Source organism: Carassius carassius, chromosome 20, assembly GCF_963082965.1.
Source record: "Carassius carassius chromosome 20, fCarCar2.1, whole genome shotgun sequence".
Classification (NCBI taxonomy): domain Eukaryota; kingdom Metazoa; phylum Chordata; class Actinopteri; order Cypriniformes; family Cyprinidae; genus Carassius; species Carassius carassius.
In genome coordinates, this window is record NC_081774.1 from 14,580,144 (window position 1) to 14,682,917 (window position 102,774).

The window sequence follows — 102,774 nt, forward strand, 5'->3', positions numbered from 1 at the left end:
ACTAACCATTCACTTTCATTTAATGCACAAAAGATACAAAGTGAACAAAGACCGAAACTGTCATTCTGACAAATACCTCTTTTTGTGTTTTGGAGAAGATAGAAAATCATGCAGATTTGTAACAACACAAGGGAGAGAAACCTGACAATGATTGTTCATATTTGGTTTGAACTATCTCTTTAAAGCTTCTCTATGTCAACAAGCTAGCCAACCATCAACAATGCTATCAATAAATCCAATTAATGTCGGACAAATTAAAAGCTTATCCCCTTTTTAACCCACACTCTCAGCAGACCAAAACATCGGAACAGCGATATAACTTGCTGTTATTCATATTTCGACCTGGCAACCGTGGCATCTTTTACATGAGCTAGCCAGCTAGCATCAATGCTATGAGTCGGCGAGCAGGTTTTAATATTATTTATCTCATAGAGCAAAGCTCGCCTTGAATCATATTTAACGCTAAGCCTACCTTAGGTTTTAATTGTCAGAGGCAGATGGTTTTTGGTCCACTCACCTCTGCCTGTGGGACGCTGTATCGAGCTGATGTGACAAGAAGCGGCCGGAAATAACACGAATCTTCTGGGATTTTTTTTTTCTTCCAAGATTTGACGTCACTTCCTGTTTTAGATTTTCAAAGCATTGGCGCCTGCGACTCTAGTCTCTCTGATGAAATAAAATAAATCACTTTTAGTGTTCGAGTTTGACAGCTGCGTTATGATGTCGTAAAACAGTCGGCTCTTGTGCGTTTTCGTTTGCTATATGAAAAACGTTGGCTTTTATAATTGCTGCATTTCATATCATAGTTATTCAAGCCGCATATTACCGTTTTTTTCCCCTTCGGACACGTTTATGTCCCAGAGGTTATAATATAAAACAAACCCTAACCCCTTTTAAGAGAAGGTGACATTAAAACGTTCTTAAAAAATTTTGTATAACGATTTTATCTTTTATTTGTGCTGTTCAAATGCTATAAAAAATACATTACAAAAAAATGGAATTAGAGCCTGAAACCACATAAAACAATGATTTTAACAATATATATATATATATATATATATATATATATATATATATACTTATCTTGTGATTTCTTGGGACCCTCTGCTGGCTCGTTGTTGTATTACGCTTCGCATATGCACACAGAGTTCAGTCACTGACCATCCACTGCAGTTTTAAACGTTATAGTTATAGGCTAGAACTCACGTGTCAGAACTGTACATAACTGCAAAAGGATGATAACAAGAATGAAATAAATATAATTAAATTATAAAATAAAATATTTGAAAATAAAAATACATCAACAGACATGCATGCATATATTAACATAACATGAATAGCTTTAGATATTATTAGTGCCAGATTCAAAAAGTGACATTTGTATTGTGTGTGGCATGAAGGGCACCTCTGATAACAGGTGCTGGTCTTAAACCTTGTCACTGACATTTATCTGCTTCTCATTAAGCTAAGCCTGTTAGCAGTTCAACAGCAAGTGCCCTGTCCAGACCCATCAGTTAGAGTCTATATGCAGATAGTCAGTGGCTGTCCCATTTCAAATAAAAATTATAAATGGGAAGTTCCTCTTGGCATTAACCCGGGTGTGAGGTGCCAGAGTGATACAATTAGGATACTGTCAGAAGTTAATCATCCCAGTTGTTCCAATAGAATTTACTGCCATGATAGCTCAAAGGAAAACAAACTGGCAAGGTGATTATGCAGTTATTATTTTGGCAAAGGGAATTTGTATTTTTCACTGATAAATGGGCATGATTAGACACTCCAGTCTCTTTTATGTCTGTCTGTGCCTTGTTTTTCCTTCTTGTAGCTGTTTCTGCAACGAGAGGTGAAATAGAGGAAGTGCTGCTTCATGTTAGCTACATCCAGGTACTGATGTCCAGCTGTGGAGGATGCAGAAGTTACATTCTACAATACACAGCCATACATTCTACAATCTCACTCTTGCTCTGTGCCATTTGTCCCCTCAGGATGGTATGTCTAATTTTATCCATGGTTATTGAATAACAGTTCATGAGAAGGCAGAATCTGAGTCATGTTGAATAATCGATCATGCCACTCTTGCTGCTATAAATAGAAGTGGGCTAAGTGCTTCATCAGAGGGATGGAGAGGCCTGTAAAAAAACTCATCACTGTGAACAAGGCTCAATGCCTTCAAGTGTAAAATCAAGAGAAAAGAGTGATTTTGTTGCTTGATGGGTGATTTATTGACATTTTAAAGATTATCTGGAGGAATATCAGTAGACATAGATTCACTAGCTCTAAAGGAGTGAAGTCTATTTAATCTTAAGTGTTTACTGCATGGCAGAGGTGAGAGGCGAGTGTCACTGGCTTTACAGTCATTTGCACCTTAACACCTGCACTATCTCACCTCACCACCTGAGGGCTTCACAAGACCTCAGACATCAGTCTAGCAGACAATCACGTTATATATCACAGCACACCCAAGCTTGGCTGGTCTCCTTTTCCAGCACATTCTGCTAGACAGAATGACAAGAAAGGGTTATGCATCTGTGGCTTCATCACCTACTGTTACAAACTTTATTAAAGCTGTTGAAAGTAATTAAAGAAATTAATTCAAGAAAAATTATTAATTCTTTAAATTGTTTATTGGTAAAAAGTAATCCATTTCCAATACAATTTTTGAGAATGTTTTAATAAATTCGTAATATTGACAGGATTAATAATAAAGACATGTAAGGATATTTCTTTATATATATTGTTAGTAGAAAACATGGCCTTAATGCCCCGGAAAATCAATTACAAGTGGCAACTTGAACAAATTAAATGGGTGGGATCCATGTCTTTTATTGTCAGTTTGGGATTGGTAAGTTTTTTTTAAATATATTTGTATTTTTTTATTTTATGTTTTTAAGGAGTAGGGTTAGGGTTCATTCATTTGATCAAAAAACAAAAACCAAACAAAAAAAGGGTAATATTGTGAAATATTATTGCCATTTAAAACATTTTTTTTTATAACATCTTAAAATGTAATGTATTCCTGTGATGGTAAAGCTGAATTTTCAGCAGTCATTCCTCCAGTCTTCAGTGTCACATGGTCCTTCAGAAATCATTCTAATATTCTGATTAGCAGGTCAGGAAACCTTTCTTATTATTAATGTTGGAAACTGTTGTGCTGCTTAATATTTTTGTGGAAACTGTGATACATTATTTATTTAATAGTATGTTTGACTATAAAACTTTTGTAACATTACAGCTGTATTTACTCTTATTGAAAAATGTAGTTCAACCTTGGTGAATGACATTGTCTCTTCTTCTTCAAAAAAAGGACCTCATTGACCCCAAACTTTCGCATGGTGATGTAAATGCTAATGAAGAATGTTTTATTGTAATCTGAAGTGTTGTATTGTACATTATGGTTGTATTAATATGAACTTGCTTTATGAATTTTTTTTTTGTCCTTATTCATGATTTTGTGCTCATTCGACCTCTGCATGAGGAAATAATAAAAGAAGTCCTGCTGTTATACAGCCTCGGATATATGCATTCAATTAACTGTACAGTCACATTCACATATATGGGACTCACATCTTTTGAGGGTCCTAATTAATTAAACTCTGCTCTGCTCTTTGAAGGGCTAATGAGGTTGAATAACTGTTCGCTTTTCATCCCACAGAGGAAATGGAAGGAGTAGGATTCCGTTTTGTTCATTTTGACATGTTCATGAAAACAAATCTTTACTTTTCAGGTTGAAACAAATAAACAGCTGATGACTAATTCCTGTTTTGTGCCCCAACACAGCATTTCACTGAGCAGGACAAGAATAATACAGTTTATGTGCACAAACCATGTCTTTATGTGTATTTTATCAGTCAATTACACGCCGTCCATACATCAAAATACGCATAACCTTTGCGCACAGAATGAGATCAAATTCATGAAAAGGCTGCAGCTGTGACTGAATGAAATGGATTAATCAACTATACACACGATCTTGTGGTGTTCCACAGGAATCCCCTTTTATCTTCACTTGACAAGTCACTACAAGCATGTTCCTTCCAGAAAGCTTACAAGACACAACTCAAAGTTTTCCATTTAGTCATTTGGAGTCAAAAATCAAGTGATCCAAGGAGTGATTTCAATGTAAACTGTTAGAAAATCTCTACTTGGTCTCATCTGTGTATAAACCTGTTACCTGTTAGACAGTTCAAATGTACAGTGTCTATTAAATCATTAAAGAGTACAAACAGTCACCTGGATCCTGTACAAAGTGAGGGATCTTGTCATTTTGACAATGCCGTTTCCTGAGTTTGGTGCCGCTCACTGTAGCTAGCCTCCTCTTTTGGAGGTCCATTATTGATGGCTCTGTCTCACTCTGTGTTGCTGTTGCTTAGAAAGGGATACAGAGGCACTTAGGAAATTGAACTAGATGCAAACTTCATTGCACCAAACCTTTTAGTGATGTCATTAATTAAACTGCATTGTGAATATGGAGTATGTTTGGCAGGAGACTGTGACAGCCATCGGCTGCTGGACTGACTGCTTCAACTGAAGCACTTAGACAAACACGCAGAGTGATGTCATCCACTGCTGAGAGTTTTGGGAAAAGTAGTTTTTAGTCAGCTATGAATTCACTTTTGATCTAAAGCCAAAAATTATCCTGTCTAAATGTAAACCAGTTACAATTAAAACAAAGATAAATAGATTAATATATTTAAGATTATATAGATAAATAGTTTAAAGGGGTCATATGACGTTGCTAAAAATAATATTATTTGGTGTAATGCAATGTGTTTATGCGGTTTAAGGTTAAAAAATGTCCACATAATGTACATTATTGTTACTGCTCTATGCCCCGCCTTCTGAAACATGAGGTGTGCTGATTGGCCAGCTATCCAGTGCGTTGTGATTGGCCAAATACCTCAAGCATGTGACAGAAATGTTATGCCCCTTACCATACTGTGATAACGTGTCCCACCGCTTGACAAGACAAAACCAATAAAACCCATTATAACCGAAGCATTTACTGCATCCAGTGGGGACATAATTACTGATTATAATGACTTATACTGTCTTTTTATGTGTTGCGTTGCATATTGCACTGCAAAAGCATAAAACAATGTTTGCATATGTGATCAGAGAAACAACAAACAACAAGCACTACACTACATTTGAATAGTCAGTGGCAAATTATTTAAATATGTAAACATACTTACAAACTATGAGTCGGAAGCACCAGACTGTCCTTGCAAAGTTGTTTTTAGATAGATGGATAATTAGATAGATAGACAGAAAGATGGATAATAGGCAGTAAACCTCAAAAAGACCAACATTATGGTCTTTCAGAAAAAGCAGATGTCAGGAACTCTTTCAGCCCATAGCGCTGTATGGAAGTGAGGTTTGGGGTCCACTCAGTGATCAGAGCTACACTAGATAGGACAGACATCCAACAGGAGACCTACACACATAATTCTGCAAAATAATTCTAAAATTACAAAGAAAAACACCCAATAATGCATGTAGGCCGATTCCCATTTGATTATCAATATGCATAAAAGATCCTTAAAATTCTGGATGCATCTTAAATCAAGTCCCACAGAATTGCTACATTTTAAAGCACTACAAACCCAAGAACTGAACCCTGAAAAGCTGAAAAGAGTCCACTCAGTCTGCTAGTTCTAACTCTACTAACACTATGGGAAGTCGTGGCCTAATGGTTAGAGAGTCGGACTCCCAATCGAAAGGTTGTGAGTTCGAGTCCCGGGCCGGCAGGAATTGTGGGTGGGGGGAGTGCATGTGCAGTTCTCTCTCCACCTTCAATACCACGACTTAGGTGCCCTTGAGCAAGGCATCGAACCCCCAACTGCTCCCCGGGCGCCGCAGCATAAATGGCTGCCCACTGCTCCGGGTGTGTGCTCACAGTGTGTGTGTGTGTGTTCACTGCTCTGTGTGTGTGCATTTCGGATGGGTTAAATGCAGAGCACAAATTCTGAGTATGGGTCACCATACTTGGCTGAATGTCACTTCACTTTATCCAGTCTCAAACCAGCACTGCTTCTCATCCCATCATCAAAATAAATCAAATTATCAAACAATCTAAAAATAAATATCTGGAACATTGGGATCAAGAAACTAAAACACAAAGTAAATTACAATTCTATCGAACACTAAAATCAGATTATGAATTGGAAGATTATCTCCAGAGTGTCAGAGACACAAAGCAGAGACAGATCCTGACCAAGTACAGGCGCAGTGAGCACAGTCTAGCCATCGAGACCGGCAGACACAGAAAGAGCTGGTTACCCAGAGAGCAAAGTGTGTGTGCTCACTGTCAGACAGGAGAGATTGAGACAGAGACGCACTTCCTTCTTCACTGTCATAAATATATATCCTTAAGAAACCTCTACTTCAACAAACTCACCAACTTAATGAACTATACAGCCATTAGTGAAACAGGACAAATAAAGATAATATTAGGAGAGGGACTGACAGCAGCACTGGCTGCGAGATACGTGTGGATTTGCCACAGCCTGAGAGACAGCAGGTGAATTTGTGTGTGTGTGTGTGTGTGTGTGAGAGAGAGAGAGAGAGAGAGAGAATGTGTATTGTGTCTGACCTCAGTGTGTTACCCTACTGTGTACCCTAACTTTTGAATTGAACTGAATGGACGGACGGACGGACTGATGGACAGACAGACAGACAGACAGATGGATAGATAGATAGATAGATAGATAGATAGGCAGACACAGACGGAAAAACAGACATACACAGACAGACAGGCAAACAGATAGGCAGACACAGACAGACACAGACAGACAGACAGACAGATAGGCAGATAGGCAGACAGACATAGACAGACAGAGAGACAGACAGATAGACAGACACAGACAGACAGGCAGGCAGACAGACAGACAGACAGACAGGCAGGCAGGCAGACAGACAGACAGGCATGCAGACACAGACAGACAGACAGACAGAAAAACAGACAGACAGACATAGACAGACAGAGAGACAGATAGACAGACATAGACAGACAGACAGACAGACAGATAGGCAGACAGACAGACATAGACAGACAGAGAGACAGACAGATAGACAGACACAGACAGACAGATAGGCAGACATAGACAGACACAGACAGAAAGACAGATAGGCAGACAGACATAGACAGACAGAGAGACAGACAGATAGACAGACACAGACAGGCAGATAGGCAGACATAGACAGACAGGCAGACAGACATAGACAGACAGAGAGACAGACAGATAGACACACAGACAGAAAGATAGGCAGACATAGACAGACACAGACAGGCAGATAGGCAGACATAGACAGACAGGCAGACAGACATAGACAGACAGAGAGACAGACAGATAGACACACAGACAGAAAGATAGGCAGACATAGACAGACACAGACAGACAGACAGATAGGCAGACAGACATAGACAGACAAAGAGACAGACAGATAGACAGACACAGACAGACAGACAGATAGACAGACACAGACAGACAGATAGGCAGACATAGACAGACACAGACAGACAGACAGATAGGCAGACAGACATAGACAGACAGATAGGCAGACATAGACAGACACAGACAGACAGATAGACAGACACAGACAGACAGACAGATAGACAGACACAGACAGACAGATAGGCAGACATAGACAGACACAGACAGACAGACAGATAGGCAGACAGACATAGACAGAGAGACAGACAGATAGACAGACACAGACAGGCAGATAGGCAGACAGATAGACAGACACAGACAGATAGGCAGACATAGACAGACAGAGAGACAGACAGATAGACAGACAGACAGATAGACAGACAGACAGACAGACAGACAGACAGACAGACAGATAGGCAGACACAAACAGACAGACAGACGGACACAGACAGACAAACAGATAGACAGACACAGACAGACAAACAGAAAAAGTTTTTATTGAGTTCTCTTTGAAGAAACTCTGTTTGTCATAAAAAGCTCTGCAGTACCACTGGCGCTCTAGGTTTCACGCGGGAAAGGTGATTTGGTTGTAGCCTCGGCTGTCTCTAAAGGTGTTGGTTAGTTTACGGTCACGTTGCAGGTACCTGTGGAAGGTGTGCTGTCCTCCTCCCTCACATTGACTTGTTTCTCCACATCGTCAGTCTAACAACAGAACTGACAGCCTCATAAAAGCCCTGAGCTTGTGAATATGCACTGGGAGAGTTCCATTCTGCACCTCCTTCAATCCCTCCTCCATCCCTCCCTCCTCTTTCTCTTTGACCTTTCTTCAGGCTTTGAATGCCTCATTTGATCTGACCGATGTTTGTTTATGGTCTGCGCAAATACAAATTGAGTTTTTCCCCCCTCTTTTCACCAAAGATGTGAAAGAGCAGGAAAAGGATGTGCTCTGTTTGGTTTGCATGGTGCCCCATTCATTTGTAAATGGCTGTGGATTGGAGAGGCTTGTCCAGGAGCTGTGACAGTTCAGTGAAAGGACTTATCCACAAAGAAGAGATCCAACTAATAAGCAACTTCAGAAAGACTAATTGCATGAGGAATGCATTCGGCCAGATGAGGTGTGAGGAGTTACGTGTGTGTGCATCATCCATCAAGCTGCCCTGTGAAAAAAAAAAAAATTAAAATAATAAAAAAAAAGTTATTCTTTGTGGGAAGCTGCAGTCTTTCAAAATTATATATTTTTTAAATGTACACATCTGAAATGCTTATGTAAAAACATTAGATCATTTACCATGAATAGTAGCTTGCAAGTGATTTTAAGGTGAATAATGCTGAATGAAGTCCACCAACACTGGATCTTCATTTCGAAAAACTGAAGCGCAATGAGAATCCTAATCACCTCAGTACTGAGCCTCCACCCAAAAAAAAACGTCTAGCCGTCTGTTCTATGACCATTTTTAGGTAGGTTTGTCAAGAGCTTTCTGAACAAGTAGGAAAAGTGCAGGATGGCAGGATCACAATGGGCCTTGATAAAAGTGTGGAGTGGAGATGCAGCTGTTCAAATAACAAGCATGTTGCATCTAGGCTACGATGAGTCATATAAGCCCCTTATGGGATATCAACAGGTTCTGCCTCCCAGGATTTGCCTGCTGCAGTTGAATAGATGAAAAAAGGACAAATACCTTAAACAGTTTCCTAAAGCCTCTGTGAAAAGCCTACTTGAGAGAGGAGAGGGTGGTCGGCTGTGTTTTAAGTGTGATGGGAAAGATCCACAAGCCTTCACCGTCGGTCCACATGCATGTGAATTAACTTGTCAAAAGATAAACAGAGAGAGATCATTGGTGACTGACAAGTCACCAAGGAAGGAATTCTGGGTTAAATGAGCAGAGTCATTTTTAACAGTTTTTGACAGGGCTAAATTTTACTAAATGTTCAATAACAGAAAGGTTTGGGTTTCAAGATGGACCCAAAACGGAGATGTCAACACAAACTGAAGACCTTTAATGGAGTCACATGCCAAGACACAAATATATTTAAAACAAAACACTGAGAACAATTTGGTGTTGGATTTACCTGAAAAAAACTATTTTGACTCAAAAATTGGTGTTAATTTCACAATTACTTAGAAATAGGAAGTAACACATTAAGGGTGAAATTTTGAGATCTGAAAAAGTATTTTCTTGTAAAACATACTCCAATAATTATTTTTTTATTATTATTTTTAATAGTGTATTTGTATACTTTGAACACTTGGGAAAATGCATATGCAACACATATGATCAACTCATTTATGACTAAGCAAAAAAGTATGACAAAATGCATACACTGTCACTATTTTCAGGTTTTTTATTTCAGATTATTGGTGTATATTTTACAATAAATACTATTTTAAGATTTCTAGATCAAGAATTTTTACTTGCCCTTATTTATTTATTTTTCTTTGTAAAATTAACTACAATTTCTGAGTGAAAATGGTTTCCACACTAATTTTTTTGTGTAATTGGACTTTAAACAAGGCATTTTTTGTATTGAGAAAGAAAGAAAGAAAGAAAGAAAGAAAGCTTAAACGAATTCCGCTGCAACTCCTCTAATATTACAAATGCTAAAAACCCAAGAACAATGGGAAAAGCTTATCCATCACAGCCAGTTCAAATCCCAGTGACTCCGATAAACATCCTTGGCTGGTAAAACAATTCAATCAACATCAACTGAAACATTTGTAACTCATTAGAAGAGAAGGTATCCATGGTGACTGATTGAACTTTTGACTGAATAGGAGTGCTAGACGAGTTTGTTTGAATCCGGCTGGGTGACCCTCTGTTTGCTGTGCAGCTTTACATTCCCACAATCCTTCCCATGCGCCATCCTCCACTTTGATACAGCGGCATAGCAACCGTGAGGACTGGCATTTTAGAGACAAGAGAGGCCAACACCAGATGCAAAAAACTGCTACCGACTATTCTCTTGCCCCCTCTTTCTCGAAACGGGATTGCAACCTTTTTCAATTTGAGTCAGTATGCAAGTCTAACCATAATAATCCATCTCTGAAACTGCTGTTAATAGTTGCACAAGCTTAATTTCATTAAAGATCTTTAGATTTCTGCTCTGTGCATAAAATACTGTGTCCAAAAATGTTTTATTTGCTATTAATAGTTGTTTCAAAATCTATTAACACTCATTCCTGAGAGGTTAACTTGTCGTAAAAGCCAGATCAATGCTTTCTTGTGTGAGGCCAAGGAACCATTAAAAAAGGACTGACTGTTACTTTGTCATAAATCATCTTTACTACTTCCTGTGACCTGGTTTCTTCTGCTTCACTGATGACAAATAGTAATTGGCATGACTAAGAAAAAAAACCATATTGTCAAATATTTATTAATCTGCTCAGTGCTAGCATTCCCAGTCGGTGGGAATCCGAATGCATTGAAAACTCAAAAGGCATTTAGCCATCCTAATGGCTGCGGCTGTGTGACACCTGCTATTTGGAAAAATCTTTTTGTTGGCTAGATATTCCAAAAATGCAAAGTAATGAAAATTTGCTTGTTAACACTGCACAAGTTTTCTTTAAAAAGCATCACAAGCTTAAATATACATGCTCCCTTCTCTGCTCTGAAAACAGCCTGAGGAGACTGGTTTATAAAGAAGTTAACCTGGTGATGAGAGATAGCAGATCTAAGAGAGAGACACCTAATCCTCACATTCTTTTTTCTGTCTGTTCATATTACCATTGCCAGACTGTAATAAATAAATATCATGTCAAAGAAACACTATGTAGATTGAAATCTAGAAGCATACATGCAGTTATATCTTTTTAAGGTTTATATTGACTAAATTTAGAGGTTTACACTATTGTTTAAAAGTTTGAGTGCAGTAAGATTTTTGTTTTAATGTTAATGTTTTGTTTTAATGTTAATGTTTTTATTATGCTCAACAATCAAATTATCTGATCAAAATATAATATAAAATGCAATTTATTCCTGTGATGGTGAAGATTATTCTTTGCAGTGTCACATGATCCTTCATAAATCCTTCTTAAAAAAAAAAATAAATAAATAAATAAAAAACAACATTTCAATGTTGCATATTTGATAATATGATTATGACTAAAATATGATTCTTTGATGAATAGAAAGCTCAAAAGAACAGCATTTATTTGAAACTGATTTTGTGTTTTTGTAACTTGATCAAAGTCTTTAATGTCACCTGAGTTTAATTTGATGCATCCTTGCTAAATAAAAGTATTAATTTTGTTCATAAATAAAAAAAAACTCCAAACTTTTGAATGGTGTCATATCTTGACTTATAATCTTAAAAATAAAGGCAAAATATTGGCATCGACAGTTCTATGAAGAACCTTGAACATCCATGGAAACTTTCAAATGCAGAAAAGGTTCTTTATAGTCGAAAAAGTTTCTTAAGATTTTTTAAATGTTCTTCAAAAATGATTCTTTTAGGAATTGTTCACTCAAAGGCTCTTTTGGGAACCAAAAATGATTCTTCTATGGCATCACTGCAAAAACACCTTTTTGGAACCTTTATTTTTAAGAGTGTACACTGCTTTTGAAGGTAATGCAACCTTTGCCATGAAGCTCCTTTCCTTGATAGACTGTTATTTTTTATTACTTATCCTGTTTCGGAAAAATCCATCCACAAGGTGACCCAAAAAAGCCTGACACCTGAATACAAGTGCAGATGAACTATGAGCGAGTGTTATGAGACACTTCAAATGAGTGATGGATCAAGTCAAGTGACTGAGCGACTAGAGCAGAGTATTGTGGGTAATTATCAGGATCCATAAAAAGTTAAATATTACATCTGTCTGGGCGATATTAATCAAGTTCTCTTTTACTTAAGAACAGAATAGCGTAAAATAAAATCAATACTGATGTATCATTCTCTTGTGAAATAGCATAATAAATAGTGATAGGAATAGTATAATAGACTAATAGAATAACAAAAATGCTAAAAACAAACTGGTCCAAATTACAAGGGATGTAATTTAATATTGAAAAGATATTTAAGATCTCAGCAACAGAATATAATGGACAGCGAGGCCAGGTCCCGAGCCAAAGTTAAGCCTCCATTTCTGTTCCATATGATACGGCATGTGACACTAATGGATAGAAAATGACATAACTGCATTTACAGTTTGTTTCATGATGACAGGACCAAGAGTGAAATACATTGCAAGTGAATAAAACAGGCACAATTCAAATCAGATGGATGCCGGCGACCGTACAGAGGTAAGCAGACCAGGTTGAAAGAGTTCAAATGAAACAGGCGTGATGCGACTTCTGTGAATTAAATACAAATCATAAATTTTAATAGTAGACTTTCGTTTTACTTCATTTACTAAGTGCTGCATTACCTCATGCTCTCGTCCTCACAATGGATTTTCGATAAATCTCGGCAGGCTCTAAATGATGGAGGGCTTCACATATCACAAAAATATGACAGAACTTATTAGCCTTTGAGAAGTTATTGATCGGACAGTTTTGATTAATATTTTACGGTCTTCTGTAGCACTGGTGCCCAGAGACAGTGGTAAGGACTGGGCAAAGTTGCCAGTCGTTTGGCACCGATTGTCCATAGCCTTTGAGTCTGAGACTACAGTTTACAGCCCTCTCAAACTAACTCAACATGGCAACTTCTTTATAGATGAGTACTTGTGAGCACATAATATGCTTTTAGTTATTTATCAGCAGAGGATTATTAATGATTATGACCACACTGACTGCTAAAAGAATCAACGCAGGCATTAAGAACAATGCTGATGTTGTCAAAGAAAGTGTATGAAACGTTCATGCAACACTGAAGACTGGAGTAATGATGCAGAAAATTCAGTTCTTTCATCACAGGAAAAAATACATATTTAAAATATTTTAAAATAGATTTAAAATTGTAAAAACGTTTCACAATATTACTGTTTTAGTGTATTTTTGATCAAATTAAAGGGATACTCAACCCCAAAATGAAAATTTTCTCATTAATCGCTTACCCCAATGTTGTTCCAAACCAGTAAAAAAGCTTTGTTCATCTTCAGAACACATTTTAAGATATATTGGATGAAAACCCGGAAGGCTTGAGACTGTCCCATAGTAAGTTACACTGTCATGGTCCAGAAAAGTAAGAAAGATGTCATCATCTGCCATTAGTAGCTCAACCGTAACGTTATGAAGTGACAAGAATACTTTTTGTACACTCTTCTATGTCAGCCGTGTCACAAGGATGCGCTGTTTTCTTTCAAATCAAAGCATAAACACACGTAGAAAAAGCGCATCCTTGTGGTACTGACACAGAAGAGCGAAGGCAGTTTGAGTGATGTGGAGAGACACAGAGGAGACTGTTGACAAAGGAATTGTTGAATAAAGTCGTTATTTTTGTTTTATTCACATACAAAAAGTATTATCGTTGCTTCATAATGTTACGGTGAAAACACTGATGGCAGATGGACTATTCTGACAATGCTTTTCATACTTCTCTGAACTTGACAGTGTAACTTACTTGGTAGTCTATGGGACAGTCTAAAGCCTCCTGATTTTCATCCAAAATATCTTAAATTGTGTTCCGAAGATGAACAAAGCTTTTGCAGGTTTGGAATAACATGGGTGTAAGTGATTAATGACAAAATGTACATTTTGGGATGGAGTATCCCTTCAATGCCGACTAAGAGACTACTAGTGTACCTGATGTTCTTCAGGATCCATTCATCTGTGGAGGTGAGAGGTCATCCAGTTTAGAGCATTTTGTCCTGCACTCTGATCCATGGAAATGTGGCTTGGCAAAAAGATTAAGAAATAGAAACAAATCTCATTAGTGACCAGTAGGCGAGAATTAGAACTAATTCTTGTACACATTTCCCTTAAAATCCTCTTTTGTTAGTCGTTCAGTTTATGGGCTTGCACTGCTCCTTTTCACGAGTTATTTTAATGACTTCAAATTCCCACTGATGTCAGAGTATGTATCTTAACGTTGGGTCTCACTGAGCCATTTCCACATGGTCAAAACCACAAAGATCAAAATGACATACCGCATACAATATTTCCAATAACAAGATCTAAAAGTCACATCAAGATGATAAAGTCCAGCTGAAAATGTCATAGTGAAGTCTAAAGCAGCACTAATTAGTCTCTAAACTGATTTTAAAGCTCAGCCAAGCCATCGGGAGCATGTTGCAATTATAACTTTGTCTGTGAATGAGGCCGTTTTAAGTAGCTTTGTGCAAAATGTGATCCCAACTAAGTATTTCCCTTTAACAATTCTCCATTGTAACAAGTTTTAATGACATGCCTAGTCCCTTTTCTAACAGGCTGAGACAAATCATACAAATATTACAAAACATTAAAGAGGTTCCATCCAATTTACCGTATTTTCTGGATTATAAGTCACACTTTTTTTCATAGTTTGGCTGGTCCTGCGACTTATAGTCAGGTGTGACTTATTTATCAAAATTAATTTGACATGAACCGAGAGAAATGAACCAAGAGAAATGAACATATAGAAAACATTACCGTCTACAGCCGCAAGAGGGCGCTCTATGCTGCTCAGTGCTCCTGTAGTCTACACTGAAGACGTAGAGCGCCCTCTCGCGGCTGTAGACGGTAATGCTTTCTCTTGGTTCTTGGTTCTAAATAAATGCGACTTATAGTCCAGTGCGACTTACATATGCTTTTTTTCCTCGTCATGACGTATTTTTGGACTGATGCGACTTATACTCAGGTGCGACTTATAGTCCGAACAATACGGCATGTTGACAATACATTGTGCAGCAGTATTCTGGGCATCCATTTAAAATCAAACATTTAAAGGTGCTCTAAGCGATGCCGGGAGTCGTAACTTCTTGTTGACGTTCAAATTGTTGTCAAACAAAACGGAGGCTAGCTAGACCCTCCCTCCTCCTCATCCATGCACTAACCCCCCAAACCCCACCCCCAAATCTTTCTTGTCGGTTATTGGCTGGAACAGTTTGTTATGTTTTGTGGTGCGGGTGAGCCCAGCTTGTTTTTCTTGTTGTTTGTGGAGCCTGTGGTGTCTAGAGAGACCCCGTTTTTTTACAGTGTGTTCAGGGGACAAGCAGCTAGCGGAAAGTGAGGAGATGTTTGCTGGATGTGACAAAAAATGTTTTGGCCTAAAAAATGTGTGACATCACTTAGAGCACCTTTAAACAATGAAGAGGTGACATGATCGTGATTCCGATTAATTTTAGAAATCATTTCTGGGCTGGCTCATTTATGTAGCTTAGAAAACATAAGCTCTAAGCTACATTCTTTATCGTGTATTACATTCATGTTTTGTAGCCCTGAGGTCATGTCTCTGAAAGCCGCAACCATCGATGACCTGAGATTAACTCTTAAACATTGAAGACAACCTTTCTGTAACACATTACATACTGCAGTCTAAAAATTAGACACCCTTTAGGAACTACATTGTTTGCTCCAGAATGATTTTTCCATATTATTAACATTGATTGCATCCACTGCTGCAGCACATTACCTAGACCGCAGTGCAATATATCAAGGAAATGTTTCACATTGTGAAGATGTTTACAGTAACATGTTGGCATCACACATCCCTGACATGTCTTTAAACATGCACACTCAGTTTTTCCTCATGTTTTCCTTCTGAACCCATAAATTAATTATGTTTACACATTTTGCAGTGGTGTTATTTTTGTTGGCTGGACATTACAAAACAGTAAGTATCTCACTGCCACATGAATTATTCCATTTTTTGAACGAGGAAAACAAGTGATCTCTAGGCAGACTCGCTGTGTAAATATTACTAGCTTACATAACCTTGTAAGTCTCACAACCTTCTTGATTCGAAGGTCCCCTATTGTGCAATACAACATAATATCACCAGTTATAGGATAAGTCAGATATTTTAGGTATTTTGCTGTAAATATAAAAGGCAAGACTCAACACGGCTCAAGTTGTGGTGGATGACTACGTGAGATCTCCAGGTTTAAAAAGGAAAGGAAAGGATGGGTTTATTTAACATTAACCTATACTGTAACATCCATTTAAAGATATCTGTGATTTCTTTACATTCAGTAAACGTGGTGAATATCTAAACTGTAAGATTGTGATATACAGTACAAGCATGAGGTGATGTTCAATCAAACCAAATGGCACTTTGGTATACCAAACAATAAGCAAACCTGTAATAAATTCACTATTGGGGTAAAAAGCATCATACCGTAACAGCTTAACACATTGGTTTAACCTCACACGGGAGCATTTCTAGCATTCCTCCTCCAGTTGTAATCTTCTTTCATTGTTACTTGTAACTAGACTGAAAACAACCTGGAGAGGTCAGGAAATCTGTGGCTCATTTTCTATGCCAAAAGTAAAAACATACACAGAAAAAACAAGTTTTTCGGCCTCAAACATGTTCATGCATCCTTCTAATGCCAGCAAATGGGATTTACCAATACCAACATTGCACATTTCAATTCACAATTTGTATGTAAGAAAATGCATTTTAAACCATTAAAAAAAGACCAAATGTCATAGTGCAGCCTTGGTTAGCATAAGAGACTGATATATATGGTATATGTAAGAACATGCATTATAAAAAAATATATATTTTAAACAATAAATATCATGAATTGATAAATCAACTTTTCCATTTTTTGTCTGCTGACACAATTTGGAGCAGCTATCCAGAGAAAGGCAGGACTGAAGGCTGGCAGGATTGAGCATTCACACTCATTATCGATCCTGTCTGTCTTTGCCACCTCACAGGATCCTTCCCCTCACCTTGTGGAATTACCCATCACTTTGTGCCGGTTGCCATAGCGACAGACCATCGATCCACTCCACACCAGAGTTACTGATTGATAAAAATGGCAGCTAATGGAAAGTCTACTCTTCTATAAAAGAAACCGCCACCGTATTTACTTGCCCAGTCATTTCTCTCCAATCTGCTCTATGAAAGAAGACTTCAAATGAGCAAACTGAATCGAAGGATCAACAGAGCAAAGGTTGATTCAATAAAAAATTTTTGATTCTAGCAAGCTCGCCTCCATGTCTCCATTTCATATAGTAAAGGAATGTCTGAAAGCAAGTGCTGTGCAGTACATGAAGGACACCGTGGTCAAGTTTATTTATTAAAAGGTCCTGATAATTATTGCAGGAAGGGAGCGACAGCAAATCCAGTGGAACAAAACCTCTGTTCATTGTTGAGTGAGAGACGATGAAATCCACGGCAGAGAGGCCTACTGTTTCTTGAGGGTTTCATTCATTTCACATTCTAAGTATAGATTGCCCGATGTCTCACCAACTAATTAGGGAGTATTGGACACATTTGTCTAAGAGGCCACTATGGGCTGCCAAGCAGTGTTCTCAATTACTGAGACGTGAATATGGTAACTGCTTTTCTGTGCAAACCTCAACTCCAGGAACCTCAGGCCTGAGGGGTGGGAGAGGAAATTCTCAGATAGCACCTCAATCCTATTAGTATTTGATTGTGGTCTTTATTGAATGAACCATGAAAGGATAGAAACAGTAGGAGGTGTGGAATATGTTTTTCTGCTCTTAAAGTAGGGACATTTAATTATGCAAAAAAGATGATCTCATAGTTTGATCTAGTTTTGTGCCAAACGCATCTCAAACTCGTCTTTATTATTCTAGGGTTCTTATGAAATCACACAAATAAAGCAAAGAAAGAAAACAAAGCAAATTTAATTTAGGCCAAGAAAATTCAATTCAATTCAATTCAATTCAAGTTTATTTGTATAGCGCTTTTTACAATACAAATCGTTACAAAGCAACTTTACAGAAAATTATGTTTCTACAATATTTAGTAGTAGCTAGTAGTTTGTGCACGTTTGACAGGATTTTAGAAAAATAAAAATAATAATAATAATAATACAAGACGTAGTCAGCTAGATGATGAACTATCAATATTATTAATTAATAGTAATTATAGGATGCAGTCACACATGTAGCAATAATTGTTAGTTCTGTTTGTTGATTCAAGGTTAGGATCATCTGGGGTCCTCTGAGGGTCAGCATCATCTCTTCTCAGGTGTTCTGGATCCAGACTGGAGCTTGTGTAAATCCTAGTTACCACGGGATGTAAATCCCGTGGCAAAACATAGAAACAAAATAGAGACATCATTAGCATAGCTGCTGATCCAACAAAGTAAAATTAGTTTAACCCAAGCTAAAGAATAAAAATGCAGATGCAACTACACTCACAATTTAAGAGATACATTATTCGAATGCTTGGCGAAAGAGATGCGTTTTTAATCTAGATTTAAACAGAGAGAGTGTGTCTGAACCCCGAACATTATCAGGAAGGCTATTCCAGAGTTTGGGAGCCAAATGTGAAAAAGCTCTACCTCCTTTAGTGGACTTTGCTATCCTAGGAACTACCAAAAGTCCAGCGTTTTGTGACCTTAGGGTGCGTGATGGGTTGTAGCGTGGTAGAAGGCTAGTTAGGTACGCAGGAGCTAAACCATTTAGGGCCTTATAGGTAAGTAATGATAATTTGTAACTGATACGGAACTTAATAGGTAGCCAGTGCAGAGACTGTAAAATTGGGGTAATATGATCATATTTTCTTGACCTGGTAAGGACTCTAGCTGCTGCATTTTGGACTACCTGTAGCTTGTTTATTGACGAAGCAGGACAACCACCTAGAAGTCCATTACAATAGTCCAGTCTAGAGGTCATGAAAGCATGAACTAGCTTTTCTGCATCAGAAACAGATAACATGTTTCGTAGCTTGTCAATGTTTCTAAGATGGAAGAATGCGGTTTTTGTAACATTGGAAATATGATTTTCAAAAGACAAATTGCTGTCCAATATAACACCCAGATTTCTGACTGTAGAGGAAGTAACAGTACATCCGTCTAGTTGCAGATTGTAATCTACAAGATTCTGTGTGGTGTTTTTTGGTCCAATAATTAATATCTCTGTCTTATCCGAATTTAATTGGAGAAAATTATTTGTCATCCAATCTTTTACATTTTTAACACACTCTGTTAGCTTAGATAATTGGGAAGTTTCATCTGGTCTCGTTGAGATATATAGCTGAGTATCATCAGCATAACAGTGGAAGCTAATTCCGTATTTTCTAATAATATTACCAAGGGGCAACATGTATATTGAAAATAGAAGGGGACCTAGGACGGATCCTTGTGGCACTCCATATTTTACTGATGATAAATGAGATGACACCCCATTTAAGTAAACAAAATGGTAGCGAAAATGGCAGTATAATGCAGCAGTTCCACGGCATCTCTGTCCATCCATACTTTATGCCACTGAGTCACCAGAGCGATGCTGGTAGAAAGATGAGTGAATTAGAGGGCTTTATTGGCATCAGAGCGTTCATTATAGTGAGACCCGCTTTGGCAGGAAGAACGGTGAGTCTGCGTGCCAGGTGAACAAATGAACTGCTATTGTATGTTTGCTGATTCACCAACAGAACTTTAGTTTCAGTGCTTCCGTTTTACAAACATAATGCCATTCTCATTGGGAACTCATTAGTCAATCTCAGACAGCTATAGTTTTACAGTACTCACAGGGATAACAGTAAGGAATTTGTATGCTAGCTATAGGTCAGTAATTCTGATTTGTACATACCTTGCCAATATTTTCATTGACCTCATGACAAAAATGTTTCATTAAATAAAATGTAATAAATAGCAGCAACATATTTGTATGTGTCTGAAATACATTTATATTCATAATAAACAGCTCCAAGTTAATCTTAAACATTTATGCACACTGTTACTGAATGTTTTAATGTTTTATTATGATGCTTCCAACGTAAAAACTTTATTAAATTTCGATATACTTTTGTCTGAATAATTTCCAAAGTTAATTTAGGCACCACAAAATGAACTATATTTATATTTCATATACAGTATTGTGCCTAAATTCACTTTTTAAAATCATTAAATTTTAGTTTTTAGTGTTTTTCATTGTACTGTATGAAATATGGACATTGATTTTTTTTTAGGTTTGGTGAAGATTACATTTAATTATCCATTAAAGGTGCCATCTGTCATATCTGGCAAAAAATCAAGTCATACTCCACATTCCATACCAGATGGGGGCAGTATGCCTCAATAAAGTGAATTGGTCTACTCTAGAGTAACAAACGAGAAACGGCATAGTCTCTATGCTCCGCCCCTACCTTCACAACAACCCTAGAGCATAGCTGAAGCCTATAAGACAGAGGTTCTCAATTGCAATCCTCGCGCACCACTGGTCTGCACATTTTGAACGTTTCTCTTAGAGCTTCAGACATTTGTTCTATTCGAACATAAGTGTCCTGCGAAGTGGACATCACAGGATATTCAGCCATGATTCCAGTTCGAAGTGAACGTAGCTATATGTTCCAATCAAAGTGCATTGAAGTGTGCAAGACGTGAATTTAAATTGTATTGATTTACAGAGGTATATGATGTCACAGTTGTCCATGTTTAAAGACGCTGCACAGCACAAATCAGTGAATGAATGTTTCGATGTGAGGTAAACTTCAACAGATTTCCCCTGCTCAGAGAGTAGGGAGCAATGAACATTTGAAAAAAAGTTCATGCACGGAGTTCATTTCTAACAAGCTGATTATCTGAATCAGGTGTGTTAAAGAGAAACGTGCAAAATATGCAGAGCAGTGGGGCGCGAGGACTGGAATTGAGAACCGCTGCTATAAGAGGACGTTTTGCCTCCAGAGGAACGTTGGGTGATGTCAAGTGATTTTGAAACATGACATCTTCAAGCTACTCCCCTTCACCTTTACCAGTGAATATGTTCATATTCGTTTTGTTCATATTACATTGAGTTGTATATACACATTATTGGAATTAAATTAATTTGACAGACAGCATTCTGTCAACATCATTGGTCAACATCAGACAGCTGATGTTGACCAAGCTAGCGCCAACCAACGTAACCAGAGCTGCCAACTCTCAAGCATTCACCGTGAGACACACGCAATTGACTCTTTTCACACGCTTTCACGCCACACATCAATTTTCTCACGTACAGAAAAACCACGAAGCAAAGAGGACACGGAGACCAACAGACTAGACAGAGCAGGTTACTTATGATATAAAACAATGGGTAAGTTATAGCTAGCTAATTATCAAACGCAGCTACAGTTAGCCATCGCTAACATTAGCACGTTTATAGAACAGCCTTCGATACATTTCTATGTTATAACTTCCCGAAAAAAAATACACAAACATATAAAACAAACTTCTAGCGATATACTAACAGCATCTAACTTACCAATCCAAAAGAAATGTTGCAAGTTCGGTGTCGAACCTCATTTCTTTCAGGTCCATCAGTTGTCTCCAGCTATTGAAAGCAGTGCCGATGTTTACTCTGGTTCGGCTCCTTTTCTTATCGGATTTGATTTGTGATTCCGAGCGCGGTTGTTTCCCTGTAGCGGGTGGTGGTCTCTTGCCAAGGGCTTAAGTCATCCTTCCGCTCTCTTCCCTGAACTGAAATGAAGTAGTGGGCTGTACTTTCCACATGATTGACATCAGGTTCAGGTACGCCCACAAGCCGTGCGAGTTATTCGTGTATTGCAGGTTGACTGATGGTTATGTTGCCCGCATACCGCCTCCCATGGCCGAAACTGGTATTACCACACCTGTCGGGCCGGGGCTAGTAATGCTACTGCTAATTAAGGTTGATATCTCTGCAGCACTATAACTTTACATTTTTTTAATGACATCATCGCCCTTATTTCTTCTCATACTTTTGATGCGTGTAGGTCATTTTTTGAATATTTTTAGCTCAATTTTTGCACATGGCACCTTTAAATAACAGTATCAGTCTTTTAAAAAAACTAAATTGAAGTGAGTGCTAGATGACAGCAAAGGTAGTCTAATTGCAAATACATGTGAAATGAGCATGGACTATTAAATGTTCAATACTGACCAATACAATGAATACTGACTGATAACTGATATGGTAATGATAATGTGCATCTTTAGTATTGTTAACTATCCTGTATATCTTACGCAATGGCCCTTCTTAATGTTAAACCCTAATCTGATACTCGGATCTTGAACAATTTATTTGAATGTGGTACTGGATGTTTATAGCTTATGGAATAATAATTTAAAAAAAAACCAGCAACAGATCTGGTATAGATGCATAGGTCCAAGTCACGCAGCCTTGTAAAAAAATGAGCATAAAGTCGCAGATTATTAGAACTCCATTGCGCTGCAATGTAACCATTGTCAGAAACCCCTACAAGTCTCACTACCAGATACTGGAAGACCATAACATTTACAATGTCCGTCAAAACTTAAAAAGGAGGCCTCCCATTAGTAAAGCCAGGTATTTCCTGTGAATGCGAATGGCCTTTTGGCTTTTGACTAGAATAAACCATACCAATCTGAAACAGCTTAACTGGTCCAGTGACCCATCTGTCCACAGTTATTTTAAAGGACTAAAAAGAATGGTTCAAGTATGCCTTTCAGACCTGACCAGATGGATGGTCGGCACCGAGTATTCACATAAACCAGCAAACAACTACAAGTAAAGTACAGATAAAGTTTCCCCCTTGAATTCCTGTATTTTCAAAGGTTAGAGGGGTTGAAAAAATGTAAACAGTTATTATGCTAATTCTTGCTCTTGTTTAATCAGAGTATATTGTGACAAAGGAAAAGTTAAACATTATGGTTGTAGATACAGTTAACAAGACTGATACAACACTGATATATAGCATATACAATACTGATACATAGCGTATACATTAAAATACTATTTTTGTTACTATTATATATATATATATATTTTTTTTTTCTTCTTCTTTTTTTTTGAGAAATGCAATTAGTTGAATCCAATATTTACTTCAAATTCTGACACAAAGTGGAACTAACACTGCTGTTACACTCTGCTTTTTTAAAATATATTGTCTGATCTATTGGACTTATCTGTACATATTACAACTCAAAAGTTTGTCTTTTCAAATGGAGCTGAGATTTCAGTCTTAACTTTGAAGAGAGTGAAGCATGTCTCACTCAGAGCTGTCAGGACAGCCAAATGATGTGAGGTTGTTTTTTTCCATCATCATCCCATCTAAATCAAAAGCATGAATGGTTTCATCTAACAAATTGAGCTTTTGTTGAGTTAAGGTCACCTCATCCTTTTAAGAGTGATTGCGGGACTATATATTTTACGAGAAGAGGACAATGAATAGTATATTTGTGTACGGTTGTGTAGCACTGGATATCACAGAAATGGATTTTCTTTTATCTCATTTTAAGTTGAGCATCTAAACATAAAAAAATCAAGGTTAATTAAACCTTTTTTTTAAGATACTACTTGTGATTTCTGTTTTGAAGAGATTAAATGGCCATTTCATTTTATCATGGGACACTTGAAAGTCACCTGCTGCAGAACTGATCTCATAGTCTGACATGTCCTGATAACAGATCATTATAAACGTACACCTCTTATATTTGTGTATATACTCCAATCACCTAATTAGATTTGTTTCAAAAAATGAAGACAGAAAATGTTATATAAATATGTACTTGAAAGCATCATAAATAAACAGCCAATTAATTCTAAGAGTGGGACAGATTTTGGGTTTTCAAGTGCAACGGAGTCATCTGTGGGTCAAACCATAGAGTGGCAAGAGGGTGAGTTTTTGCTCACTCACACGCCAATTTTCAGAAGCCCTTGAAAGTCAAAACCAGGTAGGTGTTATAAATTCAGAGATGCACCACTCATTCACTTTGCCTACCAACAAACCCTGTCCACAAAACAAAATACCCTCAATGAGGGTCAAAAGAGTTCAGATCAAATCTGATAGTCTGAGAAGATGCTGAGATATTTAAGGCAGCAGAAACAACAGTGCATAAAATCAACAAACTTAACACACAGGAAAGTTTTCAGCAATTGAATATTACATGAATTACGACCATCTTGATGGTAACTTTTACTTTATAACAATATTTTCTATTAGCAAGTCTATTAGGGTTTTTTTTTTTTTTTTTGCATAAAGACAAAAGACCTAATCTTTCAGATGTCATCACACAAGATTAAACTCTAACTCGAAGACATAAATTTAGGTCTGGACTTTTGATACCCTGATCAATCCCTACCAAAGACAAACAGAAAAAGGATGGGTACAAAGGATACACAGACCAACTGATTTTGGTTCCTGTGTCTCTGTTAGTATTTTCATGAGGTCTACACCAGTCTTGAAGAGAAGTTTCTTTAAAAAAATTTTTTATAAAAAGTCATTGGGAAGGAATGGATAGACAGCACAAGGATACAAGGAGTCATTTCATATTTCATTTCAGAATAAGGATTTTTCAATTACAAAATATGTCTAATTTGTCATATTATCCTCAAGAATTACATAATCTGTCAAAAAATGGTGCACTATAACCGAAAAGGGGCTGATTTGAAATAATGCAATTCTGATACACCACATATGCTTAAATATCATGGTCATAACCACTCTTGCTTGACCATGGCAACGTGACAATACGTTTGTGTCATTTCTGCAGAAATGAAGGCGGTATGGAGACTTGGCTTGGATGGCATCATAGTTGGACGGCACTCCGTCGAGTCAATAGACTCCCTCCCCCTGGCATAGATTTGCTCTGTAATTCATATGGGTAGACTGCCTCTACGCATAAGCGTCTGACCCTACCTCCCGTCAAACTAAGTCGCTCTTTCGTCTCTCACTTAGCTGTGACAGCTAGCCTCCAATGTGCTCAGTCAGTGGCTATCGAGAGCGGTCGTTATTGCACCTGCTTCGGTAGTGGTCGTTGGGTAGCATCCATCCGGTACGCGCGAGAAGACCCTGTGAGAGACTAAACTTTAAAGATCCGAGGAGATCATTTAACGTCATGGACGTAAGGCTGCATCTGAAGCAAATTGCTTTTCTGTGTTTTATCAGCCTGCTTCTGACGCCTTGTGGATTAGCCTGTGGTCCCGGTAGAGGTTATGGAAAACGAAGACATCCAAAGAAATTAACCCCTTTGTCTTACAAGCAATTCATTCCCAACGTTGCCGAGAAAACGCTCGGGGCAAGCGGCAAATACGAAGGCAAAATCACAAGGAATTCAGAGCGATTTAAAGAGCTGATTCCGAATTATAATCCCGATATCATCTTTAAAGACGAGGAAAACACAAACGCTGACAGACTGATGACCAAGGTATGGACCCATGCGTGCGTAATTGCCCAGACTTACAGTCTTTTAAATAATGGATGAACATGTTCGCTTTAAAAGGTTTTTGAGTTTACTATGGTTTTTGGGAGATTCATAAAAAATATATAGTGATGTTGCATTATTAGTACTTTAGATCAGTATATTGGTTTTTGGGTTCTTTAAAGCGCCATTACAGAACAGAACAGATTTTTTTTTAATAACTAGAAAACAAATTTAATGATGTAACTCAAATAAAATCTCATATTGCACTAGTCTGTAAAAACTCGTGACGGGACATTTAAACAGGTTTCCGGGTACTTTATTGGAAACACTGACAGCGCGCGGTAAAACTACAGCTAGAACTGTTGGAAGTCTGACACTGCAGTATAGCCTTACAATTTTTTTAGCAAACAGCTGATCTAGTGATATTCTTAATATGAACATTTGCATACTTTAAAGACTTTACATGGAACGTTTGAGCTATATTTTTGAATTTTGACTATTCATAATATTCCGTTTAATTTAAATCAAAATGACAATTCAGCGCCCATTCGGATTTTATTGCTTTGCCATTAGTGCAAATTTGGCACCGTTGGATAATTTATTGTTAGAGCTTGAAAGCATGTGCTGAGCATGTTGTTTTTTTTTTTTTCTCCAAACAGACCCTTGACAGTTAATAATTAAATACACGAAACACCCCCGCCTCCACACATCGTAACCATTGCGTAATATATAGGTAGTCTATATATTTTTTTCTGGGGCGCCCTATCAATTAATGTGTTTCTTCGAGATCACATCTGCGATTCTTTATAGATCTCATGACCTGCTTTTATTGTGCAGTTAATGGAAAATGTGGGTCACAAGTGATCTTTGCCACTGATTTTGCGCGTCTAGTACTGGATATTACCGGCTCCCGTGGTGAGCGCGCTTATTCCAATCAGCTGCTCGACTGCTTTCTCTGATGACAATGTTTTAAGATAATTATTTGAATCCAAATTACAGTGCACATTTCCCTGACAATATCCAGCAACAAATTAGGCAACTTGCATGTTCACAGTGCCATAGAAGATACTGACATTTAAGTAAAGCAACATCAGCAGTTAGGCGAATCATTGGTGGCAACGTCTCTGTAAAATTGATTGCTGCCGCACTGGCTGAGAGAAAGAACGTGGATTTTCAGCTCTATTTACTCCTCTCGCGGTTATCGATCGATCGGTCTGGAGTCTGCGCTCTTGACTTATGGCAACAAACGATTTCCCCAGCGCACACATCTTTTACGCACAAAATCAGACCGACAATGTGCTTAGTGATGTATATGAATAACTCCGTACTGCGTTAAGGATCAATCTTTTTCTACAATGATGACATCTATGTAGACAGTTTAGTGTTATATTCAGCATTATGCAAGCAAATGTAAAAAAAAAAAAAAAAAAAAAAAAAACTTTGTTTGCTGATATGAATGCAGATACTTCAACTTTTGTTGCAGAAATTACTTGGAGAGAACGACCGACAGAGCTTTTTGTTAAATAGCCAATCTGAAAATTCAATAAATCTTCCACACCTTAAAAGGAAGGTGTGTGTTTTAAATACTGACAACCTGTCTCTTTCACTCATCCAGAGGTGTAAGGACAAGTTAAATTCGTTGGCGATATCCGTCATGAACCAGTGGCCAGGTGTGAAACTGCGCGTCACTGAAGGCTGGGATGAGGATGGTCACCATTTCGAAGAATCTTTGCACTACGAGGGACGGGCGGTGGACATAACTACCTCAGACAGGGATAAAAGCAAGTATGGGATGCTATCTAGACTTGCAGTGGAGGCAGGATTCGACTGGGTCCATTACGAATCCAAAGCCCATATACACTGCTCTGTCAAAGCAGGTGAGCGCAATGTCATCACTAACACTGATATGCATCCAACGTCGGGCTTATGTGACAGGCCTATGCTAATTTAAATGCATATCTTAGATATTCGTTTATATTCTATGTTAATGTGTAGGCCTATTCTTTGAAAAACATATCCCAAAAAATCAGCAAATAGCTTACATTGTGATAAGACTAGCCTACTGATGGTTTTCATATTGACTAATTGGCAGGGTGGGTATCTCTGCACATGCATGTGCAAGCAGCTATACAAAACTAAAGGGACCAGGGAGAAGTAAAGTCTTTATATGTTCAATTTAAATGACAATGTCTGATGAGTTTGTGTTAATTCAGGATCCAGACTGGACACATGGTCAACATTTGCTTCTTTATAGACAACAACAACAAAAACTGTGTCAATGCATCGATTTTGCACAGTGCTTTAAAAATATTTTGTAAGTTATTTATCTTCGCTTCTATCTCAGAAAATTCAGTCGCTGCTAAATCGGGGGGATGCTTTCCTGGATCTGGTACGGTGACACTCGCAGACGGGAGGAGGAAACACATCAAAGATCTTAAAGCGGGCGACCGGGTTTTAGCTGCGGACGAGGAGGGAAATGTCTTATTGAGCGACTTCATCATGTTCATGGACCACGATCCGACAACGAGAAGGCAATTCATCGTCATCGAGACGTCAGAGCCTTTTACAAAGCTCACCCTCACAGCCGCGCACCTCGTCTTCGTTGGAAACGCCTCGGCTAGATTTGGTACAACAGCAACGTTTGCCAGCAACGTGAAGCCTGGAGATACAGTTCTGGTGTCGGAAGGAACAGACAAGAGCCTCAAGAGCGTTACAGTGAAGAGGATTTACACTGAAGAGCACGAGGGCTCTTACGCGCCAGTCACCGCGCACGGAACCATAATAGTGGATCGGGTGCTGGCTTCGTGTTACGCGGTTATTGAGAGTCACAAGTGGGCGCACTGGGCTTTTGCACCGGTCAGGTTAAGTCACAAGGTGATGACGTGGCTTTTCCCGGCTCGTGATTCAAACGTCACTTTTCAGGAGGACGGCATCCACTGGTACTCAAATATGCTGTTTCACATCGGCTCGTGGCTGCTGGACAGAGACTCTTTCCATCCACTCGGGATTTCACACTTGAGTTGAAAGTGCAGCTACAGTATCACTATTTGGGCACCAGACTCAAACGTATCTTTATTTTCTGTAAGAAAAGCCTTAAAGTGTTCATTGAATAATTTATTTGTATTGGATCATCTGTCTCTGGAAACGTACTACACACCGATTCAAGCATGATGTGACCGTTTTTGCGCATTTTTGTGAGATTATACGAAATAAGAGAACGTATTGAATTTACAGGGCTGTACACTGTGCAACCGACTGATCTATTTTATTGGATAAGCATAGGATGGCGCTCAAAAATTATATTTTTATACACAGATTTGTATATTAGATTTTTGACGGATCTAAAAGTATTTCCAGAATCATATTTCGTTATTTGAAATAGTGCAAAGTTACATTTATTTAAACAGTTGCGATGTATAACGAACTGTTCATGTCATTATGTCGAGTATGTCAAGTGTCATTGTTTTGACCACTGTTTCAACGTTTGTGTATTCACTACACTAACACTTTTTGTTTAAATGTACATTTCTTGACAAAAGTATAGGCAACTCAAAATAAATTCATGGTACGTATTGTGCAAATTATTCGATGTCCTTAAAGGAAATTCAAATGAAACATTTTGTTGTTCACATGGAATAAGCAGCACATAGGCTACATATTTTTGAAAGTAGTAAATTAGCGGTTCCTAAGCGACTTTTGTTCGCTGCGGTCTTCTTCATTCACTTGGCTGATCTAACTTTACTGAATCACTTGTATACTCTGCTAACTACTACTACTACTACTACTAATAATAATAATAATAAGACCCTCCCCCAAGCTCTCGCGTAAAAGGAGCTAAAAGTATTTTTAAAAGTTTTAAAAATAGAAAAGCCACAGAGAGAAAAGAAAAAAAAATATCTAATTGAATACTACAAGTTCAGAAATGCTATGCACTTCAAAACTGAGACAGTCTATTAGTTAGTATGAACATTGGTCCTCGCCCCTTGAATTTTCAACAAAATGCCTTTTATGCTTGATGTTACTATGATGCTTTTAATATGTCTATTATGCTTATGCAGCAAGAATATCTCACACAGCTGATCTGATGTCGTGCGACATCTACTGGCTTTTTACAGCTCTTTCACACTGTGTGATCCAGGTTTCCTTATGGATTCCTTATCATATTATTTTCCCCCCCTAAAATCCCATAGAAATAGAGAAAGGTTGTCCTTAGGTTTAAAATGCTTAAAAATTTTTTATTTAAATCCAACATCCGGTCAACATGAAGTATCATATAGTTACCTTAGATCTTTACATTGCCTTAATCACTATACCAAAATCAGCATGCTTTTAAAATAGCGGATCATTATATAAAATAAAAAACGGAACCCTGCGCAAGTATATTAAAGTTAATTAGAATGTTCTTTCCTATGTAACCTTTGACACGATTGTTGTTAGTGCATTCCCATGGCAGTTGGCCTAACAGATGTTAGGGGAGCACCGAATATAAAAATCAATATTTCTGTAGTCTCCTGGTAGACACGAGCAAAACGTATTCCTGATAAACCTGAACAGTCTTGGAAGAAATATGACTCATGTAGAAAATAGCCTCAAAAAGGTCTTAGTGAAGAAAGAAACACCTGAGTTTTAACTGCAAGTATTGGTGAAGTACTGATTACATGTGAGGCAACAGATGGGAACAGATGTAGATGGGAATAGAGACGACTGAAAGGCCATTCAACTTCATTCTACAAGGGCTTATGTAGAGATGTAGAAAGGTCCATTCATGTAAAGCTCTAAAATAATTGAAAGCAATGAAGCTCAACTTTGGCACAAGTTCAAGCAGTGACTAGCTCAATAACACTGCCCACCTGAGTCAGTTAATCCATCAGACATCAATCAGACACCAGGCACAAAACCTGTGATGAATGATGCAGACAAGCCGGGAGATACACTGGTATGCTGATCTTCTTCCCTCAACATTTTACTCAAACACGATATTGGCGGTGGTGGGGAGGGGGACTCAAATTGCTTAATGAGAAAAGTAAGTAACATTTAGAGAGTGTTGCGACAAGGATTGAAATTCCACTCACATTCTGCTTTTGAGGAGGGAGCGGTGTTGACTCTGTGTGGTTGAGACTTGCTGGAAGACACAAAAGGAGCTGCGTGGAGACAGAAGGATGACCTTGGGCCCGGCCCAGGTACAAAAGCACTGCTAAAGGAACATTCCAGGGGACCAGGAAAACAAACTAGCCCCTAATCCTCTCTCTATCCCCCAGTCTGCCGGATTAGAGCAGGGCCACTCTCTGCAAATGTTGACATTCCCTAACAGAAGACGTTAGCATCTTGGAAAATATTTCAGAACGAAACGTCTGTTGCAAGCAAAAGACCAAGCACAATAGGCGAGGTGGTCTTGTTGTATCTAAGAAGCAGTGAACCACATATTCTTTCAGTGGTCTGTGTGATTTGAGATGGAAGGGTTTTTTTCTTCTCCATCAGTGTTTGAAAACATAACTGTCTAAATTGGTTATAAAAAATTTACAATTGTTGAATTACTTAAGAACTGCGATTAAACAAGAATTCACAGCTTTTTCAAAACACAATAAAAAAAAAAAAGATTTTAAATTAAAACACAAAGTTAATGAAACATGACTTAAAAATCCAAACTAAATATTATCAGCCTAATAACCACCTGCTTAAATTTCAATTTTAATTTAAAGTGATAGTACATCCAAAAATTCTGTCATCATTTATTCACCCTCATGCCGTTCCAAACCTGTATGAGTTGCTTTCTTATGTTGAACATAAAAGAAGATCTTTTGAAGATTGCTGGTAATAAAACAGGTTGCCCTTGACGTCCATATTTTTTTTTCCCCTTCTATGGAAGTCAAAGGCAACCTGTTTGATTGCAACTCATACAGATTTGGAATGACATGAAGGTGAGTAAATTATGACAATTTTAATTTTTGGGTGAACTATCCCTCTAACATTTAAAGCTTTTTGCAATTTAGAAAAAAAAAAAAAAATTATATATATACGTCCAATTTATTAATTAACTGAAAAAGATCAAACTAATTGGCCACTAGATGGTGCTGGGCATCTGCATGAGTAAAACGTTGCCTAGGCAGACTTTCGTCAGAAAGATGAAAATTCTGTCATAATTTACTCACTCAAGTTTTCTTAGCCTGTATGAATTTCTTTCATAATTTTTTTTTTTAAGAATATGGGTAACTATATCTATATTATTTATATTACTATATTTACATATTTGCCTTATAGTTACTGAAGATGAACCAAATAAAATCAAAAAATGAAAAGAAAAAGAATATGGGTAACTGAACAGTTGATGATCCCCCATTTACTTCCATAGTTTTTCATCCTACTATGGAAGTCAATAAGGACCAACAAATGTTCAGTTACCCACATTCTTCAAAAAAAAAATGTTTTGTTCAGCAGAACAAAGAAATTCATGCAGGTTTGGAACAGTTTGAAGCTGAGTGAACACCGGCAGAATAATTTAATTTAATAATAATTTAATTTTTGGGTGAACTATACCTTTAATGCTTATTAAAACATTACTGGCAGTTATCAACAGGCTATAATTCATCATCATAACACCATCTTTGTTTTTATAGAGACAAAACCTAACTAAAATTGAAAAACATTTATGGGGAATCATAGTGAGATTAACTGTATAAAAGTATCAATATATCAAAAAACAAACAATTTCAAGGGTTTCTTGCTAAATAACATGAACAGCCACGCAGGAACATGCAAGCAGTGTAGGTATTTAATGGAAACTAAGGAGCAAAATGCCAAACCACTGTCTTCAACAATACAAAAAAGGCAAATATTGCATCATAAAAAAAACGTTGCCAAACCTATGAGAACACTGAACATTTTCTACTTAGCATTTTGTTGGATAAGGCTTGATCTCCAAGAAATTCAGTGGTTTAGTCTTACAATGAAGTTGACATGGGTTTGAGCAGTAACAGACTCTGTTTTCAGGCCGGAACTGAAGGGTCTATAACAGCCGAGACAAAAAGAAAAAAAAGAGGGCTTAAGCATCATGGTATATAGTACCCAATAACAAACAAATATGAATGGAACAGGAACATGCTGGGAAACTATGGCGTCTACTCACATGAAAGCGCTGGGTTGGTTTCCCCTGACAGCCACCTGTGTCAAAAGAAGGTTATAAAGGTCAGATCAAAGGTATGACCCCTGAGGGACACTCATTAAAAAAGTAATGATGTGGGGCTGGTGCCCATTATCACGTTCCAGTAGCGTTCTCGGTTCATTTTTATAGGGTGACAGTGGGCCTGCTGCCTGTCAGGGTCAGTGTGTTTTTGTAAGGCTTGTGACATCATTGAACCACCAGCTCATTAGAGGCCACTGAGAAGCAATGTTGCATGTAATAACTGCTCACTTTAACATTCCAGGTAGCTGTTTGGTCACTGCAGGACACTGTGGGTGGTATAGATCCTAACGTTTAGCAAAGACTTGGAAATGACTTTTGCGTAGATCCCATCCTTTCACCATGGATGTTGCTAAATGAATAACTGAATTCAATCAGGTGAATGCTTAAAACATAGACTACTCCAAAACCCAAAACAAAGGAGAATGAATGCAAAGATAGTCTACCGTTCAAAAGTTTAGGGTCATTAAGTTTTTTTTTTTTTTTTTTTTTAATGAAATTTTCAGCAAGGATGCATAAAATGAATTAAAAGTGACAGTAAAGACATTCATAATGCTACAACACATTTCCATTTTAAATCAATGCTAATGCTATTAATGCTAAATATTAATTTCTATTAATCAAAAAATCCTGAAAAAAAACATGATTTCAGTGTCTTCAACATTGATAATATGAAGAAATATTACTTGAGCACCAAATCAGCATATTAAAATGAGTTGATCGTCCCTTCCCAGGAACAAATTAATGTATTATTAATATACAATAAAATGTATTAAAATACAAAAGTTATTTTAAACCTTAATATTTCACAATATTACTGTTTGTACAGAATTTGTGATCAAACAGACTTTAAAAAACATCTTAGTGACCCCAAACGTCTGAACAGTAGTGTATCTTTTGCAGTACCTTTGGTAAAAAAAAGGCTTTAAAAAAAAATAAAATAAAATAATAATAATAATTTTTCATTCAAATTTGTGTATGAATTATACCACATACTGTATATTTAAATCATATTTGATGTTACCTTTTGATTGGAGAGAAAGTTTTTCAAATGTCCATCACTTTCTTTAATACATGTTGATAAAAATATCTTTCAAATTGAATAAGGAGTAATTTAATCTCAAAAAGGTTTTACAATAATAATTCAAAAGGAAAACAAATGCTGTTTTTGACCAGGATCAAAACTGACATAAAATAATGGCTTAATTGTTTTAAATTAATCCATCAAATATCCTCATCCATAAAATTTACAGCACAGCAAACTGTCCTCTTGACCTTTCTGTATCCAGCTTACCTAGAGCCCTAAATCGACAGAGGCTGCCCTCTAGTGGACCTTTATCAAATTATAACCTTATGCAGCCTTGGGAAGTGCATATTCAGATTTCAAAGATATGCCCTCATATCTCACCAAGCCTATTCCACTCACGAAATGATGAGACAAGTGAAAAAAGTGTTAAGAACACAAATCCTAGTAATAATAGGATTAATTTATGCAATAATAACACTATAATAATAACAATGATGATTATAAGTGTTAATCTAATTTCTACTTTTCTTCAAAACTAATTTCATTATCATTTTGTTATTACACTGTTATTACATTAACCGTTTCGTATATCATCTAACCAAATATAATGCAATTGTGACAGCCACAGGAAAAGGGGCTAAATTGTTTAATCTGGAAGAAAGAAAACACACCCACTCACACACACTGAGCTAAACACATAAAAAAGCTGTGCTTCAGCTGACTGCCGTGCAAGCGTTGCTCGTGGCAATGCTATGATGCCTCTGTGTCAGCGAGTGAACAATCACCTCTCACTCTCTGTGCAGTAATGCACAACATGACAGCCAAACGCCTCTCAACCCCGTCAAGCCTTTAGATCCACACACACCAGGGATAGAGTCATACTGTGCAGACAGGCACATCAACAGACCAGGCAACAGCAGGTGATTGGCTGCAGTCAGGATGGGGAACTATGGGGGAATACTTCATCCTCAGAGCTTCCTACTTCCTGCTCAGCCATCCGAGAGACTTGTGCATTACAAGTAATTACATATCAATGCCAAAAATGCACTCTGTGGCATGCTCTCAAAACAGATAAAGTAGACATCAGTAATAAAAACTAGAAGAGAAGATGACACATACTGTTAGGTCAAACATGATTCACTTCCTTTCTAAAAATGTATTATTGTTTCCAGTGTTGGGAAGGTTACTTTGGAAATGTAATAGGTTACAGATTATAAGTTACCCTGTTTAAAATGTAATAGTAGTGTAACTTTTTCAATTACTTTATTAAAGTAATGTAACTAATTACTTTTGAGTACTTTTTGATAACTTTTCTAAATTTGTGAAATTTAAAGAATAATAAATAAAAGCATATACATCAACTTAAATACATTTATCTAATAAGCATGTGACGTATTCTGTGTAATAAACTCCTGAAACATTGGTGTTTTTGTGAAACTGCTGTCTCTTTGTATATGATGATAGTTTTCTCAAAATAAGTAAAATGCACATGAAGTGACACAAAGCAGTTCTAGAAATTATGTTTATGTGCTCGTGTACTCCTATACTGAGGCAGCAGAGGTTGAAAACAGTGCGAGCTTCAGTAGGCCTATATATGTGTAGTAAATGAAACCATGTCTTTGCCATTAATTTACAGGAGGGGCGGACTGGGAAAAAAATTCAGACTGGAAAATTCAAACTCATACAAACAAATTCATGGACAATACTATTTTTTGTATGGACCTGACATAAAAAAGGTTTAAATCTTTAATTTGGGGACATGCAAAATAATTATAAGTTCTCTCCTGAACTGTACCTTCACTTCCATTTTTCTCTTCAGTCTCTTTATTTTGCCCTGTTATCCATCTCTCTCGTGACTTTAATACTCAAGATTGAACAAAACTATACTTTACAATACAATACTCTACAATACTACAATATCTTTATAGAAAAATCCTAATACTGTACACGAGTCATGTTTTTCCCTTACAAAAAATTACCATGCTTTTATTAGCCTATATAAAAGTAAAATAACCTTGTTTTGTTTGTTTTTTTTTGCAAATGGATTTGTATTTATTTTTAAATAAATACATTTGTAAAATAATTTTACATTTTTGGTGATCACAGTTAAACAATAGTAACAATTTTCTCTGGATTTATAGTTAAATATTAAAATGTTAATTTTCGTAAGGGTTGTGTTGTTGTCTGTCGTAGCTCCCCCTAAACCTATAAAAAAAATCGGATTTTTTTCAGATAAATTCCTACTGTAACATTACAACTGATAATAATGATGTCCTTTATATAGTTTTTTGAGTGATGACTGATGAGCAACGTGCTGCTGCTTGATTAAATTAAAAAAAACAAAGACAAAAAAGCATCTTTACAGATGAAACTGACCTAAAACCCTGAACAGGAGTTCTGCTTCTCTGCTCCAGCGCGCGTCCATAGTCTCTTTCTCTCTCTCCCTCTCTCTCTCTCTCTTTCTCTCTCTCTCTCTCTCTCGCATTGATTATTCTGAGTCTGATCCAAACCGTTTGGCGGAGGCGCGGAGAGCGCGCGAGTCATGACTAACACTTCATGACTTATTAGAGATTTAATTATCAAATGGCGGATTCGCAAATGATCGCTTTAGTACATTCGGCAGGCAATTATACAATAATGATATTAAATAGTGGGGCAAAATCGGCTGCCAGGCCACCGGGAATTGTCCCGGTTCTCCCGGTGTCCAGTCCGCGCCTGATTTCCACAGACACGCAGAATGTGCAAGTCATATATTGCATTTCTGGGGCTTTATATTCACAGACACTAGTCCATGTCATGTTTTGATTCAAGTGTAGCTACTGACCTACTTTTGATTTAGTCATCCAAAATGTGGCATATTCCATCCGCGTTAGGCATTTCGTTTTTATGACTGGATTCTACGAACCAGACTGTATTTCCGCATCCCGGAAATTATTAGGGCGGTATGTCTCAGAATAGTCAGTGCAATTTGGGAAAGAAATCAGTTAAATCTGTATGTGGATGTGTGTAAATATTCGAATGTAATCCTCTTTGTAATCGTAAAAAAATTCATAAGTAACTGTAATTAAATTTCTCATTTTTTCTTAGTAACTGTAACTAATTACAGTTACTATAATTTTGTAATTAAATTACGTAACGCCGTTACATGTAACTAGTTACTCCCCAACACTGATTGTTTCTTTCAGATAGTGTTTGTGTCTCACTATTTAACGTTATTAATAACGTCTCACTTGTGGCCACATTTCTCACCTCTTCCTCAAAGCACCTTTCTTTCATCACATGCCTTTTTTACTGTTTTTGTGTTTTGCTTTAACTTCATTTAGCTTTCTTGTATAATAAATGTAATGATTATAATGGATTTATTTATTAATCAACAGTAATTTTTATTTATTTAATATAAGTAATATTTTTTATATTTGTTTTGGTTTTTGATTTTAATATTATATTAATATTGTATAATGTATACTACTGATCAAAAGTTGGAGGTCAGTAAGATTTTTGTTTTCTGAATCAATACAACAAATAAATATAAAATGTATAACAGTTTCCTCAAAAATATTAAGCAGCACAACGGTTTTTAGACTAACTAGAAAGAACATTTTCTTGAGCAGCAAGTAAGTAAATTAGAATGATTTTTAAAGGATCATTCTTTTCATCTTACTACTTAGTTTTACTAAGTGACAAACTAAGATATAGAGATGGAAGAGCCTTTATAACCAGCGGCCATACTGTACTTTTGATGCCATAAACGGAACCATTTTAGAAGATACTTCAAACAATGAAAAATCGAAGATGTTTCCAAGGAGACAAAAAGCAAAGGCAAAAGAATGCAGTGCCAATCTTGTGGTACTGTCTGCTTGTCTTATTTCAAACGTCTGCACCAGGACAGCGTGTCATTTACCACACTAACTTTCACAAAGGGGTTAAGCTGTTTCACAGTAAATTGCACTGATCGTATCAGCTTTCCAGGGTGAGTAGACGGGCCTGACAGTGAGTGGTGGAGTTGGGAGGGGAGCGGGGATTTGACCTACCTGAATGGGTCTTACTGACATCAGCAGGTTTTTCAGATGGACCCCAGCGGTTGATGAAGAAAGCCCTTCAACTGACACCAGGTCTGCAGCCTTGCCCATTCTCTCCCGCCTCTTCCCGCTCTACTGCTCGTCTGTTTGCCTGGCACCAAGTGGGCACTGCCCATCTGGCCCTCTCCGACTCTACCTCGCCCCTGAACAAGAACCTGCAGCGAGCGCCAGGCGCACACCGAGACGACCAATTTAGTTTGCCCTTCTGGCGTCTGCTGATGTTTCAATACGGATGAGATGCTGCAAGGTTTTTTGATTCTACTAACAAAAGGACAGACCTTTGTGAGGGTAGACGCCATATTTCATTTTACAGTAATGGAAACAAGACTATAAGGAACGGACATACAGTCTGGTCGATGGATCTTATAGACCTTAATCAAACTAGAATTCTGAGCTGATAAAAACATAGTCGGGAGGGATAGATTTATAATGAAATACTCTGTATACTCTGGTCCTAGAACACATTTTCAAAACTCAAGAGATTTTTTGAAAGATTCATTAGCTGAAAATTTGTTAACTGTATAATCCATGAACACACAATCAAAAAAAAACAAAAGAATTTCAATGCCACCAAATTTAATATGGCATCTATCCAGACAGAAGTTGGTGTAACATTTACCACTGCTCTGCAAAATTCCGTGGGCGAAACACAGTACCATAGTTTCAATAAGAATCCTTGCGATCGGGAGTTTTGCATGAGAATGATGAGAGAGATGTTCAAGTTGATCGCGAGAAAGTTGCTTGGTTTGACAGTTACTTCGGGGGTTCATAAATCACTACACAATTGAAAAAAGTTAGGGACCTCAGCTCTGATTGGTTGTTTTTTTACCGAGAGCGGTAAGAAACAACCAATCAGAGCTGCGGTCCGTAACTTTTTTTGTGTTCAAAGTATACAAAATGTATATAATAAGCGAGTACACCATGAATCCATTTTCCAAACCGTGTTTTTAACCTGTCCTGAATCACTAGGGTACACCTATAATAAGTGTTTATATTCGGACTATTTTAGATTGCTTCAGGGGTACCGCGGCGGAGTAACCCAATACCTTTGTGATTTTTCATAGACATAAACAGAGAGAAGTAGCTCCGGCTACAATGTTCTTCCGCAACACGCAAGCAGTTCTGTTTATTAACCGCTAGAGCGTCAAAAGTTACCGACTGCAGCTTTAAAGAATATAATGGAGCACTTCCCCACATTCACAACATGATAAGGACAGAGACACAATTACCTCATCCTGGGGCTGGTTTGGGCCGGATCCCCTTCCCTGTTTGGGACAGTTTAACTTGAGACTCTGTTGCAGAAATGAAGGTGGCGATGAATCAGGCATTCTGAAGGTGACAATTCTGTGCTTCGTTTTAGTCACTGCGTTAGTCTCTTCGCTCATTTGTGGTGTGACATCACAACTCACACTCTGCAGCAAAAAAAAACAACAGCAGCAATAACAACAAAAAACAGAAATGTTTTTTAAAAATGAAAGGAATAGTTATAACTTGATATATCATTATTATTATAGTATGGAAAAAATACTTTTGAAGTCAATGGCGACCAGTAAGTGTCCGGTTTAAAATATCTGCTTTTGTGTAAAGGTTTGGAACGACATGAGGGTGAGTAAATTTTTGGGCAAACTATGCCTTTAATATTAATATTTTTCTCTCTTATTAAGTTCTTTTCCATCTCCAGTGGTGGCATGCAGGTCTAAGGATGGATTTGAGCTCTCAGTATATTTTCGGTCCACTTCCATGTGCCCTCCTGACCTTCCCATGCTGTATCTACCTTCCTGTTCTCCTGCAGAGAGTGTCCCACCTCCCACCTCAGAACTTAATGAGCATAAACAAATCAGGAGTCCCCGTGACTCGCTCTGCTTCAAGTTCTGCACCTCTCCCGGCTGGCTGGGGCTCAATGTCACACCTGACCACTACACTGCTGTGAAAGCAGTGGGCATCCCCAGGTCTACAGTCAAAACAACTGGCCTACAGTGATGTACAACAATGGCACTCCCACAGACTATGTTATGATGTTAGACAACATCACAGCATTTCCTGCAGGAGAACAAGCCTGAACATAATTGATTTTTCCCACATGGTCTATGGGACAGTCTGTGTTCTATGTACTAGGATTACAGTTGTCAACACAATGATAATTTGTTATTTAACACAAAACAAAAACACAATAAAAACGCAAATAATTCAAGACTTAAGTATAGTTACACATTTAAGTTTTGGCTAGACCACAGTAAACTACTACTACTGCCAAACAACATCTACTGAAAGCAGCGGATACAGAATGTGCCAAGAGCTGTTTACAACATACACATTTAAAAACAGATCGAGTGCAACAGAAAGGTATTGAGAGCTGAACTATCTTTACATTTACATTTAGCATATTCTTTTATCCAAAACAGCTAACAAATGAGGACAATGTGTCCACCCCCCAAGATTACTGTTATAAACATGAGCCGCATCTAAAAGGCAAAGGTGGAGGTGTTTAGCATCAATTTATAACAACGTTTTCAGGATTTCTCAGAGGGCAGGCTTCAAGTATAACTCGTTTGAAGTAATGGTGCTTCATATAACATTATCCAGAGAAACAAATGTTAATGATAAATCCCCTGTTATGTTTGTACTGGCTACTGTATACAGGCCACCAGGGCACCATACAAACTTTATTAAAGAGTTTGGTGATTTTACATCCGAGTTAGTTCTGGCTGCAGATAAAGTTTTAATAGTTGGTGATTTTAATATCCATGTTGATAAAGAAAAAGATGCATTGGGATCAGCATTTATAGACATTCTGAACTCTATTGGTGTTAGACAACACGTTTCAGGACCTACTCATTGTCGAAATCATACTCTAGATTTAGTACTGTCACATGGAATTGATGTTGATAGTGTTGAAATTATGCAGCCAAGTGATGATATCTCAGATCATTATTTAGTTCTGTGCAAACTTCATATAGCCAAAATTGTAAATTCTACTTCTTGTTACAAGTATGGAGGACCATCACTTCTACCACAAAAGACTGCTTTTTAAGTTATCTTCCTGATGTATCCAAATTCCTTAGCATATCCAAAACCTCAGAACAACTTGATGATGTAACAGAAACTATGGACTCTCTCTTTTTTAGCACTTTAAATAAAGTTGCTCCTTTACGCTTAAGGAAGGTTAAGGAAAACAGTTTGACACCATGGTATAATGAGCATACTCGCACCCTAAAGAGAGCAGCCCGAAAAATGGAGCGCAGCTGGAGGAAAACCAAACTAGAGGTATTTCGTATTGCTTGGAGGGAAAGTAACCTATCCTACAGAAAAGCATTAAAAACTGCTAGATCCGATTTCTTTTCTTCTCTTTTAGAAGAAAACAAACATAACCCCAGGTATTTATTCAATACAGTGGCTAAATTAACGAAAAATAAAGCCTCAACAAGTGTTGACATTTCCCAACACCACAGCAGTAATGACTTTATGAACTACTTTACTTCTAAAATCTATACTATTAGAGATAAAATTGCAACCATTCAGCCGTCAGCTACAGTATCACATCAGACAGTGCACTATAGACCCCCTGAGGAACAGTTCCACTCATTCTCTACTATAGGAGAGGAAGAATTGTATAAACTTGTTAAATCATCTAAACCAACAACATGTATGTTAGACCCTATACCATCTAAGCTCCTAAAAGAGGTGCTTCCAGAAGTCATAGATCCTCTTCTGACTATTATTAATTCCTCATTGTCATTAGGATATGTCCCCAAAACCTTCAAACTGGCTGTTATTAAGCCTCTCATCAAAAAACCACAACTTGACCCCAAAGAACTAGTTAATTATAGACCAATCTCGAATCTCCCTTTTCTGTCCAAGATACTAGAAAAGGTGGTATCCTCACAATTATATTCATTCTTAGAGAAAAATGGTATATGTGAGGATTTCCAGTCAGGATTTAGACCGTATCATAGTACTGAGACTGCTCTTCTTAGAGTTACAAATTATCTGCTCTTATCATCTGATCGTGGGTGTATCTCTCTATTAGTTCTATTGGATCTTAGTGCTGCGTTTGACACAATTGACCACAACATTCTTTTGCATAGACTTGAACACTTTGTTGGCATCAGTGGAAGTGCATTAGCATGGTTCAAATCGTACTTATATGACCGCCATCAGTTCGTAGCAGTGAATGAAGATGTATCATATCGATCACAAGTGCAGTATGGAGTACCTCAAGGCTCAGTACTAGGGCCGCTACTCTTCACGGTTTATATGTTACCCTTGGGAGATATCATCAGGAAACATGGTGTTAGCTTTCACTGTTATGCTGATGGTACTCAGCTCTATATTTCTTCACGGCCCGGTGAAACACACCAATTTGAAAAACTAATGGAATGCCTAGTCGATATAAAAAACTGGATGACGAGTAATTTCTTACTGCTAAATTCTGAAAAAACAGAGGTGTTAATTATAGGACCTAAAAACTCCGCTTGTAATAACCTAGAACACTGTCTAAGACTTGATGGTTGCTCTGTCAATTGTTCGTCATCAGTTAGGAACCTAGGATCGCAATCTTTCCTTAGAAAGCCACGTTTCTAGCATTTGTAAAACTGCATTTTTCCATCTCAAAAATATATCTAAATTACGGCCTATGCTCTCAATGTCAAATGCAGAAATGTTAATCCATGCATTTATGACCTCAAGGTTAGATTATTGTAATGCTTTATTGGGTGGTTGTTCTAATCTGCACGCTTAGTAAACAAACTACAGCTAGTCCAAAATGTAGCAGCAAGAGTTCTTACTAGAACCAGGAAGTATGACCATATTAGCCCGGTCCTGTCAACACTGCACTGGCTCCCTATCAAACATCGTATAGATTTTAAAATATTGCTTATTACTTATAAAGCCCTGAATGGTTTAGCACCTCAGTGTTTGAATGAGCTCCTTTTACATTATAATCCTCTACGACCGCTACGTTCTCAAAACTCAGGCAATTTGATAATACCTAGAATATCAAAATCAACTGCGGGAGCGGCAGATCCTTTTCCTATTTGGCGCCTAAACTCTGGAATAACCTACCTAACATTGTTCAGGAGGCAGACACACTCTTGCAGTTTAAATCTAGATTAAAGACCCATCTCTTTAACCTGGCTTACACATAACATACTAATATGCTTTTAATATCCAAATCCGTTAAAGGATTTTTAGGCTGCATTAATTAGGTAAACCGGAACCGGAAACACTTCCCATAACACCCTATGTACTTGCTACATCATTAGAAGAATGGCATCTACGCTAATATTTGTCTGTTTCTCTCTTATTCCGAGGTCACCGTAGCCACCAAATCCAGTCTGTATCCAGATCAGAGGGTCACTGCAGTCACCCGGATCCAGTATGTATCCAGACCAGATAGTGGATCAGCACCTAGAAAGGACCTCTATTGCCCTGAAAGACAGCGGAGACCAGGACAACTAGAGCCCCAGATACAGATCCCCTGTAAAGACCTTGTCTCAGAGGACCACCAGGACAAGACCACAGGAAACAGATGATTCTTCTGCACAATCTGACTTTGCTGCAGCCTGGAATTGAACTACTGGTTTCGTCTGGACAGAGGAGAACTGGCCCCCCAACTGAGCCTGGTTTCTCCCAAGGTTTTTTTCTCCATTCTGTTACCGATGGAGTTTTGGTTCCTTGCCGCTGTCGCCTCTGGCTTGCTTAGTTGGGGTCACTTCATCTACAGCAATATCGTTGACTTGACTGCAAATAAATGCACAGACACTATTTAACTGAACAGAGATGACATCACTGAATTCAATGATGAACTGCCTTTAACTATTATTTTGCATTATTGACACACTGTTTTCCTAATGAATGTTGTTCAGTTGCTTTGACGCAATGTATTTTGTTTAAAGCACTATATAAATAAAGGTGACTTGACTTGACAATGGAAGCAATCAAAATCAACAAAACAGATAATAAAAAAAGCCTTGCTACGTGTACTGCTTTTGTTTTGTTTATGTATTAAACAAAAAGAAAACTAATAGATAGAATACAAAAAGATTAGAAAAGCTAGTGTTAGTTTATTATTATTTTTAAGAAAACAAGTGTGCAACTCTAAAAGGGACATGATTTTTATTAAAAGGTGTCATCGGATGCCAATTTTTCACAAGTTGATATGATTCTTTAGGGTCTTAATGAAAAGTCTGTAACAGTTTGGTTAAAATTTCTCAATGGTAGTGTAAAACAACACCCTTTTTAACCTCAAAAACAGCTCTTTTCAGAGCAAGCCGTTTTGTAGCATTTTCCTTTAAATGCAAATGAGCTCTACTGACCCCGCCCCTCTCTTCTGAGCCTCTTGGAGAGACTGTTTACTTTAGCCACAATCATCTGAAACATGCTAAATAGCACATTATTAGGAAAGGTGATTCGCAAAGATACATTAATAAATTCTGTTGGTGAAGCTGGATCACGAATGATTCGCGCAAACAAAGACACATTTAGATAATCAAACATAATCCACTGCGTCTTTAGCTGCTCAGATGTCAGGAGTAAATGACGACTGCTATGTTCATTATTATATCCAACAACAGAACACCTCAATCACTTAGGAGTCATTTTTGTCTACAGTGAACATCTGCTCCTGCGGTGAAACAATGGTGGACTGATGACAGCTCACTCAGGACAGGTCTAAGCTAAGACACCAGTCCAGTCTGTGCTGAAACGCTACTGTCAATCAAACTACCGTGGGAGGGGCCTGTCTGTGTGACATCACACAAACAGACATCTGAGATCAGCTCGAATTGAGAAAAAGGAAATTATTTAATGAGATTAAATAAAAAAAATTAAAAAAAGTTTTTAATTCCTTCATGTGCTGGCAAAGCTGAATTTTCAGCAGTTAAGTACTCCAGTCTTCCGTATTACATACTGATTAACCAATACTGATTTGGTGCCGAGGAAACATTTTAATTGTTATCAGTGTTGATCAGTTTTAACTTTTGTAGAAACTGATTCTTTGAGCATTTATTTGAAACAATAACTTTTGGCAACGTTATAAAATGTCTTTACTGTCACTTTTGATCAATTAAATGCCTCCTTGCTGAATACAAGTAAATTTAAAATCCTACTGAAACTTTCCAACAGTAATTTATGTGTTTATGTGTTTTAAGTATGTTACTTAGCACCACCAAATGGTGTGGAGCTGAAACAGCTGCATATGAACCAAAGAAAAAACCAGTGTGAATCCATACAATTGCAAATGCATACTATCTAGTCAAAATCTTCACTTTACAAGCTTTGAGTGGGATGAACTAACCGTTGAAACTACTTTTGCGCAAAGTCAAGACATCTAGTAGTTATCCAAGTATGAAGTTTCAGTGTATGGAGGTTTAAATCCAACTTGGTTTACTACTCTGAATACACCTGGTTTGATGCATTAAGTGTAAATGCTTCTTTAGACCATATTATGCTATAAACATGTCCCAAGGACATCCCAAATCAAAGCAGCACGATCTGATGCAGTGAAACAGTGCTATCTGTATTCCGCTGCTCTCAGCATAGTGAAAAGTGATTAATCCCCCTCCGTAGAAATCACAGCCCTCCATTACACCAATCACACACTAAGCAGTATTATCCCAGGGTGACAATACTTGACAAATTCCCCGCTCGCCATCACTCCTGCTTTGTGTTCCCTGTTGGCACGCCTGCTATTATTCCTGATGAAAAATTAATTTCCCTTATCTGTGGCTAAGCTCTTCAATCCAAATCCGCAATACTAGCAACTCTCTATTTACAGGTATTAAGAGAACGCACCCACACACACACACTCTTGCCTGCAAACACACACCAAAGATTAATTGCACGTCTTCGGGGGGTGACATCCAATTCTGAACACCTGAAAGATACTTGATACTTGAGAGAGGGAGAGAGATAACATTGTCAGTGTGGAAGAGACTGACAGCGGAACAATGTCCCTGGGTAGCATCTTGCTGATCTGTCTTTCAGCAGGCCCACACCACTCTGTCAAATGCAACCTCATCGATTTGGCTGTCTGCAGACATTTCTCCGCAAAGACCCCCCCCCACCCCCACAACCTCTATTAAGACTGACACCCTGTTATCTTCATCGGCCTGCAAAGCTCGTGTGCCTCTCATCTCAGGACGGGTTATGGAGAGGAAAGAAGGGAGAGAAAGGGCGGCAACACAGGAAAGACTGAGATGAAAGGAGAATGTTGTGTGATGTCACATGGGGAAGAAGAAATTCATATATGGGGGAGAATTATGGGCTTGTTTTGAAAGGAGAAATCATAGAAAGGAAATCTATTACCTTGATATCTAATCATGTACATATTGGAATACTATATGTACTCAATATACAATCTTTAATGTGGAAACAGCACCAATAGGCAATATGTTGTAGAGAGAAAAATATGCCAGAGGTAACATGAAATGGATTTCCAAAAAAATAGTGATCAATCTATTGTTTGTTTGGCCAATGGAAGAGAAGGATATTATGTTGCATATTAATATAATTTTATTTATTCATTCAGTTTGGAAAATATGTTTTTAATTAAATCTCCCTGATGTAAATTTTTGCATTTTAAAGTGTTGTATGCAAAAATTAATAATTGTAATAATTAACTTTAAATAAGAGCCATTCATGCATACATAATAGAAATCCTTGACACACAGCAATAAATTAAATAACTATATTAATCATATTAAATGATATGAATTATAAATACTTTTTAAAAATTTTATGATAATAATAATACAATAGTAGTAGCAATAATAATAGTATTAAAGTGCATTATGAATGTTTGAATATTAATAATGATATTAATAAATTATTATTATTATTATTATATAATTATTACTAAAACATTTATGTTATCGTCTAATGCTTGTTTAGATGGTAAAACTACAATAAGTTATCATTTGTTAACATTAGTTAATGTACTGTATTAGCTAACATGAACTAATAATGAACATTACATTATTTATTCATCTTTGATAATGTTAGTTAATAAAAATATGTCGTTCATTGTATGTTCATGTGATGTTAGCATACAGTGTATCAACTAATGTTAACAAACACAACTTGTAATTTTAATAATGCATGAGTAAATGCTGAAATTAACATTAAAGGGATAGTTCACCCAAAAATCAAAATTATGTCATTAATAACTCACCCTCATGTCGTTCCAAACCCATAAGACCTCCGTTTATCTTTGGAACACAGTTTAAGATATTTTAGATTTAATCCGAGAGCTGTCAGTCCCTCCATTGAAGCTGCGTGTACGGTAACCTGTCCATGTCCAGAAAGGTAAGAAAAACATCATCAAAGTAGTCCATGTGACATCAGAGGGTCAGTTACAATTTTTTGAAGCATCGGAAATACATTTTGATCCAAAAATAGCAAAAACTACGACTTTATTCATCGTTGTCTTCTCTTCCGTGTCTGTTATGAGAGAGTTCAAAACACTGCAGTTTAGTGATATCCGGTTCACGAACGAATTTCGGTTCTTTTGCCCTCGACGTAATGGTGTCATTGGCGATGATTGCCCTTGATTCAAGCTTTCGGTTTACCCGTGCTCATAACATTAGCACAGAATCAGTTCAGAATCAATCACCAAAAGAACCAGTTCAGTTCAGACGCTCTGTGTGTCGGTCTGCTTCACGCAGAATCACACATGCGCAGTATCATCAGCTCCTCGGTTCTCGAATCGGACGCGTCTGACAGAAACGGTTCTTGACTCGTGAACGAGTCAGTCTATTGTTCGTGATGTGGCTCGGCTCGGTGTTCATCTTCAGTTCTCTCTTCACAGCAGTTCAGTCAGTGTACTGTTTGAGTAAATGAATTACTCCGGGATATTGGTTTGTTTGAACTCAGAGGGAGTGTCAGCCACATTAAATAGTTAACAGCTTAAATCATTTGTGGATTAATGCGTATTGGAGAATGATTCGTTAGCGAACCGGATATCACAAACTGCTTTGTTTTGAACTCTCTCACAACAGACACGGAAGAAAAGACAATGCTGAATAAAGTCGTAGATTTTGCTATTTTTGGACCAAAATGTATTTTCGATGCTTCAAAAAATTCTAACTGACCCTCTGATGTCACATGGACTACTTGGATGATGTTTGTCTTACCTTAGACCGTACACACAGCTTCAATGGAGGGACAGAAAGCTCTCGGACTAAATCTAAAATATCTTAAACTGTGTTCCAAAGATAAACGGAGGTCTCACGGGTTTGGAACGACATGAAGGGTGAGTTATTAATGACATAATTTTGATTTTTGGGTGAACTATCCCTTTAAGATCAGTAAATGCTTTAGAAGTACTGTTCATTCTTAGTTTATGTTAATATTAAGTAATATTAACTAATTAACCTTATTGTAAAGTGTTACCATTTAGTTACTATTGTGTCACTAGCGCAGCAACAAAACAATATTTAAAAATCAGTTCTGCACATCAGTTATTGGACACTTAAAGGGTTAGTTCACCCATATAGCAAAATTATGTAATTAATAACTTACCCTCATGTTGTTCCAAACCCGTAAGACCTCCGTTTATCTTTGGAACAAAGTTTAAGATATTTTAGATTTAGTCCGAGAGCTCTCAGTCCCTCCATTGAAGCTGTGTGTACGGTATACTGTCCATGTCCAGAAACGTAAGAAAAACATCATCAAAGTAGTCCATGTGACATCAGAGGGTCAGTTAGAATTTTTTGAAGCATCGAAAATACATTTTGGTCCAAAAATAGCAAAAACGATGACTTTATTCATCACTGTTTATTCATAACCAGTAGTTCTTTCGTACAGTTCTATTCAATAAACCGGTTGAAGTAAACGGTTTACCTGTTCTTTTGCGCTCGACGTAATGGTGTCATTGGCAATGATTGCCCTTGATTCAAGCCTTCGGTTTACCTGGTCTCATAACACTAGCACAGAATCAGTTCAGAATCAATCACCAAAAGAATCAGTTCGGTTCATGCGCTCTGTGTGTCGGTTTGCTTTACACTGAATCACACATGCGCAGTATCATCAGCTCCTCGATTCTTCTTATCTGGCTCGGCTCGGTGTTCATCTTCAGTTCTCTCTTCACAGCAGTTCAGTCAGTGTACTGTTTGAGTAAATGAATTACTCCGGGATATTGGTTTGTTTGAACTCAGAGGGAGTGTCAGCCACATTAAACAAGTTAACAGCTTAAATCATTTGTGGATTAATGCGTATTAGAGATGCGAACCGTTAAAACGATTCAGTTCGATTTGGTGAACTGAATGATTCGTTCACGAACCGGATATCCAGACTGCTTTGTTTTGAACTTTCTCACACAACAGACACGGAAGAGAAGACAATGCTGAATAAAGTCGTCGTTTTTGCTACTTTTGGACCAAAATGTATTTTCGATGCTTCAAAATAATCTAACTGACCCTCTGATGTCACATGGACTGCTTTGATGATGTTTTTCTTACCTTTCTGGACATGGACAGTATACCGTACACACAGCTTCAATGGAGGGACTGAGAGCTCTCGGACTAAATCTAAAATATCTTAAACTGTGTTCCAAAGATAAACGGAGGTCTTACAGGTTTGGAACAACATGAAAGTAAGTTATTAATTACATAATTTTGCTATCTGGGTGAACTAACCCTTTAAAAATAAGCAGTTTTGTAACCGCCGATAATAAAGCAAATATCTGTAAATCTCAAATCATGTCACACTACATGTGATTAGTTTTTTGTTGGTAGAGCTTTTGACTAATTAATTCCCAAATAAAAATTAAAGCTGGTGTTCCTTGGAAAGAACAGTACTTACAACTGGGCTGAGGTGTTTGACCACTCTGATTTTGTTGGGAACAGGCCCGTCAGAAGTTCTCTGCTCACAATTCCTCTTGTGTCCTCGCCAGACTTCATCAATACTGTATTGTTGGTTCATCTGATCTAGGACTTGCTCCATTCCCTGTAACACCAGCCTGTCTGTGCCCCTCTGATGATGCTGGTTACGCTGCAGCTCTGCACGGCCTGATGGAGTCCCTTGTGTCGGTGGAGCTTGCTGCCATGATGGCTGAAGTGGGGGTACTACAACCTGGTACTGCTGTTGTGAAGGCAAGGGCTGGATTTCTGGATGGCGCTCCAAGACGAGACACCGAGGGGGATTATGGAAGGGCTGCTGGTGAGTAACCTTCCGAGGGCAAGAACCCAAGACACACGGCTGTGTCTGTTGATTTTGGTTGTTGTTCCAGTGTCCGGTGGAACTATCAGTTTGGAATCGCTCCTGCCACAGATGCCTCTTGTTTGCGGTTCGTCTAGATCTCATCCTTTCCTTCTGTTTGATAACCTGCTCCCTCAGTCGCATCTGCTCCCGCAGCCTCTCCATGTAGAATGCCTCCTCTTCACACTGAGGATAACAAAACTGATAATAAACAATTCAGTGGTATTATCACAGCAAGCTCGGACATTTATTAGTATGTAATTTGTTTTATAATGAACACTTAATTAAAAAGAAAATCACTATAGGTTCTTGTGTTCTATTATTGCTTAAGGCGCAGACATTCTGCTAAATATAATTAAAACTTTTTTTAATACAAAAATCCTTGCTGATATCGGCAAATGTCTGCTGTCTGAACATGACTGTAGGAGGAGAATGCAGATAGTAGCTGGACCGATTGATTTTCAGAGCTAGGCTTTGAAACAGCCCTGACAGTGCCTATTGATTTCCTCCTGACTGCATTGTTAAAGGTAATAAATGGTGTAATGAACAGCTTTCACACAGACTGCCTGACCTTGAGCATGGGGTGAAAGGCTCTATTACCACACACTTTCACATCAAAGTTCAGAGAAAATGAGAGAGAGCCACTACAAAGCCTTCAAACGTATCGACTCAAAAATTGTGAAATGATGCTAAATAGTACAACACAGCTAACATAAAGGTTTTTAATTTAATAAAGTTGTGACTGTCACAGACATCACACTGACCTCTTTGTTGTTTGTCATGTTTAGCGGCTTTGTGGGAAGTTTTTGAGTAGCTGGAGGAGTTTGGGCCTGCACCTTGGCCTTCTGACCCACATTTCTTCCCACCATCCCTGGCGCTGGTGGAGTTTTGGCAGATATCTTAGACTTGGCACTTGCTGGCTGCCTTGCGGCAATGGGCATCCCCCTGGCAACAGCCATTGGCTTGGCACAGTGCACCATCCTGGCAACAGCTCTTACCAGCACAGCAGGTTTCTGAGTGGGATGAAGGCTGTTATTAGAAATGGATACGTGCTGCAGTTGGTAATAACAGATCAGCCATGCTAAAAGGCCACCGAGGCTTGCTGGATTAAAGAAAGTTATATAAAGTTACATTATTTTACATGTAGTGAAACACTAAGTGAAGAAATGGAAAGAGGACCTTTACCAATTTTTTTTAATTCCACCAATCTGACATTAAGATACATTCAAATTATCAATCGTAAAGACATCCAGAAAAGATTTCAATTTCAAGTAAATTAAGTTCTTGAACTTTCTATTAATCAAAAATATCCTCAAAAACATCTCATGGATTCCACAACGATACTAAGAAGTAAACTGTTTTCAACATTGATAATAATAAGAAATGTATCTTGAACACCAAGTCAGCATATAAGAAAAATACAGTCTTCAGTGTCACAAATCAATTCTAGTCAAGCCGTGTGACAAATGACAAATGAATGAACATGGACATTGAAGACTGGAGTAATGGCTGATAAAAATTGAGGTTTCCCATCACACAAATAAATTTATTTACAAATAAAAACATTTTTTAATTATAATAATATATCAAAATAATACTTTTTGTATGATTTACACAGTAAATGTAAACAGTAGTGTAAATTGCAAGAAACATCTAAAATAGTACTAATTTTCAAAATCTCAATTTACCAATCTTGATAGTTTAGTCAGCTTTAAAAAAAAATCTCAATACGTCTAAATAAAAACGAAACTAAATGGGTTGCAGTTTAACCAATGACATTCCCTGCCACTCGTGGTGTAGGCAGATTGGCACTGTGATTTGCTCTGTGTTTGGTGATGTGGGCAATCAGGAGGGGGCCTGTAAAGAATTGGCAGCCAGTGATTTTCTTTGATTGACAGGCAGAGGAAGAGTCTAAGTCAAAGAGCACTTTGATAAATAAACAAGGCAATTTGTGCTAGGAAAAGAAAATATCACATAAACAAGGTCACCTCCAAAACTCAATTGTGTATAAATGTCCAAATATAAATAAAAAAAGACAAACAATACCCAGATTATATTAGAAGTGTGTGCATAGATCCATAAAAAAAAAAAAAAAAGCAAAAGCACAATCTAATGATCTTGATGGTGAAATAATTCAGCTCAGTCTACTGAAATTAAAGTGGGAAGAGTAATTGCCCAAAACTGCCTTTAAACACTAGAGGGCAGCGTAGCCTGTGGGTCCATCTGTCCATGAGAACAAATGGGCCTACTATAATTAATAATATGTTAGATTACTACTATGAAGTGCATTGATGTATTTAGAGTAGACATTAAATGTATTTACATGGTATTTTGTTTTTATAATAAAACTAATGCTGTCCATACCTGCAACAGTGTAATATATAAAAGCAATGAGAAACACTTGGCTGCAGGTTCAACATATGCGATAACTTATAAACAGGGCAAACAGGAACTTGTTACTTAATTTGGGGAAGTACACTAAACCTAAAGTTAAGGTAAGAGATCTGAAGAGTATTTATGAAAGTAAAATTCCTTGAGCATCATAAGATGTTAACAGTTTTCATAAGGCACACATTAACCAATCAAATCACAATTTGCAAATTGGTCTCATGGACAGGAACGGCCATTATGCTACGTCCTTGAAAATCACCTGTGCCTGTGGTCCAGAGGGAGCAGTAAAGGAGCAGCCAGACTCTGCTGATGGATGTTTCTGGAGAGGCTTTTGCCCACGGTGGGGAGTCCCAGGCTTTGACAGATCCGTGGGCCCCTGCAAAGCTAGACTGGGCCTCCAGGGGTCACTCTCATTTCCCGGAGGCTGAATGGAGCCCGTGGGAGTAGGTCCAGCTAGGAGCGGATTAGTGTCCAAGACTGAAGCAGAGTGTTGTTGATCAAACATATGCTGTCCTGGGAACACTGGCTCTTTGAAGGAGGGGTGAAACAAAGACAAAAAAAGAGGGGAAGTGAACATGCGGGTGCCATATTGCCATATTTCCGCTGATCTAATGTGACATCTCTACTTCTGTTTGCACCTTGGGTGTCTGACTGCATACAGCAGGTGCTGGGGATAGAGCAAAGGTCAAAAAGGCAAATGGCCATTTCTGTGTAAATCAAAACGTTATCAACTCATGTATCTAAGTCACATTGAAAGTCTCTTATGCTCAGCAAGAATACATTTATTTGATCAAAAATGTATTGTGAAATACTACAATTTAAAATAGTTGTTTTTAATTTGAATATATTTTGAAATGTAATTTATATCTGTGATAGCAAAGTCTTCAGTGTCATATTATCATTGTAGATATATTTTTTTATTATTGTCAACGATGACAGTTCTGCTGCTCAAAAGAACAACATTTATTTGAAATAGAAATCTTACAAATGTAATTCTGACACCTTTAATGTGTCCTTGCTAAATAAATATATTAATTTATATAAAAAAGGACTACCAAGCCCACATTTTTGAACAGTAGTGTATGTATTTAGATTACAAGGTTCTAACTGTAGAGTAGCATGGTAACAGATGGTTTGGTAAGAAAAAAAAGGGCATATGCATCTAAACATACACCTTCCGAGACCGGATGTGTTTGCAGCGTTGTTTGCTCAACCGTCTGGAGCACTGTATGCAGTTGGGATATGTGGTCTCACCAGGACTGCGGGAGGGTCCAGTGAGGGTTTCCTCTGGGGCAAGCTGTCCCCTGCAGGATCGTGTGAGATGACGCCCAGAGGGCTGAGGAGCAAGACCCTCTTGCAACTCAGATCCACCCTATTCCAGACAACACCAACAAATGAACACCAAGGACATTCAAATTACCAATGTAGAAATGTAAAAAAATAAATGCCATAGTAATACATCATCTTCTATAAACCTCTGCCAATTACTTTAAAAATAAAGAAAACATATTCTGCAGTTTAACAATTCATCACATTTTGAAGCAAATTAACATGAAAATAAAGGATAAAATATGTTTTTTTAAATATATTTAAAAATACAACAAATAAATATAAGACGAGAAATTGTTTTTGTTTTTTTGCATTTTTAAATAATATATATACTGTGTGTGTGTGTGTGTGTGTGTGTGTGTGTGTATATATATATATATATATATATATATATATATATAAATATATATATATATATATATATATATATATATACACACACACCCACACACTACTGTTTAAAAAGGTAATAATTTTTTTCAGCAAGGGATGCATTAACTGATCAATGGTGGCTGTAAAGACTTTATAATATAATATGCTAAAAAAGATTTCTATTTAAATTAATGCTGTTTTTTTGAATTGTCTATTCATCACAGAATCCTGAAAAATTAATCATGGTTTTCACAAAAATATTAAGCAACAACAACTGTTGTCAAAAGGTTTTTGAGGAGCAAATCAGCATATTAGAATGATTTACGAAGATAATTCGTCACTGAAGACTGGAATAATGCCTTCTGATGATTCTACTTTGCCATCACAGGAAAAAACTTTTAATATATACTAAAATGTTATTTTAAATACAACCCGAATTCCAGAAAAGTTGGGACGTTTTTAAATTTTAATAAAATGAAAACTAAAGGAATTTCAAATCACATGAGCCAATATTTTATTCACAATAGAACATAGATAACATAGCAAATGTTTAAACTGAGAAAGTTTACACTTTTATCCACTTAATTAGCTCATTTAAAATTTAATGCCTGCTACAGGTCTCAAAAAAGTTGGCACGGGGGCAACAAATGGCTAAAAAAGCAAGCAGTTTTGAAAAGATTCAGCTGGGAGAACATCTAGTTAATTGATATCAGGTCTGTAACATGATTAGCTATAAAAGCTTTGTCTTAGAGAAGCAGAGTCTCTCAGAAGTAAAGATGGGCAGAGGCTCTCCAATCTGTGAAAGACTGCGTAAAAAAATTGTGGAAAACTTTAAAAACAATGTTCCTCAACGTCAAATTGCAAAGGCTTTGCAAATCTCATCATCTACAGTGCATAACATCATCAAAAGATTCAGAGAAACTGGAGAAATCTCTGTGCGTAAGGGACAAGGCCGGAGACCTTTATTGGATGCCCGTGGTCTTCGGGCTCTCAGACGACACTGCATCACTCATCGGCATGATTGTGTCAATGACATTACTAAATGGGCCCAGGAATACTTTCAGAAACCACTGTCGGTAAACACAATCCGCCGTGCCATCAGCAGATGCCAACTAAAGCTCTATCATGCAAAAAGGAAGCCATATGTGAACATGGTCCAGAAGCGCCGTCGTGTCCTGTGGGCCAAGGCTCATTTAAAATGGACTATTTCAAAGTGGAATAGTGTTTTATGGTCAGACGAGTCCAAATTTGACATTCTTGTTGGAAATCACGGACGCCGTGTCCTCTGGGCTAAAGAGGAGGGAGACCTTCCAGCATGTTATCAGCGTTCAGTTCAAAAGCCAGCATCTCTAATGGTATGGGGGTGTATAAGTGCATACGGAATGGGCAGCTTGCATGTTTTGGAAGGCTCTGTGAATGCTGAAAGGTATATAAAGGTTTTAGAGCAACATATGCTTCCCTCCAAACAACGTCTATTTCAGGGAAGGCCTTGTTTATTTCAGCAGGACAATGCAAAACCACATACTGCAGCTATAACAACAGCATGGCTTCGTCGTAGAAGAGTCCGGGTGCTAACCTGGCCTGCCTGCAGTCCAGATCTTTCACCTATAGAGAACATTTGGCGCATCATTAAACGAAAAATACATCAAAGACGACCACGAACTCTTCAGCAGCTGGAAATCTATATAAGGCAAGAATGGGACCAAATTCCAACAGCAAAACTCCAGCAACTCATAGCCTCAATGCCCAGACGTCTTCAAACTGTTTTGAAAAGAAAAGGAGATGCTACACCATGGTAAACATGCCCCGTCCCAACTATTTTGAGACCTGTAGCAGAAATCAAAATTGAAATGAGCTCATTTTGTGCATAAAATTGTAAACTTTCTCAGTTTAAACATTTGCTATGTTATCTATGTTCTATTGTGAATAAAACATTGGCTCATGTGATTTGAAAGTCTTTTAGTTTTCATTTTATTAAAATTTAAAAAAACGTCCCAACTTTTCCGGAATTCGGGTTGTATAAATGGAATAATATTTTACAATATTGTAAAATATTTTAAATAATTTATTGTATTTTTTTATTAAATAAAATGCAACATTGGTGACCATAAGAGACATTTAAAATAAAACATAACTCTAAACTTTTGCTATATAGGCTATGTTTCATTTTTATCATGATTGTACAATGATTGTCTGCTCATTCTCACATATTAGCAGAGATTTCAACAGTTTCAAAGCAGAAACTTTTGCTGCACATCTGCCATAATTGCACTGAGCTTTTCGAGGGGCGCACGATAACAATCCACTAATCCTTTCAAAGAAAAGCTAACCACCCCGATTTCACCTTTATCCTCTTAAATATCCATCTCAGTTCTCAAATAAGCCCTTTTTCACTGTACTTCACGTACAAAATGCCACCCTTACCCCTGTTAATTACCCGATGCTATCACTCCTAATCTACATTCTAAACCAGAACTGATTACTCTTTTTTTTTTTCTCCTCTCCTTGGCCTGTGTGTGAATGAGATTCAAGCCAAGTCATCCTAAACAGAAAGTTAATCAGTGGCTCTATGCAACAGACTGTGGCTCAGAAATAACTGGCTATTGTGCACTTAATCAGTTCCCCACTCAAAAGGTCAGTTCCAGCCCCCCAGTAGGATTTAATTAAAAGCACTACACAAAAGCAAAAGCCATTTGTATGAATTTGATAACCAAGAATGCTCTTTCAATGGCTAATCCTGCATTTACAGAGAGAGACGGAGCAGGAGGGAGAGGGAGAGATAGAGGCTGCCGAAGCTCTCCAGGGTTGGAGCCAGGTGTGGACTGCACCGCATTCAATAACGGAGATGATTTAGAGGACAATGGGAGGATGTTTCATTAGAATCATGCTCTGCCTGTTGTCTTCCACTCTCAGTGTTAGAATTGCCATTGAAACTGCACCGACAGAGGGGGAAGACGGTCACGCCACTGGGCCTCTTTCCTGGAGGAACGATGCTGTTGTGAAATCAGAAAGTCATAAGAGGGATGTTTATATTCAGTGCACTCGAAATTAAAAACTGCTGTAGGGCTACTGCTGAAGAAGGTCAAACGAGGGCAAAATTATTCACTTAAAATTAATTTCGAAGTTGTCTACATAATTCAGTGCAGGATAGGCAACTTATTAATCACCTAAATATTATAACATGATCAAAATCAAAATAGAGCTGAATAGAAAGTGCTTCATTTTCTAAAACGCGCCTCTATCAGTCAAATGACCTGGCTTATTTGTGATGCGTTTTTAACAAGACAGCAGTGTGATGTTTTTCTTTTCACAAAGAGCCATTTAAGCGACTTCTGACATCACGGAATTAAAAACTTGCGGGCAATCCACTGATCCATAGCAAAGAGCCTTTATCTGCCTCACTCACTATCAGAGCTGTCATTCAGCCAGTGCAAACAAACAGCAGCCAACCCATTCTCTACCGCAATTAATGGAATTAATGAGATCTTTCACTGGAGGCAATTCATCCATTTCAATTCAATGGAATACTCAATGCAGAAGTTTAAAATGATAGACAGAATTAATATTTAAACACCTTTCTTCACAGAAAATATTCCGTACGCACACACACAGACACACACACACATCACAGATGGGACCCTGCATGTACGATTAGTGTGTGATTGTATGATAATGGTATGATAATCGTGATTAATCAGATGCCCACTGGCAAATGGAAGTTTCCGGGGGGCATTTTGTCACCTGCATTCTAAACGGCATCATACCAAGCCTTGGCTCGACGACACTGCTGACTGGCTTAGGCTGAGCTGCTCTCTGAAATGCTGCACTCGATTGAGATTCACATTTGAGAGCAGAGAAAAACACATCACATCATGGGCATCCAGAGCACATGATCATAACCGTCTTGGAAAACATTTAGTGAAGAACAGAGATGTGTACTTTGTCAAACGGCCAGACCTTGCAGCAAGAAACGGACAATTTTCTCCTTCTTTTATCCATGATCTGCCCGTGTAATAATGTCAAATGTGCACATACAGATTTACAGAAGGCACTTTAAAGGAGGCAACAACCAATTTTTGTGGAAAGTAAATAGTTGATTGATTACTACAAAAAAGATTGAACTTCACAAACGCCATCAGGTTAAATGATAAATACTCATTTCTAGACCTCTTATGTGTAAAGCTGAACTAATTTAAGGTAAAGATATTTAGGAATGATATTTTGATGTATTATAATGGACATGACTTCAATTGAATAGAAATGTTGATGTTGGGGCATATGTACCGAGCCCGTGACCCTCACATCCTATTGAGCATTAAATCCCCCTCCTCCCTTCAAATGAAATAAACATGTGCCTAAAGCCCATATCAAACCTTTCCAGTTGCACAAGGACTACTATCTATGTTTACAGATTCAACTCAAACAGTGTTTAGCCAGGGTACTCATGATTAACAGCAGAAGAAAACATATACACATAGCCGCGTCTGTGAGCATGCACACACACACACACACACACACACACACACACCTACACACACACTGAGCGAGCAGCTGCTACTCCCTTGGATGCTCAAGGGATCCACAGCAGGCCAGGCCTGGCTTTGTGTAGACATCAAGGGCACTGCAATAGAAAAGGATAACACCTATTTGACACTTAATTCTGTATAGACACATTAACTTCCTCTGAAGACAGGAAATGGAACTATCCCAATAAAAATAAATAATTTATTATGCATTTTGTATTTTTGAAATTATATTATTATTATTATTATTATTAACAACAACAACAAAAAAAATAATGATTTTATGTAAAATAATCGTAATTTAAAATAATAGTAATAAAGCAACTTACTAATTAAAATTATTTACTTATAAATTATTATAGTTTTATTATATATTATTATTGATATTATTATATTAATAAAATACCAGCATTCATTGCATTTTATTACTATTATTATTATTAATAATAAATAATATTAATGTATATGGTATTCTGAAAATTGTATTATTAAAAACTATAATAATGTAAATTCTCAAACATTATGAATGTTATTATTACTATAGTTATTTGAATATTTGTAAGGATGTATCTGAAAATTAATCTTTATAAACAACAAATTATTATTATTAGTAGTAGTGTTATCGATAACAATAAAAATAAATGAATGGTTGAATGAATGAATGAATTCATAAAAATTCTAAATAAATGTGAAAAATGTGAAAAATCTAAACCCACAGCAATATTTATCAACTCATAATTCCACTCACAGCAATAACAGCTTGATGAAATGAAAGTTAATTTGCGAAGCCCTCAGGCAGAAAGGTCTGCAGGCCTGAGCCTGACCTTGCCGAGGGAGGGCTCCTCTGGTTCTGGGAAGGTGCCGATTGGCTCAAAGTGTTGTGGGGGCTCAGAAGCAGAGAGAACTAAGGTGCGACTCAGGACTCTGGAGGGTTTGGTCTGTGGGTGGATAGTACTTGCCTGAGGGGTGCGACAAGACCGAAAAGGCCAAGTTTGATCACATCATCTAAAAGCAACATTTAATGATACTGTATACCTGTAATAACAGGGTCAGAACTATATGAAGTTCTACGTTGAGAGATGACTTTATTAAATGTGATATAATTTGAATAAACCCGGGCAATTCGGCACTTTACCCCAACGACGCCAGCAGACAATGGGGCTGCCACTCGAGCTGCAGAGGGAGGAAGGAGGGGCTGTGATACTTCTCCTCCGCCTGTCTGTGTCTATTAATGCCATGATCACAGATTAGCGTGACTTCAGGATAGAAAGAGACAGGGGCTGAGGGGAACATGGGAAGAGAGACAGAGAGGTGAAGAAAGGGATAGACAAAGAGAGGGCACGAACACTTAAAACTGAACAATTTCCTCCAGTGTGAGTATCCACTTGACTCACTTTTATGGTCAAATACAAATGTTTCAGAGGAGAACTGTGCAAACAGCAAAAGCCAATAAAATAAACAGATAGTAGATGTATCTAATATTATTTTTTCATTTATTATATGTTATACTCCATAACATTCCATTACTTAACATTTTATACATTTATTTAGAATACATTTTACATGAGGGAATTTTAGAGATAAACATTTACCTGTCCATTTAACATGCTTGATGTTAATATAGCAATATTCATAAGGATGTCTCAAAAGGCAACCTTGTAAGATGCTATAACACCAAGACACTACAGAGGATGAAGACATCCACAACTCCAGTCAGCTTCTTGCAGATGACACAATGCTAATGCGAAGCTATGCATAATTTACACTCACTCTACTCACTCTCGACATGTTAAATGAGCAGTTTCAGCCAATCCTACACCAGCAACACTTCATTCATCATTCGTCATGGAGTCAAGAAGAAGAGGGAGAGGTTTCTCTTCATCACCAATTAAACAATCAGAGGGACGTGTTCAAAAGAATACAGCAGCGCTATCAGGATGTACAACCACTGTCTTTTGCATTAATTAAATATGGTTTTGGGCTTTACAGTAATCGCCCAATGCAAAAGATGTTTTACCACAAGAGAGATGCTAAATCCAAAGCAAAACACAAAGCTAATTTCGCATGATTGACTCAAAGTGGACCACTGCCAAGTTATCTTGCATAATCCAAATATCAACACCAGTAGGAGGAGCGAAAACCCTTGATAATTGAAATCATTTCATAAAGCAAACTCACAGATCTCAAATACTTGCACGACAAAAGGACAAAAATCTTCCTCAAATCTATACTGCTCATACAGACACACATTCACGCAGTTACTCATAAAAATCCATAATTACATGTAGATAGTAAAGTTAAAACATGCTAATAGTTGGCAAGATGAATTCCCACAGAGTGCTGGTCTGCTGGGGGTGTGTTGATTATGTTAGTTTGGAGTGTCTATCAATCCCCCATACTCTTGTCTGTCAATTAACTGCAAGGTCTTTCATTCAAAAGCAGAAGATCACTGTTCACCAAAGCAGCCCTGCTTCAATCTCCTTTGGTTCCACATTGCACTTTTCTCAAACAACCACAAAATACAAAGTGGAAATTATATTATATACCCTGAAGTGACCTAGAAAGCTCAGCAGATCAGCATGTTAATAACTCTTGTAAAATAAATGGTGACAAAACTGCACAAGAACTGAAGAAGACCAGCACTAAAAACTTGAGTCAGTGTCGCACTAATGGTCAGTGATGGCTGTTGTGAAATCTATACATCAAGCATCATATCGAATCCTCCATTTTAACCTGTCTACCTCTCAACAGGCTATGAATCAGCAATTATTTCCTTCACACTATGTGTCAGAATCAATTTCACTGCTCTGCGTAACAGAATGGTTTCGGGTGACATCTCCAATCAGTAGGTAGGGAGCACATCCTTTCAATGGAAATAGGGTGCTGCACAGGGTCATAACTTCTGACAAAATGCAAATTACATTTGTTACATAAACTGAAATGTCAATTGAGCTTTGCTAGGGCTGCTCCTTAGAGTCGAATGGTGTGAGCAAAATTGCAGTTTCGGAGCCTTTTCGTTTTCTGTTTCCTACACTTGAAAGCAGTCAAGGCTATTTTCTTTTTATCATTTCTCAAATGAAAAACCCTGTGAGTTTTGTCCAGTTTTGGCCAACAAAGCTCTTTCAACAAAAAATAAATAAAAAATACTATTTAAGTCTTGAACATTTATATGTATGTACACATCATCAGTGAACATGATGTTCTCATGGATTAGCTTCCTCTGTAAAGCTACAGCAGCACATAACCAAGCAGTAAAAAAAAAAAAAACCTGCTGAATAGGCTCCAGAGCTGGATGCCATCTTGCATATCAAAACTGAGAAGTGACCAGAGTGCCAATGGGAATACTAGCCCCCACAAACGCCACCCCTTCTAGAACTAAAAAGAAAACAGGAAAAGGCCCTCTGTCCCTCATATGTCTCTACTCTTGACACAAACAATGCGACTCAGTGCCACAAACAGAGGCTAATACTCTAAACTTAAGTTGTATGGTTGTATAAGTTGTATTAAGTTGCAGGTGTATGATTGTGTTACAGTCTAAACTAACAGACTCTTGCCATTAAATAGAGAGGTAGGTCGAAGGTGACAGAAAGATCTAATTAACTGCAATTAAAGTTATCAGTATCGATTTAAATTGAATGGTTAGGCTGGCAGACAAGAACTTGGATACCAAGTTCCAGTTCTCAATATGAATTCATATCTCAAATGTTGTGTTCAGAAAATTTATATTATTTCAATATATTGTTTTCTATCGTAATATATTTTAGTATGTAATTTTTTCCTTCATGCAAAGCTGAATTTTCAGCAGCCATTACCAGTCTTTAATGTCACATAATCCTTCAGATATCTTTCATATGCTGATTTTAAAGAAACATTTATTATTATCAATATTTACATTTTTCAGGATTCTCTGATGAATAGAAAGGTTTAAAAGGACAGCATTTATTTTAAACTCTCTTTTGTAACAATGTAAAAGTCTTTACTTTCACTTTTGATCAATAAAGGGACATTGTGGTGCCAGGGTGACACAGAGGAGAACATTATTAAATAAAGTTGTTATCTTTGTTTTCTTTGCACACTAAAAGTATTATCGTAGCTTCATAAAATTACGGCTGAACCACTGATGTCACATGGACCATTTTAACAATATCCTTCCTTACTACATTTCTGTGCCTTGATCGTGGTAATACCCTTGCTGTCTGTGGAGGGTCAGAAAGCTCTCGAATCTTAATTTGTGTTGCGAAGATGAACAAAGGTCTTAAGGGTTTGGAACAACATGAAGGTACAGTAAATTAATGACAGAATATTTTTTATTTTTGTGTGAACTATCCCTTTACAGTGCCCCTATTATGTCATTTTTTGGTTCCTAATATTATTTTGGGAGTCTCCTACAATAGAATTGCATGCAAGGTCAAAAAACGCTTTCGTTTTCTCAAAATATGCATTTAATATTACCGAATTTTCCTGCGATTCTCAAACTATTCGCTCGAAGCAGTTAAAAGATTCAGGCTGTCTAAACCCCTCCTTTTCATGAGCCTGCTCTGCTCTGATTGGTCAGAGGCCTAGTCCGTTTTGATTGGTCCACAGCGTACAGCGCAAGTCAGAAATGATATGCCTATTTCAATAGTTCTGTTTTTTGAATGCTCTATAGAAAATATAAACATCTATGATTTATCATACTTAGAGGTTGTAATTCAGTGGAGCAGCAGATCCAAATAAACAGGATAGACGTCAGCAGAATGACGTGCTTATGGGCAGGGTCAAGTTGTTCGCAGCCAGCCAAAGTAGAACATTGGCGCACATTATGCAAATGTGTTACCCTATGATGTGTAGCCATCATGGAATTGTGATTCGAATTACTAACAACTTGTTTAGGCTGTACAGAGTCAATTCTTCATTTTGGGCGACTATAGCTTTATTTATCGTGCACTTTCAGCTTTACAACTTTGCAGATCGTTTACATTCACATACAGCTATTACACACTGCAAGAAAGACAGCATTGGAAATGGCATAATAGGGGCACTTTAAAGCATCCTAGCTAAATAAAAGCATAAACCTCTTTAAAAATCATTTAAAAAATCTTACTAGCCCCAAATTTTGCAACAGTAGTGTATACGGTGCATACAGACAACACAATACCTGTCTTGACTCGTGCATGAGTAAACTGGACACCACCTTAATACCATCCTTAACATCCATCTTTATGTCAGCCTGCTGATTGTCACTGTAGTCAGCAATCTCCTGCTAAATACACATTGCAGCATTTCATAACAGGCTTTATTGATCCATCATCTAAACATCTAATCAGCTGACATTTGGATAAAGCTGTCCCTTTATCTGATTAACATATTCAATAGCATTGAGTATTGAATTATTCAGTCTGGTTTATCCAGTGACAGCTTATTTGACCCCAGTTTGTATTGCTCTCAATCACTTATGAAAAGGCTGTGTCTCTATCTAACAACGAAAGACCAGCCTTTATTCAGCAGTGTCTTAGATGTCCTTGAAATAATGATACATTGACTTCCCAACACATATCACACCATTATTAGGGATAATCTCTTTCTCGGTGGACAGGAAAACAAGAGAGGAGCATCAGTTATGTCCTCCATATTTAAGTCACACAGATATCTTTTAAAGGGTCAATAATCTTTTCACCTACACAGGCGTTATCAGATTTGGTTTACGCTTTGATAGAAGCCTATGCATTATCTGAGGCTGATAATTGGCGGGGAGTCTCTCCTACAACACAAAGAGTTCTTTTCCACAGGGATGCGGGCCTCAAGGTCAGAGCTCAATTCTGCCATGGAGACAACAGGGGGGCATTACCTTCCACCAAACAAGCTGTCAGCACTAACTTTGTCAGGGCACAGACAAATAAACTGCTAGAGAGTGATAATAGATCTAATTTCACCTCCTTGTCACTCCCTCCCTCAAGGGAGCCAATTCCAAAGCACTGAAAGCTTAAAGAGCGAAGAAAAAAAATAAAATAAAATCAAACGACAAAACCAATGCTATCTAAAGAGATAAAGGGGTAACTCACTTGAAATTCATCTCCAGAAGGAGCATTGATTTCTATGTCTAAAACTTCACCGGGGTCCACCTCCACCTCTTCTTTAGGACATCTGGCTTGGACTTCAGCAAGGTGTGGAGTTTCATAAACAAGGAGAGGTTTTGCTATCGCCTGCAGTTTTGGTTTAGGAATGCTTTCATTGTGACATCTGAAAAGAAACACAACCTGTCAAATGCAAATATAATTGTGTTCAAATGCCAATATAATTGGGCTCAAAACAGCCACAATTGGTTTCTACCCATTTAAAGTAGTATAAAGACTATTAGCCACGTCAGATCATCAGTATTCTCCAAGTAGAGCTATGTAATTCTTGTTTGGAAATTTGCCAGACAGAAAAAGCAAGATAAGGGCATTTTGAAACAACAGTCCCATTATGTGCAATGTGCTTCAGCGATGTTTGCTCTAAGCAGAGCTTACTTGAAACAAAGGATGTGGGGGGCATCAAAAATCAACCTTTATCTTACAGTTCACCTATAGACCAGGCTGCTACAGAAAGTGTAAAAGTTCACCCTACCTCATAGTTTCATTCTCATCATCGCTACGCAAAAGGTCATCGTTCAGCTCTTCATCTGATGTTTCCAATAGATCCTGAGAAATACACCCTCAATTTAAGCTCTTTCCAACCAACACTATAATGAGTCATTTATTGGACAATTGATCTTTGCTGATATAGTCAATTCAACACAGATTCATATGAACGAGAACCAATCCACCTTCCACACTAATGTTTATTTCATTATATTGGTTTTCCAGTCAATTTTGTGGTAATGTTTTACATCTATAAATATTAATAATAATAATAAGACTTTTTTGTCAGATTGCAATTGTCTGATTCAAATAACCCAAGATTACTGCTTATTTGGTATTTTTTAAATACATCAATCATGCATTTGTTGAATAGTATGCTCAGCTCTTAAATAATCTAAAGGATATTTCAAAATAAAAGCAAAAAGATTAAGAGATTCAGCTCCCAAAGAGTACAGTACAAATATTGATGCACTGGTAAATCTTCTGCATTCAAAGTTTGAGCTAGAGCTAGGACAATTTAGCTAGTCTTCTCAGTTATTACAGCATTAAAGACTTTATAGTTCCCTCATGTAAAATCTGGTCAATCCTCAAGAGACCTCAAACCTGCCACAGTTAAAGCTATTTCTAGTAGCAAGGTCCTTTTATCTGCAGAACACCTTGCATTTGTGCCGTAGGACACATTTAGCAGATAATATACCATTAACTGCAAAAAAATAGGACAGCTGTCCCTGTGAAGAAACCACCTGTCACAATCCTGAGGCAGAACCTGACACCATCACCTGAGACCTGGCACCTCAACAGATATTTACTGCTGTTTATCAGCACATCATACTGTGCACTGAGAATGCAATCACTTCACATGATCTTCAAGACAAGATTCAGAGATCTAGGTGCAAGACAGCAGACGAAAATCTATTCAAATACATATGCAGTGTTCTGGATATACTCACTTGTTTGGATGTCAGCCAGTCATCCACCAGGATGCTTTCCTCTGAATCTCTTTATAAAGGAAAAAAAAACATAAAACATTGCATGCCCAAGACCACCTGGTTATTTAGAAACATACTGATTTTCATATTCACAGAAAGAAATAAACTTTACTTAAAAAGCCCAATTAAACAATGTGAAAGTTATACAGAGATCAAATCTGCTCATGCTTATCCAAAATTACATTATTTATATAGCCTCATAAAGGCCATATACCTAGTACTGTGTACCTCATAATTATGTCTATATGGCAAATACAATTAATAGATGGAAATATAGTCTTATTATTTATTTCTGGATAGTTATTACATTATTTCACAGCTTAAATAACATAAGTCTATTAGGGAAGACCCATTTAACCCAGAATAAGTTCAGAGAAGCATTACCTTTTCATATCTTGACCTTGTTACTTTGAAAAACCTCTCTCTGCTAGGCTTGTCATAAACCTCATTGTTCTCTGTGAAGAGAAGACACCACGTTTTGTTTGTGTATGAATTATACTGTGTGGTAAAATGAAAGTGTTTGCAGCATTTAGTGCACACCAAGAGTTGCTGTAATTATTATTAGTTCATTAATTTAAATGTAGGCCTACCAGAGCAAGTGCAGTGCCGCAATACTAATAATGACTTTCTACACAAATTGTTCTGTCCATTTCACAAAGAAATAAGCCGCAATTGCTTAAGAAACATGCAAAAATGTTGGCACTAATAAAACGCTAATATTACCTGCGTCACACGATTCACAACAGATTATTCGCTGCGCATGCGCAGTATGAAAATTACTTGGGGCGGGTGGGGGTTTGACGTACAGCTTTCTTATGCAAATACCGTTATCATTCCAGTTAATGTTGTGAATTTTACACTTTATATTATATTAGTGTCAATTAGGGTCAAGTGCAGCCAAGCATACAAGCATGAAGAAACGCAGGTTTTAGGCGTATCTTAGATATATGACTGGTGTCTCCAAACTGTTCGGGTTTTCACATAGTAAGTGTGCAATGTGCTGAATAACGGATAAACAAACAAATAATGCAGAAAACATAAAATTAATTTCAAGGAAGTGCAACGTTCATAACTCACGTGACTTTGGAGCAACGTGAACCATCTGCTGACGTACTGTCTGCTATCGAGATACGCAAAAACCTTGCACGGTAGTGCAGAACAGTTTGCCCTCCTTTAATATTTTCCATTATAGATCACACACGATACACAGCCTAACCTGGTGTACACTAACGTTTCAAACGTGAAAAATTACGAAAAAGTTAATATGCAAGTGATTGTGGGTAATAAAAAAAAAAAACCCAAACAAGTTTTGAAAAAACACTTGCATATATCTGAGATTCGCTTAACACGCTCGAAAATCTTTAACTTTAAATACAAATATAATATATAAATGTTTACATTTTAAAAAGTTTAATATATATATATATATATATATATATATATATATATATATATATATATATATATATATATATATATATAACACATTTGTTGGTTGCATAGCCGTTTTCATAACACAAAATAAGAGGTATAAAGGTTTAAAAATAGATTGACTTATTTATTCTACAAATGATTAATTGAAGTCAAGGCTCAAAATGAATATATTATTTTGTTAAACATTTGTTTTGTCATAAAGTTAAGCACTGTTTTCAGTGCTTAATGTTTAATGTTTATCGATGTTTATTTTAATTAGACTGCATTGCTGCTGCCACCCTGTTTGTTTGTGGCATCTACACATAGTACACAAAGCACACTGCCAATAGTGTTCAGATTTGATTTCGTTTATAAAAACACCAAATCTGGTGATCAATTTAAGACTTCCACATGTTCAAATACAGCTAAACCATGAACCCCGATTTTAGTTTAGCCTGAGAGTAGTTCTGTTATAGTTTGCCGAAAACAAATATGTTATTGATGTTTTACTAATTAATTGAATTTATCTGATTGGAATTTTTTCTTTAATGGAATTATTATTCATATTAATTTGGGTACAACATATGATTCCTACCAATGCTTGATTGTCACATGGCTGGAATGTTTGCCATTATCTGGTCGAGTTGTGTCTGTCTGGGAACTTTCTAATCCGGGTATTTAATGTCTAGTCATTCTTTGCGCTCATTGGATAAGAGTCAGAATTCTGTGATCTCATTGGATGTCGCGTCTGTCAGTTCTCAGCGCGGCCAGCAAGGTTGCTGGTCGTGGCAGCACGACAGACCGGCACGTAGGTTGTCTTTGCTTTATATATAGGAAACGCATTTGTAATTCATTTTTCAGACGGATTGTCGGGAATTTTGTGTAAGCTATCTTTTACCGAACTTGTACCCTCTTACCCATTAGTAATTTTTTTGTAGCAACGAAAACTTTTAACGTTACCCGTGCCTCACTCACCTTTTGTTGTTCACACGTAGCGTCTCAGGTAAGACATTAAACACTTCGACTGTTCATAATGTTTTAGTTTAATACACTTAAAACTACAGGTTGACCACTATACCCAAATATGTAAGGTTTTTTTCTTTTCGTTTTTTTCTTTTTTTTTTAGTTGCTCATTTACCTGAACAAATGAAACGGGTGGAGCAGGTGCACTAAGTTCCTGAAGAGTGACTTATTCAGGGCGCACTATTAGGTGACGCTTTCTTGTATAGGCTGCATCTATTTAGACGAGTAATTAGTTTAAAATGCATCCTTACCTATTTAAGTAACAGATGCATATATTGCGATCAGTCAGTTTTTTTTGGTTATCAGAACATTAGTGTTTAAAGGAAATTACACAGTAGATGGACAATAAGAGTGGTGTTGGTCAGTTGGGGGCGCTAGTTCATTCAGAACTTGGTCCCTAAAGTTTTCAAAAAGTTTAACTGAAAGAAGAGCAGCAAAACGTATTATGTATAAAATACACCTGATAAGTACTCAAAATCTTTTGAAGACTTTAAAAGGCTCCCTCTGAGGTGTTTTATAATTTGGTCACTATTCAAACTGGGCTTGTGTATTTTTTAAATCTTACTTAAGGAAGATGCAGCATACTTTATTCCCTTTACACACTATTAGACACTATTCTGTCATTATTTATAAGAGTTAAAAAATGTTGACGCACCCCTAATTGTGTCAATGAAGATTCTTGTTTGTATAAAAAGTTATGCCAACTGAATACTTATTGTAATTGTGGCATTTCAGATTTGTCATTCTTAAGACACCATTGGTGTATTATGGTACCATATCTTAGTTATTCATTTATCCCATATTTTTGTCCATACATGGCTGTGTGGACGTCAGACACTGTTTTTAATATATGCAAAGCCAATACACTCAAACAGTTGACTAACTTGTGGGTGCCAATTTGGATACACTTGTATGATAGCTAAGCGTTTGCTTAAGTAAGATCTTTTAGACAATTTTACAGTTTGTTCACTCAGACTGGGCTTTCTTGTGTAGGTTACCATTAGTTTTTTGTGATGAATATTCAGCATAGTTGTTCTATGAGTGTATATAATGGAATAATGCAATTTCAATTACCTTTACAGCATTTTCCTCATTCAGGAGATCAGCATGTCACTGTGGATTAAACGGGTTTGCCTTGTTCTTGCGGTAGTGTTCATGTTGTCCAGTACAACAGAGTCAAAGAAGGATGAAGCATTGTACTGTTCAGGTAACTGGATGTTACATGGAGTTACATAAATAAGTAATACTCACACAAACACACACAAATGACTTTTCATGTTATAGTAAGTAATGATTGAGCTGGTAATTACATCAACTATTTCTAACTGTTGAATTCTTTTACTAGAAGTGTAATTTTTATCTCTTAATTTTCACTTTCTTTTAAACTGCCACCGGCATGATTTTTAAACATTTTGTCACATCAGTGCAGTTAAAAGGGAGCATGCGCATGAATTAAATGGTAATTTATTCAGAATCATGAAGTAGTTTGATCAAGTGGTTATATGGCTGATATTTTCCACATTAAGTGGCTGGTTAAACAAAGATATTCAAGGGCATAATTCGAAATAAAAAATTATTAAGATGTATGTAAATGGACACTTTTGATGAATTTCTGTTCTGACCAACACCTCATGATTCTAACTGAGCAGTTTTTCACTTAATTTATCCAGTCATTGTTTGACCTTACTAATTGAGTGGGATTTATTTTTTATAAAAAAATTTATTTCTTCTAGTGCAACGAGTTGTTTCATTCAGGTTAAAAATTTACACTGACTAAAATGCCCTGTAATGCAAATCCTTCCCTTTGTTTTAGATTTTTTTTTTTAAATGACATTTTAAATGATATTTTAAAGGTGTTGCTGAGGCAAACAACTACATTCAATGGTAACTAATTGTACTTTAAAAAGTATTGTACCATATATATATATATATAACATAATATGAGATTAACTTTAGTTGAGCCTGCTGAGTTAAAAACTCCAAAAAACATTTTAAGATGAAAGTACTACTGATTTCCTTTATTTCTTAATATCATCATGGAAATATTTGTTTTAAAAATGTGGTGTTTTTTTTTTTTTTTTTAACCGGTGTCAGCTTCAGTTTGATATAAAGTACTTGAAGTGAGCGCTAAATAATTGAATGTTTTCATGTTGCTTTAAATTGGATTGGTCATTTGGAATAGTACATGGTCTTTTCCATAATGTTTTAATAACAAACTTTTTAGAGTTGTATATACATCAAATACCTTGCAGTATTATTTATTCTGTATTTCAGGTTACTTAGTTCTTCAAAACAATAAAATTTAACATAAGCATAATCCTATTTAAGTGCTATATTGCACTGATAAAGTTTGTGCAAGTTTCACTTATTTTTTCCAAGCATATTTAGATCTTAGATTTTTTTTTTCTAACTGTCATGTCCATGTCTGGACACATTAGGATATTACAATTTTTCTAAACTAAATTTGTCTTTTTTATCGTAAATTAAGTTATTCTGAACTAAGAGAAACAAACATGTTTTGTAGGTTATTAATTTTACAGACTAGTTTTTTTTTTTATATGAATCATCGCTATAAAAGGCCAACATTAAACCAACATTGAAACTATTTCTACTATCTTGTATGTGAATAGATTTCATTTCTTACTTTCAGAGGATTCCGAAGTTAATTTGAATGGTAAATGTACAATTTAAATGTGTATTCCATTCTGGTCACTTTGACGGACTAAGATTCTTTCCAAAAAGCCCTGTTGGTTTCTATTATGGAATTATATTGCTAGTTTACAAAATAATACAACTTGGTGAAACTAATGCTAGGATCAAGCCTTTTTGGAGAATCAAAGGGTGCAAAGCTTGGTTCACATAAATCCTACTTTAAGCTCCACCCAGTTTTGGCAGTTGCCATGGTAATATAGCAAGCATGACTAAGCACCAGTAGACTCAAGATTTTACCAGAAGCATAGCTAGTGCATATTTTGCCATTGCCATTTTTACATTAGAAAGTTCATGCAGCTATGCAGGTAAAAAAGTTAATACTAATTAGATTTTAGTTCAGATGATTTATGTACAAGACATGATTACAAATCTAGGCCTGATCATTAATTGTGCAAGTACACTATTATCTTACGGGAAATGTATATTTAGCCATATTTATTGCAGTACAATGATAGACCGCTGCAAGGTTATTTTTATATATATATATATATATATATAATACACGTTTGCTTCTAATTCCTGCTGTTAATATTCTGACTTGTATATTGTCAATGTGTGTTCATCAAAATAATTTAGAATCTTTTTTTCCTTTCTTTGTTTAATTACCTTTCACCAATCGCTACCATTCAATATATATTTTTTAAATGATTAAATCGATTGTAACTACTTTTTTTCTCCTTTCTTTTCCAGCCTGCATTGCTATTGCAGAGGAGATGAACTATTCAGTCAGTCAAACTGATCCAAAAAAGACAATTCATGTTGGTGGATTCAGACTTAAACCTGATGGAAGTCTTGTGGACAAAAAGGTATGATTTACTGTTACGTGCTCCAGAATCAATTTATCGCATTTAAAGTAAAGTAATTTCCTCTTCATCCAGGATGAGTCTGACAGGCAACTTGGGGTTTGTCTCAAGAGCACAACCTTGATAGTGATAAGTTGTGAAAGGTTCATCTGTAGTGAAGACAGAACTTTCATCATTTCTGTTTGTGCCCCAATTTTTCAGCCACTATATTTATTATGAGCTTTCAGTTACATTATTAACACAGACTGAAAATATTCTACAGTATACTGATAAAGAGCTGAATTCTAAGTTTCAAATTTAAATGGATTTTTATTAAGATGTAATTGAGGATTTAATTTTTCTAGAGATCTGTGTATTTATTTAGAGATTAGGCTAGTTGCATTACATAGCGCTTGAATTTTCCCCTGGTGTTTATAAGCTTGTTCTGTTTACTTGAGTAAAGGGAGCCATTTTTACTGTTTCCTTCTCAGCAGTGGTGTCAATGTGTAAAGGTCAGACCCAATGAACTCTAAGCCCTGACCCCTGGTATCCAGGGACTGTCATTAGGTGCCCGACTCCACTATTGATTAGGGGTTAATCCCCTTTTGATTGTAACTGCTCCCTAATAACAAGTGTTTGTTCAGTTCTGACTCTTCCCCTCCCCTATTAGGTCGTTTAAATTGTGGGTAAAATGTTTGTCATCCTGCAATGCAACAAGAATAATGCTCTGCCCTAATTGAAAAGAAAAAGAAAAAGCACAAACCTTACAGGTATTGTTAGGGATTGAGAAAGAAACCTGTTAAATCTGTTATGTCTTGCTTCATTGCAGATGAAACAGTTGATTAATGAAGTACTTAATCTTTTGTTTCATGCATCTGTCTTTTTTTCCTTAATTTGTCATTTATCAGCTCATTGAGGTGAAGTCAGGATTTTGGGTTTTAATTGCATATTATGCTTTAAATTGCGGCTCAGGGAGCTGTAACCAGATTTTGGTCAATATCTAGTTTTTGTTTTTCATTTCAGATTGAAAAAAAAAAGCTATGAATGCAATAGTTTTTCAAGACTATGTAGCTTGTAACAAGTGTAAAAAAAGCCACGGCTCTCAAATGCCACTGTGAAGAGCGAAACTGTTTTGTGCTGCACTGAATTCTGTTTAGAATATTTACTTATCGCACACCATAACAGTGGTGCCGGGAAATGAAGGCCGATCCATGTGGTTCCTGAGTATCCCATTTCTCTTCAGTAATAAGGAAGCAATGCAGGAGCAGTGTAGCAGAACTCGCTCACTCTTCCCTGAGAGTGACTTCACTTAAAAATAAATGCTAATTAAAGCTCGCCAAATCCCTCCCTGTTTCTCTTTTCATACATGGCTTGGTTCACTTGCCCAGAAGCTGTAGGTGAACCCCTGCGACGCGCCCCATGTTTTTAGCAGATTCACCAAAGATAACCTTCAACACCTTTGCTGAAAGGTCAATTTGTGTATAAATAATCATTCAACAACTCTCGTTTAGATCCAATATCTAATCTGTTCTTTGTTTTTTTTGCGTGTGTGCACATTTAGAATTTTTAGCCATTTTTTAGGGAATTAAGGCAGCAAAATGAAATGCCCTGTGTCCCAACACTACAATGATGCCTGGCTCTCCAATGGGAATTCAGTGAAGGATGGCATCCCTGAGAAGCCTTTTCTCTGCCTGGGCCGCCTTGCACCCCCCCCCCCCCCCCCCTTTATTCCTACAGAAATTCTTTATTGACAGCTTCTATTCAAACTCTTCAGACTGTTACGAGGAGGAATTTAATTCCCCACCATTTAAAGGATTGCATGATAAGTGATCTGCAGAGGATGCGGCACACAAGCCATCCTCCATTAGATCCAAAGACGAGATTTTTATTGCTTTTGGACTTTTTTTGCACGACAGAATCTCTTCTGTTTTCCGGTGGTTAGCACAAAGTCTCCTAAAGTTTTGAAATGAGTTTGGAGTGTAATTGGTGAAGATCTCAAATATGATAATTCAATTTTAATGCAGAGGACGTCATTATACCCACATTGTTTGATATTGATAGGGTTTAAACGTCCTGCACCGATTGGCACCTTCGTTCACTGATTTTCTGGCTCGTAGTTGTTCGTATATTGTCTTATCTTGCGGTCCATCGAACCGCATTCAGCTTTTTAATTAAAAGGATGGGGGATGTGTGGATAGGTTGCTGTCCTTCCATGGGACCTTTTATCTTATTTGTGACCAGATGGCAGTGAGCCACGGAAGCCTCTTTATGTCACCAAGCCTCACAAGAGTGGAGGGGGTAGAGACGCCCTCATAATGTAATCAGTAAGACCGGAAGGGTCCATACTGTGTCTGAAAGGGGACAATGGGGTCAGGGATATATCTACATCGCAAGAAAATCCAGCTCATCTGCAACCTGTCCTCTTTCCAATAACCCCCTTGCCCCCAACCCCGCCACCCTTTGACTGGCCTGACAAGGAAGACTTCCTGCTTTGATCACTGGAGGATGGAAGAGATGAGCTGCCCAAGAGAACCAAAGGATGGGACTCCACTGTTTACCCTGCACTTGGCTGCTGTTGACAACTCCCCTCCCCACTGCTTACCCACTGCTTACCCCCCGCTCTCCAGCCTTTTCACTCTCTCCGCCCCCCGTCACCCTTTCCCCTTTCTCCTTCCGGGGGAGGCCAAAGGGGTGGGAGCAGGGTGCACCTTGACCTGTCTAGACACCACAGTGTGTTTTTGTTCTGTTGCCAAGGCAAGGGGATCTACTTTTGCAACTTTGGAGATGCAGGTTAAAAGTCAGCGTCATGGCACAGGGGATGTGTTTAGATGGGAACGGAAGGAAAGGTCATCTAAGTGACCTCAGTGCCCTCCTCCTTTTTTAATTTTTTAAGAAAGGGAGGTTCGGTTTTGGTAACTTAGTCAACTAATTTTTCTGTAATTTTATTCTGAATTCTTTTTCTGATAGGTTCCTCTGGCTAGGTCCGAGACTTACTTAAATGAACTTCTGGAAGAAGTTTGCAATAGCATGAGCGATTATGCTCTCTATGAGGACCCGGACACCAAAGAAAAGAGCTACAAGAGATTTGCACCAAGAGGAAATGATGGCGTGAATTTTCCCGATTTCAAAAATTTTAAGTTTGATGGACCAGAGAGTTCCAGTGCCTTGAAGTTTGCTGTGAGTATAAATTTTGATATTTGTCATGGTGTACATTAGTCTTTTTGACAGGCCTGTATACACCTTAAAAAGTGAGTTTCCCACATTTTTTTAGAAGCTTTTTTTTATTTCCACAAATTATTTTTATGTAGTTTTTTTTTATCTATGACAGTTGTGTAACTACAAGTTGTCGAACTACAAATCATTAGTTTTATTTTATTTTTTTAATTTTATTAGTTTTATTTCTGAAGGCCTTTGAAACATTTACATTAACTGAGATATTTAATGAATTATCAAAACTGACAAAACTTCCTAAACAAAGTGACATGTTCCTATGGTAATTTTAGATTTAGATGTATTTTTGTTATTATAATTTTATTTGTTATATGATTGCTGTTAATTTTCTGTTAAATACAAAGCATGTACTGTAAGCTTTTATATTCGTGTTCGAGTGTTTTTTGTTTTCTGTACAAGATGGCTGTATTTTTAGACCACAGTAAAATAACTAAATGCCATTTGCCTGTAAGTTGCCTCGTGAACCATTCAAGATGGCAGACTTGCCAATGGTATAGTGCTAAAGATGGCTGCCTGTTACTGTATTTTCACTGATGTGATTGGCCGCTGCTTCTTTCTTATTTACTGTTCATAGAATGCTTTTTAAAATGTCTTCTGCAGTGTGAAAGCATCGTGGAAGAGTTGGAAGATGATATCATCTCCCTCTTCTCAAGTGAGGCAGACCGTGTGGCTAAGACGCTGTGCAGTGAAGTATCAGGTATATTTTACATATGAGTCTTAAACCTGTTTACACTCAAAACCTGAACCATAGTGTTTTCTTGATTTGCTTTGTGCATAAAATGTTAGTTTTTCATGCATTTCTTTAGTGCTTTTCTGCATACAAATATTAATGCAGCTTTTAAATGATCGTTGTTTTTTTTTTTTACATTATTATTTTAAACCGTCTACAATGGGTTTTTTCTGTTTTTATTTTCTACTTTCTGCTTTTTAAAATCAAACTAGCTTTTTCTTTTCGCATTATGCCTCAAACAACTTGTAACTGCAGTGCAGTTTTTACAGGTTACATTTTATGAAATTAAATTCTGCAAACACTGGGAGACTTTAAGCAGAATAGTGTTAATTTTGTTGGAATTCTAGTAAATTTTGACATTGATTACAATGTATAAGTATGTGAAATACCATTATTGCTAGCCAAAGAATGTGAAAGTGTATGGAGTATGTGTATAAATTTCAGTTTAATGAGCATTAAATACATATGCTGTTAAAGATATACATATTTTTTAATCTTGTGCCTGATATATTTAAATCTTAAAGAGACTTGTTTATGCAAGTAGTTGTCTGTAGTAGTAAGTCTAACTAACAAGTGTCTATGATAACAAAATTCAACAGTCAATGTCAATTTTCTTTTCTAAACTTTTGTGTGTGTGGCAGAAAATAATTTTGTACGTTCAGGAATGTAGCAAGAACCCCAGTTAAAAGCTTAGCCTTCTTTTGCATTCAATTTTTGTATCAAATGCTTTTGTAATTCTATGCCTTATTGTTTTCTTCACATATCCAGGTCATTGTAAGAGCTCCGTTTTCCAGCACAGTGAACTTTAGTTCCAGATTAGCGTCTGCTGAAGAACACTTAAATACCGGACCAAAAATTAAGACATTTAAATATTTTCCTAAAGTATGTTATTGTATAGAATTTTTTCAAAATGTGATGATACACTTTATGAACGTCAAATAATTTTTATTGATTAGTGGGCACACTCTTCTTGTATTACCTTCATACATATATATATATATATATATAATAAACCTGATTTTATTCCGATGACTTGTAATTTAATTCACATGTTTAATTTAGTTTCATGGCATTAACTATGGTATTACCAATGTTATTTATGGAACGTTTGACCGTGATAAAAGAAAATAAAATATTTCAAATATAGTGGTTAAATGAGTCATTTGTTTTCATACTTGCCACTTTTTCCTGTTCAGAATAATATGTGCGGACATGTTAACAGGAATGTAAGATGCAATGGCAAAAATACAGACTTTATTGTCCCAAATCGTTTCACAGCACAGCCTGCTTGTTTCGTTCTGATGTCCCATATCTGTCCAAGTCGCGCTTTTGAACATGGCCGCTGGGTAAGCATGATGGCATGCCTTTCGCACCCTTCCCTCACAGCTCCCTCCATGCAGAACTACGCATGCGCTGCAGTGGTGGCAGCACAGGGGCAGGTCCTGTTTTGGGAGAGTAAAGGAGCAGAGACGCCATGATTGCTTAGCTCTGTGAGTTGGTCTGGATATGGGTGTCAGCCAAATCACCGAGGGGGAAAATGACAATACTCGCTGCTTTCTCTGATATTGTTGCATTGTTTAACAAGTCCGCTCTCTGTGCGCAGTGGGAAAAATGTTGCATATCACAAGGATATATTCAGGAATCTACATGATGCCTGTTTCTTTTGGGAAATGGAATGCCTGGGTGTTTCAGATGATCAGTTGATGTAAATGAGTAAAGAAATAATCACTTCTCTGCAATTTTTGAAGTAATTTGGTTAGAGTTTTGCCTAAGTTTAATGCATAATCCAAAGAAAAGTTATTTGAAAAGTGTATTTAATTATAGAACGCAATATTATTTATAGAACAATATTATTTATATATATATATATATATATATATATATATATATATACACACAAATAAGGAATAATATAATAATAATTATATATATATATATAATATTATATTTTTAATCATTTCTTTTTTATGTAGACGAGTAACCTTAGTATTAAATGTCTGCCTTTGCAAGGTTTCTGGTCCCAAAAGTGCTGTATCTACCTGAAGAACACCATCATAAGTTCAAAGTTATGTAATTATTGAAGGCTGTGCAGCTTAAGATGAACTATGCTGTTCTTGCAAGATTTTCAGTTCTCAGGTCACCTTTTTTTATACTAAACAGAAGTTTGCTGTGCATGTGACCATCCCTTCTCACGAAACCGATTTCAGTTTAGAAGGTGGTTGTGACTTTACAAAGTATCTTATTTCTATTGTGTTTACCCAGCTTTGTGTTTGTGCTTTGAGCTTAAGTATGACAGATCAAGGGTTCCCAAGGTGCAATGGGCTGACTCAAAACAAAGGGAACTGGACAGCTAAACATCAATTTCCCATTTTATGCTAGCTAGAGCTACTTGTTTGCCCTAGAGTGGAGATATCCTCAATGAACGCAATGCTTTTTTTCCTTGATCATGTCAGCTGGATGATTAACCATTTGGTACAATTACCTAAGTCACTCAAGAATGGACCTGAAGTTATACACGTTGAAAAAATGTAAGTGAAATTTGATCTCACCCTTAAATTCGCTATAAAGTTCAACCGCTGAGCTGTGGCGTTAACTTGTATTCTAACAAGATTAAAATATATTTGTCCTGGAGATTAGCATACTTAAATCCTTTTTTGCTTTTTCTGAACTGGCAGTGTGCTTTGATCTGTGTTGCATGGCAAGAGCCTGGCTTTGGCTTGGCCATCCGAGTGCCAAGTGTGAAATTGGTCTGATGTCATCCCCATTCTTCACCCTCTACATCTTTCACTGCCTTAATTATATTTCCGCCACAAAGCCCCAGCTCTTCATTGCATATTCAAGTATGACTAGGAAGCATTCAAAAACTATAGATAAATGACTCCGCTGGAAAGGAGACAAGATAGGCCTTTCTCTGATACCCAGACAAGGCAGATCAACACCGTTCTGATATGTATTTTCTTTTCTAGAGTGACTGGCCTCAGGAACCCCAGCCATTCAGACTTTGGAAAGACCTGTTTAGGGAGAGGAAAGTATCAGTGAGTGTTATCAGTTCATCAATAATAAAAAAAATGGAAGAATCCAGAAGCTCTGAGGTAACCTGGTGTGAGTTACTGGGATGGACATCAAACTTTTTAAGCTAGGCTTTTAGAGCTTCATAGTTTGTCCAGCAACCAGCCAGAAGTTGGCAGTATGACTTCTTGAACAAAATAGTGGAAGCAAGAGGGAGAGTTCTTGGGAATTTTTGGATGCGAGTTCTAGGAATCTCCTCCTACCATTTGAGCTCAACTTCGATTGCAGAAACGTTCTGTTAGTGTATGAAGTGAAATCAATTAATGAGATGCCTTTAAGAACCGTGCTGAATTCTGAGGTGATGAAATGTGGGCGAAGTGAAACGAGCCACCTGCAGCTGTGACAGGAGGCTTTGACCTTCAACGGGGTCTCCCGGCCACAGACTTCATTCAGGAGCCTCGCTGCGCGTCTGAGCGGGAACTGCCTTTTTCTTCCCAGTGAAGCTCGTCAAGTCAGTGACCGTTGGGCGTTACTTCCACATACAAGCCTGGCGAGAATAGAAATGCAGATGAGATTCTGTGGCATTGAGGAACAGGTCAATGCTGGGAATGGTTCTCAGAGATAGCTCGCCTTTTGTGTTGGACCTTTTCAGTAATACGACTTTTCTAGAAATGTTTTCATGGCGTCAGGTAACACTGAAGTAGCATATGTGTAAAGTTTCTGCTAAGAGTTATGATTGCAACAATGCAAACTATAAACATATTTTCAAAGTTTAGCTCAATATCGGTAGTATCTCGTTTATTTAATAGTATTTTTAATAGTAGCCTATTTGCGTAAAATTATGCCTATATTTACTTTTTAGACGGATTATGTAAATGTAACTTTTAAGAGGTGATAAATCGTATTTCTGGTTATTACTTGTAAATTAGAAGTATAGTCTAGTTGAAACAAATGGAACTTTTTTTTATGCTCGGAATTTTACATCTATGCTATTAGCAGCATTTGGACTCCCCCAAGTGTTGACAGTTGGACTAAATTTGGCTTTGCAGTAGGCCTATAGTTTTTTTTTTTTTTTTTTAGGCCTATTCTTTTTTTTTCTTTCTTTCTTTCTTTTTTGTAGTTGCAACCAAGTCACGTTCGACGCCACATAAACCTTCGGACGAAACCAGATGTGTAGCATGTCCCATAATAAAAGAAAAATTAATTTTGATTGAGTTTTACCAAATACACCAGTTTTGTAAACTGGTTGTTGCTGGAGCCCATTCAGGAGTAGGCTATCTGTAAATGTTGCCCTGTTTTTATGTATTCAAACTCTGCTACCGTGCTAATACGAATTTTTCATTTTATATTTGGCTGTAGCCTACAATATTTGAACTTTTTGTTTTATTTTTTGCGAAGAGGTTTATTTTTCCCAAATGTTGCACCATGTGTACAGTAAGGTTGTGCCAAAGTTAATTTTATTTGTTTGTTTTTTTCCAGTTGAATGTGAATCATTTTGACTGCGTAATCACAATTGCCTCTCGTTAATGTGCTCTGTGTGACCCTCCTACTTTTAGAAGATGAATTTGATTCAATAAAAAGGACCGTTCACCAAATTAAAGTTATTTTGCCTTTTGTTAATTAATGTCATGTGCTACTTGCCATTGCCTTCTTTTCAGACATTTCAGATTATTTGAAAACATTATTCATTAACTCTGCAAAGTGGTACAATAAATCTGATTGTGTTCCAGTTCTCTTTTGAAACTGTTACACAAATAAACGCTATATCATCTTTTTAATATTACACTAAAATCCTATTGATATATATATATATATATATATATAAGACTCGGATAATGATTAAGAGAAAAGTTATAAGACCTGCCCACATGTTTTGTCATACATTAAATTAATAAAATGGTCTGTTTACATTGTACGCCGTACTGTCGATTATTTTTCTTTCAGTTGATTTCAGTTCTTTACTTTTCGTCTTTCTACTTAATTTATAACTTTTTTTCTAAATCATTATATTCATTATTCATTTTTAATCATTATTATACATCATTCAATCATTATTTTCATTTTACTTTTTTACAAAACGTTTTGACAATATTTTGGAGGCAGTGGTGGTGCTCTTTTTTCACAATATTTTTTTTAAAGGGAGAATGCACGACAACTGCAGACTTTATTAAAACATCAATTAAATAACCTTTTGAGAGAGTTGCTTTATCAGCTGAATAACAATTGTAATTTCATACTGAAGTAAAAAAAAAATTGAGATAAAACGAAAATGCTTCTGTAAAATAAATTTAAACCAGATATCCATTTGGAAAAAGAAGATGAGAGAACTTTTATTGTACATTCCCAGCTAAATTCAACAGACAACAACTTAAGTCAAGTATGCATTAGAAGTGTAGTTTTGAGGTTTACTGACTCGTATGCATTCAGATGTCTGATCTATTTCCTGAAAATGTGAGGATATTGGATGTGTAGCATCCTTGCGGATAGTGACCATAGATAGTTTAAATACAATATACTGAATTATTGTAAGCATGATATGATATGCAAAGTTGTCTTTTTTTAAATACCATGTCTCTAACACAACTCCAGGCAATAAAGTAAAACATTCATCCAGTAATAAAATTATGCATGAAAACGAGCAAACATCTAAATCAGATAAAACATTTTTACCATTTATTTTAAATCACAGTCGCCTGAATGCAGCAGGAAAAAAATTCTTTGGACTTCAGCATGGATTTAACACGTCCACTTGTGGCTCATCGTCAAGTGTCAATCAAATCGCCCCCCCCCCCCTTTTTTTCAAATAAAGAAGCGTCCTTTTCTTCGCGCGCTATATCTGAAGTTTCAGTAAGTGTACAGCAGTGATAGCCTACTAATTGAAAAAGTTTTACACCACTGTACACGTAAAGTGTATATATACACATAATATTGCAGAATCAAATGTCATACATATAGTTTTCATCCGTTTAATGCTGGTATTTTGTACACTGGCCCTTGCTTGGAATTATTGCATTTCAGATGTCCTGTCCTTCACGTTAATCACTGTCTGATTTGTCGTCCTTTGTTGCTGTGGCGTGATTGTATAGTCCCTGTGCCATCAGGTGCAATGCAAGCGAGTTTTTGCTCCCCGAAGCTTTTTTAATCTTCGCTCTTTTGTTCTGAAACCAGATTTTGATTTGAGACTCGTTGAGGCCGAGTTCCTGGGCCAGAGCTTGTCTCCTCTGCTCCGTCAGGTAACGGTTATTCTGGAACTCGTTCTTGAGTCTCTGGAGTTGCTCGGCTGTGAAGGCTGTTCTTGGACGCTTGTCTTCCTTGCTTTGATTGCTCTTCTTTGGTTTGCGCGATCTCGGTCCTGCATTTCAGAAAGTAATGAAAGAGATTACAGTTTGCTCGTGCCGTGAATGCACCTAGCCAAATCAGTAGTCTATTTTCAATATAGTTGCTTAACAGGCTAATATCACTATTACAAAATAATACAAATGTAATCGATAAAGCTGTTTTAATAACAGTGTTATTTGGGGTTACTCGGATCAAGGATTGTTTCAGATCAAATGTTGCAGGAGGTCTGTTCTAGTTTTGGCTATGGATGCATAGTGTAGTGGTGGTGATGGGGGTGGGGGTGACTGCCAGAAAGGGAGGGGTGAAAGAGGCTTTCCCCTCTTTCTGTTACCATAGGAACTACATTTATAAGAGAACGTTTTTGTAAACTTCCTCTAAGAGTAGCACCTGTCGTTCAGTGCTAGTATACGTACCCACTGCATATTCTATTTTTAGTTAATTCTTAGGGAGCCTACACCAGTGCACCCAAAGGTTCCGCGTGCTCTGAATGCTGACAATAGATTGATCGGCAGCCTATGAGACGAGCCCTTGCTCGCACCCTATTTTTACACCTTTTTATTTAGCTTAAGCTGAGATTTCGATTGTAGACTGCTGTTATAATAACACTATTAATATTTTCACAGTGTGTAATCGAAAAATCAATTTAAGGAACCAATAAACGTGCTCACATCAAGGGGGATAGGCTATCTTTTAAGTTGGTGTGACCTTTCCAAATATTCATCCCTATAGGCTAGCTAACAATGTAGAGTGCTTTATAGTATAAAAACTTTGGTAAATTTATGTTCACTTAAAACATGTTCGAAATGGGTTTAAGATGTATTCGCAAGATTATTGAAGAATGTATTAATCAGAAGTTTCGTCGTGACAAAACAAAACAAAAACAAAAAAACTTGCGTTGCCACTTTTTCGGAAGGCCTTTTTTGTGCGCAATTTGAACTTCATTTGAAATTAGTTCATTTGAAATGCTGAAATATTGTCTTAAATTGTCCGGGTTTTTTTAATCTATCGAATGCCGGTAAGTGCAGGAATATAATATTTATTTCAGAAGCTAGTTTTGAAGAGATCTGATTTAGCATTTAGCTTCTGTGGTGCGTCCAACTCCATTGTCAAAAATATGCTAATTAAATATCAACAAAGACAACGAAGTAACAATGGCGCAAACCCGTTCCTTTTTAGAAAATAAAAGCAAAAATGTACCATAATTAGCATTAATATCATTGTAACATTTTTATCAGTTCTTCATTTCCTCAACAACTTAAGAAATGTCAAATCAGACATAAACGAAGGGTCAAACTGCATCGTATACGAAACATAGTTTTTTGGGGGGTTTCTAATTGCATAATAGGCTACTACGCCTCTAAAATAATATATAATAATAATAATAATAATAATTCTGATTATTAATACGGTCGAAACAATATTAAAAACAAGACAATTTTTTAAAAAAAACAACAACACTAAAAATTATTATTATTAATTCTACATGTAGTCTATCATACAGCAGCAGTAGACTATTTTATATAGGCTATTGAAATATTTGTAAATATTAGATTTAAATGAATAATAATAAAAATAATTAAATCTTCGTAGTTATTCCTTTTAATTTAAGAGGCCATACTCCATAAAAGAAAACTCCCTGACTCTTGGCGGGCCGTGTCACATTCATGAAGAACATTTGTTCTTCGTGCCCCCTTTCCATCGACACATTTCTGTAGTTTAGTGTTTTATTTGTTCACATTTGAGTCAAAACACACACACTTTTGCACACTTTTATAACAGGTGATATCTAAGTATATACATTGAACTTTGAAGAGAAAATAAATTCTTACCTGATGAAGGTCTGTCTGAATATCTTGTGCAATATACCCAAGCCGGCCAAAGCATTGGTTTGTTCGACTGCGCAGCGCTACTTTGCGAGCAATCCGAGTCTGAGCTTAAACACTGATCTCCGGTCTCTGCACGGGGTTTCAGAGGTGCGTCCGCGGTAATATCAGTTTTTTTAGACGCGCTCACTGGGTGAGGGCTCGAGGGTCCTTCCCCTGACACTGGAGCTACCTGCCCTGAGCCGGGAGCCGATGGACAGCGGTTCTCTCTTTCAACTATATTAATTTCGTCGCGCCTGGTTCCTTCTTTCCTGCGACCAAAGTCTGGTCTCAAAATGTTGTCGATGTAAAAGTTGGTGATTCTGTGAGGGAGTAGGTTTCCAGGAGCCTGCAACAGGGGTAGAATAGCCCTATTGGACTCATCGCCCGAGTCCTGGCGCTCCACATCTCTGTTACTACGATCATTTTCTTCCATAGTGAAACTCTCCAAATGTTCTTTTTAACCCCTTTCTCTCTCGCGCACACACGTATGTATGCGTTCCAGTTTTTGTGGTATATTTTCCTTATTTCTTAGTTTTACTGCAAAAAGAAACAAACAGGAAAAAAGGACAACTCCTTTTTTTCTGATTCTTTTGTCGGTTAAAAACGACGAAACCGCCTTGTGTGCATAGAAAGAAAAAACATAGTTTTAGAAATTAATTCCACAGTGTGCCCCTTGCAATTGTCTTTGTATTTACTTTGTAAAACATACAGGTATATTAAATCTGTGCGGTATCAAAGCAGTAGACCTGCTCTAGTAAATAAGGAAACGCAAACTGGCTCTGGAATACTTTCACTACGGATTTTTGTTCTTATTTTTAATACGAGTCCCCCGGGTGACGTCGCAGTCCGGTCTCCTAGACACGTGCCTTTGACCAATAAATGGAGCGAAATTTTATCACATGACCCAGTGACTCTCGAGTAAATGACAGCACCCAACCTCGCCTTATTTTCAATACTTAAAGCGATAGTACTCTATTAGCTTAAGTGTTCAGCATCCCAAGATTTTGCCTTTTCAAATCACTAACTAGGCTATTGAAAAGATCAACACATTATTTGCCAAACACATTGGCTATTTGTCTGAATGTGGAACCGCTGTCTTTTTGAGTAGACTCGTAAAACTAAATCGTTTATAAATCGCACTGGGGGAGTGGTGTGTTCATTTTTACACGTAATTCGGTGGTGTCACACACTGTCCAATGTCGTAGTCTTCTTATTCCACAGTAAGCATTGCTGTGCTATTTTCTTTTTTCCTTTTCCTTTTTCTTTTTTTTTTACGGTAAAATCAATAATGTAAGTATTCACCATTGTATTTATGCCTGCATAAGATAATGAACTAATTAATTACGTACAGCAACTCTCCATGGATCATCACTCAAAACAACGGTTTCATTTCCCATCCGTTTCCATGTCAGTTTTTAATGTTTTACATGCATTACGTTGATCGTTATAGGCCTAAATATAGGCTAAAACAAACCGCCATCATTTGGAATGTTAGTAGCCTAGGCTATGCAGTATCCCTGTTGGTCTGGCTTAGTGTTGTGAAGTGAATATAGCATGCCTGGCCTCTATTGTAGGCTATCGTTATAACGGTTCGCAAAGACTTATCTTGAGTCGCCGAAAAGCAATTCACTCCAGTAGTTTTAAATAGGAGTAGATGACGTGGCTGTGGCGCTTTAAAAGAAACCAGCGAAGCAAACCAACAGTGATCTTTGAAGCGTACATGGCGTCCTGGAGCGTCAAAATGAAACAAACGACCACTTAAGAAGTGAGCTTATTGGAAAGTTTCAGTACAGGTTTTTGGCATTGGTGCAAATTAGATGGGCCAACTAAAAGGGCACGCATGGTCCGTGGTATTAGGCTATAGAGTATTAGCAGAGCTAACGTAATTTACTCTCGTGCTCACTTTTTCGTCCCTCGAAAATCGTGGAATAATAAGGTCAACTTTTCGTTTTCATTTTCGACTTTACTGAGGGATCTTCGTTTTTGTTTAATGACCGTAAGTTAAAATAAATCTGTCTATATATAAAGTCATTGTTTAAAATAGACAGTCACGTGCCAGTTACAGGAAACTACCATTATTGTGGTAACTGACACATTTATGAAAATATAGCTATGCAGTTGGACTATTCAGTTTTTGAATGGAACATTGACAAAATAGCCTATAGGCTACTACTTGTTTAGCCTACACGGTGATTATTATGTGAGGTCACCTCTGGCCGCAAAAGAGCAGGAGTTTGGATAAAACTTTTTTTTTAATAAATTTTTATATTTTTTATCAAAGTGCAAGTATTTAATTTCTGAGTACTTGTGTATACATGTGATCATTGTACCTACTATTTATAATTGCGCTTGTAATGATTGGACACTTCTATGGCTATAGCCTACTAAAAGGCTCCCCAATTAGCCAGAAGTATTCTCAAGTTTTTTATATCATAATTACCTTTTTAAAATATTTTAACTATTGCGGATAGCTGTTATGGCGCGAAAAATATGTATTTGCTTTAAATTAAGGGCTCTTTCATAGGCTATAGCATTGGGTTTGTTCAAATTAGGTTAGCCTACCTATCTCGCCATAGATTCTAGATTCTGTAGGCTACACAAAGAGTCTATTAAGCTATGATCTATAAAGGCTTGGGGAATTATTTTTTTTAATTATTATTTTTTTAGTGATAATAAAATTGTTATATGCATGAGTGTTATAAGTGACATAGCTTACTGCAATCAAACGCAATACACGCTCTCCAATACCTGAATACAAGACAGTGCAATGCCACCTTTAATTATTGTTTCAAAATATTTTCAAAAGTTGACATAATACGGAAGAAACTGGTCACTCTTACTGTTTTTATTTTTAAGTTTTTCTTTTTTTCAGTTTACTGTTTTGTAAATGTGAGTTTAATATGTTTATAACATGACATTAAAGCTATGTTTGTTTCATGGCAAAGCTGAAAAAAATGAACATTAATTTTTTCCAAACAAAGTAAAAGTCTTAACTGTAAAGTAATGGCATAAAATGTTTCTAAAATACCGTGTGCCCACATGTCATTCCCAAACCAGTCGTAACAAAGGAACACAAAACTTTTAAAACTGTCATATTGCAGCTCGTGGTAATTTGATGCACCATTTTTATCCTAGAGAACTCCTTGAGGATTAACACTCTTGAATCACGTTGGCTTTCCTTCTGGTGGTATCCAGCCAGCTAGAAATCAACTATTTAACAAAACAGGAAACAAAAGCTTGCGCGTAATTGCAACTGCTCAAGTTCAGGAGAAATATTTTTTATAAACATACTTTGAATCCTTATCATTATATGTTACATGTGTCTTCATTATAATCTAAATTAATAATGGATTCTTGTAGAGTATAGGCCTATTTTTATTTCTGGTAAGCCTATTCTAGAATTTCTAGTATTTGTAGTATTAGCACTTATCAGCATCATTTATGTAGAATGCAGCCTGTTTGTGGGTTTCCGAAACTTTTTGTCATTTCTGTCTTCTCCATTACAAAAGATCTCGCGCAGAAGCAAAGAGGGATTTGTGAATGCGTGCAAGAGCTTTTGCCAGCTCACAGATCATAGAGCTCAGATCAGCACAGATGTGACCCAGTCAATGGATGTGATATCGGGCCTGGAACAATGCTGGGGTCACACGGGATCCCCCAGCTTCCTGTTGCCCTTTTGAAAACAAACTGAAGAAATAGGGGGGAAAACCTTGTGGGACTCGGAGGATGAGGATAAAGGTTACTGACCATTTCCTGTTTGAGACTGTGGAGCAGTGATACATATTCATATCACCATTATGTTGTGATGTCCCATTTCTGTAGGTTTAATTATTATTATTTGTATAAGTTGGGGCTTTTAAATCTGTTCATCATAGCTATGACATTATATATATATATTTATTTACTTATTTGTATTATTTGTATTTTTATATTCTTTTATTATGTGTTTTATGTTCTGTCGCTGTCATTCTGTTGTACTGCGGAGCTTCTGTCACGAAAACAAATTCCTCGTATGTGTAAACATACCTGGCAATAAAGCTCATTCTGATTCTGATATATATATATATTCAAATGATGTAATCTTAAGTGGTAATAAGGTGAAGGTAATAAAGTTCTAAGCCTCGCGGGATGGGCCAGCTGTTAGGCTCCCTCAGATATAAGCGACTTGTCTGTGCAACAGGTGTAGACTATATCGGATGCTGTTCATTCAGTTCTCCAGACCTCCATTTACATCACTGTAATGTAGAAAAAGTTCTCAATATGCTGTTTTGATTTAGGCTACTTTTGTTGTCCAGCAAGGAAACGATATGTCAAACAAATTCCTACCTAATAATCATATTTATATAATATGTAGGCTAACCTTATTTCTTCCTCAAGATACTTTATGACCCAACGTTCCTTAAAGACCATGGTCTTGACATATTATGATTACAATTTCAGATTAGCCGAAATTGTGGAACCATTTGCAATAGGCCTCTATATGAAAATAAGTTGTAATCTCTTTCATGTGTGTTTGTTGCAACACACATTTTCTTGTGTATTTACCTATATATGCCGCAAGTCAGATAAAAGTATGCAATTCATTTTGTGTAGGTTAACTTCTTTACCGTGAGTTCGGTTTTCTCTCTCTCTCTCTCTCTCTCTCTCTCTCTAATCAACAACATCCATACATTGTAATCTGATTGGCAAAAGTAAGTAAACAATAAAAATATTAGCATATTTCAAAAAACTGTTTAAACTTTAACAAAAAACAAAAACAAAAAAACAATGGAAGTAAGCAGGTTTGGTTAAATCGTTCAATTAGTCTTACTTACTTATATATAATATTAGTAGCCTACGGTTATCATGTCCTCGAAATAATATTTTATAGTTTTTGAAACTAAAATGTTTTTTTTTCTTCACTTCACCATTGCCCGTGCCAGTATCGTTTTTTCCCCCTCTGAATCTTTTCGATTTTGATTTTTTTTCTTTTGTTAAAAATATCGTGTACATGCTTTTTTTGAGAAATAAACAGCACGACATAGAGAAAGGGAAGCGTGAAAAGAGCGTTAGAGTAAAACTGAGCGCCCCGAAATCCTTTCTCGTTATTGTTTTGTAAAAGTTTGTCTTTGTGAATCTGAGGTCAGGCATAACCGACTGCTGCACAATAGCCTCAATGCTTTGTGAGCACATAAAATAGAAAGTTCCAGCCAGTCGAAAGCTGTGTTTTTGTTACGTTCTCTATTAGGCTACTCAAGTTTAAAGTCATAAAAATATGTGACATTTACATGAAGCTCTATTACAACAAACGTTTTAGTATTTTCACAATCGTCTTGACAGTCATTTGATCTCAAAAGCCACTGGTCTTGACTGCCAAGCGTGATACATGTGCGTCTTATGCTATAGGCTCCTTCTGCAGCTCGTACATCTATATTAATGTATTTCAGATCAATATTCAGAAAAGCTCACAAGAAGAGGAAGTGCTCTGTCTCCTTCACCCCCTCATTCGTTTTGTTCTGTATAGACTACAATAATGACTGACCCAGATGCTAATAATATCGGTGAAAGACTCAGCGAGTCTCAATGGGGAGGAAATGACATGGTCATGTCATTCATAGAACATCACACCAGTGCCATTCTATGACACGAAGCCTCTGACAAACATTTCGATTTCATCCATAGAGACCACCAGAACCAACCGACTTAGCAGCTTCAAAAGTTCGTAAGTTTTTCTTATTTATTTTTTCATGTTTTTAATTGGTTAGATGTTAAAGCAAAAAAAAAAAAAAAAAAAGTTGAAACAACTCTTGTGCAATTCGTAGCCTATAAAGAGGGAAGAAAATGAATTTTCTTATTTTTAAACTAAATTAACAAAATAATAATAGTTTTACGCCCATTACAGTAAAATAAAATTTGTATAGGGATAGGTCATGGCTCAGGGCTCAGTGTACTTGAACTGTAGATTACATTAGCCTACTTGTGACGTCATAGTGAAGCGATATATCCCACTGAACTATGTTTGATGTAATAATTAAAATGCTGTTAACTTTAACAAAACAACACACACAAATTTAGCACCACATTCAAAAAGCACCACATTCAAAATGGGGCAGAATATTCGCTGTTTGTGACTTAATATCCTTGATTAGGCTAATTACATTTTAATGTTCAACTCATTATGATGAAAGTTTGGTAGTTATTCATTGCTTTTTGATGGTGGTTATTCTACAGCTATTTTGCTCGTCGTGTAATGTTGTTGAACCCACATACTGTAATCATTATATTGAACTAAATCATATAATATATAGGTGATATAATATATAGGACTATATAATTATTTTATGTAGTGAATTGAACTATTTATTCAATAAAAAGTAAAACAACAACAGTAAAGTAATATTTCATCTGGGTGTATGGGATGCCATGCAAGGTTTGGCAGTGTTAGAATGTCATGTGGTACTTTAATAGGATGTTGCACTGTGACACCACAAACCACCATTAATCCCAGAACTGCTGCATGGCTGGAGGAGCTCTATTTCAGCCATTTTGGTCTGAAATTTTCTTTAACTTTGACAGATGTCTGCTGTGATGTAAAGGACCCTTGTGCCACGAGTGAAGGGCAGAATAACAGTTGTATGTCATCAGGATTATTATTATTATTATTATGAATCAGATAATGTGCTATTTAGCTGCAATCCTGCTTTAAGACAATGCCGGCCTTATCCTCAGTTACGTCTCTTGATGTTGAAGTTTTAATAAATTAATAATAATAAAACATTGGGCATCTCTTGTGAAGGATTCTTGAAGCATGCAGCAACAGGCAAAACAAAAAGCGACGGCAAATCAGTAATTATTTTCCCTGTGATATTTGTGACATTTGTTATCTGGGTAAGTTTAATAATTATTTCTGGTCCTTTCTTTAAATAATTTCTCAAAGATATGAAGCCATTTGATTACCTGTCTCCAGCGTGCCAAAATCACAAAGGTAAAAAAAATAATTTTTCATCTCCTTCATGATTAATCTTTATTTTAACTTTTATCAAATTTTCAGAGATCATCAAACCTCATTACACCTAATGTTTAAAGTGTATGCAAAACGGTGTCACTTGTAATAGGCCTACCATATATGCATTTAAATTGGATATTAAGCTTGCGAGTGAAATTAAATTTATCACTCAGATGTAAAATAACCCTGTAAAACAATGTTGATGACAGGTATTGTCGCAAAAGTTCCACATCACTGATCCATTCATCTAAAAGAAGACATCTACACGGATTTTATGTTTGTTTTATCATGGGAATTCATAAAAGTCAAAACTTTTTAAAGTTCTGGTTTTCAGCTTTCCGCGTTTTTTAATATTATTATTATTATTATGCTGGGCTTTGTCTTCAGCAATGAATCATGTTCAACTCATGTTATTGTCTTGATTCTTTAGAGATTTAAAATGTTTTACTTAATGTTATGTTTATAAGTTTTTAATTCTTCCGAAACCTGAATTATGGGCTTCATTACAGAATGTTTTTAATTCATATATAAAAATATTCCCATAAGGCATCAGATTGAAAAGCCCTTTTCTGTTCTAGTCAAACATTTATTAGATAAAGCTGACAAAACCATCACTTCCGTTTTTCCCCAAAATTGTTTTATTTCAGTAGCTAATCCACATTTCTTCCATTTTACTGAACGTTTATAAATTGTTACTTTTGATAGAAAGTTAGCTTCAAAAAAGCAAGGATTTAAAGTTTGCTTTTCAACCTAATTAGCGTGATTAGACACCGTAACTTCAGTGACTTGAGCATGATATTTGCCAGCTGCAGGGAAACGCATCAGCGGTGCGTCGGCTTCATTTCCCTTTGTTTTAAACTGACATTATGCATTTAGGGATGTAGCATGTTCATTGGTGGTTCACGACCATATGGGTCGATGTTCTCATCTGTAAAACCCCAACTCTCAAATGATGCTGCCTTCTGAATCTGATTTTTTTCGTCCAAAAAAAGCTAAATATTTGAGGGCACTACTAGGCAATTCATGTAAATTCTCTGCCTGCAATAGTCGTGGAATTATAAAGGCAGACTAATTTCTATGGATTTCACCTGTTAGATTTACATGGTGTCAAAAAATGTCTAACTTGGACAAATGTTGCGTCTCTGTGTCAGTACGAAATGTTACACTAGACTAGAACGTTTTGAAAATTCGAACTGAAATTCAAATTTAAATGTGAACGGTTGAAAATAACAGAACAAAACCATTCGAATTCGTCTTTCTCGCGTGAGATCGGTGACCTAAGCTATATTACTTTGTTTTATACATTTTGGAATAACATTGAAATTCAGCTGTGTACAAAGAAAAGGAGACCTCTTCACCCTACTTTTGTAGTGCCACCCGCTCAAGGCATGACTGAAATATGAGTTCAGGAGAGATGCACTGAGGGACAGGGATGTATCTTACTTATTAAAGGCTCAGCGGAGCTGAACGCGCTCTTTAGACTGCTCTCTTATGAGACGTAAGGCCCTTAAGCTCTTTAAGAACCCTCTCAATTGAGGATTTGGGTAATGGCCCTCTGCAAATGTTTTACTGACAAAAAACTCCAAAAGGTTACCCGCTGTTCTAATTATTGTAGTGTAGAAAGAGTTCCTGCATTGTTTATATACTGTTTTTTACTTTTTTTTAAATTAGTGTCAAGACTTTAATATTTGTGTTAAGGAAAGTATATCTTAGTTCCTTAACCGTTTCTTACCATTCAGCCTATGTTTTTCACAATTTGTTTTTATTTAGGTAATTTGCCTTTTTAATTTTTATGTATTCTTTTTAAATTATCTTGCAGTGTGGCAAATGATTTTTTACTCGAACAAGTATTCCATAGGCCCTCAATTAATATTAACTAATTGAAGCTTACATGCATAATAATTAGAAAAATGCTGTTTAAAATAGTTTTTGATTGGTTAAATAGCTTTTGATTTTAATTGTATATGGAATTAGGACAAGTTGCTCCAGATGGTCTTCTCTGACAATGATTTATTTTCTGTGTGAAGGTTTTCCAAATAATCCTAATTTTGACACTCAGCAGGACATTATGATTCTTGACCTTGACCTTACATGGAGTCATTTTTGTAGGTCAAAACCAGCATAATACCTTGCACTCTGGGTATGATAATCTCACTCATCAGCTTGAAGTATGTTGTTCTTAGGGATGACTGTCCTAATTAAAAACGTTGCCCCGTTTTTTCATTTAACTCGACTTATTAGCTCCCAATGTAAGTACTACTGTAAATCAACCCAAGGGGCATTTTTGTTAAAGGCAGTGCTGAGAAAAAGTCTGTTCCAGCAGGTCACTCTTTGGTTTTCAATTAATGTCATATTATTAAAGTATAATAGTCCTAATGATATGATCTCAATTTCTTTGGGGAGCAAGCCCTTAATTTAATTTTCAAAAACTGTTGAACCTGAAGACCCTGTATAGCTTTTCCTTGTGATGTTTAATTTTTTTTTCTTTTTTTAAGAAAAAGAGAACGTTTTCATATCTAATCAGATTAATTTTGATGTGTGTGTGTGTGCAGCTATTAATAATTAAAAAAAAATGAAAATGAGAGACTAATTTGTCAGTTTTTTAAGCTCTTTGTGTGGTGACAACTTATGTGAACTTCAAACTAAAATGTCACATAAGAAAAGAAAGAGAAAAAGGCTCTGACCAAGTCATTATAATTAATGTATATATAAAAAAAAGCATAATAATAATGGTTGGCTATAGTTATCATTAGGGCAGACTGAGAATTTCAAGACACAACATTGCTAAACTGACCTAATGGTTCATAATTGCTATGGCTAGTAATCTCTTTAATTTATTTGAATTAATTATTTTGTAGCTCATTCGGTGTAGTTTCTCACAGCTGTATTGTGAGAAAGGGAAGACAGCTCTGCAAGAATGAGTAATTAGTATAGATTCATTATCCCATGTTTTAACAATATTTAAAAAACAAAATCAATGGTAAGACCAAATATCTAGAATTGTGCACAGATATTTTATTTTTATTTATTTATACCTACTCCTATATATTCTATTCTATTCTATTCTATTCTATTCTATTCTATTCTATTCGAGCTGGAACTCTTTTCATTTGGCTTCATGAATTAGAGAGACAATCTCAAATCTGCACACACGAATGGTGACACCTCTGCACTCCTGGCACGTCAGAAGCCAGCCTGGTCTCCTGGTGGGGTGTCTGTCTCTGTCTCACTGTGATCTCCTATATTCCCTGCAGTGACTCAAGCACCCCTACCAGGCATCGTCCCCGCTGAGCCCCTCCTGGCTTTAACCCCACTTAATTACCAGATTGGGCTACAGACACCCATACTGTACCCCAGATTCCTTGCGTCAAACACCATTGTTCTGTAAATCTATGGGTTCACAATAGATCTATCAAGACTTGGAGAGGATCAAAAGTTCAGAGATGTTTTATGATGTATGTCATGTATGACAGGATGTCAATTCATGTGTCCATTGGCATACTAATGCCATTGTCCCGATGCTGTGTGCAGGAGGTGTACAGAAGGAGAGTATGAAAGTATGGTGTGTTACTTTTTTTAGTATTATAAATTTTGCAATACCTTTTCTAAGGTTTAATATTGTTTCATGTAACTAGTTTTTAATTAATGCCAACTATGATGAGCTCAAACTTATGGAATGCCTTGTTGGGGGTATTTTGAACTTTAAAGAAGAGCAATAAACTGCACATAAGAATAAAAGAGGATGGGGAGGTCATCAGCTTGGTTCACTCCAGCAGAGGTTGCTAACAGGCTTATTATCTCTGTGGGTAAGCTAATGTAGCAGAGGAGTACACTGCCCTGGATGTGTGATCTGTTAAGTTTGCAGCTTTTCTTAAAAAGCTATTCAGGGTGGGAAATCTGGCAGAGCTCCCAGAAATCTCTGAGCGAAAGGTTAACTGTCAGTATCCCAGCAGGCAGGAATGGCCGCCTCTCAGGAGGGACTTGCCCAGGAGGAGAGGAGAGGGCCACTTGCTTTTGAGACTGACAGTGTGCAAATAGATAGAACAGTGTCTGGCCTGTGAGGGGTGGGACAGGGGATGCGGGCGATGGTGTTTCACAGCAATGACATTCAGACACAAAAGTCATTTCCGTAGCGCCACAGTTTCTGAATGAAATATATTCAAATGTATTGACAAGCATGATGTTTTCACAATGGAATGCACAGATGTAAATGTTTCGCAAAACATTGAAAAAAACAAAACAATATATATATATATATATATATATATATATATATATATATATATATATATATATATATATATATATATATATATATATATATATATCAGTTGTAGGCATCACATGACATTCTCATCAGTATCAGTTTTTAATTAAAGTCAATTTGATGTAATTGTTGTCTGTCAAATCCCCTGATACACCACTTGTTTTTATTGCTTTGTGTCTAGTTATTCAGAGTAATATCTCATGAATGCCAAGAAATGAATATTTGATGCATAAATGCTTTAGGGATGAAGGTGGTTCTGTTCCAAGTCCAATTTTGCTGCATGCTTTTCTGATTTACATGTTGTCAGAATATCATAAATCTCTCTTCTGTTTAGCAGTTGGTGATGCCAAAAGCAAAGTAATTAAGTAATACAGGATGTTGTAAAGATTCCAAAATGTTAATGATAGGTCTTAAAAAAGTGTGAGAAAGAGATTCATACTATCACTAATAAATGGCACCAAATTAATAAAATAAAATAATAACATATTTAATTGTATCATGACACTCATGTCACACTTTCAATATAAAACTGATGGCAGCATATCAAGAGTTTAAATACACATTTAGTGATCTGGTTGACTGAGATAATGTTTCAGCGGCGAGACTGAAGACAGAATGCTGAATGCTGAATGCTGGCCTCCTGGTCTCAATGTGCCAACATGTTCATCCTCTGGCTCTGATATTGAAATGAAGAGGCTCATTCCTCAGAGGGTGCAGTGCCTCTTTTCTACCCCCCATTTTTTGTTTTTGCACATAATTGGTTGGTGGTGGGTGGAGGCACAGATGCAAAGGATGGTGGGAGTTCCCATGAAGCCAATGGACACCTCTGTATTCTGTCTGCAAACAGAGGCACGGAGTCCGGCCAATGACACCGGAATACATTTCCTTGAAGGTTACTGCGTTAATCCCAGCTGCAGTCTGAGCACACGGAGAGAGCTGGATGTATGCCAGATTCTCTGCTGTGCTCTAACAAGATAGAGAAAAGGAGGGAGTGAGAGAGAGAGTAACTTCGGGGGGAGAGAGCAATGACAATGTATGAGTATTGATTACACTGATAGTTTATTGCAGGAGGCATCACCATATAATTTGATAAGATAAGTCTGTAAAGATATCTGATGCTGTGAAGGGCTAGTTTTTATATGGTCCCTCTGAGAAACTGTGAAGGCGATACTTTGAGATTTGCATGGTAATATGCGTCTTTTAAGACATATGAAACAGCAAAAACATTTATTATCCAAATTAATAAACAGTGAAGTAAATTAATTTAGTTATCTTCAAGCTTCCGCTACAGTGTAGCCTACAAAACAATGAAGGACTACATCCATACAATATTACAGTAACATTAATGGGATGTTCTCTGAGGTCGGTTCTACTACATTCAATAACAGTTGCTGGTACGATAGGAGAGAAAGTAAACGTTTCATGTAGCCAAATGAGCTGAGTGATAAACTGCGTGGCTTTGACAGTGATGAATATTATGAAATCTCAAATGTAAGCATTTAAAACACTCCAACAGAAGGATAAAACTAAGAATTGAATCACTTAAAAAGAAATAGTGTAGTGTAAAAATGCCACGATTTTATCAATGACGTGCCTGCTCCTGTGTGTGTACTGTAAGTGTTTGTATCCAACTGTGCTTAAGTGTGTGTGTGTGTGTGTGTGTGTGTGTGTGTAAAACATATGCTTTCTTATGTTTATGTATTATGTGTGTAAGTATATGGGTGAGAGCAGGCATGTGTTTGTTTACAGGAACTTTGTATGCACAAAAACTTTAATTTACAATTAAACGCATCCTAAATAAAAGTTTTTGTTTTCATTATATATGTGAGTGTTCTGTGTATATTTATGGTGTATATATAAATACACAAACATACAGTATATATTTTTAAAATATATGTGTATTTACATTTATTAATATTATTAATATTTTTAAATATATTTAATATATAAACAACATATTTTTTTCTTAAATATATGTTTGTATTTATATGTATGTAATAAATATACACAGCACACATATATTATGTAAACTAAAACTTTTATTTGGAGGCGATTAATTGTTTGACAGCACAAATATGTGTGTGTATATAAATAAATAATAATAATAAAAAAAAATATATATATATATATATTTTTTTTTTTGTATATGTTTTTTGTAATGTATATATAATTTACTGTGAAAAAAAGGTGCTTCACGATGCCATAAAATAACCTTTTTCGTCTAAATGGTTCCATAAAGAACCTTTAATATCTGAAGAACCTTTCTGTTTCACAAATGGTTCTTTGTGGTGAAATAAGGTTCTTCAGATTATAAAAAGGTAAGAAAGAGATGGTTCTTTAAAGGACCTTTGACTGAATGGTTCTTTTTGGAACCAAAAATAGTTCTTCTATGGCATCGCTGTGAAGAACCTTTTTAAGCACCTTTATTTTTAAGACTGTTGGAAATATCACTAATCAATATTACTGCTGGAAGATATTTTGAAAAATGTTGGTAACCAAACAGTTGATGGTAGCCATTGACTTACATAGTATGGGGAACAAAATATTATGGAAGTCAATGGCTACCAGCAACTGTTTAATTACCAACATTCTGCAAAATTTCTTCTTTTGTGTTCAACAGAACAATTTGGAACAACATGAGGGGTGAGTAAATGATGACAGAATTTACGGCTATATAAATACATTTACATATTCGGTAGGCTATTAAATCAACCACAGAGCAAGGTGCCTTTAAATTCTATAATCTGTCTTCATTGATCAATGAAGATATTGAATTAACTTTTGGTGCGCTAAGCCAAAACAGATCATCTCTGTCATGGAAAGTGTGAACAAATGTAAACAAATGGCTTTTGGCAGTAATGAATTCATCATATAGGCTACCATTCTGCTCGAAATGTCAGAATGCTTATTGGCTGTCAGAGGTATAGCATAACACCTCTCTGTGAGTAATCCGAATCAGAATTAATTCATCATGTCATAGTGGGTTATATTCTGCTGTGTTGCCAAGTGATTTGATCTGTCCTTCGTTAGCTGTTAACCTTTAATCATGACTAATTTGTGCTGATGGAGGCTCTGGAGCTAGATTAGATTATGCAAGGATCCCGTTTTAGTCGAATATGACATCAACTGGACGCTTCATGATATAAAATGAAAGATTCGGAATCTTTCTCATGATGTTTCCCTATAAATTAATGAAAACCTTCACACCAATTGTAGCCTGCGGCATACAGTCCAGAAATCAAAGCTTGTACACAGATGTGATGGCTACACCTGAAAAGCAAGTGGCAAATGTGACCACATGGGTAAAATTGGTCTTAATCAGCCTGTCACGCTGTGTCAGACAGTCAGGTAAAGGGATGTCAATGCCTAATTCTCTCAGGTCACAAGGTCCCATCCCTGCACTGAATCTAGCTGTCAATTAAATGATCTAATTATGCTTCCGATTGGACGCGTTTCAGAGTTTGTCAAGGTCTTTTAATGTTGATGTGTTTGACCATATGATCTATAACCATTCATACCCTGAGAGGTCTTTATACAGCCTATATAAAACAGAAAATATACCTCTATGCTCTTAGAAAAAAAATACAAAAGCTGTCACTGATGCGGTACCCTTTCAAATTTACCCCATTTGCCTCAATTTACCCCTAAAGGGTGCATGCATTAAAGGTCCACAGTAGTACCTGAATACATAGTAGTACATTTTGAAAGGGTAACACCCCAGTGACAACTTTTGTACTTTTCTAAGTATACCATATAATATAAATAATAAAGTTTACTTACAACATAGCATGCGTTTAAGTCTTTGATATTGTTTGATATAATGGAGGATCTGTCTGTTTTGCTGTCAAGTCTGCCCTCACCAGGACAAAAAGGAGACAACAGGTGATAACTACATGGGAAGGGAACTAATCCACAACAACATATAGAGGCTGATTTACTTTACATTTACACAATGGCGTGACATAGTGTAGCGTGGACAATAATGTAACCTAGACAATACTCAACATATAACAAACATCTAAAATATGTGTTATTATAAGAACATAGAATAGTTTAAACATTTACAGTAACAACTTACATATAAATTGACTTTCAAACTTTAACTTATAGAGATTTAGTCAATGTATATAAGTAAAAATGTGACAGCTAGTGCTCAGTCTTTCTGGTCACTGAAACTCAGACAAACAGTACTGTATTATTATTATAATAACTGTATTAAATATTGCTGCACTATATTTCATATTGTACATGATAAGTTACAAAGTATGCTGCATAATGCACATTTTCAAGTGCTTTGTTGTATTACTTAATATGTACTTGCCTTCTGTCTTCAGCTTCTAGCTTTAGCAATGTCAGCTATACGTGCCTTCACTTTATATAATAATTTATATTGAGTTGTTCATATTGACTTTGTTTGCTGTGCTGTTTATTGTTCTTGACCAATAGAGAATCTTTAATACTCAGGCAATGTATTTCCCATGTTTGGACACCAGGGGGCAGGTTTGCATAAGACAACAGCTAAACAATGTTGTGAAGAATGCTTTGCAAAAAATAACATTAATAAATAAATAATACATAACTTAATATAAGAATATGTCTTTGAATTGCTCATTCACGGTCATGTTCCGTGTTAAGTTCTATGTAGGCAATCCGTGCTTGTAATAATATGGGTACATCATTGGGAATCAATTTTGTGATTGTCACACAATTATATTGCATTAACTTATTAAAGTTCTGCAGAGTAGTTAAAAATTCAATCAAATGACAGTTGAACAATAGATGGGAGTCAAACACTTATCAATTACACTGTACTTGAATGAAATTTAAAACCTGGAGAAGCTTTCTCATTAATCAAGCTATATAATATCAAAAATTATTGTGAAAGAATGCTTTGATAATAATTGAAAAATTAATTGCTTGATATCTGCAGGGAAATAACACTTAATGACATTGTAGTTAGAATGAGAGCAAACGTTTTCTGATTCCCCTTGACCGGAACGCTGTTTTGAAACACACTTTATGATCTATCCATTGTTTATTTTGTGATAGTTTCTTTCTGAAAGTTTCTATCTCATATGCAATTAAGAAAATGAGGAAATCTGGCAGTATGTCTAATCTTGGATCTATCTGTGCATCAGTTGCATCTTCTCATGCCATTTTTATACACCATCCCTGCTAAATCAGAATATAACTCAACACCTGTTCAACAGCAGAAATGTTATAACAAATAAACACAGCCGATGCAACTGTAACTATTGGGACTATGAATCCAAATCAGATCCAGATTAACCATAACCCACGGAGCACCGTAGAATAGGAGTTTTGTGGCAGAAACCAAATGATTCATGAGTTCATACTGTTCATTCTAAAATTATTCCTCAACAGCTATTTACCATTGCTTCTTGCACAAAAATATTTTCTGCACAACTGTTTTTATTCTTCTAAATTTTTTATAAGTACCTGTCCTCTGCATGTAAAATGTGTCCTATTACTTTAGAGTAAAGAATATCGACTTTGTATGTATGACTAAACTGTTTAATTGAATGGCTTTCTTAAGCAATAAGCCACACAACTGTGGTCTACTTCAATATTTTTACTTACTTCAGTCAATTTATTATGTAGAGAATCAATGCAAAACAAGAAAAAATCTGTACAAGACCTGAATTTATTGACTTTCACTTAATAAAGGTTATACAACGATCCCGTTAAATAACCTTTAGCCATCGGCGCCACTGAAAAAGCTGCGACACACAAACTGCAGTGGACGAATATCTGATGTGATATTTCAACAAATGGATCTGATTCCTTGCTGCTTTCTCATCATTCAATAAAATATGCTTTATATTTGTTGAAGCAGATACCGTTTCCCTGGTTACCATCCACAAAGGCATTTTCTTCCATCTCTTTGTGTTGTCTCTTTATTTCTAAAGGCCGAAGAATATGAACATTATGAAAAGTTAATTTCTGAATTCCATGAGTCCCAGCTCACTGATCTGAAACCACGTCAGAGCTCTGAAAAGGATATTAAAATGCTGTGTTCTGTCACTCTTCTAAAAGACAAATGTTTTAGGTGCATCTGTCCTTGGTAAAGCAACAAGAATTTGCCAATAAATATTATGCCACACCACTGGTCCAGAAATAGATTTGTATTACTTGCATACAGTTCATTTTGTTCTCATCTGCTTGAGTTTTCCCCCAGGTACAAAATGTTTGAGCCAGACACTGAAAACTACTAAAAATAATTCTTTCACCTGTGGTCTCTTGTGTTCGGCAATTACCATAATTTATTACATAATGTGTGAAAGTAGCTGCAATAGGAAAAAAAGGATCATGTATCTGTTTACTTCCTCAGTGAGTCTGTGAAATGTTTTGCTGTCTCTTTCTATCCCTTTCCATCTCTGCTAAAGGGGAAGGTGCCATTTAGGCAGGTGTCGCATCCATTATTCATGTCTCCACTCCACCAACAAATTTCTTACCTGACACCTCACTTCAATTAGCCCTGAAAATGTCTCTCTTTTTTGTTGCTGTTTGTTGAGCACTCAAAAGCACTCTATAGATCTCCATTTTTAGCCAACTGGGTCTTTGGTCTGTCAGTCTCTTGTCTGTGTATTCATGGCTTTCAAAACGTGTTTAAGTGCAGCGCGATAGAATGAACATCTAAATCAAATAAGGTATGGTTGATTCACAGAGACATCGTAATATTAATCCACACAGCCTGAAGTCTAAAGCATCTTCACTGAAAGTGAACAAGAGCATGGTATTGAATAGAGGCGAATCCTTTTGACGGCTGAAGTATTTTCTTTAAGGCCCAAATATTAGGCAGTATATCTACAGCTCTTCATCTGTTCTTCGGTATTTTGATCAAGATTGCTTCTATTGATATTGCTATTTCCTCTCGTAATGACAAACACTTCATATACAAGTGGGAGCGTCATACACAGATGGGAGTGAATGAAAAGCTAGGTACTTTTAAAATGTCAAGTAGCTCAGTGTAATTTTCACTGACATTATAGGGGAAGTAAGTGCTGTTAATCCATCATTTTCAATTTCCAGAAGCGGAGATGACTTCAGTCAGAGATTAAATGACACAGATGGAAAAGTTCTGTCTTGGTCATCAGCATGTTCCTTAAAATCTACCACTAGGAGAATCTAATTCTCA

The 102,774-nt window shown here is 36.7% G+C and overlaps 5 protein-coding genes across 11 annotated transcripts in view; 2 read left to right on the forward strand and 3 right to left on the reverse strand.

The window, feature by feature from the left end:
• LOC132096439 (dnaJ homolog subfamily B member 6-like) overlaps nt 1-671 on the reverse strand; it is an 8,132-nt gene extending 7,461 nt beyond the window's left edge. Inside the window, exon 1 of the mRNA XM_059501786.1 lies at nt 518-671. The gene's annotated coding sequence lies outside the window, so the exon portion shown is untranslated. The remainder of the gene's footprint in view (nt 1-517) is intronic.
• Nucleotides 672-12,664: 11,993 nt separating this feature from the next.
• On the reverse strand, nt 12,665-68,316 carry rbm33b (RNA binding motif protein 33b). 6 transcript variants are annotated; one of them, XM_059501791.1, is made up of 13 exons: nt 68,268-68,316; nt 66,644-66,714; nt 66,221-66,269; nt 65,257-65,330; nt 64,713-64,890; nt 53,702-53,819; nt 52,707-52,969; nt 50,821-51,069; nt 49,661-50,257; nt 39,091-39,273; nt 32,702-32,736; nt 32,521-32,581; nt 32,330-32,449 (listed from the first exon to the last, which is right to left on the reverse strand). In XM_059501791.1, exons 2-13 carry the CDS (start codon nt 66,649-66,651, stop codon nt 32,387-32,389), a joined length of 1,878 nt encoding a protein of 625 aa, XP_059357774.1. In that variant the 5' UTR covers nt 66,652-66,714; nt 68,268-68,316; the 3' UTR covers nt 32,330-32,386. The 6 variants fall into 6 exon arrangements, 5 of the variants coding, with proteins under 5 accessions (XP_059357774.1, XP_059357775.1, XP_059357772.1 ...); XM_059501792.1 differs by having other exon boundaries at nt 49,661-50,242; nt 52,707-52,975; XM_059501789.1 differs by having other exon boundaries at nt 52,707-52,975.
• shhb (sonic hedgehog signaling molecule b) lies at nt 24,954-29,159 on the forward strand. Its single transcript, XM_059501788.1, has 3 exons — nt 24,954-25,581; nt 27,194-27,455; nt 27,923-29,159. The coding sequence occupies exons 1-3, from the start codon at nt 25,273-25,275 to the stop codon at nt 28,600-28,602; spliced, it is 1,251 nt and encodes a 416-aa protein (XP_059357771.1). The 5' UTR covers nt 24,954-25,272; the 3' UTR covers nt 28,603-29,159.
• Nucleotides 68,317-68,450: 134 nt separating the features above from the next.
• On the forward strand, nt 68,451-77,117 carry LOC132096442 (protein canopy-1-like). Of its 2 annotated transcripts, XM_059501795.1 has the most exons (7): nt 68,451-68,675; nt 68,799-68,882; nt 69,778-69,902; nt 72,098-72,213; nt 75,157-75,366; nt 76,021-76,117; nt 76,919-77,117. In XM_059501795.1, the coding sequence occupies exons 3-7, from the start codon at nt 69,803-69,805 to the stop codon at nt 76,957-76,959; spliced, it is 564 nt and encodes a 187-aa protein (XP_059357778.1). In that variant the 5' UTR covers nt 68,451-68,675; nt 68,799-68,882; nt 69,778-69,802; the 3' UTR covers nt 76,960-77,117. The 2 variants fall into 2 exon arrangements, with proteins under 2 accessions (XP_059357778.1, XP_059357777.1); XM_059501794.1 differs by lacking the exon at nt 68,799-68,882.
• Nucleotides 77,118-81,463: 4,346 nt separating this feature from the next.
• Nucleotides 81,464-85,223, reverse strand: en2b (engrailed homeobox 2b). Its single transcript, XM_059501797.1, has 2 exons — nt 84,328-85,223; nt 81,464-82,511 (listed from the first exon to the last, which is right to left on the reverse strand). Exons 1-2 carry the CDS (start codon nt 84,794-84,796, stop codon nt 82,195-82,197), a joined length of 786 nt encoding a protein of 261 aa, XP_059357780.1. The 5' UTR covers nt 84,797-85,223; the 3' UTR covers nt 81,464-82,194.
• Between the last annotated feature and the right edge of the window lie 17,551 nt (nt 85,224-102,774).

Excerpts from the sequence above, each read along its gene's own strand:
- shhb (XM_059501788.1), top strand. The coding sequence starts at position 25,273 with ATGGACGTAAGGCTGCATCTGAAGCAAATTGCTTTTCTGTGTTTTATC. Across the intron at positions 25,582-27,193 it reads CTGACAGACTGATGACCAAG|AGGTGTAAGGACAAGTTAAA; the intron begins GTATGGACCCAT and ends TCACTCATCCAG. Across the intron at positions 27,456-27,922 it reads ACACTGCTCTGTCAAAGCAG|AAAATTCAGTCGCTGCTAAA; the intron begins GTGAGCGCAATG and ends CTTCTATCTCAG.
- rbm33b (XM_059501789.1), bottom strand. Across the intron at positions 52,976-53,701 it reads TGGACCCTCCCGCAGTCCTG|AGCCAGTGTTCCCAGGACAG; the intron begins GTGAGACCACAT and ends CCTCCTTCAAAG. Across the intron at positions 32,450-32,520 it reads AAACCCATGTCAACTTCATT|TGTTCTCATAGGTTTGGCAA; the intron begins GTAAGACTAAAC and ends GAAAATGTTCAG.
- LOC132096442 (XM_059501795.1), top strand. The coding sequence starts at position 69,803 with ATGTCACTGTGGATTAAACGGGTTTGCCTTGTTCTTGCGGTAGTGTTC. Across the intron at positions 72,214-75,156 it reads GAAGTCTTGTGGACAAAAAG|GTTCCTCTGGCTAGGTCCGA; the intron begins GTATGATTTACT and ends TTTTTCTGATAG. Across the intron at positions 75,367-76,020 it reads CCAGTGCCTTGAAGTTTGCT|TGTGAAAGCATCGTGGAAGA; the intron begins GTGAGTATAAAT and ends TGTCTTCTGCAG.
- en2b (XM_059501797.1), bottom strand. The coding sequence starts at position 84,796 with ATGGAAGAAAATGATCGTAGTAACAGAGATGTGGAGCGCCAGGACTCG. Across the intron at positions 82,512-84,327 it reads TTCAGACAGACCTTCATCAG|GACCGAGATCGCGCAAACCA; the intron begins GTAAGAATTTAT and ends TCTGAAATGCAG.